Source organism: Salvelinus namaycush, chromosome 5, assembly GCF_016432855.1.
Source record: "Salvelinus namaycush isolate Seneca chromosome 5, SaNama_1.0, whole genome shotgun sequence".
Lineage (NCBI taxonomy): Eukaryota > Metazoa > Chordata > Actinopteri > Salmoniformes > Salmonidae > Salvelinus > Salvelinus namaycush.
Genome location: NC_052311.1, coordinates 53,548,778 through 53,691,832, shown reverse-complemented (window position 1 = coordinate 53,691,832; position 143,055 = coordinate 53,548,778). Strand labels below are relative to the sequence as shown.

Genomic DNA, 143,055 nt, shown 5'->3' with positions numbered 1-143,055 from the left:
TCAGTGGTGTGGTGGGGGGGTGCCGGGTCAGGGTTAGGGTTAGGTTGATTATTAACTCATATGCAGTTAAATTCTGTTTAGTTAAATTCATAGAAAGACACGTTTGCCCCAATGACAATCAGGTTGTCACATATCATTCAATGCATCCAACTACATACACTTCAAACGCATGCCATCAAAAAAACGAAGGTAAATAGACAATTAAATAGTATACAATTCCAACTTTGAGTTGATATAAATGTTAGCTAAGGTTTTATAGGGTTGTCAGCGGTCAAATAAACTTTGAGTTTTTGTAAACCTCGTTTACAGTAGCTAGCGATCTAAAGACGTTATTAAATTACACAGCTTGGGTAGCCCTGTAGTTCAAACAAGTCGGTTGACTAGACGTGCTACTCGTCGATTATTTTCAGGTATCATCAATGTCTGTCAGCGAAATATTTTAGATCATCAATTTCTGTCAGAAAAAATATTTTATAGCCAATGCTAACTTGCCTGCGGCGCAGTATGCGGTACACTATACTATAGCTACAGTAGCTAGCGATCGAACAGACGTTGTAAATCACACAGGTTGGGTAGCCCCTGTAGTCCAAACAATTCGCGGTGGCTAGAGTGTTATTGTCATATTTCATCACAATTATAGTCGGATGTTAAAATTAGTTTGCCAACATTAGGCAAAACTACCTCAGAGATTCAACGGGAATGTATGATCAATCAATGGGCTTGCCAGAAAAATGATTTTGTTGTGACTGCCGTTACAAGGATCTTGGAGGACGGATCATTGGCTGGAAACCTTATGAACAAGCTAGGCTCTTCATGGTGGGTTTTTGCTCTCTTTCCCCAATTTGGAACAAGCTGAAGCTCTGATTGGAGGAGAGGACAAATGGAAACAATATGGGTATTGGAACAGAGAAGAATAAGCTTCAAATAGCAGGGGAAGAAAGCAGGCACTCCTGTGGATGTTTGGTACCCTTAGTGGTCATTTTGGGTAGGTGCAACAGGGACAGCTGAAACTAAACCCAGACCAATGTAGACAGAAAATCACTTATACCCATACTAAACCACACCATATAATTGCAAAAAGGCCGTGAGTTAATACATTTGTGACAATTAATTGTGACAACACGGGGGAAAACAACAGCTCCCTCCTTGAGGCCCTTGAGGACCAGAACCCCCATGACTCATTCATTCCTTCATTAGATGTAAGATTCAACTTGTTTTTGTGTTTTACACTATTCCTGTGTTAAAGCTATTCATTATCCTGCCCAGGCTTGTTTCTGTGTGAGTTTGGCAACCTAGATTGAGATTTAATATTTTTTAAAGCACCGAAAGTATCAACATTTAGAATGTTATTCTATTGGAACATTTGGTGCTACTGTACATATAGTTTAAAGGGATTTTCCCGTACTTTTGAATACTTTTTAGCCAGTAGTTCTGAAAGTAGCGCTCATGAGCCAAAACTTGTCCCCGACAATTGCGTACTACATCACATATGTGCAGATGTGTGCACCACGTCATTGCGCTCTCTCTCGCTCTTCTCTGATTCTTGCTAGCTGTCACTCAAGTAGCGAGGGGCTGAACTCATTGACTGGAACCGACGCCCACTCACTGACATAATCTCCGTCGCATCTAAACCAGCATTGGCCAGTTTCTGGACTGTCGTGGTCCTGATGCTGGGATTTGTGTATGTAGTTGTTCCCGCTGCCCTGCAGATCTTGGGTAGAAGTGCTGCCAGATAGTTCACGCCCATCGGCACTGACGTGTTCCAGATCGAGTCCCCGATACACTCCTCTCCTTGGGTGGAGATAAAATGCAAGGCTGTTCTCCAGGCATTTCAGTAGATATTTCTCCAGTCATGCCACCGGGCATAGTGGGTTCCCTGGCTGCTCGAACATGAATCCCCTCTTGGACTCCCTGCCTCTCTCCCTTGGGTCCAGACGATTCTTTGTGGCCTCGTTTATATGCGAGAGTGGCGTATCTGAGAGAGAGAATGCGTTGTTATAATATTGCTTTCCAGTAGCCTATTACGAGTGCAACTTAGAAATAAAACAAACAGGCTATGAACATCATACCTTAGACTGTTCTTGTCTGTTTTTACAAGGAATGAGTTGGGCTTTAGTTGTCTGTTCCCCTCTTTTCTTCTTTGACCCAGATTTAACTGGAGGTCGAACCATACTTTCTGGACCAGACCCCTTGGTGTACCGGGATTCAGAGCCTGGCAGTTTTGGAGCTGGGCCATGTCCTTATCAGTGATGGGAGGGTGGCTGTTTGTGATATATTTTCCTTGCCTTAGCTGTTTGATGTTGGCCAGAAATGCATGATTCGAGGTGGTAAATTCAGTGTCCTTCATAAGGAACTAGCTGTGACTGGTGGTTGGGTCATTTAGAAACCCGTTGACCCCACTCCGGAGTGCCAGGTAGCTACTTATGCTGTACTCTTCCCCCTTCCCATTTCGTACATTTCCATAAAACTGTCGGAGAACAATGGTAAACTCTTCCTTAGTGACAGTTTTGAAGTCAACAACTTTTTTCTTCTCTGCTAGACAGCCCTCGAAGCAACGCACAGCCCAGTTTGTATTCTTAACTGTGTTTTTTCCCCCGTTGCGGCTTTCTCTAGGTCATTCAATTCAGTATCCCACAAATCTGTATGCCTGTGTATTATTGCCATCTCTTTTTCCCAATTATTCCATAGTCATGCTGCCAAAAATGTTCCACTCATCCATTTTAGTTTTGGCAGCCAACTGAAAAAAAGTAGCCAGCCAACTGAAAAAAAGTTTTGTATGTTGCTACTGTATGACAACCAGCTCAATTTGCTGTCTGTCTCGTTCCGACACATTCACTTTATATGAGACGGTGGAGATCGCAATTCAATATTGAAAAGGCCGGAGAGACAGACCAGTTTATACAAATCTCTACTGTTGAGAACTAAATGCTAGTCTAAAAGAAATGGGAGATAATGTCTAGATGCTTTTTATAGTGGAGATAAAGTTTATACATTGATGCTCCCCCTAACCCCCCGCCCCCCCCACCACCTCATCTGACATTTTACCTGCCCCCACCCAATGGACATTTATCATGTTAGTTGTAAATATGTAATTATTATTATGTTGCTATTGTTTCATTCACTTCCCTTTGACCTGCACTGTAGGAGCTTAAGATATTCATTGTACCCTGCATTTACATCTGCAACCCTGCGCATGTGACTAATAAACACTCTCTGTGGCACTGCTAGGACTCACCACTAGAGCACAGCAACAGACAATATAATGCAGTGATCATTTGTAGGCTGTTCTCTGGCAATGGCAAAGGATTTTATGGTCTGTTGCTGCTCTCTAGTGGCAAGTCCTGGCAGTGCCACAGATGTGTGTGTGTGTGTGTGTGTTTTATTGCACAGGTCCAATTGGCATGTAAAAATGTGTATTATGTTTCTCTGGTCTAAATCTCATGTAGATCATGATGTAACAGAAAGACTGAAAACCAGCAGACACTCAAGCCTAGAGTAGTTGACTTTGCTTCATATGCTAACAACCTGTTTAGCTGGTTGGGCCAGACTGCACTAACAGCTGAGTGGCATGAGGTGTGGCCTTCTGTCTTTTAACTGGCAAGATCCGTTATAATATGTAAATGGCCTGTTGTCTCAAGGTGTGAGTAGGTAAGGCTCCATAGCTCAGTGGTTAGAGCACTGGTCTTGTAAACCAGGGGTCGTGAGTTCAATTCTCACTGGGGCCTTGACAAAAGGGTCACATGTTTTAATCCAGGTCAGTACAATCCCGATTTGTGTTCAATTCTGCTCCCCATGTATACATACATACCTTGTGAATAATTATGTTGTTGTAGTAGCTTATGTCTCGTGTCAACAGAACAGCCAGCACAAAAATGACATTAATGATGCAAGCTCTCTCACAAACACCCAGAAGAGCATCTATATTTATTGTTACATTTTTGTGGCGAGTTACTGGGTTTAATAGCATCAGTCATGGCTCCATAGCTCAGTGGTTAGACCACTGGTCTTGTAAATCAGGGGTTGTGAGTTCAGATCACGCTGGGGCCTTCCTCGAGGGGTCATATGTTTTGGCCCGGCTGATGTGTGCTCCAGCAGCACTAAACTGCCTCCGTGACAACCTGTGTAGCCTAACATGCAGTCTTGTCTACACATTGCATTGGATTAAAACAATGTGCGTATTAACAACATACAACTGTTATTTTGCCTCTCAATGATCATTCAATGCCGCACGATTTGATGGACAGACAGCACATCATTGAAATTCGCCAGAGTAGCCAACTGTTCCACCTGTGGGCAGATAACAAACAGATATTTTATTAACATCTTCAATGCCTGGATCGGGAGCCGGGGTGGGGCGTGTGTGGAGCTTTGTCCCCTTGGGAAGGGCCTTGCTTGAGAGACCAATGCAACCAATGTTGACATATGAGATGAATGTGTGAAAACTGTGGATGTCGTTGTATTTGATCATGTCACCACTACATATTTGATTTGTTTCTGCATTTTATATCCATTGATCTTTTTCTGGCAGAGATCAATGTATTATTGTATATGGCAGTAGGAAAGCAGTCCTACTTGAGCATTTGTTTCACTCTCCCCTCGTCAGTACGTCCAACCGGCCTCACAAACGCAGACCATGTGTAACCACGCCAGCCCAGGACCTCCACATCCGGCTTCTTCACCTGTGGGATCGTCTAAGACCAGCCACCCGGACAGCTGATGAAAATGTGGGTTTGCAGAAGCAAATAAGTTCTACATAAACTGTCAGAAACCGTCTCAGGGAAGCTCATCTGCGTGCTCATCATCCTCACCAGGGTCTTGACCTGACTGCAGTTCGGCATTGTAACCAACTTCATTGGGCAAATGCTCACCTTTGATGGCCACACGCCGATAACATCTCGCGAGGTTTGGATATGGGATTTGACTTTGCAGTGGGTGGAGACAGGATAGCAAGTAGAATCGAAATCGCCTTTTTGACAGCTAACATTAAAAAAAATACTCTAACTTTCAACTTGAATGAATGCGTTGGTATTTCGTACAGTTGCACCTACATTGAGGCATATCGTTAAGGAGGTTCATTCGATCACGTCAATCCTCTGGAACGTTTCTGCAGAGAGTAACGTATGCTCTGGAGCTACTGTGAGGGTTGAAAATATGCTTGGCCTATCATGAGCGTGTCTGTGTGTGCTGGAAGTAACATTTTGCAACATATGGTGTGACTAGCGGGAAGGCTGTGGCTAACCTTGGGTGTAGGCAGTTATCATGAGTTGTGGGGGACACATACAGAGCATAGTGTTGCGAGAACAAACTGTCTTTTGTTAGACAATAACAGGAACCAGATGTGTGATAACTGTATCCAGGGTGTGGGCCCAGAAGATAATCTGCCCAGCAACAACTACACCTGCCAACGGGAGCGCCTGGGGGCTGGGACCAGCCTGTGCGCCAACGATAGGCTGAGTGAGTCTAAACCACACTCAGCCTCTACTCTGACAGGCCAGCTCAGAAGCGGGAACTAACCCTGTCAGAAGTATATTAGAAGAACTTTGTCAGGAACTAGTTAGTTCTCTGTTCTACCCTTCGAGGTGTTACAGTGAACCCGTATATACGAAAATTGCATTTACCATTTATCGCTTGAGTTTAATAAAAGTACTTATAGTATATTCAGTGACTCTGCATCACATTTATCCTGATACCAGATTTGATTGACGCAACCCTAACACTAGTAATGCTGCCGTAGCTGAAACGTTTCAGCTGCAGTGAAGAAAATACCTTTCCGTTTTATCGAAACTCCCCGGTAAGAATAATAAAGACGTTTTATTATCGGTGCATGTCATGTTTTCAATGTGGTGTTTGTTTGAAAACTTTTAGTTTCAGGACAAAGTTTCGAATTCAAAAGCACTGTGGCTCTTGGCGAATTACCTTGACGCTACCCATGCATTCTGCTCATGGGCATGACCCAATTTATTTTAACGCACGAATGTAACGTTAACAGTTTGCCTGGACAAATTACGTTATGGCTTCAAATATGAACAGGACCTGTTGTTTCTAAGTAGCTCATGGAGTCTTTATGAATATCAATCAAGCTTATTCCTACAATGGCTAGGCTATACGTGTTCAATCATAACTATGGTAATCTGAACCCCGACATTGTTATCAATCGCGATTGTTCATGAACACAGTTTTGTCTAGGCCTAAACAAGACTGAAGTAGTAAACACTCATTTGTCCTTGCTTTAAATCTGTCATTACGTGTGTTCATCTCAATTCAGGATGACTTAAATGGTAACTTCTAACACAGTTTTGTCAGGTAGTATTGTCTGGGATTGAATGTTTTTCCTTCAAATCATTCATCCTGGAGAGATTTATCTACACTAGGACAATCACAAACCATGTAATTAATCCCTTAGCTTTTCAAGAAATACCTAAATCCATGTTGACTGAGGAGGACTTTTATGAAAATTCCACCAACTAAAATTGAAAACCAGCATTAACTTGAGGTTTTCATATAGTTTTTGAATCTACCTTTATTTTTATGATATTTTATCTGATCTCTTATAAACAATACAACACATACACACGACTACATCCTACAAACAATACACCTGCCCAGACCCACTTGAATCCCCCTTTTGAATACACATGAAGTTGATAGTTTCACAAATAGGCCGAGCCAACAATATTAATGATTCCTTTTTTTAAAAGTAGGCTATCATGACTTCTTCTGCAATATGGACCTCTTTCACCAGTTGCTCTTGGTCTCAGATGAGTGGGTGCTGCTATAGCCTACATATCATGATGTAGTGGGGGAGCATGGTAGTGACAAACAGCCAACCTGAATGAATGCCTAATTTTCATTGCCTTCACACTTCTGTTAGGAAGGTCATCTATAATGAATGGGAGCTCAGCTGGCAGCCTGTAGTTGAGGTAGACGAAGTGGAAGTCTGGGGGAGTTGATGAGAGGTGTGTGAGATATATATATATATATCTCTCTGAATATTAGGAAGGTAGCCTATTTGCTATCAGCTAATTCGTTGGTGTGTTATTGACAATACTCAGTTTCTGCTTTTTAGGAAGATCTATGTAATGCATACAATTCCTCTTTGGCCTGTAAATTGGGCTGCAGGTAGCCTAGTGGTTAGAGTGTTGGACTAGTAACCAGGAGGTTGCAAGATCGAATCCCCGAGCTGACAAGGTAAAAATGCTGTTCTGCCCCTGAACAAGGCAGTTAACCCACTGTTCCTAGGCTGTCATTGAAAATAAGAATTTGTTCTTATCTGACTTGCCTAGTGTTGATAAAACGTTTACTGGAGACAGGAGAACAAGTGGAGACATAGGACGAGGTGGATAATTGTATAATAAGGCAGGTTTATTCAAGTGTAAAAATATTAGGCAAAGCGTGCAGCACGGCTCCTTCTGTCTGATTCGTATGGAATCGTCAGGAAAAGAGGCAGTTTAAACAGTTGTACAGTTTTATATAGGCAACAAGCAAAGTAGGTTGATCTGGTAGTCTGGCCTTCCGATTGGTCGATCTGGGTCGTGGGTTGTCCTGTCCGGGCCTGATGTCGACATTCCATTGGCTCTTCCCACAGTCCTTTGTCTTGTGCTCCAACCTTGAGTTGTGTGTGTCTGTGATTGTCATGGAGGAGGGGAGTTGTGTGTGTCGGTGGTTGTCATGGGGGAGGGGAGTTGTGTGTGTCGGTGGTTGTCGTCTAATGAGACCAGCATATGTCCAAGAAAAAGAGGGGGTGTGTGCATGTTGTATCAACTATAGCTAATGTTGAGAAGTTGTTAAAACAAGTTACCAATATCTAATACAATTTCTTACAAATCCCCCTCTTCACGTCTTATAGACGTGAATAAACTAGTTAAAATTTGTCAGAAGACAAATTTTGATTCCCCCTCTTCACGTCTCACAAGAGACGTGACATAAAAGTAAAAAATACAAAGCTATGGGATAAAATTTGTCAGAAGACAAATTTTGATTCCCCCTCTTCACGTCTCACAAGAGACGTGACATAAAAGTAAAAAATACAAAGCTATGGGATAAAATTTGTCAGAAGACAAATTTTGATTCCCCCTCTTCACGTCTCACAAGAGACGTGACATAAAAGTATCTTAGTCCTCAAATAGATAGACAGGTCCAGCTTCCCCATCATCAAGCAATGGAAACATTTGGGCCCTTTCCTGATTAGGGTCTATGGCGGCAGTTATAACACGGCTAGCAAGCGTGCGCGCACATGGAATGCAACAGCATCCACAAAGTACAAGAATGGCCGCAAAAACGGAAATTGATACTAGGATGGAGGAAACCAGCGTCTTATATTTACCAAAAGCATCCATCCATGAGTCCCACATAGTAGTGTCCACTCCAGAATGCTGTTTCATCTTACCATTAAGGGTACGAAGTCCCTCCAATGCTACAGTCAGACTCCCATCCGTAGCTGTGTTATTGGGAATGAAAGTACAACACTGTTCACCAAACATTGCACAGACCCCCCCCCCGTTCAGCCAATAACATATCAACCGCGATTCTATTTTGAAATGCCATCAGGGACGTAGCTGCCAATTGTCCATGGACCGCCTCGAAGCCTTGTTGAGTCCAATTGCCCAGTTTCTGGACATTAAAATGAATGTAGTTAATTCTGTCCACATTTTTATTAACTGTACACCACCAACAAAATGATGATTCAAAACCTGCGGCCACTTGGTCAACCAATTTATACTTATCTGGTACCCCCCTGGGGACGCCAATTGCATCAATGTAAGTTGGGTCCCCAGCAGAAGGGCCCACCGTGCGCTTGGTCCTGATAGGCCAATATTCAGGACCCAGGGCTTGTATACGGGTGAGCAGATCTTGGACGCCTATGGGGTAAACAGAGATGGGCAACAAAAGAGTTACAAGTGCACAGGTACCAGTGGCATTGAGGGGAAGTCTGTCAAACAGACTAGTTCCCCCACACCACCACCACACATCAGCTCTAGACACTGGTTTAAAGATTTCCGTGAGCATGTGAGTGTACAAGCACCAACTAGCAGGGAGCTTACCCAACAATGTCCCTCCAACTGTCATGGTTATGCATGTAAAATTAGCTCTAGCCACACTGGAGGAGAATATCGGTTTCTTGACCACCGTGGTGACTACTGGATAAACAGCGTCCCACTGTGAACACTTCTCAGGTGGGTTGTCTCTGTCCATAAGGGGCATTAGACAGTCTCCGCTAATAGCGGCTGGGACTATGCGGAGCAATGGTCTAGCTCCCATGCAAACAACACAGCTTTTCAGGGTTGTGTTAGCTGCTTGTTCAGTCAATAAAAGCCAATTGTTAGTGAAACCTGAGATTCCGGTGACAGTAAGAATGGTATCATCAGGGGTGGTAGGAGTGGTGACCATATTAATAGGACCCCACTCACCCTTCCCCTTAGATGTTAAAACAGTAAACCGGTCAGAAATAGCAGAGGGCTGAGCCTGCTGTGTAATGCAGATTTTTAATGGCCAATAGAGTAGATCCTTGCTAGACTCTACCTGAGGTGCTAGTATGAAATCCTGACAACCCGTCCCAGTACCTGGTCGGATAATTAGTGATAAACCCCAATTACGCAATTTAGTCCTAGTCAATGATAATCTTTGTCGCCAGATAAGAACTGCTTGCCCTGATGAATATCTGGACCAATCAGGACCCGTCTCAGCGACCAAGCTCTTCCATGACCACTCCTGAAACCCCCCTTTTGTCATATACCAGTTAAATCTGGTGTACTCCAATGCATGCCCTCCCAGGCCATTCCTAGCTTTTCCCAATAACCCCCAAGACAGTGTAATGGTGGTGGTCGCATTAACGGGTACACATAAGGTGGTGCTTCTAACCTCTGTTGGAGTGCAGAGTTGGTCTGTGGTTGTAGTGCTTCGTTTGTGTATGGCAGGACTGGTGAGATCGAGGGTAATGTTAGACGTGTCATTAGTGGTTGTAAGATGTGAGAGGGGTGGATGTGTGAGCTGTTGTATGAGCCATGTGAGAGTTCCTAGGGACACTCCAATAATGATTATGAAAATAACCAACAAGGGACCTGAAATTCCCATTCTTTCCCAGGGAGTGAGATATCCCGGTCCTAAGTGAATAGCCTTAGTTCGTGGAAACTGGGGCTGGCGTCCCATTTTCACCAACTAAGGTTTGTTTGTTTGGAGTCGAATTGAGATTGGCCAAATCGGCCCTGACTTCCGTCAGAGTTCTGGAAGGAGTTGGGGCTGGTGTACAATGTGTAAGGTGATGCCAAGGTGCGCCCGATTTACCTTTGACCTGGACTGAGTGTGAAGTAACCTCCTTCACTTCGTACGGTCCAGTCCACCTGGGTTCTAGCCACTTTCTCTTGTGGACTTTCACCCTTACCCAGTCACCAACTTTTACCTTCAGTGATGCCGGATCTCCCGTCAGCTCCCCCTGCTGGACCTTGTGAATCTGTTTGGAGAGAGCTGCAGAAAGTTCCGTCAGTTTTCTCACATATTCAGACATTACAATTTGTTGTACATCAAGGGCGGGCATATGACCTCCCTCCCTCGGTGGACCAGGCATGACCCTTCCAGTCATTATCTCATGAGGAGAGAGATGGGTGCCTGCACCTGGCGAGGCTCTCATGGCCATCAATGCCAGGGGCAGGGCTTCAACCCACGTCAACTTCGAACCTGCACATACCTTAGCTATCTTAGCCTTAAGGGTCTGATTTGAGCGTTCCACGAGGCCCTGCGATTGGGACTTGTACACTGACCCAAATTTGTGTACAATGCCAAATCTTTCCTCCACCTGTCTCAGGTGTTTGTTACTGAAGTGGGATCCATTGTCGGATCTGATTTGCCTGGGGACTCCATACCTTGGTATGAGTTCGGTTTGCAGCCACTTAATGACCGATTTTGCATCCTCCCTTGCTGTTGGTATTGCCTCAACCCATTTAGAGAACCTGTCTACCATAACTAACAGGTACCTTTTCCCATTTGTCACATTGTCTTGCCCCATATCTGTGTAATCTATGCTGATGTCCTGAAAACAAGCATTTGGGACTGGGTATGAACCCATGGGCGTTTGATATGGTTTCTTTGGATTGTGGCTACCACAAATGCTACACTCGTCACAAAACAAATCTGTCATGTCTTTCATGTGGGGGTGCCACCAGATGTGGGACACCTTCTGTAAAGTCTTCAGTTTGCCTTCGTGTGTGGGCCCATGAGCTTCTCGTAATAGTTCTGGACAGAGGTTTGCAGGGGCCACTAGTCTGCCATCATGGCATCTCCACAGTTCATCAGGTCCTTTGGTGGCCCCTTTCTGTCCCCATACTGAGTGTTCATAGGGTCCTGCTGAAAACTGGAGTTCTTTTATGTGTTGCCCTGTGAGCTCAGTCCGAGCTGGTTGGATCTGAAGTATCATTTGTCTCGGGGTGTATCCACCAGCTTTCTTGGCTGCTTTGTCAGCTGCATCATTTCCCTCGCTGACTCTGTTTTTCAGTTGTTGATGTCCTTTACACTTCATGATGGCCACCTTCTTAGGTAGTGAGACTGATTTAATCAGTTTTTCCATCTGTGTCTTGTGTTTGATTGGCATGTTTCCTGTGGTGGTGAAGTTGCGTCTAACCCATTGTGGTCCATCAGTATGGACTGCTCCATGAGCATACGCTGAGTCGGTGTAGATGTTTACAGTCTTTCCTTCAGCTCTTTCCAGAGCTTGTGTCAAACCTATGATTTCAGCTAACTGGGCTGATGCAGGTTGTGTGATGATGGCAGATTCCAAAGTCACATGTGATCTATCCGGGAGCTGCTGCACCACTGCGTATGCTGCTATGTTCCCTTCCTCTCCTCTATAGCAGCATCCATCTGTGTATAACCATAGGTCCGGGTTGGTGAGTGGTTCGTTCCCCAGGTCAGGTCTCAGTTTCAGTTCCTGTGCAGCTCTTTCTGCACAGGAGTGGGGTAGACCTTCTTCAGCATTGAGTGCGTCTGCCATGTTTTTGTCAGTGTTGACAAATGTGATGTGTGATTGTGTGCATTTATTCTGGATTTTCGTTTTTCTTTCAGCGCTGAACGTGAATTCTTTGCTCATCAGATATGCTGCAACCCCATGGTGGGTGTGTATTTCCAATGGATGGCACATTACCAAATGGGCTGTTTTTTCAATAGCTTTTGCCACTGCAGCTACATACCTGGAACATGTGGTTTGTCCTACTTCGATGTGGTCCAATTTGGAGGAGTGATACATCAACACTCTTCTCTCCCCCTCTTGTTTCTGAAAAAGGATGGATGATGTGAATCCTTCCTTTTCAGAAAACAAGAGGGGGAGAGAAGAGTGTTGATGTATCACTCCTCCAAATTGGACCACATCGAAGTAGGACAAACCACATGTTCCAGGTATGTAGCTGCAGTGGCAAAAGCTATTGAAAAAACAGCCCATTTGGTAATGTGCCATCCATTGGAAATACACACCCACCATGGGGTTGCAGCATATCTGATGAGCAAAGAATTCACGTTCAGCGCTGAAAGAAAAACGAAAATCCAGAATAAATGCACACAATCACACATCACATTTGTCAACACTGACAAAAACATGGCAGACGCACTCAATGCTGAAGAAGGTCTACCCCACTCCTGTGCAGAAAGAGCTGCACAGGAACTGAAACTGAGACCTGACCTGGGGAACGAACCACTCACCAACCCGGACCTATGGTTATACACAGATGGATGCTGCTATAGAGGAGAGGAAGGGAACATAGCAGCATACGCAGTGGTGCAGCAGCTCCCGGATAGATCACATGTGACTTTGGAATCTGCCATCATCACACAACCTGCATCAGCCCAGTTAGCTGAAATCATAGGTTTGACACAAGCTCTGGAAAGAGCTGAAGGAAAGACTGTAAACATCTACACCGACTCAGCGTATGCTCATGGAGCAGTCCATACTGATGGACCACAATGGGTTAGACGCAACTTCACCACCACAGGAAACATGCCAATCAAACACAAGACACAGATGGAAAAACTGATTAAATCAGTCTCACTACCTAAGAAGGTGGCCATCATGAAGTGTAAAGGACATCAACAACTGAAAAACAGAGTCAGCGAGGGAAATGATGCAGCTGACAAAGCAGCCAAGAAAGCTGGTGGATACACCCCGAGACAAATGATACTTCAGATCCAACCAGCTCGGACTGAGCTCACAGGGCAACACATAAAAGAACTCCAGTTTTCAGCAGGACCCTATGAACACTCAGTATGGGGACAGAAAGGGGCCACCAAAGGACCTGATGAACTGTGGAGATGCCATGATGGCAGACTAGTGGCCCCTGCAAACCTCTGTCCAGAACTATTACGAGAAGCTCATGGGCCCACACACGAAGGCAAACTGAAGACTTTACAGAAGGTGTCCCACATCTGGTGGCACCCCCACATGAAAGACATGACAGATTTGTTTTGTGACGAGTGTAGCATTTGTGGTAGCCACAATCCAAAGAAACCATATCAAACGCCCATGGGTTCATACCCAGTCCCAAATGCTTGTTTTCAGGACATCAGCATAGATTACACAGATATGGGGCAAGACAATGTGACAAATGGAAAAGGTACCTGTTAGTTATGGTAGACAGGTTCTCTAAATGGGTTGAGGCAATACCAACAGCAAGGGAGGATGCAAAATCGGTCATTAAGTGGCTGCAAACCGAACTCATACCAAGGTATGGAGTCCCCAGGCAAATCAGATCCGACAATGGATCCCACTTCAGTAACAAACACCTGAGACAGGTGGAGGAAAGATTTGGCATTGTACACAAATTTGGGTCAGTGTACAAGTCCCAATCGCAGGGCCTCGTGGAACGCTCAAATCAGACCCTTAAGGCTAAGATAGCTAAGGTATGTGCAGGTTCGAAGTTGACGTGGGTTGAAGCCCTGCCCCTGGCATTGATGGCCATGAGAGCCTCGCCAGGTGCAGGCACCCATCTCTCTCCTCATGAGATAATGACTGGAAGGGTCATGCCTGGTCCACCGAGGGAGGGAGGTCATATGCCCGCCCTTGATGTACAACAAATTGTAATGTCTGAATATGTGAGAAAACTGACGGAACTTTCTGCAGCTCTCTCCAAACAGATTCACAAGGTCCAGCAGGGGGAGCTGACGGGAGATCCGGCATCACTGAAGGTAAAAGTTGGTGACTGGGTAAGGGTGAAAGTCCACAAGAGAAAGTGGCTAGAACCCAGGTGGACTGGACCGTACGAAGTGAAGGAGGTTACTTCACACTCAGTCCAGGTCAAAGGTAAATCGGGCGCACCTTGGCATCACCTTACACATTGTACACCAGCCCCAACTCCTTCCAGAACTCTGACGGAAGTCAGGGCCGATTTGGCCAATCTCAATTCGACTCCAAACAAACAAACCTTAGTTGGTGAAAATGGGACGCCAGCCCCAGTTTCCACGAACTAAGGCTATTCACTTAGGACCGGGATATCTCACTCCCTGGGAAAGAATGGGAATTTCAGGTCCCTTGTTGGTTATTTTCATAATCATTATTGGAGTGTCCCTAGGAACTCTCACATGGCTCATACAACAGCTCACACATCCACCCCTCTCACATCTTACAACCACTAATGACACGTCTAACATTACCCTCGATCTCACCAGTCCTGCCATACACAAACGAAGCACTACAACCACAGACCAACTCTGCACTCCAACAGAGGTTAGAAGCACCACCTTATGTGTACCCGTTAATGCGACCACCACCATTACACTGTCTTGGGGGTTATTGGGAAAAGCTAGGAATGGCCTGGGAGGGCATGCATTGGAGTACACCAGATTTAACTGGTATATGACAAAAGGGGGGTTTCAGGAGTGGTCATGGAAGAGCTTGGTCGCTGAGACGGGTCCTGATTGGTCCAGATATTCATCAGGGCAAGCAGTTCTTATCTGGCGACAAAGATTATCATTGACTAGGACTAAATTGCGTAATTGGGGTTTATCACTAATTATCCGACCAGGTACTGGGACGGGTTGTCAGGATTTCATACTAGCACCTCAGGTAGAGTCTAGCAAGGATCTACTCTATTGGCCATTAAAAATCTGCATTACACAGCAGGCTCAGCCCTCTGCTATTTCTGACCGGTTTACTGTTTTAACATCTAAGGGGAAGGGTGAGTGGGGTCCTATTAATATGGTCACCACTCCTACCACCCCTGATGATACCATTCTTACTGTCACCGGAATCTCAGGTTTCACTAACAATTGGCTTTTATTGACTGAACAAGCAGCTAACACAACCCTGAAAAGCTGTGTTGTTTGCATGGGAGCTAGACCATTGCTCCGCATAGTCCCAGCCGCTATTAGCGGAGACTGTCTAATGCCCCTTATGGACAGAGACAACCCACCTGAGAAGTGTTCACAGTGGGACGCTGTTTATCCAGTAGTCACCACGGTGGTCAAGAAACCGATATTCTCCTCCAGTGTGGCTAGAGCTAATTTTACATGCATAACCATGACAGTTGGAGGGACATTGTTGGGTAAGCTCCCTGCTAGTTGGTGCTTGTACACTCACATGCTCACGGAAATCTTTAAACCAGTGTCTAGAGCTGATGTGTGGTGGTGGTGTGGGGGAACTAGTCTGTTTGACAGACTTCCCCTCAATGCCACTGGTACCTGTGCACTTGTAACTCTTTTGTTGCCCATCTCTGTTTACCCCATAGGCGTCCAAGATCTGCTCACCCGTATACAAGCCCTGGGTCCTGAATATTGGCCTATCAGGACCAAGCGCACGGTGGGCCCTTCTGCTGGGGACCCAACTTACATTGATGCAATTGGCGTCCCCAGGGGGGTACCAGATAAGTATAAATTGGTTGACCAAGTGGCCGCAGGTTTTGAATCATCATTTTGTTGGTGGTGTACAGTTAATAAAAATGTGGACAGAATTAACTACATTCATTTTAATGTCCAGAAACTGGGCAATTGGACTCAACAAGGCTTCGAGGCGGTCCATGGACAATTGGCAGCTACGTCCCTGATGGCATTTCAAAATAGAATCGCGGTTGATATGTTATTGGCTGAACGGGGGGGGGGGTCTGTGCAATGTTTGGTGAACAGTGTTGTACTTTCATTCCCAATAACACAGCTACGGATGGGAGTCTGACTGTAGCATTGGAGGGACTTCGTACCCTTAATGGTAAGATGAAACAGCATTCTGGAGTGGACACTACTATGTGGGACTCATGGATGGATGCTTTTGGTAAATATAAGACGCTGGTTTCCTCCATCCTAGTATCAATTTCCGTTTTTGCGGCCATTCTTGTACTTTGTGGATGCTGTTGCATTCCATGTGCGCGCACGCTTGCTAGCCGTGTTATAACTGCCGCCATAGACCCTAATCAGGAAAGGGCCCAAATGTTTCCATTGCTTGATGATGGGGAAGCTGGACCTGTCTATCTATTTGAGGACTAAGATACTTTTATGTCACGTCTCTTGTGAGACGTGAAGAGGGGGAATCAAAATTTGTCTTCTGACAAATTTTATCCCATAGCTTTGTATTTTTTACTTTTATGTCACGTCTCTTGTGAGACGTGAAGAGGGGGAATCAAAATTTGTCTTCTGACAAATTTTATCCCATAGCTTTGTATTTTTTACTTTTATGTCACGTCTCTTGTGAGACGTGAAGAGGGGGAATCAAATTTGTCTTCTGACAAATTTTAACTAGTTTATTCACGTCTATAAGACGTGAAGAGGGGGATTTGTAAGAAATTGTATTAGATATTGGTAACTTGTTTTAACAACTTCTCAACATTAGCTATAGTTGATACAACATGCACACACCCCCTCTTTTTCTTGGACATATGCTGGTCTCATTAGACGACAACCACCGACACACACAACTCCCCTCCCCCATGACAACCACCGACACACACAACTCCCCTCCTCCATGACAATCACAGACACACACAACTCAAGGTTGGAGCACAAGACAAAGGACTGTGGGAAGAGCCAATGGAATGTCGACATCAGGCCCGGACAGGACAACCCACGACCCAGATCGACCAATCGGAAGGCCAGACTACCAGATCAACCTACTTTGCTTGTTGCCTATATAAAACTGTACAACTGTTTAAACTGCCTCTTTTCCTGACGATTCCATACGAATCAGACAGAAGGAGCCGTGCTGCACGCTTTGCCTAATATTTTTACACTTGAATAAACCTGCCTTATTATACAATTATCCACCTCGTCCTATGTCTCCACTTGTTCTCCTGTCTCCAGTAAACGTTTTATCAACACTAGGCAAGTCAGATAAGAACAAATTCTTATTTTCAATGACAGCCTAGGAACAGTGGGTTAACTGCCTTGTTCAGGGGCAGAACAGCATTTTTACCTTGTCAGCTCGGGGATTCGATCTTGCAACCTCCTGGTTACTAGTCCAACACTCTAACCACTAGGCTACCTGCAGCCCAATTTACAGGCCAAAGAGGAATTGTATGCATTACATAGATCTTCCTAAAAAGCAGAAACTGAGTATTGTCAATAACACACCAACGAATTAGCTGATAGCAAATAGGCTACCTTCCTAATATTCAGAGAGATATATATATATATATCTCACACACCTCTCATCAACTCCCCCAGACTTCCACTTCGTCTACCTCAACTACAGGCTGCCAGCTGAGCTCCCATTCATTATAGATGACCTTCCTAACAGAAGTGTGAAGGCAATGAAAATTAGGCATTCATTCAGGTTGGCTGTTTGTCACTACCATGCTCCCCCACTACATCATGATATGTAGGCTATAGCAGCACCCACTCATCTGAGACCAAGAGCAACTGGTGAAAGAGGTCCATATTGCAGAAGAAGTCATGATAGCCTACTTTTAAAAAAAGGAATCATTAATATTGTTGGCTCGGCCTATTTGTGAAACTATCAACTTCATGTGTATTCAAAAGGGGGATTCAAGTGGGTCTGGGCAGGTGTATTGTTTGTAGGATGTAGTCGTGTGTATGTGTTGTATTGTTTATAAGAGATCAGATAAAATATCATAAAAATAAAGGTAGATTCAAAAACTATATGAAAACCTCAAGTTAATGCTGGTTTTCAATTTTAGTTGGTGGAATTTTCATAAAAGTCCTCCTCAGTCAACATGGATTTAGGTATTTCTTGAAAAGCTAAGGGATTAATTACATGGTTTGTGATTGTCCTAGTGTAGATAAATCTCTCCAGGATGAATGATTTGAAGGAAAAACATTCAATCCCAGACAATACTACCTGACAAAACTGTGTTAGAAGTTACCATTTAAGTCATCCTGAATTGAGATGAACACACGTAATGACAGATTTAAAGCAAGGACAAATGAGTGTTTACTACTTCAGTCTTGTTTAGGCCTAGACAAAACTGTGTTCATGAACAATCGCGATTGATAACAATGTCGGGGTTCAGATTACCATAGTTATGATTGAACACGTATAGCCTAGCCATTGTAGGAATAAGCTTGATTGATATTCATAAAGACTCCATGAGCTACTTAGAAACAACAGGTCCTGTTCATATTTGAAGCCATAACGTAATTTGTCCAGGCAAACTGTTAACGTTACATTCGTGCGTTAAAATAAATTGGGTCATGCCCATGAGCAGAATGCATGGGTAGCGTCAAGGTAATTCGCCAAGAGCCACAGTGCTTTTGAATTCGAAACTTTGTCCTGAAACTAAAAGTTTTCAAACAAACACCACATTGAAAACATGACATGCACCGATAATAAAACGTCTTTATTATTCTTACCGGGGAGTTTCGATAAAACGGAAAGGTATTTTCTTCACTGCAGCTGAAACGTTTCAGCTACGGCAGCATTACTAGTGTTAGGGTTGCGTCAATCAAATCTGGTATCAGGATAAATGTGATGCAGAGTCACTGAATATACTATAAGTACTTTTATTAAACTCAAGCGATAAATGGTAAATGCAATTTTCGTATATACGGGTTCACTGTAACACCTCGAAGGGTAGAACAGAGAACTAACTAGTTCCTGACAAAGTTCTTCTAATATACTTCTGACAGGGTTAGTTCCCGCTTCTGAGCTGGCCTGTCAGAGTAGAGGCTGAGTGTGGTTTAGACTCACTCAGCCTATCGTTGGCGCACAGGCTGGTCCCAGCCCCCAGGCGCTCCCGTTGGCAGGTGTAGTTGTTGCTGGGCAGATTATCTTCTGGGCCCACACCCTGGATACAGTTATCACACATCTGGTTCCTGTTATTGTCTAACAAAAGACAGTTTGTTCTCGCAACACTATGCTCTGTATGTGTCCCCCACAACTCATGATAACTGCCTACACCCAAGGTTAGCCACAGCCTTCCCGCTAGTCACACCATATGTTGCAAAATGTTACTTCCAGCACACACAGACACGCTCATGATAGGCCAAGCATATTTTCAACCCTCACAGTAGCTCCAGAGCATACGTTACTCTCTGCAGAAACGTTCCAGAGGATTGACGTGATCGAATGAACCTCCTTAACGATATGCCTCAATGTAGGTGCAACTGTACGAAATACCAACGCATTCATTCAAGTTGAAAGTTAGAGTATTTTTTTTAATGTTAGCTGTCAAAAAGGCGATTTCGATTCTACTTGCTATCCTGTCTCCACCCACTGCAAAGTCAAATCCCATATCCAAACCTCGCGAGATGTTATCGGCGTGTGGCCATCAAAGGTGAGCATTTGCCCAATGAAGTTGGTTACAATGCCGAACTGCAGTCAGGTCAAGACCCTGGTGAGGATGATGAGCACGCAGATGAGCTTCCCTGAGACGGTTTCTGACAGTTTATGTAGAACTTATTTGCTTCTGCAAACCCACATTTTCATCAGCTGTCCGGGTGGCTGGTCTTAGACGATCCCACAGGTGAAGAAGCCGGATGTGGAGGTCCTGGGCTGGCGTGGTTACACATGGTCTGCGTTTGTGAGGCCGGTTGGACGTACTGACGAGGGGAGAGTGAAACAAATGCTCAAGTAGGACTGCTTTCCTACTGCCATATACAATAATACATTGATCTCTGCCAGAAAAAGATCAATGGATATAAAATGCAGAAACAAATCAAATATGTAGTGGTGACATGATCAAATACAACGACATCCACAGTTTTCACACATTCATCTCATATGTCAACATTGGTTGCATTGGTCTCTCAAGCAAGGCCCTTCCCAAGGGGACAAAGCTCCACACACGCCCCACCCCGGCTCCCGATCCAGGCATTGAAGATGTTAATAAAATATCTGTTTGTTATCTGCCCACAGGTGGAACAGTTGGCTACTCTGGCGAATTTCAATGATGTGCTGTCTGTCCATCAAATCGTGCGGCATTGAATGATCATTGAGAGGCAAAATAACAGTTGTATGTTGTTAATACGCACATTGTTTTAATCCAATGCAATGTGTAGACAAGACTGCATGTTAGGCTACACAGGTTGTCACGGAGGCAGTTTAGTGCTGCTGGAGCACACATCAGCCGGGCCAAAACATATGACCCCTCGAGGAAGGCCCCAGCGTGATCTGAACTCACAACCCCTGATTTACAAGACCAGTGGTCTAACCACTGAGCTATGGAGCCATGACTGATGCTATTAAACCCAGTAACTCGCCACAAAAATGTAACAATAAATATAGATGCTCTTCTGGGTGTTTGTGAGAGAGCTTGCATCATTAATGTCATTTTTGTGCTGGCTGTTCTGTTGACACGAGACATAAGCTACTACAACAACATAATTATTCACAAGGTATGTATGTATACATGGGGAGCAGAATTGAACACAAATCGGGATTGTACTGACCTGGATTAAAACATGTGACCCTTTTGTCAAGGCCCCAGTGAGAATTGAACTCACGACCCCTGGTTTACAAGACCAGTGCTCTAACCACTGAGCTATGGAGCCTTACCTACTCACACCTTGAGACAACAGGCCATTTACATATTATAACGGATCTTGCCAGTTAAAAGACAGAAGGCCACACCTCATGCCACTCAGCTGTTAGTGCAGTCTGGCCCAACCAGCTAAACAGGTTGTTAGCATATGAAGCAAAGTCAACTACTCTAGGCTTGAGTGTCTGCTGGTTTTCAGTCTTTCTGTTACATCATGATCTACATGAGATTTAGACCAGAGAAACATAATACACATTTTTACATGCCAATTGGACCTGTGCAATAAAACACACACACACACACACACATCTGTGGCACTGCCAGGACTTGCCACTAGAGAGCAGCAACAGACCATAAAATCCTTTGCCATTGCCAGAGAACAGCCTACAAATGATCACTGCATTATATTGTCTGTTGCTGTGCTCTAGTGGTGAGTCCTAGCAGTGCCACAGAGAGTGTTTATTAGTCACATGCGCAGGGTTGCAGATGTAAATGCAGGGTACAATGAATATCTTAAGCTCCTACAGTGCAGGTCAAAGGGAAGTGAATGAAACAATAGCAACATAATAATAATTACATATTTACAACTAACATGATAAATGTCCATTGGGTGGGGGCAGGTAAAATGTCAGATGAGGTGGTGGGGGGGGGCGGGGGGTTAGGGGGAGCATCAATGTATAAACTTTATCTCCACTATAAAAAGCATCTAGACATTATCTCCCATTTCTTTTAGACTAGCATTTAGTTCTCAACAGTAGAGATTTGTATAAACTGGTCTGTCTCTCCGGCCTTTTCAATATTGAATTGCGATCTCCACCGTCTCATATAAAGTGAATGTGTCGGAACGAGACAGACAGCAAATTGAGCTGGTTGTCATACAGTAGCAACATACAAAACTTTTTTTCAGTTGGCTGGCTACTTTTTTTCAGTTGGCTGCCAAAACTAAAATGGATGAGTGGAACATTTTTGGCAGCATGACTATGGAATAATTGGGAAAAAGAGATGGCAATAATACACAGGCATACAGATTTGTGGGATACTGAATTGAATGACCTAGAGAAAAGCCGCAACGGGGGAAAAAACACAGTTAAGAATACAAACTGGGCTGTGCGTTGCTTCGAGGGCTGTCTAGCAGAGAAGAAAAAAGTTGTTGACTTCAAAACTGTCACTAAGGAAGAGTTTACCATTGTTCTCCGACAGTTTTATGGAAATGTACGAAATGGGAAGGGGGAAGAGTACAGCATAAGTAGCTACCTGGCACTCCGGAGTGGGGTCAACGGGTTTCTAAATGACCCAACCACCAGTCACAGCTAGTTCCTTATGAAGGACACTGAATTTACCACCTCGAATCATGCATTTCTGGCCAACATCAAACAGCTAAGGCAAGGAAAATATATCACAAACAGCCACCCTCCCATCACTGATAAGGACATGGCCCAGCTCCAAAACTGCCAGGCTCTGAATCCCGGTACACCAAGGGGTCTGGTCCAGAAAGTATGGTTCGACCTCCAGTTAAATCTGGGTCAAAGAAGAAAAGAGGGGAACAGACAACTAAAGCCCAACTCATTCCTTGTAAAAACAGACAAGAACAGTCTAAGGTATGATGTTCATAGCCTGTTTGTTTTATTTCTAAGTTGCACTCGTAATAGGCTACTGGAAAGCAATATTATAACAACGCATTCTCTCTCTCAGATACGCCACTCTCGCATATAAACGAGGCCACAAAGAATCGTCTGGACCCAAGGGAGAGAGGCAGGGAGTCCAAGAGGGGATTCATGTTCGAGCAGCCAGGGAACCCACTATGCCCGGTGGCATGACTGGAGAAATATCTACTGAAATGCCTGGAGAACAGCCTTGCATTTTATCTCCACCCAAGGAGAGGAGTGTATCGGGGACTCGATCTGGAACACGTCAGTGCCGATGGGCGTGAACTATCTGGCAGCACTTCTACCCAAGATCTGCAGGGCAGCGGGAACAACTACATACACAAATCCCAGCATCAGGACCACGACAGTCCAGAAACTGGCCAATGCTGGTTTAGATGCGACGGAGATTATGTCAGTGAGTGGGCGTCGGTTCCAGTCAATGAGTTCAGCCCCTCGCTACTTGAGTGACAGCTAGCAAGAATCAGAGAAGAGCGAGAGAGAGCGCAATGACGTGGTGCACACATCTGCACATATGTGATGTAGTACGCAATTGTCGGGGACAAGTTTTGGCTCATGAGCGCTACTTTCAGAACTACTGGCTAAAAAGTATTCAAAAGTACGGGAAAATCCCTTTAAACTATATGTACAGTAGCACCAAATGTTCCAATAGAATAACATTCTAAATGTTGATACTTTCGGTGCTTTAAAAAATATTAAATCTCAATCTAGGTTGCCAAACTCACACAGAAACAAGCCTGGGCAGGATAATGAATAGCTTTAACACAGGAATAGTGTAAAACACAAAAACAAGTTGAATCTTACATCTAATGAAGGAATGAATGAGTCATGGGGGTTCTGGTCCTCAAGGGCCTCAAGGAGGGAGCTGTTGTTTTCCCCCGTGTTGTCACAATTAATTGTCACAAATGTATTAACTCACGGCCTTTTTGCAATTATATGGTGTGGTTTAGTATGGGTATAAGTGATTTTCTGTCTACATTGGTCTGGGTTTAGTTCAGCTGTCCTGTTGCACCTACCCAAAATGACCACTAGAGGGTACCAAACATCCACAGGAGTGCCTGCTTTCTTCCCCCTGCTATTTGAAGCTTATTCTTCTCTGTTCCAAATACCCATATTGTTCCATTTGTCCTCTCCTCCAATCAGAGCTTCAGCTTGTTCCAAATTGGGGAAAGAGAGCAAAAACCCACCAATGAAGAGCCTAGCTTGTTCCATAAGTTTTCCAGCCAATGATCGTCCTCCAGAGTCTTGTAACGTCACACAATCTTTTTCTGGCAGCCATTGATTGATCATACATTCCCGGTGAATATCTGAGGTAATTTTGCCTAATTTGCAAAGAATTTAACATCAACGACTATAAATGTGATGAAATATGACAATAACACGTCTAGCCAACCGAATTGTTTGACTACAGGGGCTACCCAAACTGTGTGATTTAACAACGTCTGTTCGATCGCTAGCTACTGTAGCTATAGTATAGTGTACCGCATGCTGCGCGCAGGCAAGTTAGCATTGGCTATAAAATATTTTTCTGACAGAAATTGATGATCTAAAATATTTCGCTGACAGACATTGATGATACCTGAAAATAATCGACGAGTAGCACGTCTAGTCAACCGACTTGTTTGACTACAGGGGCTACCCAAGCTGTGTAATTTAATAACGTCTTTAGATCGCTAGCTACTGTAAACGAGGTTTACAAAAACTCAAAAGTTTATTTGACCGCTGACAACCCTATAAAACCTTAGCTAACATTTATATCAACTCAAAGTTGGAATTGTATACTATTTAATTGTCTATTTACCTTCGTTTTTTTGATGGCATGCGTTTGAAGTGTATGTAGTTGGATGCATTGAATGATATGTGACAACCTGATTGTCATTGGGGCAAACGTGTCTTTCTATGAATTTAACTAAACAGAATTTAACTGCATATGAGTTAATAATCAACCTAACCCTAACCCTGACCCGGCACCCCCCCACCACACCACTGATATGTCCTATGCCCCCCCCACCCCCCCCCCCCCCCCCACTGCTGAACTCCTCCTAGCAGACCTATCAAGCAAACATGAGTTCCTTTATATGTATCTAATACGGTTATGCTGTCACTTGTAACTGCACTCCTCACTCATGATAATAGTTTTTTTCTTGCCTCCTAAAATGGAAAATCCTAGGTTCCGGTTCACGCCCTCACAGGAGTTGGTCCTCAAGGCCACACCCCAGGCAGTTAAAGTTGCCGCTGACTGCCCCCCTGCTTCTGGTGCTCAGGGCCCTCCTGTGAGGGCTAAGAAGTGGGAGGAAGTGGAGGCAGAGGCTCGAGCCCGCGTCGTCTCCGAGGGAGGTGACCCCGGTGCAGAGATGGTCGTCCTTAGCCTGTGCACGGTTCAGTTCGGCAAGTACCGGGGTCAGACCTTCAAGTGGTTGATGGAGAACGACGTGGGCTACATGGTGCACCTGGTAACGGTGCATCAGAAGGAGAGGGAGCGAGAGTGCAGCGTTTCCCAGCATCCCCTGATGGCCAACAAGGACGCCTTGACTCGCTACTCGTGCGCCTATCCGTCCTTCGCTGAGATGGTCAGGTTCAACCGGGCACACGAGGAAGCTAAAGTCCTGTCCTCCCAGCCAGGTGAGTTTGTTTAATTCTCCTCATTGTATGTAAGATGTAACTATTTTGCTCTGACAGTTAATTGGTTTCCGTGCTGATTTCAGGCCAGGAGGGCAAGGCCCTTGTTGGCATGGGGAAGTACAAGTGGGACACGCTGCAGGACCTGTATGAGGCTACGGGTGCGGACAGGATAAGGTAATGGGCGCGCGTCTATTGTGTTTTCTATGTCCATCTCAGTGTGTTTTATGCAACATTTTACATCTGAAATGTTCCCTCTGCTGTGTCTCTCACAGATATGTCAGGAGCACGAGGACGCAGACACCCCGTTATCCTGGGAGTGCGATAGCCGCCTTGATTGACTACATTCAGCGCCGAGACCAGGAGGGAGTAGCTGCTGTGGCCAGCCCCGCCGCAGCCAGCACCACCCCCGCCAGTAACACCCGGCCCAAGAGTGCGGCTACGTAAGTGTTACATAACATCTTAAAGGAAAATATAATTCTACTTGTTCCACACAGTTGGAAATGATGACATATTTGCTGTTTTGCTGTCCAAGGCCTCTTGGTCCTGTGATCTCTGCATTCCTGTCAAGGCGCTCTCTCACCCCAGGTGAACTGCAGGCGAAGATGAAGAAGCTCATGGCTTCTCAGCCTGCAGTTCAAGGTGAGTGTCTAGTTACACATGTAAGATAATGTTAACTTTTTGGATAAGCTGTGTAGCTCACAATCCTTTCTCTCTCCACGTGATATAGGGGTGTCTTTCCTTCGACCGGCACTGCCACCGACAGAGCTATCTGACGCAGAGCTGGTCAAAGCAGCTGCTGACATAGACACGTATGTTTTTACGTCACTATTAATTGACATAGGACATTTGATAACTATTCAGTTAAAGTTTGCTGACATATTAAAGTGTTTTGAATATTTTTTCCTATCATCAGCCCAAGGAAATGTATTGGTAAGAGTCATCTGGGTTTAGAGGAGTCATTGCATGTATGCACTATTAAATATCTTACCTATTTTGGAAATACATTTTAGAATAAGGCTGTAACGTAGTAAAATGTGGAAAAAAGTCAAGGGGTCTGAATACTTTCCGAAGGCACAAATGGTATCCACAGTGCAAGGTTTCCATTAACCGGTAATAGCTGGCTTTTGACCGTTTAAAAAAAAATATATATATATATAATAATAATAGAAAAGCGATAATTAAAATTGGTGCCGGCCAATTATCTGGGAGAATAATAAATGTTGTTTAGCTTATTCATTGATGGAAATACCAATCGCTGGAAATATACTGCAGAATATAAACGCAACATGCAACAATTTGAAAGATTTTACTGAGATTCCACAGTTCATATAAGGAAATCAGTTAATTGAAATAAAGTCATTAGGCCCTGCAGCCATGTAATAAAGCCCATTTTTGGGGGAAAACTAATTAGGTGGGAGCCAGGCCCAGTCAATCAGAATGAGTTTTTCCCCACAAAAGGTCTTAATTACAGACAGAAATACTCCCCAGCACAAACGATCTTGCAAGTGAAGAAGCCGGATGTGGAGGTCCTAGGCTGGCGTGGTTACACGTGGTCTGCAATTGTGAGGCCGGTTGGACGTACTGCCAAATTCTGTAAAATGGAGTTGGATGCAGCTTATGGTAGAGAAATTAACATTAAATTCTCTGGCAACAGCTCTGGTGGACATTCCTGCAGTCAGCATGTCAAATGCACGCTCCCTCAAAACTTGAGACATCTGTGGTATTGTGTCATGTGACAACTGCACATTTTAAAGTGGCATTTTATTGTCCCCAGCACAAGGTGCACATGTGTACTGATAATGCTGTTTAATCGGCTTCTTAATATGCCACACCTGTCAAGTGGATGGATTATCTTGGCAAAGGAGAAATGGTCACTTACAGGGATGTAAACAAATTTGTGCACAAACTTTGAGAGAAATCAACTTTTTGTGCATATGGAAAATGTTTGCGATTTTTTTATTTATTTTTTATTTCAGCTCATGAAACGTGGGACCAACACTTTACATGTTGCATTTTATATTTTTGTTCAGTGTACATTTGACCTGAAAGTTTTAATACATATTGTGATGTGCAGGTCTACCTTGCTTCAAAGTAGCCTAGCCAAAATCAGACCATATCCATGGAGGCAATTATTTTAGATCAACTTTCTTTCATTGTCCATAGCCAAAGGCACAATCCTAGTCATATTAGCAACCCATGCTAGTTTTTGCATATTACATCTCCCCTCTTTTTACATTTCTGATGGATATTTGAATCTCTGTCATAGGAAACCGCTTGGATGTGCAGAGCGCTTTTGACAGGTTTTCCTGCTAATTGCATTATGGAACAAACATTCACGCTATTGGGCTATTTCTTTCTCAACAAGCTGACCAATAGAATAGGTAAACTGCTCTACTATGGGGCATAGTAGATTGACATAGGCTAGTGATTTTGCTGTTCGTTACTTGTCTTGCACAACGTGAAGTCCATACAGAAATGGTTTGTCGAGATCGGTGTGGAAGAACTTGACTGGCCTGCACAGAGCCCTGACCTCAACCCCAATGAACACCTTTGGGATGAATTGGAACGCTGACTGAGAGGCAGGCCTAATCGCCCAACATCAGTGCTCTTGTAGCTGAATGGAAGCAAGTCAGCGCAGCAATGTTCCAACATCTAGTGGAAAGGGAGGACCAACTGCATATTAATGCCCATGATTTTGGAATGAGATGTTCAACGAGCTGGTGTCCACACACTTTTGGTAATGTAGTGTATATACGGAGGCCAGGATAGGGTTTAGAATGGAATAAACAGCTGTAGATACATTTGCCCAGTTTATTGTTTTCTCTGATAGTAAACATTAGCTGATCTTGCGTTTTTCAGATTTACAAAGTCAACACCTTCTACAATATTTTCCATCTATGTTGGACATTGGTTCACATGATGACATCAATATTTCAGGTATGATCCTTCAATGTTGACGTCAGCCTGAGTGGTTGGAATACCGTTGTTTTTGCACGTGCCTCTCTGGAAATGGCAGATAGAATATAGTATGGCGCACTGATATTAGAAACATGCCTCTAGAATCGCTACTCAAAAACGTTCTTCAAACCGTCTACCGTGGTTCTCAAACGTCATATCTGGAGTAACAACCACCACATTTTATTTTGTGTGTAGGCCTAGTGTGTACATGGATATTTGCATAATGCATGCAGAGCAGGGTCTATTTCTTTCAACCATCTCCAGGAGTGTGTAGACAATTTGCGGTGATAGGGCGCCTCGAGCGTTGATTGGCGTTGAACTATGAAGAGCCATTTCTGATGATAGCGCATTTGGGAGACTGTAATCTATCGAAAATACGGGTTAGCAGCTACCAGAACCACACCTTGAAAGTTATATACTTGCTTGCGAAAGGTAAGCTTGAGATGCTCTGGTTTTATAAAATACCTAATGTTATAGCTGCTGCTGTTGAAAAAGTCAAAGTGAACTATGTTATGGCCACGCATTCCCTTCAGACAGCCCAAGTATCTGTTCTTTAGAGATGTCGATATTCATCGTCGACATCTCTAACGCGCAGATACTGGGGCACCTTCAGACTAGCTACACACGTTCCGCTGCACTTCGGTGTGAGTAGCTAGCTATAACTTGTTAATTACCACATGTAATTACCACCACTTTATTCAGTGCTGCTGCATTCTAAAGTGCAACCCATTTATATTAAAACGGTTTCACTCCCCTCCATTTTTGAGTCTGTCAGTTTGTCTACTTTGAACTTTGTCTTCTAATATATAACGTTAGATTCGTCTGGGAAAACATGGTTGTTGTATTTGACCATTTATCCTAAATTGTAGAAATGTGTTGATGTCAAACGTGTGAAATTAATAAAATGTCCATCTGCTGTCAACAGACTTGACTTGACTTTCTGGCTGCTAGGTGGAACAGCGTTTATCAGCCCTCTGCAAAGTCTTATTTGCTGTGGATGGAGCCCCATCTGGCGGACAGAATCAGTACTGCACCAGCGGACGTGAAAGAAGACTGGTTTTAAAAAAAGAATCCAAGATGGCGACTTGTGAGTGTAGCACAAATGTCTTTAGTTTATCCCCTCCTTGTTGGTAAGAGTTTCTGCTGTTTACAGATGTGAAAGTGTTCAAAGCACACACACTAAGCCTGACCTGTCATAGCTCTATGTAAAAGCTGCCACTAGATACAGATTTAAGATAAGTTTAGTTTCTACTAGCCTAACAAAGAGTGTTATGGGGGAAGGGAGGGGGGAATACAGCCTGGTTTTTGTCTAACGACACCAATCGCAGCACAGCCCGCTACTCTACATAACCCCCAGCCTGCTCTCCGGGTCGGTGAAAGGCATCTGTTAGAATCTTTTAGATAGTACCTCCAAAAGTGCTGTGTGTGTGTAGCGGTGGTTGACTGTGTTTTAAGTAATTGTGAGTGTCAGGGTGGTTCCAGAGATTAACCGTCAATGAGACTGCTAGTCTAGTCTGGTCCTATAGTTAAGGTCTGTAAATAAGGACTATTTGTGCTCGCTTCGGCAGCACATATACTAAAATTGGAACGATACAGAGAAGATTAGCATGGCCCCTGCGCAAGGATGACACGCATAACCGGAAGCGTTTCCAACTTTTCTCTCCCTGAGGGGTAAAATTGTATTTTTCAGACCTAAAACATTGTGTTTTCTGTATTCAGTGTGTGGTGGAGAAAGCAGGCACTCCTGTGGATGTTTGGTACCCTCTAGTGGTCATGTTGGGTAAGTGCAACAGGACAGCTGAACTAAACCCAGACCAATGTAGACAGAAAATCACTTATACCCATACTAAACCACACCATATAATTGCAAACAGGCCGTGAGTTAATACATTTGTGACAATTAATTGTGACAACACGGGGGAAAACGACAGCTCCCTCCTTGAGGACCAGAACCCCCATGACTCATTCATTCCTTCATTAGATGTAAGATTCAACTTGTTTTTGTGTTTTACACTATTCCCGTGTTAAAGCTATTCGTTATCCTGCCCAGGCTTGTTTCTGTGTGAGTTTGGCAACCTAGATTGAGATTTAATATTTTTAAAAGCACCGAAAGTATCAACATTTAGAATGTTATTCTATTGGAACATTTGGTGCTACTGTACATATAGTTTAAAGGGATTTTCCCGTACTTTTGAATACTTTTTAGCCAGTAGTTCTGAAAGTAGAACTCATGAGCCAAAACTTGTCCCCGACAATTGCGTACTACATCACATATGTGCAGATGTGTGCACCACGTCATTGCGCTCTCTCTCTCGCTCTTCTCTGATTCTTGCTAGCTGTCACTCAAGTAGCGAGGGGCTGAACTCATTGACTGGAACCGACGCCCACTCACTGACATAATCTCCGTCGCATCTAAACCAGCATTGGCCAGTTTCTGGACTGTCGTGGTCCTGATGCTGGGATTTGTGTATGTAGTTGTTCCCGCTGCCCTGCAGATCTTGGGTAGAAGTGCTGCCAGATAGTTCACGCCCATCGGCACTGACGTGTTCCAGATCGAGTCCCCGATACACTCCTCTCCTTGGGTGGAGATAAAATGCAAGGCTGTTCTCCAGGCATTTCAGTAGATATTTCTCCAGTCATGCCACCGGGCATAGTGGGTTCCCTGGCTGCTCGAACATGAATCCCCTCTTGGACTCCCTGCCTCTCTCCCTTGGGTCCAGACGATTCTTTGTGGCCTCGTTTATATGCGAGAGTGGCGTATCTGAGAGAGAGAATGCGTTGTTATAATATTGCTTTCCAGTAGCCTATTACGAGTGCAACTTAGAAATAAAACAAACAGGCTATGAACATCATACCTTAGACTGTTCTTGTCTGTTTTTACAAGGAATGAGTTGGGCTTTAGTTGTCTGTTCCCCTCTTTTCTTCTTTGACCCAGATGTAACTGGAGGTCGAACCATACTTTCTGGACCAGACCCCTTGGTGTACCGGGATTCAGAGCCTGGCAGTTTTGGAGCTGGGCCATGTCCTTATCAGTGATGGGAGGGTGGCTGTTTGTGATATATTTTCCTTGCCTTAGCTGTTTGATGTTGGCCAGAAATGCATGATTCGAGGTGGTAAATTCAGTGTCCTTCATAAGGAACTAGCTGTGACTGGTGGTTGGGTCATTTAGAAACCCGTTGACCCCACTCCGGAGTGCCAGGTAGCTACTTATGCTGTACTCTTCCCCCTTCCCATTTCGTACATTTCCATAAAACTGTCGGAGAACAATGGTAAACTCTTCCTTAGTGACAGTTTTGAAGTCAACAACTTTTTTCTTCTCTGCTAGACAGCCCTCGAAGCAACGCACAGCCCAGTTTGTATTCTTAACTGTGTTTTTTCCCCCGTTGCGGCTTTTCTCTAGGTCATTCAATTCAGTATCCCACAAATCTGTATGCCTGTGTATTATTGCCATCTCTTTTTCCCAATTATTCCATAGTCATGCTGCCAAAAATGTTCCACTCATCCATTTTAGTTTTGGCAGCCAACTGAAAAAAAGTAGCCAGCCAACTGAAAAAAAGTTTTGTATGTTGCTACTGTATGACAACCAGCTCAATTTGCTGTCTGTCTCGTTCCGACACATTCACTTTATATGAGACGGTGGAGATCGCAATTCAATATGGAAAAGGCCGTAGAGACAGACCAGTTTATACAAATCTCTACTGTTGAGAACTAAATGCTAGTCTAAAAGAAATGGGAGATACTGTCTAGATGCTTTTTATAGTGGAGATAAAGTTTATACATTGATGCTCCCCCTAACCCCCCGCCCCCCCCACCACCTCATCTGACATTTTACCTGCCCCCACCCAATGGACATTTATCATGTTAGTTGTAAATATGTAATTATTATTATGTTGCTATTGTTTCATTCACTTCCCTTTGACCTGCACTGTAGGAGCTTAAGATATTCATTGTACCCTGCATTTACATCTGCAACCCTGCGCATGTGACTAATAAACACTCTCTGTGGCACTGCTAGGACTCACCACTAGAGCACAGCAACAGACAATATAATGCAGTGATCATTTGTAGGCTGTTCTCTGGCAATGGCAAAGGATTTTATGGTCTGTTGCTGCTCTCTAGTGGCAAGTCCTGGCAGTGCCACAGATGTGTGTGTGTGTGTGTGTGTTTTATTGCACAGGTCCAATTGGCATGTAAAAATGTGTATTATGTTTCTCTGGTCTAAATCTCATGTAGATCATGATGTAACAGAAAGACTGAAAACCAGCAGACACTCAAGCCTAGAGTAGTTGACTTTGCTTCATATGCTAACAACCTGTTTAGCTGGTTGGTCCAGACTGCACTAACAGCTGAGTGGCATGAGGTGTGGCCTTCTGTCTTTGAATTGGCTAGATCCGTTGTAATATGTAAATGGCCTGTTGTCTCAAGGTGTGAGTAGGTAAGGCTCCATAGCTCAGTGGTTAGAGCACTGGTCTTGTAAACCAGGGGTCGTGAGTTCAATTCTCACTGGGGCCTTGACTAAAGGATCACATGTTTTAATCCAGGTCAGTACAATCCCTATTTGTGTTCAATTCTGCTCCCCATGTATACATACATACCTTGTGAATAATTATGTTGTAGTAGCTTATGTCTCGTGTCAACAGAACATCCAGCACAGAAATTACATTATTGATGCAAGCTCTCTCACAAACACCCAGAAGAGCATCTATATTTATTGTTACATTTTTGTGGCGAGTTACTGGGTTTTATGGCATCAGTCATGGCTCCATAGCTCAGTGGTTAGACCACTGGTCTTGTAAATCAGGGGTTGTGAGTTCAGATCACGCTGGGGCCTTCCTCGAGGGGTCATTATATGTTTTGGCCCGGCTGATGTGTGCTCCAGCAGCACCACACTGCCTCCGCGACAACCTGTGTAGCCTAACATGCAGTCTTGTCTACACATTGCATTGGAGTAAAACAATGTGTGTATTAACAACATACAACTGTTATTTTGCCTCTCAATGATCATTCAACGCCGCACGATTTGATGGACAGACAGCACATCATTGAAATTCGCCAGAGTAGCCAACTGTTCCACCTGTGGGCAGATAACAAACAGATATTTTATTAACATCTTCAATGCCTGGATCGGGAGCCGGGGTGGGGCGTGTGTGGAGCTTTGTCCCCTTGGGAAGGGCCTTGCTTGAGAGACCAATGCAACCAATGTTGACATATGAGATGAATGTGTGAAAACTGTGGATGTCGTTGTATTTGATCATGTCACCACTACAGATTTGATTTGTTTCTGCATTTTATTTCCATTGATCTTTTTCTGGCAGAGATTAATGTATTTTTCTATATGGCATTAGGAAAGCTGTCCTACTTGAGCATTTGTTTCACTCTCCCCTCGTCAGTACGTCCAACCGGCCTCACAAACGCAGACCATGTTTAACCACGCCAGCCCAGGACCTCCACATCCGGCTTCTTCACCTGTGGGATCGTCTAAGACCAGCCACCCGGACAGCTGATGAAAATGTGGGTTTGCAGAAGCAAATAAGTTCTACATAAACTGTCTGAAACCGTCTCAGGGAAGCTCATCTGCGTGCTCATCATCCTCACCAGGGTCTCCCTGCGAGGTCTGTAAAAGGGACAAAAGTCCCAGTTGCAGTGATTTTTTTTTTGTAAGACGAGAGTTCTAGAAGCTAATGAGTTAAAAAAAAAAAAAGTGAAAAATAAGATATTTGAACATTGTTTGATTTACGTGTAGTAGCAGTATCAATATGGAGAGAGGTTGGTTTAATGCCCTATGGGGAGTGGGAGCCATGAGAGATGAGTTCAGAAGTTTACATACACTAAGTTGACTGTGCCTTTAAAAAGCTTGGAAAATTCCAGAAAATTATGTCATGGCTTTAAAAGCTTCTGATAGGCTAATTGTCATAATTTGAGTCAACTGGAGGTGTACCTGTGGATTTATTTCAAGGCCTACCTTCAAACTAAGTGCGTCTTTGCTTGACATCATGGGAAAATCAAAAGAAATCAGCCAAGACCTCAGAAAAAATTTGTAGACCTCCACAAGTCTGGTTCATCCTTGGGAGCACTGCGAACAATTTAGACTAAGGATCCATTGAGATACTGATCTTTCATTTGCAGGCCATTTGTGACAGGATAACAGGGACAAAGGGGGGCTGTAATGAGAAGAGTTATTACCGGCAATAAAAGGTTTCATTTATAAATGTACATTCTAACAGGGATGATGTGTGCTCAGTTTAGAAGCTGGAATTTGAGTCCTATACTCAAAGTAAGCACTAAGGACTGTAATTTTAAATTTGGGTTGGATAATTTATAAAATATTTTAGTTATGATTTGGATACAGCGAGAGAGAGTTGCTACAAAACGGTGAGGGGTGGATGCTAAAATTTATTTGGCCAAGGGAGGCTCCAGAAACCTTATCTGTAAGTGTCCTCCGACAGGGAGGTTGTTTGTTAGTGAAATCACTGGATGATAACTTTCATGGTTGACCCAAGCTTTTTTGTTCTCTTTTGTTTTACCGTGTAATCAGAATTTGAATGTTAAATGCATTAATGGGTGGTGTGAAATTATTAAACATGTACTTTTTTTCTCTTTCCTTTTCAAGTCTATGTTTTTAGGTTTCGTGGAGCATGAGTGATCATTGTTCCAGAGAAAGGACTGATGTATATTGACTAATTGATTTGAGGATGTTTTAGTATGTTTATAACTGAAGAAGTGCATTAGAAGTAGTGACAAGTGTGTTATGGGTTAGATGGTAGTATATGTGCAAATGTATCTGTAGCAGGAGGTGAGGTGTTTGAGACAGAATGTTTACATAGAGTTGTTAAGTGGGAGGGAACGTGACTGTAGGGGAGATCTGTGGGAGCTCATCAATTAAGGTTATGGTGAGAATAGAAGAGATAGTGGTGGCATTTCAGACACTATGGTAAACTTTCAAGAAACTGTGACTCAAAAGTTTTGTTAGGTTGGATATTCTTCCAACTAATTAATATCTTTCCCAATTTCTAACAGCAGGCGAACACTTGACAGATTACATGCAGGAGTTATTCTCACGTCAGTTGCTGTTGGGACCATAATTGAAGGAGGCAATAGGCATGGGCCATGTTAGTAGTAGCACAGGTTACTTTAGTAGCATTGTTGGGATATCAGTTTGAGGACTCGTGCCACATGGCTTAGTAACTGGTAACTGGGAGACCGATGGGAGTACAGAGGGGAGGCTGTTATTCAAATGTCACGAATTAGTGATCTTGCCATAAGAGTAGAGTATGTTGTCAGGAAATGACCCATGGGTTGCAGTTTGTAAATCCTCAGGTGAAAGCAGAGATAACCAAGGGCACGGGCTGAATTCTGGAGATTGAGTGTGCATCAAGATTGACCAGGCGGGGGTGTTGGGACTAGAGGTCGGCCGATTATAATTTTAACGCCGATACCGATACTGATTATTGGAGGACCAAAAAAAGCCGATACCGATTAATCGGCCGGTTTTATATTTTTATTTATTTATTTATTTGTAGTAATGACAATTACAACAATACTGAATGAACATTTTTATTTTAACTTAATATAATACATCAATAAAATCAATTTAGCCTCAAATAAATAATGACACATGTTCAATTTGGTTTAAATAATGCAAAAACAAAGTGTTGGAGAAGAAAGTAAAAGTGCAATATGTGCCATGTAAAAAAGATAACGTTTAAGTTCCTTGCTCAGAACATGAGAACATATGAAAGCCGGTGGTTCCTTTTAACATGAGTCTTCAATATTCCCAGGTAAGAAGTTTTAGGTTGTAGTTATTATAGGAATTATAGGACTATTTATTTCTATACCATTTGTATTTCACATACCTTGGACTATTAGATGTTCTTATAGGCACTATAGTATTGCCAGTGTAACAGTATAGCTTCCGTCCCTCTCCTCGCCCCTACCTGGGCTCGAACCAGGGACACATCGACAACAGCCACCCTCGAAGCATCGTTACCCATTGCTCCACAAAAGCTGCGTCCCTTGCAGAGCAAGGGGAACAACTACTTCAAGGACGAGGCGAGTGACGTCACCGATTGAAACGCTATTAGCGCGCACCCCGCTAATTAGCTAGCCATTTCACATCGGTTACAACAGCCTAATCTCGGGAGTTGATCGGCTTGAAGTCATAAACAGCTCAATGCTTGAAGCACAGCGAAGAGCTGCTGGCAAATGCAGGAAAGTACTGTTTGAATGAATGCTTACAAGCCTGCTGCTGCCTACCACCGCTCAGTCAGACTGCTCTATCAAATATCAATTAATTATAACATAATAACACACAGAAATACGAGCCTTAGGTCATTAAAATGGTCAAATCCGGAAACTATCATTTCGAAAACAAAACGTTTATTCTTTCAGTGAAATACGGAACCTTTCCGTATTTTATCTAACGGGTGGCATCCCTAAGTCTAAATATTGCTGTTACATTGCACAACCTTCAATGTTATGTCATAATTATGTACAATTCTGGCAAATTAATTACGGTCTTTGTTAGGAAGAAATGGTCTTCACACAGTTCGCAACGAGCCAGACAGCCCAAACTGCTGCATATACCCTGACTCTGCAAGAGAAGTGACACAATTCCCCTAGTTCAAATAAATTCATGTTAGCAGGCAATATTAACTAAATATGCAGGTTAAAAATATATACTTGTGTATTGATTTTAAAGAAAGGCATTGATGTTTATGGTTAGGTACACATTGGTGCAACAACAGTGCTTTTTTCGCGAATGCACTTGTTAAATCATCACCCGTTTGGCGAAGTAGGCTGTGATTCGATGATAAATTAACAGGCACCGCATCGATTATATGCAACGCAGGACAAGCTAGATAAACTAGTAATATCATCAACCATGTGTAGTTAACTAGAGATTATGTTAAGATTGATTGTTTTTTATAAGATAAGTTTAATGCTAGCTAGCAACTTGCCTTGGCTTCTTGCTGCACTCGCGTAACAGGTAGTCAGCCTGCCAGTCTCCTCGTGGAGTGCAATGTAATCGGCCATGACCGGTGTCCAAAAATGCCAATTACCGATTGTTATGAAAACTTGAAATCAGCCCTAATTAGTCGGCCATTCCGATTAATCGGTCGACCTCTAGTTGGGACAACGTTGGTTTGGTCCACACACAGTACTCCTTACAGCACCTGCAGCGGTAAAGATCGTCATGTCTCTCCTTGATGGGTCACAGTAAATTTGAAAGTGTTAAATCAACACTAAGTGTTAAATTTAACACTGTCAGCGAGTACATATGGTCCCACTCTACACAGAGTAAAAAGTCCACTGATCAAAGTGTTAAATTTCTAGTGTTGATTTAACACTGAGGAGTGCAAAAAGTTAACACTGCACTACACTGGCCAGTGTTGATAAAATGTAACACTAAGAGATAATCAACACTGAGTGTTATAGTGACACTCACTTGTGTTGATCTAGGGTGACTCCTATTAGAGTAAAAATGTGTTTACTCTATTCAGTGTTAATTTATTTACTCTTCCCCCATGTAAATGGAAATTATATTTTGTAAAAGCACTTGGAATTTCACAATAAACTCAAGCAAAGCTGTTTCAACATTAAAATATGTTTATTATGACCAAACCATAAGTCCCAGCCCTGGCTTAAACTGTTATCAAGTGAGAGTCGAATGTAGTCAAAGAATCCCTTGCTCCATATGACATGAGCAAATGTCAAAGAATCCCTTGCTCCATATGACATGAGCAAATCAATAAGTTTGTTGGAAAATGCTGACATTTACACTAAAAACAAATGTTTCTCACAACCTAACCATAAGTCCCAGCCCTGGCTTAAATTTATCAAGTGACAGTATGGGTCAATGTAGTCAAAAAAATAGTCCCAAATGACCCAGTCTGCGTCCCAAAATGGCCCAGCCATGCGTCCCAAAATGACCCAGCCTGCATCCCAAATCCATGAGGAGGTGCGTGTTCACACTTCCACTTGCCCCAGCCAACCTCGTCCTCTCCAGACCTCAGCAACCTTTGCTCACAGGAAGCAACCTTTAAGAGGAAAGAAGAAAACGAGACCAGAAGGGAACAGACAGGAGCGACAGAACAGGACAATACCAAACAAAATAAATAATGGTCAGTCTGTCACACCCTGGCCTTAGTTATCTTTGTTTTCATAATTATTTTAGTTAGGTCAGGGTGTGACATGGGGAAGTTTGTGTGTTTTTGTATTGTCTAGGGCACAGGTGTCAAACTCATTCCACGGGGGGCCGAGTGTCTGCGGGTTTTCGCTCCTCCCTTGTACTTGATTGATGAATTAACATCACTAATTAGTTAGGAACTCCCCACACCTGGTTGTCTAGGGCTTTATTGAAAGGAAAAACCAAAAACCTGCAGACACTAGGCCCTCCGTGGAATGAGTTTGACACCCCTGGTCTAGGGTGTTGTAATGTTTAGGGGGTTTAGTAGAGTAGATGGTTTAGTGTTCAGTGTAGGTGTCTAGGAAAGTCTATGGTTGCCTGAATTGGGTCTCAATTAGAGACAGCTGGTTATGGTTGTCTCTGATTGGGAGCCATATTTAAGGCAACCATAGGCTTTAGCTGTTTTGTGGGTAATTGTCTATGTGTAGTGTTTGTGTCAGCACTATCTGTATTTCTAGCTTCACGGTCGTCTGTTTGTTGTTTTGTTTCATTTTCCTTCTTATAATAAAGAGAAGATGTATTTTTCACGCGCTGCGCCTTGGTCCAATCTCTGTCAAGAAGACGATCGTGACAGTCACGTAGACATTCAGTAACGGTGCACGAGAGAGCGCGTCAACAACAAGCTCCAAGGAAAAGAACGTCTCAGGCTCCTTCTCATTAAATTTTGGCAACAACCGTAAGTTTCCAACAATATCAAATGAGTCTGGGGTACGACCGAGAGAGGAGCGACCCCTGGTAAATATGTCATGCAATAAAATGCAAATTAATTACTTAAAAATCATACAATGTGAATTTCTGGATTTTTGTTTTAGATTCCGTCTCTCACAGTTGAAGTATACCTATGATAAAAATTACAGACCTCTACATGCTTTGTAAGTAGGAAAACCTGTTCTCCCCATTGTAGGTGTTCCTTTTGTCCAGGTGTGAAAGGGCAGTGTGGAGTGCAATAGAGATTGCATCATCTGTGGATCTGTTGGAGCAGTATGCAAATTGGAGTGGGTCTGGGATAATGGTGTTGATGTGAGCCATGACCGGGCTTCATGGCTACAGACGTGAGTGCTACGGGTCGGTAGTCATTTAGGCAGGTTACCTTAGTTTTCTTGGGAACAGGCACTATGGTGGTCTGCTTAAAACATGTTGGTATTACAGACTCGGACAGGGAGAGGTTGAAAATGTCAGTGAAGACACTTGCCAATTGGTCAGTGCATGCTCGCAGTACAAGTCCTGGTAATCCGTCTGGCCCTACGGCCTTGTGAATGTTGACCTGTTTAAAGGTCTTACTCACATCGGCTGCGGAGAGTGCGATCACACAATCTTCCAGAACAGCTGGTGCTCTCATGCATGTTTCAGTGTTATTTGCCTCGAAGCGAGCATAGAAGTAGTTTAGCTCGTCTGGTAGGCTCGTGTCAATGGGCAGCTCTTGGGTGTGCTTCCCTTTGTAGTCTATAATGGTTCGCAAGCCCTGCCACATCCAACGAGCGTCAGAGCCAGTGTAGTACGAATCGATCTTAGTCCTGTATTGATGCTTTGCCTGTTTGATGGTTCGTCGGAGGGCATAGCAGGATTTCTTATAAGCTTCCGGGTTAGAGTCCCGCTGTTTGAAATCGGCAGCTCTACCCTTTAGCTCAGTGCGGATGTTGCCTGTAATCCATGGCTTCTGGTTGGAGCATGTACGTACGATCACTGTGGGGACGACGTCATTGATGCATTTATTGATGAAGCCAATGACTGATGTGGTGTACTCCTCAATGCCATCGGAGGAATCCCGGAACATATTCCAGTCTGTGCTAGCAAAACAGTCCTGTAGCATCTGCTTCATAGTGACCACTTTTTTATTGATCTAGTCACTGGTGCTTCCTGCTTTAATTTTTGCTTGTAAGCAGGAATCAGGAGTATAGAATTATGGTCAGATTTTCCAAATGGAGGGCGAGGGAGAGCTTTGTATGCGTCTCTGTGTGTGGAGTAAAGGTGGTCCAGAGTTTTTTTCCCCTCTGGTTGCACATTTAACATGCCGATAGAAATTTGGTAAAACGGATTTAAATTTCCCTGCATTAAAGTCCCCGGCTACTAGGATCGCTGCCTCTGGGTGAGCGTTTTCTTGTTTGCTTATGGCGGAATTCATCTCATTCAATGCTGTCTTAGTGCCGGCCTCAGTCTGTAAACAGCTACGAAAAATACAGATGAAAAGTCTCTAGATAGATAGTGTGGTCTACAGCTTATCATGAGATACTCCACCTCAGGCGAGCAATAGCTCGAGACTTCCTTAGATGTTGTGCACCAGCTGTTATTTACAAAAATACATAGTCCGCCGCCCCTTGTCTTACCAGACGCCGCTGTTCAGCCACGACTCCGTGAAGCATAAGGTATTACAGTTTTGAATGTCCTGTTGGTAGTTTAATCTTCCGCATAGGTCATCGATTTTATTCTCCAAAGATTGCACATTTTCTAGCAGAATGCAAGGAAGTGGAGGTTTATTCGATCGCCTATGAATTCTCAGAAGACAGCCCGCCCTCTGGCCCCTTTTTCTCTGCCTCCTCTTCACGCAAATCACGGGGATTTGGGCCTGTTCCCGAGAAAGCACTATGTCATTCGCGCCGGGCTCGTCAGACTCGTTAAAGGAAAAAAAGGATTCTGCCAGTTCGTGGTGAGTAATCGCAGTCCTGATGTCCAGAAGTTATTTTCGGTCATAAGAGACGGTAGCTGCAACATTATGTACAAAATAAGTTACAAACAACGCAAATAAACAAACAAAAAAACACAATCGGTTGGGGACACATCAGCCTTCTTCTCCGGCGCCATTTTTTCATATCTCCAGCAAACGTTTGGCATTGCACATGGTGATGTTAGGCTTGTGTGCGGCTGCTCAGCCATAGAAACCCATTTCATGAACCACCAGACAAACAGTTCTTGTGCAGTGTTGCAACCGAGGACAGATCATTTTTTACGTGCTACGCACTTAAAAAGAGAGGGAGAGCGAGAGACACAGCTGCATGTGAGCTCTCACATTTTTCAAAGGTGGAGTAGCTCTGCAAGATTACGGTCGAACCATCTGGGTCAGATGGTTTAGACCCTTTCTTCTTTAACTTCTCTGGGATATGTGGGACGCTAACGTCCAACTTTGCCAAAAGCCAGTAAAAATGCAGAGCGCCAAATTCAAATAAATTACTATAAAAATCAACTTTCACGAAATCACACATGAAAGATACCAAATTAAAGCTACACTTGTTGTGAATCCAGCCAACATGTCAGAATTCAAATAGGCTTTACGACGAAAGCACACCAAACGATTATGGTAGGTCAGAGCCAAGTCACAGAAAAACAGCAATTTTTCCAGCCAAAGAGAGGAGTAACAAAAAGCAGAAATAGAGATAAAATGAATCACTAACCGTTGATGATCTTCATCAGATGACACTCATAGGACTTCATGTTACACAATACATGTATGTTTTGTTCGGTAAAGTTCATATTTATATCCAAAAATCTGAGTTTAGGCGGGACGCTACTGTCTCACTTGGCCAAAAGCCAGAGAAAATGCAGAGCGCCAAATTCAAATAAATTACTATAAAAATCAAACTTTCATTAAATCACACATGAAAGATACAAAATTAAAGCTACACTTGTTGTGAATCCAGCCAACATGTCAGAATTCAAATAGGCTTTTCGGTGAAATCAAACGATGCTATTATCTGAGGATAGCAACAGAGTAAACAAAGAGAGAAGCATATTTCAACCCTGCAGGCGCGACACAAAACGCAGAAATAAAAATATAATTCATGCCTTACCTTTGACGAGCTTCTGTTGTTGGCAATCCAATATGTCCCATAAACATCACAAATGGTCCTTTTATTCGATTAATTCCGTCGATATATATTCAAAATGTCCATTTATTTGGTGCGTTTGATCCAGAAAAACACCGGTTCCAACTTGTGCAACGTAACTACAAAATATCTCAAAAAGTTACCTGTAAACTTTGCCAAAACATTTCAAACTACTTTAGTAATACAACTTTAGGTATTTTGTAACGTAAATAATCGATAAAATTGAAGACAGGATGATCTGTGTTCAATACAGGATTAAAACAACTGTAGCTAGCTTTCTGGTCATGCACCTCTACCTAACAGTACACTTCAAGTGACACTCGTTCAAGATGGCCGTACTTCTTCATTACACAAAGGAAAAAATCTCAACCAATTTCTAAAGACTGTTGACATCCAGGAAGCGGTAGGAACTGCAAGAAGGTCAATTAGAAATCTGGATTCCCAATCTGGATTCCCTCGCCCTCCTGGTTTTGACCCTTGCCTGTTCTGACGCTGAGCCCACCTGCCTGACCCTGAGCCTGCCTGCAGTCCTGTACCTTGCCCCTACTCTAGATTACCGACCTCTGCCTGACCTGGGCCTGCCTGCCGTCCTGCACCCTTGCCACACTATTCTAGATTATCGACCCCTGCCTGCCTTGACCTGTTTGCCTGCCCCTGTTGCCGTAATAAACATTGTTACTTCAACACAGTCTGCATTTGGGTCTTTGGCCTATCTCTGACCTTTTTAACCCGTCTCTCCTCTCTGGGGAGGTTCCCATTGCTTGGAAGGCAGCCACGGTTAGTCCTTTATTTAAAGGGGGAGATCAAGCTGATCATAACTGTTATAGGCCTATTTCTATTTTGCCCTGTTTATCAAAAGTGTTAGAAAAACTTGGCAATAATCAACTGACTGGCTTTCTTGATGTCTATAGTATTCTCTCTGGTATGCAATCTGGTTTCCGCTCAGGTTATGGATGTGTCACTGCAACCTTAAAGGTCCTCAATGATGTCACCATTGCCCTTGAGTCTAAGCAATGTTGTGCTGATATTTTTATTGACTTGGCCAAATCTTTTGATACGGTAGACCATTCCATTCTTATGGGCCGGCTAAGGGGTATTGGTGTCTCTGAGGGGTCTTTGGCCTGGTTTGCTAACTACCTCTCTCAAAGAGTGCAATGTATAAAGTCAGAACATCTGCCTGTCACCAAGGCAGTACCCCAAGGCTCGATCCTAGGTCCACGTTCTTCTCAATTTACATCAACAACATAGTTCAGGCAGTAGGAAGCACTCTCATCCCTTTATATGCAGATGATAGTCTTATGCTCAGCTGGCCCCTCCCCAGATTTTGTATTAAACACTCTACAACAAAGCTTTCTTAGTGTCCAACAAGCTTTCTCTGCCCTTAACCTTGTTCTGAACACCTCCAAAACAAATGTCATATGGTTTGGTAAGAAGAATGCCCCTCTCCCGACAGGTGTGATTACTACCTCTGAGGGTTTAGAGCTTGAGGTAGTCACCTCATACAAGTACTTAGGAGTAAGGCTAGACGGTAAACTGTCCTTCTCTCAGCACATATCAAAGCTGCAGGCTAAAGTTAAATCTAGACTTCGTTTCCTCTATTGTAATTGCTCCTCTTTCATCCCAGCTGCCAAACTAACCCTGATTCAGATGACCATCCTACCCATTCTAGATTACGGAAACGTAATTTATAGATCGGCAGGTAATGGTGCTCTCGAGCGGCTAGATGTTCTTTACCATTCGGCCATCAGATCTGCCACCAATGCTCTTTATAGGACACATCACTGCACTCTATACTCCTCTGTAAACTGGTCATCTCTGTATATCCCTGTCGCAATACCCACAGGTTGTTAATTATTTATTAAACCCTCTTAGGTCTCACTCCCCCCTATCTGAGATATTTACTGCAGCCCTCATCCTCCACATACAACACCCGTTCTGACAGTCACATTCTGTTAAAGGTCCCCAAAGCACACACATCCCTGGGTCACTCGTCTTTTCTGTTTGCTGCAGCTAGCGACTGGAATGAGCTGCTTCAAACACTCAAACTGGACAGTTCTATCTCAATCTCTTCTTTCAAAGACTCAATCATGGAGACTTACTGACAGTTGTGGCTGCTTTGCGTGATGTATTGTTGTCTCTACTCTCTTGCCCTTTGTGCTGTTGTCTGTGCCCAATAATGTTTGTACCATGTTTTGTGCTGCTACCATGTTGTGCTGCTGCCACGTTATGTTGCTACCATGTTGTTGTCATGTTGTGTTGCTGTCATGCTATATTGTTGTCTTAGGTCTCTCTTAGTGTAATGTTATGTTGTCTCTCTTGTCGTGATGTGTGTTTTGTCCTATATAAAAAATTAAAAAATGTAATCCCCCGTCCACGCAGGAGGCCTTTTGGTAGGGTGTCATTGTAAATAATAATTTGTTAACTTCTCTAGGGTAGCATTTGGAATTTTGGATAAAGCATACCCAAATTAAACTGCCTGCTTCTCGGGCCCAGAAGATATGATATGCATATAACTGGTAGATTTGGATAGAAAACACTCTAAAGTTTCCAAAACTGTTAAAATAGTGTCTGTGAGTATAACAGAACTGATTTGGCAGGGGAAAACCTGAGAAAAATCCATTCGGGAAGTAGTTATTTAGTTTTTTAAAACGTTTTTTTCTCAATGCCATTACAGTATCCATTGAATTAGGACTCAAATTGCAGTTCCTATGCCTTCCACTAGATGTCAACAGTCTTTAGAAATTGTTTCAGGCTTGTATTCTGAAAAATGAGGAAGTAAGAGCAGTCTGAATGAGTGGACCCTAAAGTGTCACAGAGCTTTTTCATGCGTGCGACCGAGAGAGTGCCTTTCTTGTTTACCTTTTATATTGACGACGTTATTGTCCGGTTGAAATATTATCGATTATTTAGGCTAAAAACAACCTGAGGATTGAATATTAACATCGTTTGACATGTTTCTATGAACTTTACGGATACAATTTGGATTTTTTGTTTTGACTGCGTTTGTTTTGACTGCGTTTGAGCCTGTGGATTACTGAAGAAAATGCGCGAACAAAACGGAGGTTTTTGGATATAAAGAGACTTTATCGAACAAAAGGAACATTTATTGAGTAAATGGATGTCTGCTGAGTGCAACCATATGAAGATCATCAAAGGTAAGGGATTAATTTATCTCTGTTTCTGACTTGTGTAACTCTTCTACTTGGCTGGTTACTGTTTGTAATGATTTGTCTGCTGGGCTATGTTCTCAAATAATCGTAAGGTATGCTTTCGCCGTAAAGCATTTTTTAAATCTGACACCGTGGTTGGATTCACAAGAAGTTAATCTTTAAACCTATGTAAAATATGTTTTGTTTTCTGAATTTTTATAATGAGTATTTCTGTATTTGAATTTGGTGCCCAGCAGTTTCACTGGCTGTTGAAGAGGTGGGACGCTAACGTCTCACTTACCCAAGAGAGGTTAACTGACTTGCCTAGTTAAATAAATGTTAAATAAATCATGTATAAATACAAAAATTCAGCACTCTGCGATCCCGTTCTGTGAGCTTGTGTGGCCTACCACTACTCAGCTGAGCCGTTGTTTCTTCTAGAAGTTTCCACTTCAAAATAACAGCACTTACAGTTGACCGGGGCAGCTCTAGCAGGGCAGAAATTTGACGAACTGACTTGTTGGAAAGGTGGCATCCTGTGACGGTGCCATGTTGAAAGTCACCAAGCAATTCATGTAGGCCATTCTACTGCCAATGTCTGTCTATGGAGATTTCATGACTGTGTGCTCAATTTTCTACACCTGTCATCAACGGTTGTGGCTGAAATAGCCAAATCCACTTATAGCCGAATCCACTAACACCTACTCATTCAAGGGGTTTTTCTTTATTTTACTATTTTCTACATTGTAGAATAATAGTGAAGACATAAACTATGAAATAATATATATGGAATCATGTAGCAACCAAAAAGTGTTAAACAAATCAAAATATATTTTATATTTTAGATTCTTCAAAGTAGCCACCCTTTGCCTTGGTGACAGCTTTGCACAGTCTTGGCATTCGCTCAACCAGCTTCACCTGGAATGCTTTTCCAACAGTTTTGAAGGAGTTCCCACATATGCTGAGCACTTGTTGGCTGCTTTTCCTACACTCTGCGGTCCAACTCATCCCAAACCATCTTAATTGGGTTGAGGTCGGGTGATTGTGGAGGCCAAGTTATCTGATGCAGCACTCCATCACTCTCCTTGGTCAAATAGCCCTTACACAGCCTGGAGGTCATTGTTCTGTTGAAAAACAAATGATAGTCCCACTAAGTGCAAACCAAATGGGATGGTGTATCGCTGCAGAATGCTGTGGTAGCCATGCTGGTTAAGTATGCTTTGAATTCTAAATAAATCACAGACAGCGTCATCAGCAATCCCCCCCACATAATCACACCTCCTCCTCCATGCTTTATGGTGGGAACCACACATGCAGAGATCATCTGTTCACCTACTCTGTGTCTCTCAAAGACACGGCGGTTGGAACCAAAAATCTAATTTTGACTCATCAGACCAAAGGACAGATTTCCACTGGTCAAATGTCCATTGCTGGTGTTTCTTGGCCCAAGCAAGTCTCTTATTATTGGTGTCCTTTAGTAGTGTTTTTTTGCCGCAATTTGACCATGAAGGCCTGATTCACGTAGTCTCCTCTGAACAGTTGATGTTGAGATGTGTCTGTTACTTTAACTCTGTGAAGCATTTACTTGGGCTGTGATTTCTAAGTTCATTAGAGGTAACTCTGGGTCTCCCTTTCCTGTGGCGGTCCTCATGCGAGCCAGTTTCATCATAGCGCTTGATGGTTTTTGCAACTGCACTTGAAGAAACTTTCAATGTTCTAGACGTTTTCTGGATTGACTGACCTTCATGTCTTAAAGTAATGATGGACTGTTGTTTCTCTTTGCTTATTTGAGCTGTTCTTGCCATAATATGGACTTGGTCTTTTACCAAATAGGGCTACCTTGTCATAATACAACTGATTGGCTCAAACGCATTAAGAAGGAAAGAAATTTCACGAATTAACCTTTAACCAGTGTCATGACGTTGGCCTGTGGGTAAGGTTTATGACCCCTCCATAAATACCTTTCTCCCTTCCCTCTCTCTCTTGACTCTACAGAGGGACTCTTGAAAAGCCTTTGTTAAACAGAGTCTAGGAACATCAAAGAAGTTGGGGGGAAATGAACCATATTTTGGTAATCCGACCAGTTGAACATATGCGTTGGTACTTAATGAATATGATGTCAGTTCGGTTGTCATCTGAGACATTCTCATCAATGATAGGATGACAAACTCTACAGTGGAAAGTCTACACATTATAGTTATCAGATTCACATGGAATTGTTGGGCAATTTAAATGTTTGAATATAAAATTATTGGTGAAAAGATTAAATGTAATTTTAGCTTCCAAATGAGAGATTTGGGTTTTCATAAGGTTTGGGCTCTGCTCAATCAGTGGCCCGCCCCTGTGAAGATACATGGGTTATAAAACTATGAAAACACACTCTTCTCACTCCACTATATAAAGCCCTTGACAAATGTAACCTCCTGTTCCGAGGATGTGAGGACGACGGTCCATACGTTAAAAGGGACTAACATGTCAACTACAGAACTAAGCCAACCTCAGCGTGAGCTTTGGTTGTGAATGGTATGAACTTTGAACTCTTATTCACTACAGAAGTGATACCTCCTAGCCGTTGAGTTAGCAACAGCAGCTGTAAACGTGGGCTAGGAAAGGAGAGACGGAGTATCCCGTCTACCACACAACGACGACACTACAACGTATCCCGTTCACCACCAGAGACACTCTTCAAAGGACAAAGGACTCTGTTGGGCAACACGGCCTTCCATCTACCACCAACCTATTGAAGCGCAGCTCAGAGTAAATATTTCTTGCATTTTCCTTTTCCAAATGGGCGGTAATTTAGAATGCATAAGATTCTGTATTTACGATAGAGTAGCTGCCTACGGCCTGATAGAGACATCACTTCTCCCTTTGTTCTTCAGTCTTCCTGCTCTTTCACTCAAACCCAGCCCCCTTTTCTTTGTGTAACCAGCTGTCATATGTGTTCCGTCCGCTAGGGACGTTTTCCTTTATGACATAATTTGTAATCAAGGTATGATTCATTCTGTGTATATATAATTCTGTGTGATTAGTTAGGTATTTAGTAAATAAATAATTAAACCCAATTTTGTATTGCTGATTCAACTTGTTAGCCAGGGTTCGTGAAGATAACCAAGAATTTACAACTTTCAGATGAGACTGAAATAAGGTGACGATTAACATTGACTGCTATTGATGTAAAATATTACTAGGGCTTTAAGAGTTTATTCGGAAGATAACAGCTCTATAAATATTATTTTGTGGTGCCCCGACTTTCTAGTTAATTACATTTACATGATTAGCTCAATCAGGTAATATTAATTACGGAGAAAGGATTTTATAGAATAGCATGTCATATCACTTAATCCGGCATAGCCAAAGACACGACACCAGGCACACCTGCTAATTTAAATACATTCCAGATGACTACCTCCATGAAGCTGGTTGAGAGAATGCCAAGAGTGTGCAAAGCTGTCATCAAGGCAAATGGTGACTACTTTGAATAATCTCAAATATAAAATATATTTTGATTTGTTTAACACTTTTTTGGTTACTACATGATTCCATATGTGTTATTTCAAAGTTTTTATGTCTTCGCTATTATTCTACAATGTAGAAATTGAGAAAAACCATTGAAAGAGTAGGTGTGTCCAAACTTTTGACTGGTACTGTCTGGTGTATGTTTCTTGCTTTTTTTATCATGGGATGTCATGGGACGGATGATTGTTTCCGCCAATCTACAAAAATGTATGCACTCACTACTGTAAGTCACTCTGGAGAAGAGCGTTTGCTAAATTACTCAAATGTAAAATATATATATATATATATATATATCTTCCCAAAAGGGTGTTTTAACATAGTAATTGTTTGACTTTTCTGACTCATCAACAGCTTTTACATTTGTAAATGTGGCTTATAGGAAATCTCACATGAAAGTATAACATTTCTTTTTAGATGTTTTGCAATTTGAGGGAAAACAATGAGACGTTTAATAGTTTTGAGACTATGAAATGTGTTTCAAAATGTGTTTCACCCAGTAAAATAGTACTAGAGTAAAAGTTAAAAAGTATTTGGTTTTAAATATACTTAAGTATCAAAAGTAAAAGTATAAATCATTTCAAATTCCTTATATTAAGCAAACCAGACGGCACTATTTTCTTATTTTTTTAAATTACGGATCTCTCACACTCAGACATAATTTACAAATTAAGCATGTGTGTTTAGTGAGTCCGCCAGATCAGAGGCATTAGGGATGACCAGGGATGTTTTCTTGATAAATGCATATATTGGACCATTTTCCTGCTAAGCATTCAAAATGAGTACTTTTGGGTGTCAGGGAAAATGTATGGAGTAAAAAGTACATTATCTTTTTAGGAATGTAGTGAAGTAAAAGTTGTCAAAAATATAAAAAGTAAAGTACAGATACCCCAAAAAACTTCTTAAGTAGTACCTTAAAGTATTTTTACTTAAGTACTTTACGCCACTGTGTGTATCTAATTCTATGGGTTCCGCGTATAGACATAAAGACCAGGTTCTGCAATTAAAAAAGACGACTTAAAGTGCCTTGAAACAAGCAGACCAATCGCAGCTTCGTTCGACAATCATGTGACACCGGTATCTTTGATGAGGTCATTTTCTTGCGACTATTGCAGACAGCGCCATGTGAATGTCGCCTTCGTCCACTTGCTATCTAGCTTATTTATCAAGGTAAGAACAGTCCTTTAAAGATAGAAATGGCAGCTACATATGTATTTATGTCTCCACAAGACCCGTTATAGGTGTACTTGTGAATGCAGAGAATGTTGCCAGTCTGAGTTTCATAATTGTAATGGCTAGAACGGCATAAACCCTAGTCGACAAGGTCAGAATACGCTTGATGGCATCTCAGCTTTTGAGACAGGAATGTTGCTAGTAACGTTAATTCAGTTCAGTCTACTATGACTAGTTGCCACAACCGTGTCTATTCATTGATTTCCTGCAAGTGTTTTGCTTGTAGTAGTACAGCCTACACGATTGTTGACACAATGTTATGTTACACAACACAATCCCCGCGTTACTGTTACTAATTGCTAAATCGTCTCAAGATAGCTAGGCTAAGCTTGTTGACAGCAGTCCGTGGCCGGCAGACTACGGAGAATAAGAATATATAGTCCTTATCATAAAGTTGCACATTATGGGGTTGTTTGGGCATCGCAACATGTGATTGTAGGTTCAGAATCCCCAAAATAATGAGAACCACTGAGTGATATTCACTATCTTGAATTAACTCTCTCGCTCTTTCCCTCTCTCACTCGCTCTCAGGTGTTAGCATGGTGACTCTGGCTGCTGTGTTGTGAATAGGATTCTCGCTGCTCTCTCTGGCCTCGTGCTGCTCTCTATTCCTCCATGACCAGCCGTCTGCTGGGCCGATGTGCCCGTCTCCTCCCCAGGGCCACCCCCCAGGCCTTAGCCACCGCTGCCCGCCTGCCTACGCCTGCAGCTGGGCCAGCAAAGCCGCTGTGGGCCCAGGCCTGGCGGCAGCCTGTGGTAAGGGGACTATGTGAGGGCAGGAGTTTGGTCAAAGAAGAGTATCCCATCGAGCCCAAACGCACCCAGCTGGATGAGCTCTTAGAGAGGGCCCAATCTCCACAGGATGTCCTGCAGGCGTGGGCGGCACAAGGAGGAAAGGCCAATCAGGCGGCTAAGACTCTGGTTCAGCTTGTCAGATTGGCTGGGAGAGAGAAAGGTGGGGCTAAAATGGACCAATTTGAGCTGCTGAATGATCCCAGACTGCTGGACATAATGGACACAGTTATTGCACAGGTAGGAGAGGGTGTAGTAAGAAGGGGCAGGGGACAGGTAGGGTGAGTAGATAAGTGGAGGGTTGAGAGGGTATGAAGATGGGTAAGGAGGGGTGAAAGTAAGAGACATGGGGCTGGTTACGGTTAGGACAGAGGGTGGCTCAAAATATTCACAAAAACTTCGGTGCTCTCAGAGTTTCTTTTGAGTGTTTGTAAATTGACTGTCTCTTCCCCCAGGTAGCGTCAGTGTGGAATGGTACGCTGGTCTCTCTGCTGCGCTCCCTCTCTACTCTGGGTATTCCTCCTACAGCTGCAGTACAACGCTCCATCCAGACAGAGGTGCTGTGGCGTGTACGCAGACTCTCCTACAAACAGCTGTCTTTCCTGGCAGACTGGGGAGCAGGGCGGAAGGGTCAGATGGAGGTGTTGCTGGTGAGCGCAGCGCTGAAACAGCTGGAGCTCCGCTGGACTGAGATCGCTGACGCCAGAACAGTCAGTACCCTGATGGCTAGGGCTGGACATCTCAGTCCTGCACTGATGGACAGACTGGAGGATAAGGTAACGAGCACCTACAGTGGCTTGCGAAAGTATTCACCCCCCTTGACATTTTTCCTATTTTGTTGCCTTACAACCTGGAATGAAAATTGATTTTTGGGGGGTTTGTATCATTTGATTTACACAACATGCCTACCACTTTGAAGATGCAAAATATTTTTTATTGTGAAACAAAAAAGAAATAAGACAAATAAAACAGGACTTGAGTGTGCATAACTATTCACCCCCCCCAAAGTCAATACTTTGTAGAGCCACCTTTTGCAGCAATTACAGCTGCAAGTCTCTTGGGGTATGTCTCCATAAGCGTGGCACATCTAGCCACTGGGATTTTTGCCCATTCTTCAAGGCAAAACTGCTCCAGCTCCTTCAAGTTGGATGGGTTCCGCTGGTGTACAGCAACCTTTAAGTCATACCACAGATTCTCAATTGGATTGAGGTCTGGGCTTTGACTAGACCATTCCAAGACATTTAAATGTTTCCCCTTAACCTCTTGAATGTTGCTTTAGCGGGATGCTTAGGATCATTGTCCTGCTGGAAGGTGAACCTCCGTCCCAGTCTCAAGACTGAAAAGGGTTTCCACAAGAATTTCCCTGTATTTAGCGCCGTCCATCATTCCTTCAATTCTGACCAGTTTCCCAGTCCCTGCCGACGAAAAACATCCCCACAGCATCATGCTGCTACCACCATGCTTCACTGCAGGGATGGTGTTCTCGGGGTGATGAGAGGTATTGGGTTTGCGCCAGACATAGCGTTTTCCTTGATGGCCAAAAAGCTCAATTGTAGTCTCATCTGACCAGAGTACCTTCTTCCATATGTTTAGGGAGTCTCCCACATGCCTTTTGGCGAACACTAAACATGTTTGCTTATTTTTTTTCTTTAAGCAATGGCTTTTTTTTCTGGCCACTCTTCCATTAAGCCCAGCTCTGGAGTGTATGGCTTAAAGTGGTCCTATGGACAGATACGCCAATCTCCGCTGTGGAGCTTTGCAGCTCCTTCAGGGTTATCTTTGGTCTCTTTGTTGCCTCTCTGATTAATTTCCTCCTTGCCTGGTCTGTGAGTTTTGGTGGATGGCCCTCTCTTGGCAGGTTTGTTGTGGTGCCATATTCTTTCCATTTTTTAAATAATGGATTCAATGGTGCTCCGTGGGATGTTCAAAGTTACAGATATTTTTTTATAACCCAACCCTGATCTGTACTTCACAGCTTTGTCCCTGACCTGTTTGGAGAGCTCCTTGGTCTTCATGGTGCCGCTTGCTTGGTTGTGCCCCTTGCTTAGTGGTGTTGCAGACTATGGGGCCTTTCAGAACAGGTGTGTGTATTTATACACTGAGATCATGTGACAGATCATGTGACACTTAGATTGCACACAGGTGGACTTTATATAACTATTTATGTGACTTCTGAAGGTAATTGGTTGCACCAGATCTTATTTAGGGGCTTCATAGCAACGGGGGTGAATACATATGCACGCACCACTTTTTGAATTTTTTTGAATTTTTTGAAACCAGTTATTTTTTTCATTTCACTTCTTCACCAATTTGGACTATTTTGTGTATGTCCATTACATTAAATCCAAATAAATACATTTAAATTACAGGTTGTAATGCAACAAAATAGGAAAAACGCCAAGGGGGTGAATACTTTTGCAAGGCACTGTATACTATTAACCCCACACTACGCTTATTAAGTTATCAAATAGACATACACTACTGTCTATTTATTTGGACAGTGAATAAAAATACATTTCAATTGTTGCTATACTCCAGCATTTTAGATTTGAGACAGAATGTTTCATATTAGGTGACAGTAAAGAATCTTTTATTTTAGGGTATTTTCATACATATCTGTTTTACTGTTTAGAAATGAAAGCACCTTTATGTATCTAGTCCCTCCATTTTTTTTAAATGTATAAGTATTTGGACAAATTTACTTAAAGTGTGTTAAAGTAGTCAAGTTTAGTACTATTTGATATTCCTTGCACGCAATGATTAGGGATGGGCATTTAACATTTTTTGACTGTTCGAATACGCGCATAATTTTTTTCTGAGTACTACCATTTTTCTAAATATATTTTTAGAACACAAGGACCGCACTGGAAAGAAATGTGCGCATTTATCTATAGGCCTATGCCAACAGTGCTTGACAATGCCACATTTATCATAACCATTATAGATAACAAATCCTAATTGCTAAATTGCTCCATATACACAGTGTTCGTTCAATAAAAAAGCAAGTGCCATTTAAGATTAATTTATTGAAACCTTAATATTAACTGGTTATATTATATCATGGAACACGATCTTCAAAAAGGCAGTAACCTCAGCAGTGGCGCTTGCTTGTAGAAACATATGTCTGTGCAATGGCATAGGCTTGCTTTGTTAATTTAGCAGACAAGATGCTATTATTTCCCGAGCCCTTATCACAGTCAAGACATCTATTTTATAGTAAAAAAAAACATGATGTTCTATAACAGAATATTTTTCCAAATGAAAAAGTTGCCTCTGCGAAGTGATGTGTATCTTGGGATCTGGAACAGTTATTCTCAGTGATCATTTGAAGACGGCTCAATAAATGTTTTCGAAATCTGTCTTTTCAATATAAAGATGTTCTATTTAGTTTATTTTGCCTGTTCTTTGTAATTGGATTCACAATTCCACATTGAACACTGCATGGTGAGGAATTACGGCCACCACTTCTGTTTGGTGAGTAGGCCTGCTCTTTAACTTTATCAAACTAATGTTTTTGTGTATTTTCAGTGTGGAACCTGTCTATGTTTAGAGGGGTTATAGCTCAGGCTAAACATTTCTAAATGGCACTAGCAGTTCACAAAGTAGCCTCAGCAGAAAATAGACGGGACACAATTATTCCAGAACTGCAGATCGTTGTTGAAACATATTTTCCAACATCAATCAACCAGTCCATTTTGAATATGTGATAAAACTGTCGTCATTTGGCAAGGAATGTAGCTTGTGTATCCCATCAGTTAGATACGGTTTAAAAATGTTATCGAGATTTTTTTCTGTAGGCCTAACTGGAGCTTGTGTGCATACTCAGCACCCGTGTGTGTAGGGAGCGGTCGGAACACAATAAAGTGAATGAGACACGGTGGGGAAAGGGAATTTTGGGAGAGAATTGTGTGATGCTTGGTTTCTTTTTTGTTATGCTCTGCAAATGCACATGTACAAATAGAACATTAGAGTCAAAGCAAATTGACTTAGTCAAGAAAACATTTAGAAAAGATTCAGGCCAAAATGTTACTTGCCTGTTCGGGCAGCCACAAAGCACATTCTATCGAATAGTTTTACAGTATTAGATTTTTTATAATCTCTGGAAAAAGATCAAGACTTGACGTCCGTTTGAGTACTCGATTACTCATGCCCATCCCTAGAATATATCAAGCTTGTGACAACAAACTTGTTGGATGCATTTGCGGTTTGTTTTTGGTTGTGTTTTGGATTATGTTTTGCCCAATAGGAACTCAATGGTGAATAATATCTTGTGCCATTTGAGTCACTTTTTTATTATAAGTAAGAATGGATGTTTCTGAACACTTCTACATTCATGTGGATGCTACGAGGATTATGGATAATCATGAATGAATTGTGAAAAATGGTGAGTGAGGAAGTTAGAGGCACAAAGATCATACCCCCCCAAAAAATGCTAACGTTAGAGGTTACTGTTCCTTCAGAAAAGCATGTGTCAAAGACATTGTGCAAATCAACAAAGTTATCGTTCACATCCGCTTGTAAATGTCCAAATTCACCAAAAATGACATTTCGGTAGCTTCTACCTATATACAGTGCCTTCAAAGTATTCAGACCGTATTCTAAAATGGATAGAAAATATACTCTACCGTTCAAAAGTTTGGGGACACTTATTTCCTTATTTTTGAAAGAAAAGCACTTTTTTTTTTTTTTTTTTTTCATTTAAAATAACATTACATTTATCAGAATTAGTGTAGACATTGTTAATGTTGTAAATGACTATTGTAGCTGGAAGACGCAGATTTCTTTATGGAATATCTACATAGGCGTACAGAGGTCCATTATCAGCAACTGTCACTCCTGTGTTCCAATGGCACGTTATGTTCGCTAAGTTGATCATTTTAAAAGGCTCATTGATCATTAGTAAATCCTTTTGCAATTATGTTAGCACAGCTGATAACTGTTCTGATTTTAAAGAAGCAATGAACTGGCCATCTTTAGACTAGTTGAGTATCTGGAGCATCAGCATTTGTGGGTTCGATTACAGGCTCAAAATGTCCAGAAACAAATAACTTTCTTCTGAAACTCATCAGTCTATTGTTCTGAGAAATGAAGGCTATTCCATGCAATAAATTGCCAAGAAACTGAAGATCTCGTACGTGGTGTACTACTCCCTTCACAGAACAGCGCAAACTGTCTCTAACCAGAATAGAAAGAGGAGTGGGAGGCCTCGGTGCACAACTGAGCAAGAGGACATGTACATTAGTGTCTAGTTTGAGAAACAGCGACTTCAACTGGCAGCTTCATCAAATAGTACCCGCAAAACACCAGTCTCAACGTCAACAGTGAAGAGGCGATTCTGGCCTTCTAGGCAGAGTTCCTCTGTCCAGTGTCTGTGTTCTTTGCCCGTCTTAATCTTTTATTTTTATTGGCCAGTCTGAGATGTTTTTTTCTTTGCAACTCTGCCTAGAAGGCCAGCATCCCGGAGCTGCCTCTTCACTGTTGACTCTAGAGTTCCTCTGTGTGGAGATGGGAGAACCTTCCAGAAGGACAACCATCTCTGCAGCACTAAACCAATCAGGCTTTTATGGTAGAGTGGCCAGAGGGAAGTCACTCCTCAGTAAAAGGCACATGACAGCCCACTTGGAGTTTGCCAAAAGGCACCTAAAGACTCTCAGACCATGAGAAACAAGATTGAACTTTTTGGCCCGAATGCCAAGCGTACCATCTGGGGGAAACCTGGTACTATCCATACGGTGGTAGCAGCATCACGCTGTGGGGATGTTTTTCAGCTGCAGGGACTGGGAGACTAGTCAGGATCGAGGCAAAGATGAACGGAGCAAAGTACAGAGATCCTTGATGAAAACCTGCTCCTGAGCGCTCAGGACCTCCGACAGGGGCAAAGGTTCATCTTCCAACAGGACAAATACCCTAAGCACACATCCAAGACAACGCAGGAGTGACAAGTCTTTGAATGTCCTTGAGTGGCCCAGCCAGAACCCAGACTTGAACCCAATCAAACATCTCTGACAGAGCTTGAGAGGATCTGCAGAGAAGAATCAGAGAAACTCCCCAAATACACGTGTGCCAAGCTTGTAGTGTCATACCAAGACGCCTCGAGGCTGTAATCGCTGCCAAAGGTGCTTCAACAAAGTACTGATTAAATGGTCTGAATAGTTTTGGAAATGTGATATTTAAGGGCTTGTAAGTAAGCATTTCATGGTAAGGTCTGCACCTGTTGTATTCGTGGGCATATGACAAATACAATTTAATATTTCAGTTTATTAAAAAAAATTATCCAAAATGTCGACCTGTTTTTGCTTTTTTTTATTGTATGTAGATTGAAATATGATTTAATACATTTTAGGATAAGGTGGTAACGTAACAAAGTGGGAAAATTCAAGGTGTCTGAATACTTTCCGAAGGCACTGTATGTATAACTTTGAGCTGGATTGCCTGTCTTTGCAATTCATTTATTTTAGTTTGCGCTCGTTAGCATATTTAGCTAGCAGCCTCCATGGAAATTCTCTATTACTTGTGCTAATTTTGTTAGCATTCTGGTAATGGATGCCAATGGGCTTTTTTGAATTTTTCTTGTCGCTCCGTTGTGTACTAAGCCGGTAATACCGTAGATCCCAGGGTGAGAAAAGGACGTTATGACGACATGAAAATCTGGATACTGCTCAACCCTTCCATCTGGTCCTGTGGCCTTGTGAATGTTAACCTGTTTTAAAGGTCTTCATCACATCGGCTACGGTGAGCGTGATCACACTGTCATCTGGAACAGCTGGTGCTGTCACGCATGGTTCAGTGTTGCTTGCCTGGAAGCGAGTGTAGAAGGCATTTAGCTCGTCTGGTAGGATTGTGTCACTGAGCAGCTCGCGGCTGGATTTACCTTTTGTAATCTGTGATAGTTTGCAAGCCCTGACACATCCGACGAGCTTCAGAGTTGTTGTAGTAGGATTCAATCTTAGTGCTGTATTGACGCTTTGCCTGTTTGATGGTTCATCGTAGGCGTAGCGGGATTTCTTTATAAGCGTCTGGGTTAGTGTCCCGCTCCTTGAAACGGTAGCTCTAGCCTTTATCTCAGTGCTGATGTTTTCTGTAATCCATGGCTTCTGGTTGGGATATGTACGTACGGTCACTTTAGGGACAACGTCATCAATGCACTTATTAATGAAGTGACAATGGAGTTTACTTCATCGGATGAGTCCTGGAACATATTCCAGTCTGTGCTAGTGAAACAATCCTGTAGCTTAGCATGAGCTTCATCGGACCACTTCCATATTAAGCACGTCACTGGTTCTTCCGGTTTGAGTTTTTGCTTGTAAGCAGGAATCAGTTTCAGAGAAACATAGGATATTACAGTTCTTCAGGTCATTATCAGGATTAATTTAGTAGTGTTCAGAAACATCTTATCTACTCACTCAGACAGAAAATTACTCCAGTCATTTACCATTCAGTTACTATTGGGCAAAACACAACCAAAACAAACCGCAAATACATCCAACAAGTTTGTAGAGTCACAAGCTTGATGAAGTCATTGCATTTAAGGAATTTGGGACCAAATGCTAAACGTTTGACTACTTTGATACTCTACTGTATAAGTGAATTTGTCTAAATACTTCTTCACATGGGCAGATGAAATACATAGTGCTTTCATTTCTAAACACTAAAACATATGTATGAAAATACCTCAAAAGGTGACATTCTGTACAGTTGGCTCATATGAAACACATCTCAAAATCTGAAATGCTGGACTATATAGCCATTAAAAAAATATAACGTTTGCTTCACTATCCAAATATGCAACTGCCACCATCAAATCTCTCAACCCAACGCTCCTTTTCTTTTCTCTCTGTTCCCACCCCAGGCGTTAGAGCTAGCTGAAGGGTTTGGGGCGGAGGATATCCGCAGGGTGTGTGTGTCTCTGGCATCTCAGGGACGCCGGTCAGTGCCTCTGCTCAGAGCTCTGTCCTACCACTTCCTACAGAAACCCTCAACAGACCTTACCACACCGCTACTGTTGGACCTCGCCTACGCATATGGTACACACACACCTGACTAAAATATTTCACTTGTTGTGGATATTACATTTGTTTTATTTTCTAACTGTTATTTCAAGTCATTTCATCTCCATAGAGCTGCTGCCTATGCTGTCTGACAATCACTATTGGGTAGTTCTTCAAAGTAAACAAAGCATACTGGGGTTTTTTCTCTAGTGAAACTGCAATGTGCGCATTGAGCTCCCAGAAAAAATTTGAAAGTAATGGAATTCAAATAATTGAATCTATGTAGGTCAATAAGTTGTTTTAAAAACCGAACAATAACCAAAATGTCTGTTAATTGCTCAGCAGTAATATATACACACATAATCTGGAGATGTAAAAGGATGTGCCACAGGGTTGAATGCTGGTACCATTGTTATCCTCCTCCTTTGTTAACAATCTACCTAACATCAAACTAGCTGCGGTCAACTGATATTTCAGCTGTGAATTTTTCAGTATTGCAACAGATTTAAAGGGGGCAAGTATATTTATATTTCCACACTGAGGTCGAAGTAACACTCTGTAATTGTGAAAATGATGATATGCCCTTTTGGTGTAAGAGCTGTTTGAAAAAAATGCCTGTGGCCTCATTTATCAAAGTGCGAGCACAAAAAAACTATTTAACCTTGCGTGCGCCAGTTTTCCCATAAAGGTTGGTATTTATCCATTTTGAACTTGATGGGAAAGTGTGTGCATCTCCACGCAAATCTCAAACCATGTTGTGTGAACCACAACTTCTAGTGGTTCACACATGAGTAGCTCGGCAAACAATTCTGAATGTACATGCAATTTTCACGTGCTTCACTGCAAATTTCTTCTGATGTAATTTAAGCATTGACATGGATTCTGAACATCCAATTTCTTTGGTTCTCTATGAACAATTGTAATTTTAAGAGTGAAAAATTAAACAGAGAACATCATTTGGGAAGATATATAAAACATACTTGGGGTTAAAATGTCAGATTTTATAGGGGAAGAGTTGCAGGGGCATAGCAGGATATCTTATAAGCATCTGGATTAGTGTTCCGCTCCTTGAAAGCGGCAGCTCTAGCCTTTAGCTCAGTGCGGATGTTGCCTGTAATCCATGGCTTCTGGTTGGGCTCCCGAGTGGCGCACGGTATAAGGCACTGCATCTCAGTGCTTGAGGCGTCACGACAGACACCCTGGTTCGATTAAGTTTCAATTTAATAAATGTACGTCACTGTGGGGATGACATCGTCAATGCACTTATTGATGAAGCCGGTGACTGAGGTAGTATGCTCCTCAATGCCATTGGATGAATCATGGAACATATTCCAGTCTGCTAGCCAAATCAAATATACTTATAGCCCTTCTTACATCAGCTGATATCTCAAAGTGCTGTACAGAAACCCAGCCTAAAACCCCAAACAGCAAGCAATGCAGGTGTAGAAGCACGGTGGCTAGGAAAAACTCCCTAGAAAGTCCAAAACCTAGGAAGAAACCTAGAGAGGAACCAGGCTATGAGGGGTGACCAGTCCTCTTCTGGCTGTGCCGGGTGGAGATTATAACAGAACATGGCCAAGATGTTCATAAATGACCAGCATGGTCAAATAATAATAATCACAGTAGTTGTCGAGGGTGCAGCAAATCAGCACCTCAGGAGTAAATGTCAGTTGGCTTTTCATAGCCGATCATTGAGAGTCTCTACCGCTCCTGCTGTCTCTAGAGAGTTGAAAACAGCAGGTCTGGGGCAGGTAGCACGTCCGGTGAACAGGTCAGGGTTCCATAGCCACAGGCAGAACAGTTGAAACTGGAGCAGCAGCACGGCCAGGTGGACTGGGGACAGCAAGGAGTCATCATGCCAGGTAGTCCTGAGGCATGATCCTAGGGCTCAGGTCTTCCGAGAGAGAATTAGAGAGAGCATACTTAAATTCACACAGAACACCAGATAAGACAGGAGAAGTACTCCAGATATAGCAAACTGACCCTAGCCCCCCGACACAAACTACTGCAGCATAAATACTGGAGGCTGTGACAGGAGGGGTCAGGAGACACTGTGGCCCCATCCGATGATACCCCCGGACAGGGCCAAACAGGAAGGATATAACCCCACCCACTTTGCCAAAGCACAGCCCCCACACCACCAGAGGGATATCTTCAACCACCAACTTACCATCCTGAGACAAGGCCGAGTATAGCCCACAAAGATCTCCGCCACGGCACAACCCAAGGGGGGGGGGGGGGGCGCCAACCCAGACAGGGAGACCACGTCAGTGACTCAACCCACTCAAGTGATGCACCCCTCCTAGGGACAGCATGAAAGAGCACCAGTAAGCCAGTGACTCAGCCCCTGTAATAGGGTTAGAGGCAGAGAATCCCAGTGGAGAGAGGGGAACCGACCAGGCAGAGACAGCAAGGGCAGTTCGTGGCTCCAGAGCCTTTCCGTTCACCTTCACAATCGTGGGCCAGACTACACTCAATCATATGACCCACTGAAGAGATGAGTCTTCAGTAAAGACTTAAAGGTTGAGACCGAGTCTGCTTCTCTCGCATGGGTAGGCAGACCATTCCATAAAAATGTAGCTCTATAGGAGAAAGCCCTGCCTCCAGCTGTTTGCTTACAAATTCTAGGGACAATTAGGAGGCCTGCGTCTTGTGACCGTAGCGTACGTGTAGGTATGTACGCAGGACCAAATCGGAAAGATGGGTAGGAGCAAGCCATGTAATGCTTTGTAGGTTAGCAGTAAAACCTTGAAATCAGCCCTTGCCTTAACAGGAAGCCAGTGTAGGGAGGCTAGCACTGGAGTAATATGATCACATTTTGGGGTTCTAGTCAGGATTCTATCAGCCGTATTTAGCACTAACTGAAGTTTATTTAGTGCTTTATCCGGGTAGCCGGAAAGTAGAGCATTGCAGTAGTCTAACCTAGAAGTAACAAAAGCATGGATAAATTTTTCTGCATCATTTTTGGACAGAAAGTTTCAGATTTTTGCAATGTTACGTAGATGGAAAAAAGCTGTCCTTGAAACAGTCTTGATATGTTCGTCAAAAGAGAGATCAGGGTCCAGAGTAACGCCGAGGTCCTTCACAGTTTTATTTGAGACGACTGTACAACCATCAAGATTAATTGTCAGATTCAACAGAAGATCTCTTTGTTTCTTGGGACCTAGAACAAGCATCTCTGTTTTGTCCGAGTTTAAAAGTAGAAAGTTTGCAGCCATCCACTTCCTTATGTCTGAAACACAGGCTTCTAGCGAGGGCAATTTTGGGGCTTCACCATGTTTCATTGAAATGTACAGCTGTGTGTCATCCGCATAGCAGTGAAAGTTAACATTATGTTTTCGAATGACATCCCCAAGAGGTAAAATATATATATATATATATAGTGAAAACAATAGTGGTCCTAAAACAGAACATTGAGGAACACCGAAATGTACAGTTGATTTGTCAGAGGACAAACCATTCACAGAGACAAACTGATATCTTTCCGACAGATAACATCTAAACCAGGCCAGAACTTGTCCGTGTAGACCAATTTGGGTTTCCAATCTCTCCAAAAGAATGTGGTGATCGATGGTATCAAAAGCAGCACTAAGGTCTAGGAGCACGAGGACAGATGCAGAGCCTTGGTCTGACGCCATTAAAAGGTAATTTACCACCTTCACAAGTGCAGTCTCAGTGCTATGATGGGGTCTAAAACCAGACTGAAGCATTTCGTATACATTGTTTGTCTTCAGGAAGGCAGTGAGTTGCTGCGCAACAGCTTTTTCAAAAAGAAATGCGAGGAATGGAAGATTCGATATAGGCCGATAGTTTAAAAAAATATTTTCTGGGTCAAGGTTTGGCTTTTTCAGGAGAGGCTTTATTACTGCCACTTTTAGTGAGTTTGGTACACATCCGATGGATAGAGCCACTTATTATGTTCAACATAGGAGGGCCAAGCACAGGAAGCAGCTCTTTCAGTAGTTTAGTTGGAATAGGGTCCAGTATGCAGCTTGAAGGTTTAGAGGCCATGATTATTTTCATCATTGTATCAAGAGATATAGTACTAAAACACTTGAGTGTCTCCCTTGATCCTAGGTCCTGGCAGAGTTGTGCAGACTCAGGACAACTGAGCTTTGGAGGAATATGCAGATTTAAAGAGCATGGCTTTCGACCTTCGACTCTCCCGAGCCCGTACGGGAGTTGTAGCGATGAGACAAGATAGTAATTACTAGCAATTGGATACCACGAAAATTGGGGGTAAAATAAAAAAAATGTAGTTCCTCAGTTAGGTGTTTTTTTTTTTTTTACTGATTTTTGTCCTCTGACCTCCTTGGGTAGGCAGAGGGAGTCTGGAAGGGCATCAAGGAATCTTTGGGTTGTCTGAGAATTTATAGCACGACTTTTGATGCTCCTTGGTTGGGGTCTGAGCAGATTATTTGTTGCGATTGCAAACATAATAAAATGGTGGTCCGATAGTCCAGGATTATGAGGAAAAACATTAAGATGCACAACATTTATTCCATTGGACAAAACTAGGTCCAGAGTATGACTGTGACAGTGAGTAGGTCCAGAGACATGTTGGACAAAACCCACTGAGTCGATGATGTCTCCGAAAGCGTTTTGGAGTGGGTCTGTGGACTTTTCCATGTGAATATTATAATCACCAAAAATTAGAATATTATCTGCTATGACTACAAGGTCCGATAGGAATTCAGGGAACTCGGTGAGGAACGCTGTATATGGCCCAGAAGGCCTGTAAACAGTAGCTATAAAAAGTGATTGAGTAGGCCTCAGATTTCATGACTAGAAGCTCAAAAGACGAAAACTTCTTTTTTTTTCTTCTTTTTTTGTAAATTGAAATTTGCGGTTTTAAATGTTAGCAACACCTCCGCCTTTGCGGGATGCACGGGGGATATGGTCACTAGTGTAACCAGGAGGTGAGGCCTCATTTAACACAGTAAATTCATCAGGCTTAAGCCATGTTTGTCAGGCCAATCACATCAAGATTATGATCAGTGATTAGTTCATTGACTATAACTGCCTTTGAAGTGAGGTATCTAACATTAAGTAGCCCTATTTTGAGATGTGAGGTATCACGATCTCTTTCAATAATGGCAGGAATGGAGGAGGTCTTTATCCTAGTGAGATTGCTAAGGCGAACACCGCCATGTTTAGTTTTGCCCAACCTAGGTCGAGGCACAGAGACGGTCTCAATGGGGATAGCTGAGCTGACTACACTGACTGTGCTAGTGGCAGACTCCACTAAGCTGGCAGGCTGGCTAACAGCCTGCTGCCTGGCCTGCACCCTATTTCATTGTGGAGCTAGAGGAGTTAGACAGGGCTCTATGTTGGTAGATAAGATGAGAGCACCCCTCCAGCTAGGATGGAGTCCGTCACTCCTCAGCAGGCCAGGCTTGGTCCTGTTTGTGGGTGAGTCCCAGAAAGAGGGCCAATTATCTACAAATTCTATATTTTGGGAGGGGCAGAAAACAGTTTTCAACCAGCGATGAGTTGTGAGACTCTGCTGTAGAGCTCATCACTCCCCCTAACTGGGAGGGGCCAGAGACAATTACTCGATGCTGACATCTTTCTAGCTGATTTACACGCTGAAGCTATGTTGCGCTTGGTGCCCTGACTGTTTCATCCTAACATCGTTGGTGCTGACGTGGATAGCAATATCTCTATACTCTCTACACTCGCCAGTTTTAGCTTTAGCCAGCACCATCTTCAGATTAGCCTTAACGTCGGTAGCCCTGCCCCCTGGTAAACAGTGTATGATCGCTGGATGATTCGTTTTAAGTCTAATACTGCGGGTAATGGAGTCGCCAATGACTAGGGTTTTCAATTTGTCAGAGCTAATTGTGGGAAGCTTCGGCGTCTCAGACCCCGTAACGGGAGGAGTAGAGACAAGAGAAGGCTCGGCCTCAGACTCCGACTCGCCGCTTAATGGGGAAAACCGGTTGAAAGTTTGTCGGCTGAATGAGCGACACCGGTTGAGCATTCCTACAGAATTTCCCTCCAGAAGCCACGCATCCGCGTCATCTGACCACTTCCGTATTGAGCGAGTCACTGGTACTTCCTACTTTAGTTTTTGCTTGTAAGCAGGAATCAGGAGGGTAGAATTATGGTCAGATTTGCCAAATGATTTGCTAGGGAGAGCTTTGTATGTTTTTTTGTGACATGCTGGTAGAAATGAGGTAAATCAGATTTAGGTTTGCAACACTATTTGCCAAGAGTTTTCATCCATACTGTTCGTGGTTGTTTATTTACCAACACAGATGGATGCTGGCACTAAGACTGCACTCAGTCAGCTGTATAAGGAAATAAGCAAACAGGAAACCGCTCACCCAGAGGTGGCGCACCTAGTGGCTGGGGATTTTAATGCAGGGAAACTTAAATCAGTTTTACCTAATTTCTATCAACATGTTAAATGCGCAACCAGAGGGGAAAAAATTATAGATCACCTGTACTCCACGCACAAAGATGCATACAAAGCTCTCCCTCGCCCTCCATTTGGTAAATCTGACCCCAATTCTATCCTCCTGATTCCTGCTTACAAGCAAAAATTAAAGCAGGAAGCACCAGTGACTCGGTCTATTAAAAAAAAAAGTGGTCAGAAGAAGCAGATGCTAAACTACAGGACTGTTTTGCTAACACAGACTGGAACATGTTCCAGGATTCTTCCGATGGCATTGAGGAGTACACCACATCAGTCACTGGTTTTATCAGTAAGTGTATCGAGGACGTCGTCCCCACAGTGACTATACGTATATACCCCAACTAGAAGCCATAGATTACAGGCAGCATTTGCCCTGAGCTAAAGGGTAGAGCTGCTGCTTTCAAGGTGCGGGACTCTAACCCGGAAGCTTATAAGAAATGCTGCTATGCCCTCCGACGAACCATCAAACAGGCAAAGCGCCAATACAGGGCTAAGATTGAATTGTACTACACTGGCTCTGACGCTCGTCGGATGTGGCAGGGCTTGCAAACTATTACAGACTACAAAGGGAAGCACAGCCGCAAGCTGCCCAGTGACACAAGCCTATCAGACGAGCTAAATTACTTCTATGCTCGCTTCGAGGCAAGCAACACTGAGGCATGCATGAGAGCTGTTTCAGACGACTGTGTGATCACGCTCTCCGTAGCCGATGTAAGACCTTTAAACAGGTCAACATTCACAAGGCCGCAAGGCCAGACGGATTACCAGGACGTGTGCTCCGGGCATGTGCTGACCAACTGGCAGGCGTCTTCACTGACATTTTCAACATATCCCTCACTAAGTCTGTAATACCAACATGTTTCAAGCAGACCACCATAGTCCCTGTGCCCAAGAACCCTAAGGCAACCTGCCTAAGTGACTACAGACCCGTAGCACTCGCATCCGTAGCCATGAAGTGTTTTGAAAGGCTGGTAATGGCTCACATTAACACCATTATCCCAGAAACCCTAGACCCACTACATTTTGCATACCGCCAAAACAGATCCACAGATGATGCCATGTCTATTGCACTCCACACTGCCCTTTCCCACCTGGACAAAAGGAACACCTACGTGAGAATGCTATTCATTGACTACAGCTCAGAGTTCAACACCATAGTACCCATTAAGCTCATCACTAAGCTAAGGATCCTGGGACTAAACACCTCCCTCTGCAACTGGATCCTGGACTTCCTAACGGGCTGCCCCCAGGTGGTGAGGGTAGGTAGCAACACATCTGCACTCTGATTCTCATCACTGGAGCCCCTCAGGGGTGCGTGCTCAGTCCCCTCCTGTACTCCCTGTTCACCCACGACTGCGTGGCCAGGCACGACTCCAACACCATCATTAAGTTTGCCGATGACACAACAGTGGTAGGCCACAACAACGAGACAGCCTACTGGGAGGAAGTCAGAAACCTGGCCGGTTTTTGCCAGAATAACAACCTATTCCTCAACATAAGACAAAGGAGGTGATTGTGGACTACAGGAAAAACGAGGACTGAGCACTCCCCCATTCTCATCAACAGGGTTGTAGTGGAGCAGGTTGAGAGCTTCAAGTTCCTTGGTGTCCACATCACCAACACACTATCATGGTCCAAACACACCAAGACAGTCGTGAAGATGGCACGCAAAGCCAATTCCCCCTCAGGAGGCTGACTATTTGGCATTGGTTCTACAGCTGCACCATCAAGAGCATCCTGACTGGTTGCATCACTGCCTGGTACTGCAACTGCTCGGCCTCCGACCGCAAGGCACTACAGAGGGTAGTGCGTACGGCCCAGTACATCACTGGGGCTAAGCTGCCTGCCATCCAGGACCTCTACATTAGGTGGTGTCAGGAAGGCCCTACATTTTTTTCGAAGACCCCAGACACCCCGGTCATAGAATGTTCTCTCTGCTACAGCATGGCAAGTGGTACTGGAGCGCCAAGTCTAGCACAAAAAGGCTTTTCAACAATTTTTACCCCCAAGCCATAAGACGCCATAAGACTCCTGAACAAGTAATCAAATGGCTACCAGGACTATTTGCATTGTCCCCCCCCCCCCCAAACCCCTATTTTACGCTGCTGCTACTCTGTTTATCATATATGCATAGTCACTTTAACCATACCTACATGTACATACTACCTCAATTAGCCCGACTAACTGGTGCCTGTATATAGCCTCGCTACTGTTATTTTTCACAGTTTTTTATTTCTTTACTTATCTATTGTTCACCTAATACCAATTTTTTACTTAAAAATCGTACTGTTGGTTAGTAAGTAAGCATTTCACTGTTGTATTTGGCGCACGTGACAAAAACTTTGATTTGATGCTTGTGTTGATTTACTAACTCGCCTACGAATCCTCACAAGGCACCCCGACCTTCGCCCCCTGTATTTCTGTCTTTTCTTCACGCGAATGACAGGATTTTGGGCCTGGAGAAGCAGTATATCCTTCAGGTCGGACTCTTTTTAAAGAAAATATTTGTCCAGTTCGAGGTGAGTAATTGCTGTTCTGATGTCCAGAAGCTCTTTTCGGTCATAAGAGACAGTAGCAGCGACTTTGTTAAAATAAGTTACTAACAGAATAACACAGTTGGTTAGGAGCCCGTAAAACACAGGCATCCTCTCCGGCGCCATTATTTAAGTGTTCAATGATTTTATATATATGAATGAAAACGTGTATATGTTGCTTGCCTGTGACAGTTTGATAAATCCCAATAATTTGAGGTACATGCAAATCCTAGAATCTCCAAGTACGCCAGAATTGAGAAAGACATGTACACACGTTTGATGAATGAGGCCCCTGGAATTTCAGCCTGTTCAGGCGAGATGGAACTTTTGGCCCACATCATGATCTGATTATAATAGACCAATGATTGTTCATCTGGGTAAGTGGTGGGCTCTAGACCATCCTATCAGCCAATCAGGGCTGTGTATGTAAATATCTTTATATTTTCTAATGCTCACACAATCTGACAATTTCAAGTGCCAAAGGAGGTTCAGGGAAATAAATTATAAAAAATATTTTCATTAATTGAACACAGTGATTTGTTAGTGTGATAATTTCAAAATAAAATTACAAAGACTGCATGGGGGCTTTAAATGCTCTCGCTTGCTCGCTCTCTCTCTCTCTCTCTCAGGGAAGTTGAATTTCCACCACTCCCAGGTCTTCCAGCGATTGGCAGCCGAGTTGTTACCCAGAATGCCAGAGATTAGTTCTGCCGATGTCACTCGCTGCGCCAAATCACTAGCCTTCCTCAAGTGGCTCCATCTCCCATTGTTTGAGGCATTCGCTGAGGTCCGCACACACAAAGACACCGTTAAACACATCTCAAACTGATAGGATCATCTCCTAGCCCTCTTGATTAACCAATGTTGCTTAACTCATCCTCTTATTTTCTTCCTTTGATTTTAAAAAAACTATTCAGCACTACAGCGTGAACAGTCAGAAGTACAGCACACTGCAGCTTTGTAACCTGCTCATGTCATTGGCCAGGCTCAACTTCCAGCCCAGCAAAGGGGAGGAGTTCTACAAGAAGGTAAACAATGAGAGTAGCAATTTGTTTGTTTATTTACCTGATGCTGTTTATTTATTTATTTTGTAACCTTTATTTAACTAGGCAAGTTAGTTATGAACAAATTCTTATTTACAATGACAACCTACCCCGGCCAAACCCGGACGACGCTGGGCCAATGGTGCTCCGCCCTATGGGACTCCCAATCACGGCCGGATGTGATGCAGCCTGGATACTCAAGGATAAATATTGTGTAGAACAGACGGTTCTCAGTCGTGTCAGTGTTGCACATTACATTTCTATCAACTTTAGCTGATGAGGGGAAGAGGCTTTTGGCTAGAGTACCTTCCCAGAATGTAGTCCGTGTTTGTCATCTGTCTCCTCCTGTGTGTATGTAGGTCCACTCTGCCCTGGAGGGTGTTCTCCCCAGCCTGGAGGCGTTCCTGCAGACAGACGTGGTGTGGTCTCTGTGTGTGTTACAGCAGGCCAAGCCCCAGCACATCACGGCCCTCACTCAACACACACATGTTGCCAAACTCTCAGGTAAACACACACGCACACTCTAGTACTGGTCCACCACAGGAGATGGCAGCAAAGGACCGATCCACTGATGTTCTGTGTTAATGGCCCTGTGCTTTCTCAGCTGTACAGACTTGGGTGATTTTTATGTTGCGTTGCTATATTGCTGTTTTACAGAAGGCAGTCTGTCTCGAGTGGAGAACTATCGCCTGAAACTCCTCCACATCATTGCTACCCTCCAGTTAGAACACCCAGAGTCTCTGTCCTCCACCCTGCCTACAGAGGCCATGTTGCTTCCCTCCACCCTGGGCCGGGACTCCCCCCTCTCCCCTCTACAGACTGGGCTGAAGGGGGCCCTGGGTAATCTGGTGGGGGGGAAAGCAGAGGCCCTACGTACCGGGGTCAACACTATATATGGCTGGACCATAGGTGAATACACGCACACACACACATAAACACTTTAAGGCTGGAACAACAGGTGACTGACGTGTTGTGTCCAATAAGATGGAGAGCTGGTGGTGGACAGTGAAATTAAGCCAATGGACCTGGTGACCCTGACGGCCCCTCACCTGCCTGGAGGAGGGGGAGCCAAGTCCTTACCTGCGGGGGCATGCAGGTGAGGGAAGAAGGTTGTCTGTGTTGGTGGGTGTGTGCGCATGTGTTCTGACAGTCCTTCTCTTTGCAGGTTAGCATTCCTGACCTGGGAGTTTCCTAACTATGGCTCCAGGAGTAAAGATCTGCTGGGAAGATTCACCATGATGAGACGGCACCTCAAACTGGCTGGCTTTATCCTTGTAGAGGTATGGAGGGATGACTAGGAGAGAGGGGGCAGTGGACTGAAAGAGACATTCTGGCAGTCATTATGACAGTCACTGTCCATCGCACACACAAACCCTAACCACAGCATACACACCACCTCCACTTTGGGTGGTGACCATTCTTGATACTCACAGGAAACAAAAAGGAGGACCAAGGCACTCTTCATATAATGAATTAAAATACCTTTATTTGTATGGCATGTTCAATGGAAACAAAGTTGTAAAACTCTGACGTGTTTCGGCTGCATGGCCTTTGTCAGGGAGTACTCACGGGGAAACTGTTGAGTGTGGAAAAACCCAGCAGTTCTTGACACAAATCGGAGCACCTGGCACCCACTACCATACCCTGTTCAAAGACACTAAAATCTTTTGCACACATACACAATCCATGTCTCAAAGCTTAAAAATCCTTCTTTAACCTGTCTCCACCCCTTCATCTACACTGATTTGAAGTGGATTTAACAAGTGACATCAATAGGGGGTCACAGCTTTCATCTGGTCAGTCTGTCATGGAAAGAGCAGGTGTTCTTAATGTTTTGTACACCCATTGTATAAAATATTGTGAATATAGCTTGGAAAATAGAACAATGGGACTCAGGGTAACGACAATGTTTGTTTCCAACTCTAGGACAGTTTTCCTCAAGAAATTAACTCGTGGCTAATGCTGGCTAGCGGTGTATCGTATGATGCTAAAGTTGGCTAGCTAATGCTATAGAAAGCGATCTAATGCTGATGTAATGCTGCATCATGCAGGGCCAGGTTGGTCTGTCTCCCTGAAGGATGCCAGTTATAAAAAGGCCTGATAGTCAGTCAGTAGCCTGGAGAATAGCAGCAGCAGCAGCAGCTCTCTCATCTAGGCCAAGCTCCTTAGCCAATCCCAGCTCTCTCTCTCTCCTCTCCTCTCTCTCCTCTCTCTCCTCTCTCGCTCTCGTTCTCGCTCTCTCATCCAGAACAATCGCGTTAGCCAATCTTACTGCTCTCTCATCTAGGCCAATTGCGTTAGCCTGAGAACTGTGGTGCATGCTGGGTAAACTAGTAAACTGATGAGACTGTCCTTCTCCCCTCGCACGTCATTAGGCAAATTACGTTTACAGTGGTGGATCCCAAAATAAATGTGAAGTGATCAAAACCAATTAGATAGTTGTGCAAGACTTTTTATAATTAAAATAATAAGTAGCATATCGTTTTACATTTCTTTTTTTATATATATATATATATATACACCAGTCAAGTTTGGACACACCTACTCATTCTAGGGTTTTTCTTTTTACTATTTTCTACATTGTAGAATAATAGTGAAGACATCAAAACTATGAAATAACACACATGGAATCATGTAGTAACCAAAAAAGTGTTAAACAGATAAAAATATATTTAAGTAGACACCCTTTTCTTGACGACAGCTTTGCACACTCTTGACGTTCTCTCCGGTTGTGGCTAGCTGTAACACAGCCTGGGATCGAACCCGGGTCTGTAGTATGCCTCAAGCACTGCGATGCAGTACCTTAGACCGCTGCGCCACTTGGGAGGCCCTATCATATCGTTTTTAAACGTGCATGTTTTTCTCTACTGACGAAACAAAAGCTGATTTTAAAGTTGGTGTCAGATTTCAAAACTTTTCCGCGGTAGGATACACATGAGTATCCTCGATGAAAGATGGCTATTGAGGAGGGGAGGACACTCGTCCTACTAACGAATTGACACACTCCTCAACCACTTATTGGTTTCTGGGGGATGGAGGACAGAAGACTGAGGATAGACTTTTGCCCAAATGAGAAAACCCTCTAGATTGTCTCCAAACCTGATTTGCATAAAAACACTACTGGGTGTATGTCAGCTATAGTATTGCAAGGTAAAGAGTATTATTGATAGACAAACCACTGAATCTGTACTTTCTGTCCCTCCCTAGGTGCCATACTATGAGTGGCTGGAGCTGAAGTCTGATTGGCAGAAAGGGGCGTATGTGAAGGATAAGATGGGGAAGGCCATTGCTGAGGAAATGGCGAAGTGAACTAGGCCAAACAGCAGAAGTCTGGTTCAGTTCTAGACTCAATTGGACTGGAAAGAGGAGAGCCAGGATGCCAAGGACGGCTCACCAGAACCAATCTGGTCTCAAACAACTCTGAACAGCAACCACACACACACACACACACACTAATCAACCCACTCTAAAACAAGCCGCTTGGTGGAAAATCTCTTTTGTTGTTTTATCTTTGGTTGCCTTGCCGATGCGTGGAGCTTTCCTTGTTACCATGGAGACGGCCCCTGAGAGTTCTGTATGCTGAAGAGAGCAAACAGAGGGAGAAAGAGTGGGCCCTACAGCAGAAAGCAAGGGAAGAAAGACCTCTGTTGCTAAGGATATGTGTCCCTAAGTGACACTCAAAGAGAATAGAGAGCAGCATCATAGAATCAATGCCCCAATGAATGTTAAAAGCTGTGTATCACCTGTGAATAGAGTGGTCTAATTAAATTATCAATATGAGCTTTGAGTGATATGATTTAATAAATTATTTTACGCTTTAATTTTGATATACGTGTTCCACACACTGTCTTTCATGTTGGCACTGATGTTCCATGACTGTAACATTGTCTGTATATGAGAGCATCAAATCTGTGATCCATTGTGGGTCAATTGTGACTGACTGATCTACAAATAACAATAAGTTGTTATTTATGATGCAAGGTTATTTGTAGATCAGTCAGACATCATCTGCCTGCAAAGTGGAACAAGCCCATTATCTATGGCTCTGGTAGGTCTTGACTTCCCTCAGTGTGTTTTAGAGAGGACATTGGGTTGGATGAGCTTCTATGGTATCATTGGTATCCTGATGGAGGTGTGATATTCAGCCTGAGGATGCTTCTCTTCACAAGTTACAGCTAATAATACGTATTTATTATCAAACGTCATTGGTCAGTGGTGTGTGTGTGTTGTGGGGGTGTGCTGAATGTATCCAAAAGGGATCGGCTCACACACAGCTGTTGAGGTCTGTGCCGTACAGTGCCTTCAGAAAGTATTCATACCCCTTGACTTAATTTACATTTTGTTACAGCCTGAATTCAATAAAAATAAAAATTCCCGTCTACACACACTACCCCATAATGACAAAGTGAAAACACGTAAATGAAAATGTATGTCTCATTAACTTAAGTATCCACACCCCAGAGTCAATACTTTGTAGAAGCACCTTTCTGGGTAAGTCTCTAAAGCCTTGTTTATACAGCAGGTCTTAATGCTCAAATCAGTTTTGGGGTACAGACTGTCCAAACAGCAAGTTACAAGTGACCAAATTGGATTTGTGTGTGTTCGGATAGCAGTCATTTGATGACATGGCTACGCTAGTTGCCATAGTAACGACGGGTGTGCACGGTAATGTAGGCTGATTGGTGGTGGTGCTCATGCTTCCTATTGTGCAGAAGTTATGTAGCAAGCAAAGGTGACAATGCTTGCCATTGACTATTTTCCAGTTGATTTGAATATATAAAATCCAAGTGTAAGAACACCTTTAAAGCCTCAAAGGATAAGATTATCCAACTTTTGAAACGAGACCTTTTTTGGCTAGCCAAGGCACTCCACTAGCTAGCTGGATAGCTCTTTAGCATTATAGCACATTCACTAATTTGTTTGTAAACAATTAACAAGCTAATTAGCTACCATGTATTCCTGTCAAACTGTCAACACAGTAGCTAGCAACAAGATATGGAAAATAACAGTCTAAAAAGCCACCTTGAGAGCAAATAAATCAGATTTGACATTCAGACACAAGTCACATGGCCAGGAATCAGATTTGTATCGGGCTTCAAACCACCTATGAAGACATCATGTATGGCTAGATGCAGCCACCACCATGCTTGAAAATATGAAGAGTGGTACTCTGTGATGTGTTGTTGGATTTGCCCCTTACATAACGCTTTGTATTCAGGACATAACGTTTATTTCTTTGCCACATTTTCTGATGTTTGACTTTAGTGCTTTTATTGTAAACAGGATGCATGTTTTGGATTTAAAAACATATATAATTCTTTACAGGCTTCTTTATTCTCAATGTCATTTAGGTTAGTATTGTGGAGTAACTACAATGTTGTTGATCCATCCTCAGTTTTCTCCTATCACAGCCATTAAACTCTGTAACTCTTTAAAAGTCACAATTGGCCTCATGGTGAAATCCCTGAACGGTTTCCTTCCTCTCCGGCAACTGAGTTAGGTAGGACACCTATATCTTTGTGGTGACTGTATATCAATACACCATCCAAAGTGTAATAACTTCACCATGCTCAAAGGGATATTCATTGTCTGCTTTTTTTTTACCCGTCTACCAATGGGTGCCCTTTTTTGCGAGACATTTGATAACCTCCCAAGTCTTTATGGTTGAATCTGTGTTTGAAATTCACTGCTCGACTGTGGGACCTGTGATAGGAAAATTACGTATTTACCTGATCTGTTTGATATTAATAGAGGGTGGAACCAGCCACGACTAAGCATTGTTAGTGTCAGCTATATAAAGAACTCTGCATTTCTGTAAAGGTTAGGCTCTCAGCCCAACAAGACTGTTGGGTTGACCAGCTTCATTATTGCAATAATTAATCAATATTAAAAAAATATGATTGTTTGAAGAAATGACAAAGTCTCTCTCAGAATTAATTTCCACGGCAGACCTTACAGATAATTGTATGAGAGGGGTACAGAGATGAGGTAGTCATTCAAATATCATGTCCATGTAACTTATTGTGTGACTTGTAAAAGCACATTTTTACTCCTGAACCTATTTAGGCTTTCCATAACAAAGTGGTTGACAATTTATTGACTCAATACATTTTAGCTTTTCATTTTTTATTAATTTGTAAAAATGTCAAAAAACATAATTCTACTTTGACATTATGGGGTATTGTGTGTAGGTCAGTGACACAAAATCTCAATGTAACACAAATGATAAAGCAGGATGTTTAAGATTCTGTTTCCATGTATTGTTTCACCTACAATCAGTGGAGGAAAAAGTAACCAATTGTCATACTTGAGTAAAAGTAAAGATACCCTAATAGAAAATGACTAAAGTGAAAGTCACCCAGTAAAATACCTATTGAGTTAATGTCTAAAAGTATTTGGTTTTAAATATACTTAAGTATCAAAAGTACATGTAATGGGGCAGCAGGTAGCCTAGTGGTTAGAGCGTTGGGCCAGTAACCAAAAGGTTGCTAGATTGAATCCCTGAGCTGACAAAGTAAAATTCTGTCGTTCTGCCCCTGAACAAGGAAGTTAACCCACTAGGCCGTCATTGTAAATAAGAATTTGTTCTTAACTGACTTGCCTAGTTAAATAAAGGTTAAATAAAAATTACTAAACTATTAGTAAGAGTATAAATAATTTCAAATGTATATTAAGCTAACCAAATGGCAACATTTTAATTTACGTATAGCTAGGGGCACATTCCAACACTAAGACATTGTTTACAAACAAAGCATGTGTGTTTAGTGAGTCCGCCAGATCAGAGGCAGTAGGGATGACCAGGGATGTTATCTTGATAAGTGTGTGAATTGGACAGTTTTCCTGTCTTTTAAGGAGGTAAGGCAATAAATAGGCCATAGTAGCGAAGTAATTACAATTTTGCAAATTAACACTGGAGTGATAGATGTGCGGATGATGATGTGTAAGTAGAAATACTGGTGTGCAAAAGAGCAAAAAAGTAAATAAAAACAATATGGGGATGAGGTAGGTAGTTGTATGGGCTATTTACAGATGGGCTATGTACAGCTGCAGCGATCGGTAAGCTGCTCAGATAGCTGATGCTTAAAGTTAGTGAGGGAGATATAAGTCTCCAACTTCAGCGATTTTTGCAGTTCGTTCCAGTTATTGGCAGCAGAGAACTGGAAGGAAAGGCAGCCAAAGGAGGTGTTGGCTTTGGGGATGACCTGTGAGATATACCTGCTGGAGCGTGTGCTACGGGTGGGTGTTGTTATGGTGACCAGTGAACTGAGATAAGGCAGAGCTTTACCTAGCAAAGACTTATAGATGACCTGGAGCCAGTAGGTCTGGCGACGAATATGTAGCGAGGGCCAGCCGACGAGAGCATACAGGTCGCAGTGGTGGGTGGTATATGGGGGTTTGGTGACAAAACGGATGGCACTGTGATAGACTGCATCCAGTTTGCTGAGTAGAGTGTTGGAGCCTATTTTGTAAATGACATCGCCGAAGTAGAGGATCGGTAGGATAGTCAGTTTTACGAGGGCATGTTTGGCAGCGTGAGTGAAGGATGCTTTGTTGCGAAATAGGAAGCCGATTCTAGATTTAATTTTAGATTGGAGATGCTTAATATGAGTCTGGAAGGAGAGTTTACAGTCTAGCCAGACACCTAGGTATTTGTAGTTGTCCACATATTCTAAGTCAGAACCGTCCAGAGTAGTCATGCTAGTCGGGCAGGCGGGTACGGCAGCGATCGGTTGAAGAGCATGCATTTAGTTTTACTAGCGTTTAAGAGCAGTATTTTTACTTAAGTACTTTACACCACTGCCTAGAATGTAACACATGACAGTAATTAGCTGTAGAACTGACATGAGAGAACCATGACTGATCTACATATTATATTTCTGTAGCAGTTCCAACATATATGTAAATAACGTAAATATGTTATAATGAAAAAGGCTCAGATGGTTCCTTTTGAACTCTGGCCCCATGAGTGTTGAGCTCATGTTGCGGTATAGAGAGTTCGCTGCTAACTCCATTGATTGGTTGGTTTATTGACTGATTGATCATCACTGCTGAGCCCAGCCAGCCAGCAGTCCCAGTATTGACTGTTGTCATAGAGACCAGGTCCTGTCTGAGGGGAGTGTGTTTCTGTATGTTGCTGACCTCAGGTGAGCGAGGAGCAGGGAAATATGAGTAAGCAGATGAGAGAGGAGGATATTACCGCTGATGTATGAATGCCAGCCGGGCTGGAATTGACAGAGAGAGGAGACAGGGGATTCTGTTGAGCTGGCAGAGCAGAGGCAGCAACCCCCTGATACACACACATACTCACACACCCAGCGTGGGAAGCTTGGGGTTGCCATGGAGACTGCCATTGATCTGTGGGGTTTGGGGGGAACAAATGGAAAGGGGGAAGGAGGAGACTGAAAGTCTCCCTCTCTTTTCTTTCTTTGTAACTCTCTCCTTCAATCTCCCTTTCACTACCGTTATTTCCTCCATCACTTTTTCTGCAATAGCCCATCTTCTCCGCACACCCTCTCTCCAGCCCTCTGTCTCTGCAGTACCTTCCTGTAAGGATGGGGGCAGCACTCAGACAGCAGCAGAAATCTGCTGACATCATCGCTGAGTATCAAGTCATCACCAGGGAGGGAGGGAGGGAGGGAGGGAGGGAGGGAGGGAGGGAAAGAGGGATGGGAAGGAGAGAGGGATGGAAAGGAAAGAGGGAGGGGAGGAGGGAGGCAGTGCTGCTCAGCTGGGGAATGAGAGAGAATACTGCAGCTCCCTCTCAGATTCCACACAAACATATGCGCCCACACACACGCACACACACACACACACTAGCAGCATCGCGAGACCCACACACACTCTCACTCATAGCATCATCACTGCTCTGCTGCACCACAGAGAGAGGCACGCTGAGCATTCAACCTCTTTCTCTCTCTCTCTCTCTGCCCCTTCCTCTACTGCGCACTCTCTCTCTGTTCACCTTGGCTGCTGGGTGGTGTGGAGTTATTGTTGCGTCAGAGCCAAAGAGATCCAGAAACAGCCATGCCGGGGGAGAGCTCTCACAGATCTGTCCCCAAAGAAAGACATCCGGAGCTTGGAGCAGAGCAGACAGGCCTGCCTGAACCAGGTAAGGGGGTGAGGGGAAAATGAGAGAGGGAAGGAGGACAAGGTAGAGTGGAGGTGGCAGAGGAGAGACAGGGAGGGGGAGGATTATGCGAGGCACTAGGAAGGGGAGGAGATGTAAGAGTTACAGAGAGGCTGGTAAAGGAGGGATAATAGATACCTTCTATAATGCCATGTGGGAAGCAGACAGATCGACAGACCGACGGATTAGAGAGGTAGAGCTGGGTCATGTCTGTCTGTGTCTGTCTATCTGTGATCCCCAGTCCTAGTTCCAGCTCCAGCACCCTAGCCTTCATCCCCAGACCCCCCATCCACAACACTTACCCTACTTAACCCCACAAACATCCCCTTCACCCTACCTGACCCCCAGCTCCATATTCCCCGTTCCACTCACTAACCCCATACCCATACCCACACCCCCTTCCCCCACTCTCTCCCCAGCCCCATCTCACTGCCCAGTGGTGGTGTGTTTTCTCAGGGCAGAGTGGAGCAGCTCCTCCCTCCCTCTCTTGTACTTTACTTCCCTTCCCCCAGTCTCACCATGCAGGGACATGACACAGCACCGCACTCAGCAGCAGCATCCACACAGTAACAGCAGGGCCAGATATTGAAGGAACAGATTCAGACAGGGACGGATGTAGGGGTAAATCAGAGTATTTGAAAACGTATTCTTGTTAGATAAGACACCGACTACTGGAACTGTGTGTGTACATGTCACTATATGCTACTTACTGCTAACATAGCTATTGATGTCCATATGGTTATTGGTATTGTTGTTATGTTGCATCTGGTAGGTTTGTATCTAGCAGACAATAGATGTATTCTGTGTTGCATCTCCCAGACTGTGTATTTACCTGTGTATTATGTTTGTGAGTTAATTGTGTTGAAGTGAAGAGGGATAAGTACACTCAGGGGATAAAATGTATGTGTCAGACAGTAGAGGTACAGTGTAAGGGTTAGGGCAGGGTTCCCCAAATGGCGTCCGAATTTGGCCTGCAGCTGAATGTAGTTGTTGATCCCTGGGTTATGGTATTATCTCTCCGACAGTAGAGGCAGTTGGGGTATAAGGTACAGTAGTCTAGAGGTTAGAAGAGGCGGGCCAGCAGCCGAAGGTTTCTGGTTCAAAAATGGCAATGGAACTGGAAGGCTGCTGGTCTCTGATCCTGCCCTTGAGCAAGGCCCCCCACAATTTCTCTCCATCCAGGGTTCTGTGTGGGTTCAGACTGTACAGTAGAGGAACATGTGGTATAGGTAGGTCCAGGAGTTTTGAGGCACTGTGATTTTACCTGCATTGTCCACTAGTGTTGCTGCAGGTAGGAAATCCTAGGAAATGTTCGGTAATTGACACAAGCTCCAATCAATCAATGTCTAGTTGTGTGTAGATCTGCAAACCTTTATCGCACCAAACCTAATATTTGGCAGGGAATACTATTTGTAGATGAGTGATTCTACACCTCAATTTGCTGAAGCTGATCCTCTCGAACGGAATTGGAAGTTGTAGCTAAAAATAGGACAATTAGGGGCAGAGTCAATGAAAGCAACTTTGGAAGTATATTGTAGTGAATTCGGGAGGGTTGCCCCATCCTGGACTTGAACCTAGGTCCAGTGATTGTCAAACCAACACCTTAATTGTTATGCCAATAGGAACTCTTGGTGTTGGCATAACATTTAAGGTACTGCCTTGACAGTCGCTATATCTGGGTTCAAGTACCGGTCAGGGCTACCCCCCAAATTTGCTACATTGGTGTCAGAAGTGGGATGGCGCCCGTGAGGCCATCCAAGAGGTGTGTACACGTGTGGGTAGACTGGGGACACACTCTCCTGAAGGAAGAGGCTGGTGAATCAACCTTAACCAAACACCTAGTGAGCCCATCAAGAGGTTCAAACCTCTTTGCGTAACAATGAAATTGTTGGCTTGACAGTCGCTGGACACACACACAACCAGACATTGATTGATTGATTGGAGACAACTCGAGTCAATTACAGAACATTTTCTAGGATTTCCTATCTGCAGCAACACTATTGGACAATGCTGTAAATGCACAATGCCTCAAAAAGTTCCCCAAAACACCTGGCCCTTGGTATAGGTTCTATAGTGTATATGTATAGTAAAGAGATTTATGGTATAAGGTGCCACACAAGTATAGTAAAGGGATTTATTGTATAAGGTGCCGTACAGGTATAGTAAAAGGATTTACGGTATAAAGTGCTGTACAGGTATAGTAAAGGGATTTACGGTATAAAGTGCTGTACAGGTATAGTAAAGGGATTTACGGTATAAAGTGCTGTACAGGTATAGTAAAGGGATTTACGGTATAAAGTGCTGTACAGGTATAGTAAAGGGATTTACGGTATAAGGTGCCGTACAGGTATAGTAAAGGGATTTACGGTATAAAGTGCTGTACAGGTATAGTCAAAGGATTTATGGTATAAGGTGCCGTACAGTAAAGGGATTAGATGTACGTCTCAGACAGCACGTATCAGCTCTGCTGGTCTGGCACTAATGCTGTGATGTAATCCAGATGGCTTTTTGGAGTAAGACGTCTAGTCTATGTATTATTGCACTGCCATTAGTTTTTCGTAAAATACCCATCCTACTAGTTTAGATTTAATATAAATCATATCCTTACATTGTCTTGTCTGTACTGTACTTGGAGTGTTCTGATGAAGGCCTTTAAATCCAAAACATCACTGTTTTGAAACGAGTGCATCCTGCACTGAGAACGCTATGGTTAGATGAGTAGAGAAGGCAGCAGAATAGGATGATGGCGGGAGAGAGAGAGAGTGGGAGGGAGGGAGTTAGGGGGAAAGGCAGAGAGCTGAAGAGAGGTAGTGTGAGGCATTTGGCTCCTGGGGCTTGTCTCAAGGCCTGGGACTGTCTTGGAGCAAAGGCTGAAATAGAAGCTCCCTCTGGGGCCTGACAGGCCGTGGAAGCAGACTCTGTGACGCAGTTCCAGCCTGTTCCAGCCTGCTGCGGCCTGCACACTCCAAGCAGGTGTGTGTAGGCAGAGCTACACACACATTAATGCGCACACACACACACACACACACACACACACACACACACACACACACACACACACACACACACACACACACACACACACACACACACACACACACACACACACACACAAGTGCATCGGCGGTGTCGTACCCACAGCAACTGTTAACACATTCCCACACCAGAAACCGTGGATTGATGGCAGCATTCGGAGAAACTGAAAGCACGAACCACTGCTTTTAACCAGGTGACCGGAAACATGACCGAATATAAACAGTGTAGCTATTCCCTCCGCAAGGCAATCAAAGAAGCTAAGCGTCAATATAGAGACAAAGTAGAGTCGCAATTCAACGGCTCAGACACAAGAGGTATGTGGCAGGGTCTACAGTCAATCACGGATTACAAAAAGAAAACCAGCCCCGTCGCGGACCAGAATGTCTTGCTCCCAGACAGACTAAACAACTCCTTTGCTCGCTTTGAGGACAATACAGTACTGACACAGCCCGCTACCAAAACCTGCGCACTCTCCTTCACTGCAGCCGACGTGTGTAAAACATTTAAACGTGTTAACCCTCGCAAGGCTGCAGGCCCAGATGGCATCCCCAGCCGTGTCCTCAGAGCATGCGCAGACCAGCTGGCTGGTGTGTTTACGGACATATTCAATCAATCCTTATCCCAGTCTGCTGTTCCCACATGCTTCAAGAGGGCCACCATTGTTCCTGTTCCCAAGAAAGCTAAGGTAACTGAGCTAAACGACTACCGCCCCGTAGCACTCACTTCGAGAGCATCCTGTCGGGCTGTATCGCCGCCTGGTACGACAACTGCTCCGCCCACAACCGTAAGGCTCTCCAGAGGGTAGTGAGGTCTGCACAACGCATCACCGGGGGCAAACTACCTGCCCTCCAGGACACCTACACCACCCGATGTCACAGGAAGGCCATAAAGATCATCAAGGACAACAACCACCCGAGCCACTGCCTGTTCACCCCGCTATCATCCAGAAGGCGAGGTCAGTACAGGTGCATCAAAGCAGGGACCGAGAGACTGAAAAACAGCTTCTATCTCAAGGCCATCAGACTGTTAAACAGCCACCACTAACATTGAGTGGCTGCTGCCAACATACTGACTCAACTCCAGCCACTTTATTAATGGAAAATGTATGTAAAACATGTATCACTAGCCACTTTAAACAATGCCACTTAATATAATGTTTACATATCCTACATTACTCATCTCATATGTATATACTGTACTCTATACCATCTACTGCATCTTGCCATCTTTATGTAATATATGTATCACTAGCCACTTTAAACAATGCCACTTTTATATGTTTACATACCCTACATTACTCATCTCATATGTATATACTGTACTCTATACCATCCACTGCATCTTGCGTATGCCGTTCTGTATAATGAGAGAGGGATCGACAAAGGGGGTAGTTTCCATTCTATTATGATCAGCTCTGCTGCTCCTTACTGACGTTACGGTTCTGCAGGATGAAATTAAGACAACACACTAAACTCCTTATGAGATTTCCCTGAAATACCCTGAGTCCTGTCATGTACTGTGAGTGCAGAGACCAAGGTTATTATAGGAAACGAAAACTGAAACGAAAAAGAAAACGAAAACTAATCATGAAAAAACAATTTAGTAACTGAAATAAAATAACTAACAAATCTGTTTGAAAAACGAAAACTATTCTGAAACTATCTTTGACTCATGAATCATGAATTATCTTCAGTTTTAGTTTTTCTTCTAAACTTAGGGCATGTACTGTACTACTAAAGTAAAAAATAATTGAACTGGTGTAAAAATGGCCAAGAGAGAGTTTGCTTCTCCCAGATTTTTTGCACCAGTCTTTGCACTATTCCTTTCAAATCCAAGTCACATTGAAATTGACTTTATCATTTTAACCTAACCTAACCTATGACCTGACCCATCACCTAATGTATTTACCAAAGAGTATCAATATGCTGACAAGAGATGGACCTCAATGTTCTAACAATAGGAATAAATGTCCGGAAAGGCAGAAGGCAGGCGGGAGGAGGCGGGAGGCTGAAACATTCTAGCCAATAAAATAGCAGATCCGCAGTTGAACAATGGGCACATCTCCGATATAACATAAAAGAAAATATATAATAATTCAAATGGCTTCAGCCTCCCTAAAAAATGTAACTAAATAATATACAACTAATACTAAATAAAAACTAGCAAATCAGGTCTGAAAATGAGCTGAAACTAAAGTGAATTGCAAATCCAAATAGAAAAATGAATAGAAATAAAAACTCATAGAAAAGCACTAAACTATAATAACTTTGGTACAGACATAGGGATATGCACACACACACACACACACACACACACACACACACACACACACACACACACACACACACACACACACACACACACACACACACACACACACACACACACACACACACACACAAACACACACAAACACACACACACACACACACTGACCAGAGAACAGGACTTTATTCTCTTCTCTCGCCATGCACAGTGACCTCAGACACACGCACGTATGCACACAAGCACACACGCAAGCACTCACACAAGCACACACGCAGACACACAGACAGACACACACAGACCCACAAACACAGACACACACACACACACAAACACACACACACACTTGCTCCACCAGGAACCCAGATATCACTTACTGATGGAGTATGTGGATTCTCTCTTTCCCTCCCTCTTTGTTTTTCTCTGATAGCCCATCCTCCTCTTCTTGCTGCATTTCTCTTTGTCCTCTTTCCCTCCCTCCTTTCTTTACCCTCTCTCTATTTCTTCCTTTCTCTCCTGTCTCCCCCTACCACCTACCTTCCTTCCTCTCTCTGTCCCTGTGGTCTAGCTGATAGCTAATGGCGTCAGCACTTAGCTGCACTGTGTCTATCCCTGCCCAGGCCCAGGGTGGGGATGTTATCACTGGATTGTTATGCTGAGTCATGTCACAGATAAGCCCCTCTGTCACGTGCACGTGCGCACACACCCACACACCCACCCACCCACCCACCCACTCACCCAGCCACGCACGCTCGCACGCACGCACGCACGCACACACACACACACACACACACACACACACACACACACACACACACACACACACACACACACACACACACACACACACACACACACACACACACACACACACACACATTTGTCACAGAGATGATTACAAGGACACAATAAGACAAGTGCCACTCTAAGGTTTCTTTGTTTGTGGGTGTCAAATCAAATCAAATCAACATTGTATTTGTCACATACACATGGTTAGCAGATGTTAATGCGAGTGTAGCGAATGGCTTGTGCTTCCAGTTCCGACAATGCAGTAATAACCAACAAGTAATCTAACCTAACAATTTCACAACAACTACCTTATACACACAAGTGTAAAGGGATGAAGAATATGTACATAAAGATATATGAATGAGTGATGGTCTTTCTCTCTCTCTCTGACTGATCCAGACCCCCTCCTCCACTCGCACTCTTGCCCTAGTTACTCTCCTCCATTCTGTCATTTTCTCTCAAAATGATCCTTCATTCCTGTTGAAGGTTATGGAGACGATGGCATAGTCACTGGAGTGGAGTGCGTGATTAGAGAGAGAGAGAGCACAAGAGAGAGCAAAAGAGAGAGAGAGCTCAAGAGAGAGAAAGATGAGGTGGGACAGGAGGAGAGAGAGTGAAAGTGCAAAGACAAAGCAAGAGAGCTAGCAGCATTAGGCTAATTTCAAATAAGAGAAGGAGTAGCATAAACTAGCTACCATGTTGGTATAATTTTACCACCAAGCACTGAGAGCAGTGGTAGCATGATATTTTCAAATTGTACATGAAGTAGCTTGTGAAGTTATTTAACTGTGCTAGCTGTAGTACAATCAAGAAATGGAAGAGGGCAAACAGACGGGGCGCATGTAGCGCCCCTTCAGGATCAGGGATGAATATCACACAGGACCAGCATGTTCTCAATGTTACCCATCAATCAATATGAATTCTTCTTTATTCAATTCCTTTCATTCTCTCTTGTCTTTTCTCTCTCTTTCTACTTTTCTCACTTTCTTGCTTGGCCTTTCTCTGTCACACCCCTTGACTTGTTGGACATTTTGTTGTGTTACAGCCTGAATTTAAAATAGATTAAATTGAGATTTTGTGTTACTGGCCCCAGACACAATACCTCATAATGTCAAAGTGGATTATGTTTTTAGAAATGTTTACAAATTAATAAAACATTTAAAGCATTCAACCCATTTGTTATAGCATGCCTAAATAAGTTCAGGACAAAACATTTGCTTAACAAGTCACATAATAAGTTGCATGGACTCACTTTGTGATTTTTGAATGACTACCTAATCTCTGTACCCCACACATACAATTATCTGTAAGGTCCCTCAGTCGAGCAGTTAATTTCAAACACAGATTCAACCACAAAGACCAGGGAGGTTTTCCAATGCCTCACAAATAATTGTTAGACGGGTAAAAAAAACAGACATTGAATATCCCTTTGAGCATGGTGAAGTTATTAATTACACCAAGGATTGTGTATCAATACACCCAGTCACTGCAAAGATACAGGTGTCCTTCCTAACTTAGTTGCTGGAGAAGAAGGAAATCCCTCAGGGATTTCACCATGAGGCCAATGGTGACTTTAAAACAGTTACAGAGTTTAATGGCTGTGATAGGAGAAAACTGACATTGTAGTTACTCCACAATACTAACCAAAATGACAGAGTGAAAAGAAGGAAGCATGTACAGAATAAAAATATTCCAAGAGTACCTCTCTTCATACTTAAAAAAAATTATATTCAGATGTTGTACAATCCAGGTGTGCAAAGCTCTTAGAGACCTACCCAGAAAGACTCAAAAATGTAATCGCTGCCAATGGTGATTCTAATATGTATTGACTCAGGGGTGTGGAAAACCTATGTACATTCAGAGGTGAAATTAGCATGTAAATCTTGGTGGGGCAAAAGAAAAAGAAGTGGGATGCATGCCAGCAAAGCCACTACACAACCCTAAACAATACATTAATTGCACTATAACGGTGACAAACAGTGCCCACAAACTGTTAGGGCCTACATAAAGCTGTCCCAACAGCAGTCCCAAAATCTTACCACTGATACAACTGGCTATCAGCGGAGCCTTGTCTGGCAGCGAAACAGTTCATTCAGCTTCATTTACAAGGCATATAAACTATGGCATAAGGGGACGACAAGCGGATTAGAGGCAATCTGTAATTTTGATTAAGACATTAATGAGAGAGCTAGGACGAATGTAACGTTAGTCAATATAACTATTTGTTTAGCACTTTTGAAATGTACAGCAACATAATTCAGAACATGGGCCATTCTTACAGTGTTCTTCCTGTACACTAAGTCAGAACCGTAGGATTAACAAAGGGGGCATATAAGCAGACAATGAAAGCTCTTACAATATTCGATGATTATATTTCTCTGAAACAGGTTATAGGCTACAGTAGAACAGTCAGAGCAGTAGGCTAAATTAAGAATGGTAAATAGACCAAATTATTAGGTTGAAGCACACGGGCTACGAACATTTTACTACACAACATACACTTACAGTATACATATCTCCCTAGCATATTGCATCATGCATGCAGCAGCATACAATACATTTTTGGACTCACTATGCTCACTTAAACAGGAAGGTGGCACGGTGGTCCTTCGTTGGCAAGTTTTGTCATCAAAGTCTGGCATTCTCTGGATTTATGGTGCTTTCATCGGAGGCCAGATTTACAATTCCGAATTGGATGACGGTTCAAAATGTATTTTCCCAGTCGGAACTCATTTATTGCCGACTTCCCAGTTGTCTTGAACTCACTGAAGTGAAGTGAAGTTTTCGTAGTTCCAAGTTAACAGTTGTTTTGAGCGCAGCACAAATAATGCTTCATTGACAGCATGTCCAATGTTGAATGTTTATCGTTTTAAACTTAGAAAAGAGACCCTTAATCCCAGATTTGGGACCACACAGCCACTGTCACTGATTTCTTCCAAACCACTCGTTGAATTTGCGATTTCCAACTTGTTTTGTATAATGTTTATGTGCAATGGCCAATGAGCACCAATACATATCTATAATTTCTCTTCATTATTTCTCTTCACATGACAAAGATTAAAAAGGATTTACCAGTGGATTGTTGACTTGATTCATGATGATGACTGCTAGCTAAGATTGTGAAAGTATGATGTTGACATGATCAGTCCAATCAATGCTACTGTACATATAATGTGATTTGACGTCATTTTATCTGTGGCCAATGACCTTGAGCCTTCTTGGATGGGCACTTCTAATGTAACACCCAAAGGGCTAGTATTTTCAAGGTCTCCTCTTACACTTGGCAGTGACATAAAGTCCCCATGAGTGACCGAACACTGAGCCAATCACGGCGCAACGCTAAATATTTTCTGCTGGCTTGCCCACCACCACAGAAAGCACTGAGCTACTGTAGGCTGAAACACCTGCATTTTGGAGCTGCCTTACTCAAGAAAACAAAAAAGAGACCATGTTTGTATGCGGCTATATTAACTCCACGATATATATTATTTTTACATTGTTTGCAAACTGATATGTGACACATATTAATGCCAAAATAACATGCACAATTAAAAACATTTCTAAAAACATGTTTTCATTTTGTCATTATGGGGTATTGTGTGTAGATTGGTGAGATACAAATATATATTTAATCCGTTTTGAGTTCAGGCTGTAACACAACAATATGTGGAATAAGTCAAGAGGTATGAATACCTTCTGAAGGCACTGTATATACTATATATTTGAATCTATGAGCTCTGCTTATTTTAATCCATGTGCTCTGCTCTGCTGTATGTGTGTGTGTATGTGTGTGTGTTTCTGTTCTGCTGACTTTGCCCTATGGCGACAGAGCTGTCAGTCTGACTTTGCTGATAGGATAAGAGAGGGGAGAGGAAAGATGAGAGGAGGGGCAGAGAGGGGAAAAACACCAACATGCACAGTGCGGGCTCTACTGCCCTAGCAGCAGGTACCACAGCCAGATATGCAGACTTCAGCAAACTCAGGGTGTATTCCATTCCTTTGGGGGTCAGGGGTCACTACTGTGGAAGGGAAAGAGCCTGAGTAATGAACTACCCTGGGCAGTGAGCCCTGTAAATGGAGGGAGCACACATTTCTTTCATTCAGAACTGCCAGTAAATGGGCTCCATTCACCCAGCTGTAGTTGATGGACTGCAAGCAATGACAGTAGGGGCCTTATATATTGATATGTTGATGCCACTTGATGTGTACCCTGCTGTGAGTGTGGTCTTTTCAGTCAAATGTTATCTCTGACATTTAGGTGACATTCTAGATCCTCTAGGTATGGCTGTGTGTGTAGCGGTAATGAAGAGACAACAAGCTTCAAGGAGAGAGCTGAAAGGACTGTTTCTATTCAACAAAGGCAAAGAGGCTACAGCATCCATTACAGATCTTTTATTATTTTATTATTTTTAATACATTCAGGAGGTAAACTGAAATTCCAGTTGCCTTTTCTCCATTACAGTTACTGTTGCCAGGTCATAAAGCAGCTAGTGATTCTGACCTCATGGACATAACATTACATTACAGAAACAGTTTCTTCTCTTTCGCTCCTCTTTCAGACATGACCAGACATGCCTCCACTGACTCCACCCCTAGTGACAGTGGCTCCACCCCTAGTGACAGCGGCTCTAGTCCCTCCCCCAGCACCCCTCAGAAGCTGCTCCCATCATGCACCTCTCCTTTTGGGCCGCGGCTGGTCCGGGCCACGCCCAGCTCCTCCGCGACCCCGCGACCCCAGCCTGAAGGTTCCGACTGTCGCCACAGTAACACGATCCGGCTTAGCGGAACGTTTGGAGGTCACGGACCCTGTGGACGCCGCAGCGGACCCGTGAAGATGGAGAGAATCAAGGTGTGTGTGTGTATGTTTACCAATGTTCTCCTCTTCTCTTTATGTTTTTCCAATGTTCATCCAACGTTCTCATTATGTTCTCCAGGTCCTGATGGGCTCAGAGGTGGAGAGCGACTACAAGGAGCCAGAGAACATGGACACACGGGTGGTGATGGGCCAGGAGGCCCTGCTCAAGACCAAGAAGACCCTGACAGGGAAGTGCCCTTGCGTGCAGAGCAGCCAGGTGATACCCCTGCCCGGAGGCCAAGTCTTGGAGGTCCCTAACCATCCCTCAGAACCACAGGCCGAGTCTGGGGAAAAGGCCCAACTGGACACAGGGCAGGAGAGAGACAATTCACCTCTGACCCCAAAGATGGAGCAAGAGCAGGAGAGAATCCCTGTCCTGCCCATTAGCCCTCTCCTCACCCCTCTCCTAACCCCCCTCATCCCTGCCTCCCCTCCCTCCTCAGAGCCAGTCACAGTGGATGTTAGTTTGACGGGCAGCTTAAGCCCTTTGGAGGCAGGGCTGTCTCCCTATGGTGAAATGCCTTTTGTATGTGCCATGTATGCCATGCCCTCCCTGTCCGAGCCAGCCTATCCCCCTGCTATCCTATCCTTCACTGAGCCGGCCTATGCCGTGGACCCTCTGAGAGTGGGCGTTCCCTCATCCCTGGATCCTGACCTGTACTATACCGCCCCCTCCACCCCCATCAAGATGGCTGCTCGCCCCTTACACCTCAAACATCGCTCTTACCCTGGCTCTCCAGCCTCTCCCCTCTCACAAAACTCCCCCTCGGACAGCGAGGACCTGTGCTCCCCTCTCACCTCCCCCTCTGGCTCCTACGTCACGGCGGAGGGGGGCAGCTGGACCTCTTCCACCTCCCCCTGCACCTCCCCCAATCTGCTCCTGGCAGAGGAGGTGCAGGAGGCACCTGCATGCTTTGTCAGCTCGCTGTCCGAAATCGGAGACGAGGTGGGAGAGGATAGGGGAGCAGTAGGGGAGAGGGCAGAGGAGAAGGGAGGAGGAGCAGCAGAGTGGCGGTTCTGCCTCTATAAGGGTCTAGCAGAGACTGTGATCCTGGAGGAGGAGGAGGTGCTGAGAGGGGAGGTGAGGGGGAGGAGGAGTGAGGAAGCGACAGTCTCAAGAGGTAGCTGTCGCCCTCGCTGGGTGACAGAGGACACTTCCCCATTGAGGAGCAGCAGTGGCAGAAGCACTGACTCCCAGGAAGAGGGAGGGGAGTCGGAGGGCTCGCTCTGCCCAGCAGAGGATGCTCTAGCTGGGGGACAGCAGTACTCTAGTCCCCTGCTGCAAAGAGGCCTGGAGCTGGAGCTGCAGGCCTGTATGGCTGAGGAACTTTACCCTCCCATTACCAACCCAGAGGATGGAACAGACTCCCCACGGCTGACCTCCATCTCCTTCCCCTTCGCCCCAGACATGGGGAACCTAAGCCATCACACCTCCAGTGTCAACCCTGCCTCCCCCAACCTTACCCTGGACACATGCTCTCCAGATGTGTCAGACGGGGATAACTCCAGTCCATACGGAGAGATGGGTACCTTCCTGATGTTCCCAGGCTCCTACAGTGATGATGGAGAGATGGAGGAGGAGGAGGAGGAGGAGAGGATGATCCCAGCCTCTCTGCTTAACTTTCCCCTCCACACCAGCCTCCTCTTTCAAGCAGACTCCATGGAGATCACTCTCTTCCCCACAGAGGAGGGGAATGAGGGAGGAGAGGGAAACGACAGGAACGAAGGGAACGATGTGGATGCATACGCGGCCGGAGAGGAGGAGGGGGACGTAGAGGATGATGATGAAGATGATGATGATGAGGAAGAAGTGGAGGCTAAGGTAGAGATAGAGGAGGCTAAGGTAGAAATAGCGATAGAGGAAGAGGTGGATGAAGAGGAGGGTGAGGATGTTGAGGAAGAGGAGGAGGAGGGTGAGGGTAAGGCTGTAAATGACCCAGCTGAAGAGGACAACTCGGCCTCCTTCCTTCATTCACTGTCGGAGACTTCCATCAATGAAGGTCTGGATGAGTCCTTCTGTTTTCATGATGACACTGACGACTCACTAGACTCCGCCTCTTATAATGGCGAAGAGGATGAGCGGCTGTACAGCACAGAGAGACATGCTGAACCCCCCACAGGACCACCCACAGGACCACCCACAGGACCACCCACAGAACCACACCAAGCCAAACCTCAGCCTGAAACTAGACCAGAGGCCCACAGCACTGAACTGTCCCAGTCCCAGAGCAGACCTAGCCTAATCAATCCCCCAGGAGACAAAGAGCCCCGGCCTGAGGATCCTCCAGGACCCAAACCACCACAACCACAACCTGCACTTGCACCTGCCCAACTTGCGGAATCAGCCCACCCCAAGTCCTCAAACAGCGGCAGTGGGAGTGAAATGGAGAACTCCTCAGAGTCCTCTGACCCTCCTGTCCCCGCTCCTTCTCAGGAGAGCCCTTCTGTCTCTACCTTTACCCCTAAACCTTCTACAACCCCTTACCCTGCCTCGATTACCCCAAAGACTACCCCTGCTACCATGTCAACCCCTAAAACCAAGCCTGCATCTCTCTCTAACCCCAACACTAACTTTGCTCCTGCCCCAAATGCTAAATCTGCTACAGTCTGTACCACTAACACTAACCCTGCTACAGCCTCAACCCCACAACATAACTATGCTACTGCCTCCACCCCCAAAACTAACCCTGCTACTGTCTGTACACTTGAAATGAACCCTGCTACGGTCTCTACCCCTAACACTAACAGTGTTCTTGCCCCTAACGCTAAATCTCCTACGGCCTGTACCACTAACACCAACCCTGCTACAGCCTCAACCCCCAAAACTACCCCAGGTACATGCTCTACCCCAAACCCTGCTGCTACTCCTAACACTAACCCTGCTGCTACAATCGAGGAGACAGCGTCCCACAGCAATCCTGTCACCCTGGCAACCCTGCCATCCCATAACAGCCCTGTGAGCCTGGCAACAGAAGCAGGGCAAGCCAAAGCAGCTGCAGAGGAAGTACAGGCTGGTACGGTGAGAGAGGAGGACAAAAGGAGCAGTGCAAAGAGAGAGAAAGACAAACAGAGCGGTGGGGAGAGAGGGAAGGACAAACAGAGCAGTGGGGAGAGAGGGAAGGACAAACAGAGCAGTGGGGAGAGAGGAAAGGACAAACAGAGCGGTGGGGAGAGAGGAAAGGACAAACAGAGCGGTGGGGAGAGAGGAAAGGACAAACAGAGGGGTGCGGAGAGAGAGAAGGATGAACAGAGCACAGAGACTTCAGACGAGGACCACACAGAGGAGACAGACAGAGACTCGTTCAAACTACTCATTAAGCCACGCCCCTCTAAGTCAGACACACCCCGGCCTAAACAGAAGACCTCTGAGCCCCGTAAGCCCCTCCCACGTGTGTTTGGGGTGGCAGCGGCTTCAATCCGGTCCAAACCGCTTCTGGTGTCAGTGCTGGAACTGGACCAGAAGAATGAGAACAGCAGCGCTGAAGGTGTGGACTCCCATCACGTCCTTGAAGGGACCACTGCCACCAATGACCTGAACAAGGGGGTCCCTCTGCTCTCGTACCCGAAAGAGCCTAACCCCAGCAACATCCCTGTCTCCTCCTGCCCTGAGAGCTCACCTGACCTGGCTGACAACCTGTCCCTGACCCCTGACATCTGCCCATGTGACCCCGCCCAGGAGAACCTGAGGGAGAACACCCTGAGCACTGAGGACGGGGGCCCTGGGGCCCTGGGCTCCCCTCACACACCCCTGGCTGTCTCTCCCAAGAGGGAGAACTCAGAGACAGACGCAGGAGGGAGGAGGGGGGATGTGGGCTGGAGGGCTGATAGGAGGGGGTTAGGAGCAGGGGCTGGGGCCTGGGGGGCAGGGGAGGCCCAATCTCTCTCTCTGGGGCAGGCCTGTGGGTTGGAGGCACAGAACCTGTTACTGTGTGAGGTGGAGGGGCATGCTGTTGGACAGACAATTGGACAGACGATTGGACAGACACTCTCCGGGCTGCCCAATGTCGGCACAGACGAGGATGAGGTGGATGATATAATGGGGGACGAAGAAGACAACAACAGCCTGTGTGGTCGGCCAGACAAGATGGCAGATGTTGAGCTTGTGGGAGAGGGAGTGCCAGAGTCCAACCTGTCCAGCTGGAGGTCCATCGAGGAGATATCAGAGGCAGGGGGAGGAGAGGACGGAAGCTCCCAATTCCCAGAGGATGATGTCAGCAACCTGCAGAGTCACCCGGAAAACAAGGAGGAGCAGGAAAACAACAACAATGACTCCATGTTCCTATCCTCTGGAATGCCAACCTGTGTGACTCTGAATGCCCTGTCAGAGGAGGTGAGACACCAGAGCCAGAGTGTGAGTCTGAGGGCGTCCCTCTCAAACATACCACTCACAGAGGTGAGACCACAGGCTGCTGCAGCCTCCGATAGGCCAACAACATTAACGGACAGCTCAACACACCAATCAGACATAAGACAGGCTTCCTCGTCCATGGAAAGCCCTGGGCGTGTCTCACCACCAGGGGGTAAACCACAGACCGTCTCAGACCAGAGCCCTGGTTCAGTAGAGGCAGCCATTTCCAGACCCAACAGTAACACAGATATTAACCCAGCAGTCAAACAGGCAGACCTTGCTCTATCTCTGCTGGGTGGGGCGTTTGGATCCTTCAGCCATAAAATCAGACCAAGCAACTCCAAGTCAGGCAGACTGTTCCAAGAAACTTCCCCATCAATGAGGAAAGACACAGTAGAGAAGGTCCAAGTTTCCCAAGAAACTTCTCTCTCAGTGGGCAAAGACACAGTAAAGAATGTACAAGTCTCCCAAGAAATTTCCCTATCGGTGGGCAAAAACACAGTAGAGAAGGTCCAAGTTTCCCAAGAAACTTCTCCACCAGTGAGCAAAGACACAGTAGAGAAAGTCCACGTTTCCCAAGAAACGTTCCCATCCGCGGGCAAAGACACAGTAGAGAAGGTCGAAGTTTCCCAAGAGACTTCCCCATCAGTGAGCAAAGACACAGTGGAGAAGGTCCAAGTTTCCCAAGAAACTTCCCCATCAATGAGCAAAGACACAGTAGAGAAGTTCCACGTCTCCCAAGAAATTTCCCCATCAATGAGCAAAGAGACAGTAGAGAAAGTACAATTTTCCCAAGAATGTTCCCCATCAGTGAGCAAAAACATAGTAGAAAATGTCCAAGTCTCCCAAGAAACTTCCCCATCAGTGGGCAAATACACAGTAGAGAAGGTTGAAGTTTCCCAAGCAACTTCCCCATCAGTGAGCAAAGACACAGTAGAGAAGGTCCAAGTATCCCAAGAATCGTCCCTATCAGTCGGCAAAGACACAGTAGAGAAGGTCGAAGTTTCCCAAGAAACTTCCCCATCCGTGAGCAAAGACACAGTAGAGAAGGTCCAAGTATCTCAAGAATCGGCCCTATCAGTCGGCAAAGACACAGTAGAGAAGGTCCAAGTTTCCCAAGAAACTTTCCCATCAGTGAGCAAAGACACAGTAGAGAAGGTACAAGCATTCCAAGAATCGGCCCTATTAGAGGGCAAAGACACAATAGAGGAAGTCCACGTTTTTGAAGAAACTTCCCCATCAGTGGGCAACGACACAGTAGAGAAGGTCCAAGTTTCCCAAGAAACTTCCCCATCAGTCAGCAAAGACACAGTAGAGAAGGTCCAAGTCTCCAAAGAATCTTCCCTATCAGTGGGCAAAGATACAGTAGAGAAAGTACAAGTTTCCCAAGAAACTTCCCCATCAGTGAGCAAAGACACAGTAGAGAAGGTCCAAGTTTTCCAAGAAGCTTCCCTATCCCTATCAGTGGCCAAAGACACGGTAGAAAGTGTGAAAAAACTGTGTTCCCAGCCTCAGCCAGAGGAGACAGAGCCACAGACGGTGATCCAAAGAGAGGGTGGTGGCGGTCAGACGACTGACAGGCACATTGACCAACCAAAGATGAGCGTGGCCTTAGAAGGGCAGGAGAGCAGTGTTTGTATCTCAGGGGAAAGTGAGGTTGAGGAGAGAGCAGAGGAGAGATTCTCTCCAACAGAGAGTATTCCAGAACCTGCACAGCGTCAGACACCTGAGGGAGAGCTGAGCACAGAGAAAGCCATCACTCCTCCTCAGCCAGAGAGGAGAGGGAAGCAGAGGAAGCAGAGCAGAGACAGACCCAGTCAGCTGCGCAGACAATCTACGTCAGGCCCTGGGTCTACTGATCAACCACAGGAACCAGCTCTCCCTGCCAAGACCCTAGCAGACGCCTCCCCACCAGGGAAACAAAAGAATAAGAACACGAGGGGACAAAAATCTGTTGCAGATACCAGACAGAGGACACCTGTGAAGGGCAAACCTGAAGCAGAGTCCGAGAGAAGAGGGGAAAACAGAAACGTCTCCGTTGCCCCGACTCCCCCTAGTCCTACCAGCCTCTACCCTATAACTCCCACTCTCCTAGTCAACCAGGAAGTGAACACGGAAGTGCACCAGAAAATGCTTGCTAACAGGCCGATGCCTGGCTGCCAGACAGAAAGCAGGAAGGATATCAACGATAACAATGTGGGGAGTGGCCATGCCTCCCCTACAGAACAGAATAGGTCCTCTTCTCCTCCACCTCTTCCCTCCTCCTCTCCTCCCCATCTCTCCTTCTCTCCTCATTCCTCATCTCCCCCACCTCTTCCCTCCTCCTCTCCTCCTCCTCTCTCCCCCTCTCCTCTCTCCTCCTCTCCTCCCCCCAGTACCTTCGCGATGCCGCCAGATGAGGACCTCCCCACCCCCATACAGGAGTCCCAGCTTCTCGTCACCACAGTCCAGCCTGTCACCCCACTCCTAGACACCCAGCCTCAATCAACCAATGTTCAGGCAGCCTCTGCAACCCTTTCTACTACCCCTATCGCCCTTCCTAAGCACCCCCCTATACCCACCGAAAGTGTCCCTATGTCCCCTACCCCCTCCTCATTTCCATCTCCACCCACGTTAGCCCTGCCCTCGACCCCCAGCTTTACCCAGCCCACCCAGGAGTTTCTGCCATGGCTGGAGCCTCCAACCACAATGCCTGTCCTAGACATCCGCAGGCAGGTCCAGCCCCAGCCCCAGCCCCAGCCCCAGCCCCAGCCCCAGCCCCAGCCCCAGCCCCAGCCCCAGCCCCAACCAAACATCCTCACCGAGCCCAACAGACAGGTCAAAACAGGTCAGTCACAAAGCCCACAGGACAGAGGTGAGTTACACTCAGGAGAGATAGGGGTGTGGGGTAATTTGATTTTCTCTTTTTGGTAATCAAGAATCAGTGAATCATGAATCAGTCCAACCTGTGTGAACTTGGATTTTGTTGCAGATGGGATGGACACAGACAGTGATGATGATGACACTGCTGTTCCTCTACGACGTCACATGACTCAGCCCAGGGGGATTGTGGGAAACCCTTCTCATAAAGAGTCTGGTTCCTCCAATCAGCGAGAGGTACTGCTTCACTCCTCCTGCCAACCAACTGAGAGACAGACAGACTGTCCAATCAGCCACAAGAATTCACAGGAGCTGGACCTGTCCTTCAAATACAACTGTACGTGTTCTCCAAATCCAAATCTCTCTCTATGTCTGTCTGTTTCTCTCTGTCTCCTTGAGAAAGTGATTCTGAGAAGTGACTCCACCTATGACCTTCCTCACACACACAGATGGCTCTGAATATGTCTAGTGGTCCTGCTATGGTCCTGATGAAGGACATACTTCAGATTCTAGGAAGATTCTCAATAATACCCCGTCGACCACAGAACACTGCTGCAGCTACTGAATAATGGAGGAGAAATACTCCGAGAGAGGATCATTTTATCCAGGAGGAATACTGTTATTGCACATCTTTCAATAGAGGTTATTTCAGGGCAACCGTCAGTCAACCTGAAACCTCTGAGTCAATCTAGCTAGAACTGACCTCCCGGTAGATGATACGTACATAGAATCATGGATGGGGATTTATGTGTACTGTATGAGTGGTAGCACTGCAGCAGAATGAACAATGCTACATGCGTTGAAACACAGTAGTACAGAATGTAATTGTACGTCATAACATGCATGTTCCATAGCATAGAGATGAAATGTCATTGCTATTTAATGAGGTGATCTATTTCTTCTCTAAGATCAGTGATTAGGTTAGCCGTAGAGCTTTATGATGCTGTCCCATTACCAGAGTGCTAACGAGCTACAACATGTCCTCATCATCTACATCTCAGTCATTAGTTACCATAGCAATGAGGATGTGATGCAGTCCTCTGAGAGTAACAGTGTGTGTGTGTGTTCCACAGTGGGCTCCTGCAATGAGTCGGAGAGTGAGGGATCAGTGCCAGAATTGGAAGAACCAGAGAGGGTGCCACTGAAATCCTCAGAACCCCAGGTGAGTCTACCGTGTGTGGGCAGAGAACACCCGAGAAGTCCCCTCACCCCCAAGGGTGGAAACCTTGCGTTCACTGTGTGTTATGTAATAACATATTGATGTCATTACCTTTAGGTAGGGGGGTAAGAAGGATGCGTGTTGTGGGCCTGTATTTTCTGAATGCGTCGCAGCTTCAGAGATATGTTCCATATTATCAGTCTGGATATGGGTAAACTACTGTAGAATGTTCTCAGGTTTGATGTGTTGAATTGATTTTGTTGTCCTCCCTTCTCTCTCTCAGCCCATCTCTCCTGCTGATGAGGGGATTAACAGACCTAAGCAGAGCCGCAGTGAGAAGAAGGCCCGCAAGGCGAGATGTGAACACAGAGCTGCTTCATGTGGCAGACTCAGCTAATCAAACACAGAGCAAATGTGTGTGTATTCTGTGTGTTTGGCCGCATCATGGTGTAACCAGTGTGTGTGTGTGTGTTTAGGCCATGGGTAAGCTGGGCTTGCGGCCGGTCCACGGTGTGACCAGGATCACTATAAGGAAGTCGAAGAGCATCTTGTTTGTCATCAGCAGACCTGACGTCTTCAAGAGCCCCGCGTCAGACATCTACATCGTGTTTGGAGAGGCCAAGGTGACATCCTAACCCTCTCTCTCTCTCTCTCTCTCTCGCACTCTCTCTCTCTCTTGCTCTCTTTACCCCCTCTCTCTTTATCCCCCTCTCTCTCTCTTTTCTCTCATCTACATTGTTCAGAGGGCAAGGTGACCTCTCTCTCTCTTCCTATTTCCTCCCTAGATAGAGGACCTGTCTCAACAGGTGCACAAGGCAGCGGCAGAGAAGTTTAAGGTCCCGGTGGAGCCCTCCCCCCTGGCGCCCCCTGCACCACCCAGCCTCACCATCAAGGAGGAGAGCGAGGAGGAGGAGGTACGGACATGCATGCTCACTCATTATGTCAAGGAAAAACGCCAATCTTTACACTATTCTTACTCTTTCATGTACAGTAGTTTTTTTAGATCTTAATATGAAACAATTCTGTCTAGTGTTGTTATATTTCAGTCATCTCTACTGCAGTGGTGGAAAAAGTACCCAACTCATACTTGAGTACAAGTAAAGATACCTTAATAGGAAAAGACTCAAATAAAAGTGAAAGTCACACAGGAAAATCCTGCTTCAGTAAAAGTCTAAAAGTATTTGGTTTTAAATATACTAAAGTAAATGTAATTGCTAAAATATACTTAAGTAAAAATCATTTCAAATTACTTATATTAAGCAAACCAGACGGCACCATTTTCTTGTTTAGTTTAACTTACGGATAGCCAGGGGCATGCTCCAACACTCAGATATAATTTACAAAAAAATAATGTGTTTAGTGTGTCCCCCAGATCAGAGGCAGTAGGGATGACCGTGATGTTTTCTTGATAAGTATGTGAATTAGATCATTTTCCTGTCCTGCTAAGCATTCAAAATGTAACAAGTACTTTTGGGTCTCAAGGAAAATGTATGGAGTTAAAAGTACATACTTTTCTTTAGGAATGTAGTGAAGTAAAAGTTGTCAAAAATATAAATAGTTAAAGTCAAGTACAGATACTCCCAAAAACTACTTAAGTAGTACTTTCAAGTATTGTTACTTAAGTACTTTACACCACTGTTCTACTGTTGTTAGCCTGATGGCTAATAAGAACTGTAGCATTGTTTTTCATGTTCAGAAGTAGTGCAACTGACTTTGACATTGGCCTCTGTCTGTCAGGTGGACGAGGGAGGTTTGGAGCAGAGGGATATAGAGCTGGTGATGGCCCAGGCTAACGTGTCCCGTTCTAAAGCTGTCCGCGCCCTCAGACACAACACCAACGACATCGTTAACGCTATCATGGTGAGGAGGGAGTGATGAAGGAAGGAATCTGTTGTAACACACTATGTCCACGTTGGGCCTACAGTTGTTGTTATGACCTGCTGATGATTGCAACAGTGCTTTTTCAACAGGTTTTGGAAAAAAAGCTTAACAATATACGTTCGGCACACATCCAACCCAAAGTAATTGTCTTCCTCTTTCTTCTCTCCCACAGGAACTGACAATGTGAGAGGACCCCCACCAAGCATAAATGCCACAGTCACATCTGTATCGCTGCTATGTTGCATTCTCCTTACCTGCTAATAAACAGTCTGTTATAACCACACTAGTGGGCGATACTGTTAACCACCCTAATACTTTACGTCATGTCCAGTATATACAGTTGAAGTCTGAAGTTTACCTACACTTAGGTTGGAGTCGACAAAACTCATTTTAGAGCCACTCCATAAATTTCTTGTTAACAAACTACAGTTTTGGCAAGTCGGTTAGGAAATCTACTTTGTGCATGACACAAGTCATTTTTCTAACAATTGTTTACAGACAGATTATTTCACTTATAATTCACTGTGTCACAATTCCAGTGGGTCAGAAGTTTGCATATACTAAGTTGACTGTGCCTTTAAACAGCTTGGAAAATTCCAGAAAATGTCATGGCTTTAGAAGCTTTTGATAGGCTAATTTACATAATTTGAGTCAATTGGAGGTGTACCTGTGGATGTATTTCAAGGCCTATCTTCAAACTCAGCGCCTCTTTGCTTGACATAATGGGAAAATCAAATGAAATCAGCCAAGACCTCAGAAAAAACATTGTAGACCTCCACAAGTCTGGTTCATCCTTGGGAGCAATTTCTAAATGCATGAAGCTGCCATGTTCATCTGTACAAACAATAGTACGCAAGTATAAACACCATGGGACCACACAGCCGTCATACTGCTCAAGAAGGAGACACATTCTGTCTCTTAGGGATGAACGTACTTTGGTGCGAAAAGTACAAATCAATCGCAGAACAACAGCAAAGGACCTTGTGAAGATGCTGGAGGAAACAGGTACAAATGTATCTATATCCACAGTAAAACGAGTCCTATATCGACATAACCTGAAAGGCCGCTCAAGCAAGGAAGAAGCCACTGCTTCAAAACCGCCATAAAAAAGCCAGACTACGGTTTACAACTGCACATGTGGACAAAGGTCGTACTTTTTGGGGAAATGTCCTCTACAAAAATAGACCTGTTTGGCCATAATGACCATCGTTATGTTTGGAGGAAAAAGGGGGAGGCTTGCAAGCCGAAGAACACCATCCCAACCGTGAAGCACGGGAGTGGCAGCATCATATTGTGGGGGGGGGGGGGGGGGGGGGGTTGCTGCAGGAGGGACTGGTGCACTTCACAAAATAGATGGCATCATGAGGGAGGAAAACTATGTGGATATATTGAAGCAACATCTCAAGACATCAGTCAGGAAGTTAAAGCTTGGTCGCAAATGGGTCTTCCAAATGGACAACGACCCCAAGCATACTTCCAAAGTTGTGGCAAAATGGCTTAAGGACAACAAAGTCAAGGTATTGGAGTGGCCACCACAAAGCCCTAACCTCATTCATATAGAACATTTGTGGGCAGAACTGAAAAAGCATGTGCGAGCAAGGAGGCCCACAAACCTGACTCAGTTACACCACCTCTGTCAGGAGGAATGGGCTAAAATTCACCCAACTTATTGTGGGAAGCTTGTGGAAGGCTACCAGAAATGTTTGACCCAAGTTGAACAATTTAAAGGCAATGCTACCAAATACTAACGGAGTGTATGTAACTTCTGAACCACTGGGAATGTGATGAAAGAAATAGATGCTGAAATAAATAATTCTCTCTACTGTTATTCTGACATTTCACATTCTTAAAATAAAGTAGTGATCCTAACTGACCTAAGACAGGGAAGTTTTACTACGATTAAATGTCAGGAATTGTGAAAAGTAAATATAAATGTATTTGGCTAAGGTGTATGTAAACTTCTGACTTCAACTGTATAGTGAAAATGGGGCATTTTACAAGCAGTCACATTTATTACATAAAACTGGTTAAAATATCAAACTTAAAATAAAAACAGAATACAAAACATACAGTCAAACACGTGTTCAGTTCATAAAACAGGTCAGTTTAAATCAAACCCACAAAAACATGCCCACAATGAGTAAAACATTCAAAAACCATCAAGTGCTATGATGAAACTGGCTCTCATGAGGACCGCCACAGGAAAGGAAGACCCAGAGTTACCTCTGCTGCAGAGGATAAGTTCATTAGAGTTATCAGCCTCAGAAATCACAGCCCCAATAAATGGTTCACAGAGTTCAGGTAACAGACATATCTCAACATCAACTGTTCAGAGGAGACTGCGTGAATCAGGCCTTCATGGTCAAATTGCTGCAGAAACCACTACTAAAGGGCACCAATAAGAAGAAGAGACTTGGTTGGGCCAAGAAACACGAGCAATGGATATGAGACTGGTGGAAATCTGTCCTTTGGTCTGATGAGTCCAAATTTGAGATTTTTGGTTCCAACTGACGTGTCTTTCTGAGACGCAGAGTAGGTGAACGGATGATCTCTGCATGTGTAGTTCCCACCGTGAAGCATGGAGGAGGAGGTGTGATGGTGCTTTGCTGGTGACATTGTCTGTGATTTATTTAGAATTCAAGGCACACTTAACTAGCATAGCTACCACAGCATTCTGCAGTGATACACCATCCCATCTGGTTTGCGCTTAGTGGGACTATCATTTTTTCCCCACAGGACAATAACTCAACACACTTCCAGGCTGTGTAAGGGCTATTTGACCAAGAAGGAGAGTGATGAGTGCTGCGTCAGATGACCTGGCCTCCACAATCACCCAACCTCAACCCAATTGAGATGGTTTGGGATGAGTTGAATTGCAGAGTGAAGGAAAAGTAGCCAACAAGTGATCAGCATATGTGGGAACTCCTTCAAGACTGTTGGAAAAGCATTCCAGGTGAAGCTGGTTGAGAGAATGCCAAGAGTGCAAAGGTGTCATCAAGGCAAAGGGTGGCTACTTTGAATAATCTAAAATATATTTCGATTTGTTTAATTATCACTTTTTGGTTACTACATGATTCCGTATGTGTTATTTCATAGTTATGATGTCTTCACTATTATTCTACAATGTAGAAAATAGTACAAATAAATAAAAACCCTTGAATGAGTAGGTGTGTCAACTTTTGACTGGTACTGTGTGTGTGTGTGTGTGTATATATATATGTATCCTACAGCATTAGAAATTAATTGTTTGTATATGCTCTCTCAACTCAACTGTTTCCTTACAAATACAATCCAGTCACCCAAGGTTTTAGCATTCATGAAATGTCTAAGTGAGTAGATTACTGTAGCAACATCACAGGTGAATCTCTATCCCCACTAACGATGGAATGAGTAGGTCGAAACGCAGTTGGGTGGCCGGTACACCTCCAGAAGGCACAGCTGGCATGGTCTGGGTTTGGTCAATGGTGTGCATATATATATACATTTTATGCATTTGTTAGTCATAGTGGTTTTGTCACACACACACACACACACACACACACACACACACACACACACACACACACACACACACACACACACACACACACACACACACACACACACACACACACACACACACACAGACACACAGGCACACAGGCACACATGCACACATACACACATACAGTGGCAAGAAAAAGTATGTGAACCCTTTGGAAATACCTGGATTTTTTGGTCATAACATTTGATCTGATCTTCATCTAGGTCACAACAATAGGCAAACAGTCTGCTTAAACTAATAACACACAGACAATTATACATTTTCATGTCTTTATTGAACACACCGTGTAAACATTCACAGTTCAGGGTGTAAAAAGTATGAGAACCCTTGGATTTAATAACTGGTTGACCCTCCTTTGGCAACAATAACCTCAACCAAACGTTTTCTGTAGTTGCGGTTCAGACCTGCACAACGGTCAGGAGGAATTTTGGACCATTCCTTTTTACAAAACTGTTTCACTTCAACAATATTCTTGGGATGTCTGGTGTGAACTGCTCTCTTTAGGTCATGCCACAGCATTTCAATCGGGTTGAGGTCAGGACTCTGACTGGGCCACTCCAGAAGGCGTATTTTCTTCTGCTGAAGCCATTCTGTTGTTAATTTACTTCTGTGTTTTGGGTCGTTGTCCTGTTGCATCACCCAACTTCTGTTGAGCTTCAATTGGCGGACAGATAGCCTAACATTCTCCTGCAAAATGTCTTGATAAACTTAGGACTTCATTTTTCCGTCGATGATATCAAGCTGTCCAGGCCCTGAGGCAACAAAGCAGCCCCAAACCATGATGCTCCCTCCACCATACTTTACAGTTGGGATGAGGTTTTGATGTTGGTGTGGTGTGCCTTTTTTTCTCCACACATAGTGTTGTGTCTTCCTTCCAAACAACTCAACTGTAGTTTCATCTGTCCACAGAAAATTTTGGAACATCCAGGTGCACTTTTGAGAACTTCAGATATGCAGCAATGTATTTTTGGACAGCAGTGGCTTCTTCCGTGGTGTTCTCCCATGAACACCATTCTTGTTTAGTGTTTTACTATCGTAGACTCGTTAACAGAGATGTTATTATGTTACAGAGATTTATGTACGTCTTTAGCTGACACTCTAGGATTCTTCTTAACCTCATTGAGCATTCTGTGCTGTGCTCTAGCAGTCATCTTTGCAGGACGACCACTCCTAGGGAGAGTAGCAACAGTGCTGAACTTTCTCCATTTATAGACAATTTGTTGTACCGTGGACTGATGAACATCGGGGCTTTTAGAGATACTTTTGTAACCCTTTCCAGCTTTATGCAAGTCAACAATTCTTAATCTGAGATCTCTTTTGTTCGAGGCATGGTTCACATCAGGCAATGCTTCTTGTAAATAGCAAACTCAAATTTTGTGAGTGTTTTTTATAGGAAAAGGCAGCTCTAACCAACACCTCCAATCTCGTCTCATTGATTGAACTCCAGGTTAGCGGACTCCAATTAGCTTTTGGAGAAGCCATTAGCCTAGGGGTTCACATACTTTTTTCACCGTACACTGTGAATGTTTAAATGATGTATTCAACATAGACAAGAAAAATACAATAATGTGTGTGTTATTAGTTTAACCACACTGTGTTTGTCTGTTGTTGTGACTTAGATGAAGATCAGATCAAATTTGATGACCAATTTATGCAGAAATCCAGGTAATTCCAAAGGGTTCACATACTTTTTCTTGCCACTGTATATAAAGTCAAGGACACAAGTCAAAGTGCAAATGTCTTTTGGATGGTCAGCTCCTGGGGGATGGGGGTGATGGGTCAGTATGTTCCTCAGTCCTTGGGCGGCAGGACGTTGTTGTCAAAGTGTCCCTGGTTGGTGATGTTCCCTGCTGGAAAGTACCTGGCTACCACAAATGACGAGCCATCTGGCGCACTGGCCTTCCCCACACCCAGCTTCTTACTGCCCTTCCACACCATTGCTGTGAAATGACCTGGTTAGAGAGAGAGAGAGACAAGCTAAACACATTCACTGAAGGAAGCCGTCTGCAGCACTGCTCCTCTAAATATATACAGTTACAGAACCCTATGTTCATCTCCTCCCACCCTCTATCGTCCCCTACATATACACTCTTTCCCCTCTATTGCACACTCCCATCTCTCCCCCTCTGTCTTTCCTCTCCTCCTTTATCTATCAGCAGCACATGAGTTGATAGGAGTGATCCTGACGCTGCAGGGTCGGTCACACTGAGCAGGAAGCTTCAGGAAGGGAACAGGAAGGACTATAAAGAACTGTGATTTTCCCACAGGCAGCAGTGTTCCATGCATGTTTGTGAGCTGAGTCCCAGATCTACACAGTCACAGAACGGTAATGTCACGTTCATAGAACAGAAAACACACAGTCCAACCCTGAACCCAGCCTGGGTGAACACAACACTGTGGCATGCAGCACTACACCGAGTCAGAGTGTGTGTGTGTGTGTGTGAGTGTGCGCGCGCGTCTCACCTGTGCCAGAGGAGAAGCCGGGGCGGTTGAAGTTGTATTGTTTTACCTCGTCATACCAGCGGTCGGCCACATCCTTCCCTATACACAGAGAGGACAAAGGTTGCAGGTTATCACATAACATTATACTTGTTTGTTGCCTTTGTCACTATTGTTTAACAGCAACTCGGGCCAAAACCCACAGAGATGACAGTGGCAAGGAAATATTATCCAAGATGGCAGCTTTCCAAGGCAACAGTGCTAACCCTCTAAAAGCTGCCAAAGATTTAGGTGGGTCAGAAGAACACGGAGAGGTTTGAGAACCCCAGTTTCAGAGGAGAAGTCCAGAGAGAGATGAACTGAGCATGACCCAGTGATAGTATGTATCAATAGGAGACTGTTTATGAATCACAGCAGACTGTCAGGTCAGTGCACAGACATAGTTGTGCTCTGAGTCATGGTCTTGTTGCTGAAACACACTCCGAACACAGAGCAGGGAAATGGACCCCAGCTGATCCTGCCTGGGCAGCCACTGGACAGGATAGTCTATAGTTTAGACCTAACTAAACCCTACAGAGACTCTGGATCGCTCTCTTTAATGTTACTATCTGTACCGTACACAGTGAATAATGTATCTGTCCTCATTTCCATAACTACACATATGCAGGCTATGTCAATGTTTGTGGTTGATCATAGCATTAGGAGTCAGTGGGTTAGAGTGTGTGTACCTGGTTGGTCATAGGAGGCCCAGGCCAGGTTCTCGCCACAGCTCCCCCTGCTGGACTCAACACTGTGCTTCAGGATCCGTGTGCTGGCCAGAGACTCAGCATACCTACAGGGTGGAGATAGTTGTGGTAATAGTTAGATAAAGACAGCTGATATATGGGTGCAGTTAGGTGAAGTGGAAGGAAGTAAGGGTTTGGGTGTAGTTGGCCATGTTTCTGATAAAGGTGGTGGTGGGTGGAGGAGATAGATAAGTGTGTGTGGGGTGGGCCCAATGTGTGTGTGACCCACCTAGTGGCATCTCTACTCAGCTTGCTGCTCAGCTTCAGAGGGGGCGCCTGGTGCTTCCTACGATACTCGTTATGACTCTGCAACACCTCCTCCGAAAACTGCTTAGAAGCTGAGAGAATCACATAAAACAAGATGACATGAAAAAACTGAAGGATAAGTGTCTATTGTTTCCCTTGTTTTCACTATAATATACAATCAAACTTTCAAATCATTAATACAACTCAATAAAATGGTAGGCTGCAGATAATCAGACAGTAGTAAATCTCCAGTAAGCCCCATACATATGGCTGTTCCCAGGCTTGACTGAGTCTATATACTACTAGACAGACAAAACCAGGGTATGAATGAATGGGGGACACATCCTCCCTCTCCCCCTCTCCCCAGCCTGGTGCCAATCACAGCCCTACTCGCGCATCTCCATTCTCTCTGGCATTCACACAATGAGGCGATTCTCACACACACACACACACACACACAATTTTATTTGCTAAATACACATATTTAGCAGATGTTATTGCGGGTGTAGCGAAATACACAGTCTGTTACGGTCTTGTGATGGATCAGTGGTTGCAGTCCTTGGGCCTGAATCCTTGACCCAGACTTAGCTTATTCCTAAACTAAATACCACTTTCAATGGAGGATAATGTTGTTCTGGAAACTGGCCCCTAAAATGTTATGTCAATCGATATCAAAACACACACACACACTCACATAACCAGACACAGTTTGCAAATAGAGAATTCCCCTACTAGCACAGCTATTCCTGATACTCTCAATAGTGGCTTCATCTTTACCACAGAAGAGAAGAAACTGAACTAGCGCATAGGCGTTACAAGACCATGTCAAATAAATATGTACAGCTTTTTAAAATCCACCCCTTTTTCCTGTTGCATGATAACAGCCCATTGGCACAAACTGAGAGCTAAGCCTATTTTGTAATCACACACACACACACACACACACACACACACACACACACACACACACACACACACACACACACACACACACACACACACACACACACACACACACACACACACACACACACACACAATTAAATCTCATGTAGTCTTACCTGATTTGCCCATGGCGCAGAAACTCTCTCCTGTTCCCTTTGGCTCAGTTCTCTGATGGTCTGAAGCAGCTGCTATGACTTTTGTTTCTGTCCCTCTCTCCCTCTCCCTTTCTGTATTCCTATTTTTCTTTGTACCCTTTATTCCTCTTGCTGACACTTCTCCCTCTAGTAAACTAGTCTTTCTCAAACCTTTTGCTTCTATCCTCTCTCACTCTTACACACCCTGCCTTTTCCTTGGCCACACACACACAATATCTTCCTTCTCTGTATCCCTCTGTAACACACAGGCTCTCTCTTTCACTCTCTCTCTTTCGCTCTCTCTCTTTCGCTCTCTCTCTCTCACACAGTCTCTCTCTCTCTCTCTCTCTCTCTCTCTCTCTCTCTCTCTCTCTCTCTCTCTCTCTCTCTCTCTCTCTCTCTAACTGAAAGGGGAGACCGAGTACGCATGGCTGTTCTGATGACATCATCTCTATGAGACACATGCCCTTTTATGGCCTGAGATTCCTGCTTTCTGCTGGACATGATACTAACTGCTCTTAGTTTAGTATAAACTAAACTGTTTCATGTTATCTAAAAGGATGAGTGACTGTAACTGTTTTGGCAGAGTTAATATGCAAACCCTTGTCACGTGCGAACACACATACAAGAGACACCCACATTAAAGTCTTATTTGACTTCAGTCATAGCCGCTGCATTTCTTATTGAGCAAGCTAAAAAAACAATGCTATTTTTAAGTGTACATTTCTTTAAAAAATGACTTTCCTAAAGAATTGCTCCAGGACACCGTAAGCTATTCTACCTGCCAAGGGCATCTGGGGTGTCATGATTCCAAAGCCTGAACTCTCTCAGTAGAATCAGTTTGACACAGAAGGCTGGTAATTTGTTTGGTGGCTTGATCAGTGTAGTGGCACTGAGTTGGGGCGATGAGTCCGATAAGGTTGACGGCTGGAATCTGTGAGTTGGAGATATGGGAAGTGTCGGCAGTAGGGAGTGATCATTACCCCATAGTATTCCCAGTAGGCCGGAGGGAGGAGAAGGTGTCAGTGGATGGAGTAGGCAGGTGGGTGTTTGGAAGGGCAAAGTGGGACCAGTTTCAGGAGCTGAGTGAACAGGTGATGGCTCAGGTGGATATGAGAGGGGATGTGGGTAGTATGAATAACTGGGTGAGAACAGCATTAGTGGGGGCAGCTACTGTTGCTATACCTAGGAGTTCAGGGAGGAGGATGAGGAGTGTGGGGCAACGGTGAGGAATAGGAACGGGGCATTTAGAGTGCTGAAAAGGAACAGGGCATTTAGAGTGCTGAAAAGGAACAGGGCATTTAGAGTGCTGAAAAGGAACAGGGCATTTAGAGTGCTGAAAAGGAACAGGGCATTTAGAGTGCTGAAAAGGAACAGGGCATTTAGAGTGCTGAAAAGGAACAGGACATTTAGAGTGCTGAAAAGGAACAGGGCATTTAGAGTGCTGAAAAGGAACAGGACATTTAGAGTGCTGAAAAGGAACAGGGCATTTAGAGTGCTGAAAAGGAACAGGGCATTTAGAGTGCTGAAAAGGAACAGGGCATTTAGAGTGCTGAAAAGGAACAGGGCATTTAGAGTGCTGAAAAGGAACAGGACATTTAGAGTGCTGAAAAGGAACAGGGCATTTAGAGTGCTGAAAAGGAACAGGGCATTTAGAGTGCTGAAAAGGAACAGGGCATTTAGAGTGCTGAAAAGGAACAGGGCATTTAGAGTGCTGAAAAGGAACAGGGCATTTAGAGTGCTGAAAAGGAACAGGGCATTTAGAGTGCTGAAAAGGACAAATAACTTCCAACATCTGATTCAGTATAAGCAGGCCCAGGCCCTGGTGAGGAGAACTATCCGTCAGGCAAAGCGATCATTTTGGCATCAGTTCTGTGACACCTTTGGAAGGGCGACACCTGTGGGAGAAGTGTGGGGGATGATCAAGAGGATGAGTGGGGTCAGAAGGGAGTGGGATTATCCAGTGTTGATAAGTGTGGAGGATTTGGCAGTAACAGATGAGAAGGCAGAGATGATGGCCGAAGTGTTTGTCCAAGTGCATAGCTCGGCTAATCTGTCAGAGGAGAGACAGACGGGGGGATAGAGAGAACGAGAGAGGAGCACCCTGGAGTGCTGGATAGGGAGGATGTAAATGATCCGTTGAATGAACCATTTACCATGGAAAAAATGAAAAGGGCAATAGGCAAGGCTGGGAAAGATGAGTTGTGTTACGTCATGTTGACCCGTCTTAGAGATGAGGCACTGGATAAGGTATTGGGGTTGTACAACAGAGTGTGGGAGGAAGGGAAACTGTCAGGCAGCTGGAAGGAAGCAGTAGTGGTACCAATCCGGAAGCCAGGGAAGGACCCACGAGGCCAACAAGCTATGGGCCAATAGTTTTAACATCACATGTATGGAAGATTATGTAAACTATGATTATGGAGAGGCTAACTAACTTCCTGGAGAGCAGGGGGCTAGTATCGCCACATCAGAGTGGGTTCAGAAAGGAGAGAGGAACCACGGCCCAGTGCTCTGCTTAGAAGCAGAGGTCAGGAAGGCTCAGGTGAATAAGGAGACTGTTGTTGCTGTCTTTTTTTGATGTGCAGAAGGACTATAATATAATGTGGAAGGAGGGGTTGCTAATCAAGCTTGATATTATGTGGGTAGAAGGAAGAACGTACAACTGGATAAAGGACTTCCTGTTTGGAAGGTCTATCCAGGTGAAGGTGGGGAAGTCTCGATCAGTCAGCTACCTGGTGGATAACAGTACACCGCAGAGGAGTGTGATTAGTCCTCTGTTGTTCTCAATCATGATCAATGATGTTTACTCTCAGGTACGGCTGGATACTGGGAGTTAGTTATTTGCAGATGATGGAGCCTTATGAAAGAGGGGAAGAAATGTGCCATACATAGTCAGGAAGGTGCAGGAAGCAATTGATGAGGTATAATGTTGGGCGTTAATGTGGGGACTCTGATCATTACCAGGAGGAAGGTGGGAGATGAGGTACGCTTGAGGTTATATGGGAGAAACTTGGAGAGGGTGGGGACCATCAGGTTCCTTGGGGTGTAGTTTGACACTAGACTGACCTGGGCAGAACACATTGAGAGAGTGGTGGGAAAGTGTAAGAAGGTGCTAAATGTGATGCGCTGTCAGACAGGGAAGGAGGGGGGGCTGGGCGTGCCTCATTGAGGACCATGTATGTTGCATTCATCTGATCTGTAATAGACTATGGCATTATAGTGTATGATTCGGCACCCCGGACCTCACTGGAAAGGCTAGTTGTCATACAGGGACAAGGAGTCAGAATATGTAGTGGGGCGTTTCGGACCTCCCCAGTGTCCGCACTACAGGTGGAGATGGGGGCTATGACATTGCAGATTAGGGGACAGCAGCTGGCAAATAATTATTTGGTCAATCTACAGGGACATGGGTGTCTCATCCTGCAAAATGGATTCTACAGGCATGCTGGGAACATGAGCGAGGACAGAACACAAGCTTTTGGTGGGTGGGTAATACCCAGGCAAGGGAGATGGGACTGTATGGAAGGGAGTTTAGCCCCACGATAGCTATTCCTGTGACCCCACCATGGCTACTCGTATATACAGCCAGATCACCTGGCTGTATATACGGCAGAGCTGATGGCCGTACTGTTGGCCTTGCAATGGGTGGAGGAAGTCACGACAGAGTAGTTATTTGCTCTGACTCATGTGCAGTGTTGATGAGTCTGCAGTCCTATAGCAGACAAGACCTGCTGTATGAGGTACTACAAACCCATGGCAGGGTTAGACAGATGGGTATACAGACAAGATTTACTTGGGTCCCAGCCCATGTGGGGGTGAAGGGGAACAAGGCAGAAAATGTACTGGCTAAACAAGCACTTAGTAGGGTGGTTGTTGTAGTAATTTCAATGAGGAAGGCAGAGGAAAAAAGTCTGAAATGGACAGTGGTGGTGCAGAGATGACAGGAGCAGTGGAATAGAGACACTAAGGGCAGGCATCTATTCCAAGTACAGAGGAAAGTCAGGGATGGGAGGATGGCAGGAAGAGACAGAAGAGATGAGGCTATTTTTACAAGACTAAGGGTGGGACACAGCCAGTTGAATAGGACTTTGAATGTGATAGGAAGCATCCAACAGGAAAGTGTGATTATTGTCAGGAAACAGAGACAGTGGAGCATGTACAGTACTGATACAGTATGAGAGGGAACGAGAGAGGCTGAGATCCAGTATGAGGGAGAAGGAGCTACAGGAAATTAGTTTAAACCCTCTTGGCGCACGGATCCCTTTAATGGGATCATTTTCGTAAACAACCGCTGAATTGCAGAGCGCCAAATAAAAATAAAATACTACAAATATTTATTTTCATGAAATCACAAGTGAAATATATCAAAACACAGTTTAGCTTGTTGTTAATCCACCTATCGTGTCAGATTTAGAAAATATGCTTTACAGCGAAAGCAATCCAAGCGTTTGTGAGTTTATCGATCACTAGACAAAACATTACGAACAGCTAGCAGCAATGTAGATTGGTCACGAAAGTCCGAAAAGCAATAAAATTAATCGCTTACCTTTGATGATCTTCGGATGTTTGCACTCACGAGACTCCCAGTTACACAATAAATGTTCCTTTTGTTCGATAAATATGATTTTTATATCCAAAACAGGATCCAGCAGTCATGATGGGAAGACGAAAATTCCAAATAGTATCCGTAAAGTTCGTAGAAACATGTCAAACGTTTTTTATAATCAATCCTCAGGTTGTTTTTAACATAACTAATCGATCATATTTCAACCGGACGGTAAACTATCAATACTAGAGAGAAAGAAAATGTCGAGCAACAACTTTCGCGCGCATGAACCATGACACCTGGCCATCCACTGACGCGTTTTGATAAATCTCGCTCATTTTTCAGAATTAAAGCTTGAAACTATGTCTAAGGCCTGTTCACAACCTGTGGAAGCCATTGGAAAAGGAATCTGGTTGATATCCCTTTAAATGGAGGATAGGCAGGCAATGGAACAGGGATTTTTCAAAATAAGAGCCACTTCCGGGTTGGATTTCCTCAGGTTTTCGCCTGCAAAATCAGTTGTGTTATACTCACAGACAATATTTTGACAGTTTTGGAAACTAGAGTGTTTTCTATCCTAATCTGTCAATTATATGCATATTCTAGCATCTGGGCCTGAGAAATAGGCCGTTTACATTGGGAACATTATTTTTCCAAACATAAAAATTCTGCCTCCTAGCGTCAAGAAGTTAAAGAGCACACTTAGTAGGACGCCATTAGATTCAGTCTGAAATATTTTATATTTGTGGGACTGTGATAAGGGAATTATATGCTTAAAGGCAATGATTAAAGTATTCCACCCAGAAACGTAATTATTAGTGTTATTAGTTTATGTAGCATGTATAATGAATGATTAAAGTACTAAACATAAGTCCAATAACGTTCGGTAGAGACATGTGAGGGAGAGAAATGTGTGTGTGTGTGTGTCTAAGAAAATACCGAGAACAATTCAACTGTGTTTGACCCGACCTGGCTAGAACTCTGAGAAACTTATGATAGGACAGGGCGTCTTTACAAGTCCTTTCAAGGTTCCTCTAATCTCGGGGGAATGGAACTGTCGGCTTGGTAGTCATAAACAGTAGATACAACTCACCTACTGTTCGTGTGTATGTATGTGCGTAAATAAGGAGTGAGTTATAAACTGGATGTCTTTGTATTATGGACTTCAGAACGTTCTCTGAATAAACTGTACAGACCTTTTGCATAAGCTGAGTCGTTGCCTAATTATTATTAAACCCAGGGTCTTACAAACCTCGGGAATTAGTCAAAGCTTTAATAATTGTTAGTTATTATCATTGGGATTGAAAATTCTCTTGACAGGCTGGCAGGTAGGATATTTGTATTTATTATGGATCCCCATTAGCTGCTGCCAAGGCAGCAGCTACTCTTCCTGGGGTCCAGCACAATTAAGGCATTTTATACAATTTTAAAAAGATTACAATACATTCACAGATTTCACAACACACTGTGTGCCCTGAGTCCCCTACTCCACCACTACCACATATCTACAGTACTAAATCTATGTGTATCTGTGTGTATAGTTCGTATGTTATCGTGTGTATGCATGTGTCTGTGCCTATGTTTGTGTTGCTTCACAGTCCCCGCTGTTCCATTAGGTGTTTTTTAATCTGTTTTTTTAAATCTAAATTTACTGCTTGCATCAGTTACTTGATGTGGAATAGAGTTCCATGTAGTCATGGCTCTATGTAGTACTGTGCGCCTTCCATAAACTGTTCTGGACTTGGGGACTGTGAAGAGACCTCTTGTGGCATGTCTTGTGGGGTATGCATGGGTGTCCGAGCTGTGTGCCAGTAGTTCAAACAGACAGCTTGGTGCATTCAATATGTCAATACCTCTCATAAATACAAGTAGTGATGAAGTCAATCTCTCCTCCACTTTGAGCCAGGAGAGATTGACATGCATATTATTAATATTAGCTCTCTGTGTACATCCAAGGGCCAGCCGTGCTGCCCTGTTCTGAACCAATTGCAATTTTCCTAAGTCCTTTTTTTGTGGCACCTGACCACACGACTGAACAGTAGTCCAGGTGCGACAAAACTAGGGCCTGTAGACCTGCCTTGTTGATAGTGTTGTTAAGAAGGCAGAGCAGCGCTTTATTATGGACATATTTCTCCCCATCTTAGCTACTGTTGTATCAATATGTTTTGACCATGACAGTTTACAACCCAGGGTTACTCCAAGCAGTTTAGTCATCTCAACTTGCTCAATTTCCACATGATTTATTACAAGATTTAGTTGACGTTTAGGATTTAGTGAATGATTTGTCCCAAATACAATGCTTTTAGTTTTAGAAATATTTAGGACTAACTTATTCCTTGCCACCCACTCTGAAACTAACTGCAACTCTTTAAGTGTTGCAGTCATTTCAGTCGCTGTAGTAGCTGACGTGTATAGTGTTGAGTCATCCGCATACATAGACACTCTGTCTTTACTCAAAGTCAGTGGCATGTCGTTAGTAAAGATTGAAAAAAGCAAGGGGCCTAAACAGCTACCCTGGGGAATTCCGGATTCTACCTGGATTATGTTTGAGAGGCTTCCATTAAAAAACACCCTCTGTGTTCTGTTGAACAAGTAACTCTTTATCCACATTATAGCAGGGGGTGTAAAGCCATAAGCTGCACTGTAGTCTAACAAGACAGCCCCCACAATCATTTTATCATCAATTTCTCTCAGCCAATCATCAGTAATTTGTGTAAGTGCTGTGCTTGTTGAGTGTCCTTCCCTATAAGCGTGCTGCAAGTCTGTTTTCCATGTTAATCCACTTTGGCAAGCATTGTGGACCACTGCAGTGCTATATATACAGTGCATTCGGAAAGTATTCAGACCCCTTGACTTTTTCCACATTTGTTACATTACAGCCTTATTCTAAAATGGATGAAATTGTTCCCCCCCTCATCAATCTACACACAATACCCCATAATGACAAAGCAAAAACAGGTTTTTAGAAATTTTTGCATATGTATTATAAATAAAAAACTGAAATCACATTTACATAAGTATTCAGACCCTTTGCTCAGTACTTTGTTGAAGCACCTTTGGCAGTGATTATAGCCTCAACTCTTCTTGGGTATGACGCTACAAGCTTGGCACACATGTATTTGGGGAGTTTTTCCCATTTTTCTCTGCAGATCCTCTTAAGCTCTGTCAGGTTGGATGGGGAGCATCGCTGCACAGCTATTTTCAGGTCTCTCCAGAGATGTTCGATCGGGTTCAAGACCGGGCTCTGGCTGGGCAGCTCAAGGACATTGAGACTTGTCCCGAAGCCACTCCTGCGTTGTCTTGGGGTCGTTGTCCTGTTGAAAGGTAAAGTTTTGCCCTAGTCTAAGGTCCTGAGCGCTCTGGAGCAGGTTTTCAGCAAGGATCTCTTTGTGCTTTGCTCCATTCACCTTTCCCTAATTTTTCCCACCGTAGGCATGGTGCCAGGTGTCCCCCAGTCGTCACACTTGGCATTCAGGCCAAATAGTTCAATCTTGGTTTCATTATACCAGCCGGCTGTCATGTGCCGTTCACTGAATTAATGGCTTGTGTCTGGCCACTCTCCCATAAAAGCCTGATTGGTGGAGTGCTGCAGAGATGATTGTCCTCCTGGAAGGTTCTCCCATCTCCACAGAGGAACTCTGGAGCTCTGTCAGAGTGATCATTGGGTTCTTGGTCACCTCCCTGACCAAGGCCATCTCCCCCGATTGCTCAGTTTGGCCAGGCGGCCAGCTCTAGGAAGAGGCTTGGTGGTTCCAAACTTCTTTCATTTAAGAATGATGTCACTGTGTTCTTGGGCACCTTTAATGCTGCAGACATTTTTGGTACCCTTCCCAAGATTTGTGCCTTGACACAATCCTGTCTTGGAGCTCCAAGGAAAATTCCTTCGACCTCATGGCTTGGTTTTTGCTCTGATATGCACTGTCAACTATGAGACCTTATACAGACAGGTGTGTTTTATCAAATCATGTCCAATAAATTGAATTTACCACAGGTGGACTCCAAGTTGTAGAAACATCACAAGGATGATCAATGGAAACAGGATGCACCTGAGCTCAATTTCGAGTCTCATAGAAAAGTGTCTGAATACTTATGTAAATAAGTTTTTTCTGTTGTTTTGTTTTACACATTTGCAAACATTTCTAAAAACGTTTTCACTTTGTCGTTATGGGGTATTTTGTGTAGATTGATGAGTTTAAATTTTTTTTTCATACATTTTGAATAAGGCTGTAATGTAACAACATTTGGAAAAAGTCAAGGAGTCTGAATACTTTCCGAATGTAGTTTCTCCCTGCCAACCGCCGATTTCCTCTTCGTCTGAGGAGGAGTAGCATGGATCGGACCAATGTGCAGCGTGGTAAGTGTCCATAATAGATTTTTAATAAATCAAAATGAACACAGAACAAAAGTAACAAAACACGAACAAACAACCGAAACAGTCCCGTATGACACCTGCCTCTGATTGAGAATCATACTAGGCTAAACACATAGAAATATAACAACAGAACAAAATATAGAAAAACAACATAGAATGCCCACCCCAACTCACGCCCTGACCAACTAAAATTATGACATAAAAAAGGAACTAAGGACAGTACCCCCCCCCCCCCAAAGGTGCGGACTCCGGCTGCAAAACCTGAATCTATAGGGGAGGGTCTGGGTGGGCATTTCACCGCGGTGGCGGCTCTGGTGCGGGACGTGGACCCCACTCCACCATAGTCTTGGCCCACTTATTAGGCGCCTTTGGAGCGGTGACCCTCGCCGCCGACCTCGGACTGGGGACCCTTTCAGCGGGCCCCGAATAGACGGGAGACTCCGGCCGCGCCGGACGTTGCCGGAGTGAAGGGCGACTCCGGCAGCGCAGCGCCGGAGTGACGGGCAGCTCCTGACTGACGGGCGGCTCAGGCAGCTCCTGACTGACGGACGGCTCAGGCTGCTCCTGACAGGAGGGAGACTCTGGCTGCTCTGGACAGGAGGGTGACTCTGGCTGCTCCGGACAGGAGGGAGACTCTGGCTGCTCCGGACAGTGGGAGACTCTGGCTGCTCCGGACAGGAGGGAGACTCTGGCTGCTCCGGACAGGAGGGAGACTCCGGCTGCTCCGGACAGGAGGGAGACTCCGGGTGACGCTGGAGGCTCTGGACTAGAGGGCGACGTTGGAGGCTCCGGACTAGAGGGCGACGCTGGAGGCTCCGGACTAGAGGGCGTCGCTGGAGGCTCCGGACTAGAGGGCGACGCTGGAGGCTCCGGACTAGAGGGCGTTGCTGGAGGCTCCGGACTAACGTCCTTCGTTGGAGGCCTCATGCCATGGATCCTCACCGGAGGCTTCATGCCATGGATCCTCACCGGAGGCTTCGTGCCATGGATCCTCACAGGAGGCTTTGTGCCATGGATCATCACTGGAGGCTTCATGCCATGGATTATCACTGGAGGCTTCTTGCCATGGATTATCACTGGAGGCTTCGTGCCATGGATCATCACTGGAGGCTTCGTGCCATGGATTATCACTGGAGGCTTCTTGCCATGGATCATCACTGGAGGCTTCGTGCCATGGATCATCACTGGAGGCTTCGTGCCATGGATTATCACTGGAGACTTTGTGCCATGGATTATCACTTGAGGCTTCGTGCCATGGATTATCACTTGAGGCTTCTTGCCATGGATTATCACTGGAGGCTTCGTGCCATGGATTATCACTGGAGGCTTTTTGCCATGGATTATCACAGGTTTGGAGAGACACACAGAAGGCCTGGCTCTGGGAGAAGGCACAGGACTCACCAGGCTGGGGAGACATGCAGGAGGGTTAGTGCTTAGCACAGACACAGAACTCACCAGGCTGGGGAGACATGCAGGAGGCCTTGTCCTTGGCCGAGGCACCGGATGCATTGGACCATGGAGGCGCACTGGCGGTCTCGAGCGCAGACCTAGCACCACTCGTCCTGGCTGGAACCCCCCTGTAGCCCGGCAAGTGCGGGGAGTTGGAACAGGCCGCACTGGGCTGTGCTGGCGAACTGGAGCCACCATGCGTAGGGCTGGTGCAGTATACCCTGGGCCGAGGAGACGCACTGGAGACCAGATGTGCTGAGCCGGCATCATCCCTCCTGGCTCGATGCCCACTCTAGCCCGGCCGATTCGAGGAGCTGTGATGTAGCGCACCGGGCTATGCGTGGGCACTGGGGACATCGTGCGCTCCCCCGCATAACATGGTGCCTGCCCAGTCACTCTCTTGCCACGGTAAGCACGGGGAGTTGACTCAGGTCTCCTACCTGAGTCCGCCAATCTACCCGTGTGCCACCCCCCAAAAAAATTCTGGGGCTGCCTCTCGTGCCTGTTACCTCGCGCCAATTCCTCGTAGTGGCGCCGCTCCGCTCTAGCTGCCTCCAGCTCCTCTTTCGGACACCGATACTCCCCCGGCTGTGCCCAGGGTCCTTTGCCGTCCAAATTTTCCTCCCATGTCCAGGAGTCCAGAACCCTCTGCTCCTGGTTACCACGCTGCTTGGTCCTTTTCTGGTGGGTGGTTCTGTAACGGATTTCCTCTTCGTCTGAGGAGGAGTAGCAAGGATCGGACCAATGTGCAGCGTGGTAAGTGTCCATAATAGATTTTTAATAAATCAAAATGAACACAGAACAAAAATAACAAAACACAAACAAACAACCAAAACAGTCCCGTATGGTGCAAACACTGAAACAGGAAACAACCACCCACAAAACACACTAGAAAACAGGCTACCTAAATATGGCTCCCAATCAGAGACAACGACTGACACCTGCCTCTGATTGAGAACCATACTAGGCCAAACACATAGAAATATATATATAACAGAAAAAAATATAGAAAAACAACATAGAATGCCCACCCCAACTCACGCCCTGACCAACTAAAATAAAGACATTAAAAAGGAACTAAGGTCAGAACGTGATAATTCCAAAGCATAAGGAGGAGAGGCTCAGTGAATGTTTTGGAAGGTGGGTAAAGGTGTCAGAGGAGACGCTGTAGAAGGACAAAGTGCCGGCCAGTCCAGACACACTCCTACTCTGTGGGAGCCGAAGGAGGAAGCAGAAATGGCGGTGCTGCTAGTATTATGATAGACAACAAAAGTGTTATCAGAGCAGCGCAGACTCCTGGGGCCTCATTTATCAATATATCAATACACTAAAATACTACTTACGAACGGAATTTAGAATGTTCGTACGCCTAGAAAAAGTGTGATTTATCAAACAATGCTGTGAGCGTCATACGCACACCGGTAGGAGATGATCATTGATAAATACAAATTGTTCTCAGTGCTCGTGCACTACCTTGGCTATTTGCATTTCGAAATTTCCCTAATTAACCATATAGTCAAAATCATAAATTTAAAGCCCACGAGGAATACGCAATGCCATACCATGAAATACAAAAGGCTTAACCAAAAAAAGCTATTTAAAAAAGTACTTTTCTGAGACTGAAATAGAGGTGCTAGTGTCAGATATTGAGTACAACCAAAACGTTTTATTTGCCTCGCTCAGATGTGGCTTCACCAGTAAAAATAAAAATAAATAAAAATAAATAAAATAAAAAATTGCTTCAAAGAGAGGTCTATTAGGACAAATCAAGTTGCTTTAGCAGTGGCAAATATACTTGAAATGCGTAGGCAACTCCCACCAAAAATGTGTCCATCCACAACAGCTTCCGCCAGTAGGCATATAGGCCAACATTGCTGTTCTGCAGAATTTACGAATAGTGCGTTACACCTGACCACCTTGCCACCACCTTCAGCGCGTCTTTTGCACATCATATAACCTATCACCTGCACATTAAGAGTGGAAGCCTTTTCTTTTAACATCATTTTTAGGATGGTGCTTTTATGGCGATGTGGGTGCGGTCTCTCGCTCGTTCGTATTTGGGAACCCATTGATGACATCATGGCAAAGAACCCCTCTTGAAAAATTACTGCACTTAAGGCTATATGGATTAGTATTGTAACAAATGCACTGATGTGGTCAAATTATATGATATAGGCTGGTAGGTAGGTAGGTCCAGCCGGCCAGGTAGGTAGGTCTGGCTAGCCAGCCAGATGGGACCCACTGGCCAGTTAGGTAGGTCCGGCCGGCTAGGTAGATAGATCTGGCAGGCCAGCCAGCCAAGTAGGAAGGTCGGCTGGACCTACCTACCTGGCCAGACCTAGTTTCAGCCGACCGGCGAGGTAGGTAGGTAGGTCCGGACATGTAGGTAGGTCCGGCCAATTAGGTAGGTCTGCCCGGCCAGGTAAGTATGTCCGGCTGGCCGGCAAGCCAGGTAGGTAGGTCGGCTGGACCTACCTACCTGGCCAGACCTACATACCTACCAAATTAGGTAGGACCAACCTACCTGGCCGGCCGGCCGGACCTAATGAAACAGGATTTTATTGAGCTGATCAACGCTGTAAAAGGCTCTGAAAAGCATCCAATGATCTCTGGTCCCGTGCCGTCACTGGGTCACGGCTGCGAAAGTTTCAGCAGGCTCTTAGCACTTCATATCTGGCTTAAATACCATTCTGTTGGCATAACTTTTACTGACAATTTCAACACAAAAGATGCTCTACAGGGACGATGGACTCAACCCAAACCATCTAGGCGCCTGGACCCTTTTCATATTTCAAGGCTGCGTTAAGATATTGACTCAGAGACAGACCAAGCCCTGCTCACGTAATACCTCCCGTCCTCTCTAGGCGTTATGGTCTATACTGCCAGGTTGTGTTGTCAGTTGTAGTCTTGTACTCATTCACTCCACTCTTAGATCTGCTATTGTTAGCTCAAAAGAGGAACCCACTGTGGCCTGCTCACCCAGTGCTTTTAGTTCAAGTGTAAATTCCATAAACCTGAATACCCCCTGGTTTTCAAATCACGTAGAGGGCTTGGGTTATGCACCATCATTGGATATTCTGAGAGTTCCTCATATTGACATTGGCTGCAGCCTCAGGCCCTATGGTGCTAACCTTGGCAAAGTAATTCCAATTTCTTATTTTTCCTCTATTACTAATAGGGTGAGACCAAATGGTGCAGTTTTATGAAATCTTATAGCCATACCAACTATATCAACATCAACCATCAGATAGGCCCTGCAACCGCCTATTGAACATAGCTTGTTTGAATTGGAGTTTCCATGTGACTTTAAAAATCGTAAAGGACTTGGGTTGATGCATCTGAACATTAGGAGCTTACTTCCTAAACTGGATTATATAAAGATCTGGGCTATGCAGATGAATCCGGATATTCTGGTATTGACTGAAACTTGGATCTCTGGGAACATTCTGGACTCTGATATTAAAGCCATAGGCCACAAATAAAAGCAGGCTGCAGCTACACTCATAGACTGTATAAAACATAACTGACATGGCTCATACTGCATTAAACAAAATGTGTCACGATAGTAATAATAGTAGCACAGTAATTAGTGTAAAAAAAAGGTTGACACTTGTTTTTTATGTCTTCCCCACTAGATAGCAGTGTTGGCACAGACATGAGGAGTGGAACATGGAACCTAAACTGAAAGAAGGAGGTACTTGAGGATTGTGGACTGATGCTGGGTTTAAATCAAAAGAGTTAGACCACATCTCAAACCAACACTTAGATGGGCTGCATCTCCTCTCCTCCAGCCTTCTTCTGCACTAATGTGAAACTGCACTGGTGACCTATTCTGTGTGTACTCATGAAGGAAATGAGTCGGGTTAAAACAATACATAAAACATCTTTCTTGTGCAATGTATATTATATAGGCTGCATTGAGATTTGTCTTTCATTATTTTTTAGGCTATCTGGCATTAGTGCACCAGCCTTAGCCTTAAGGCCTACCTTTACACGTCCCAAATAGCCTTCACGCCAAACGCTTTTGTGACCTGCCAGAACAATTCCACTGAGGCACATTTTGAAATTTAATTCAAGAAAAGTTATTCTGCAAAATGGAGAGTTTAAAATAAAGAGAAGGGAGGGCCAGAAAAGTAATGTTTGGGAAAGATTTGGGTAGGTGGTAAAAGAGGATTATAGCAGTGCCTATGTGTGATGACTGTAAGGCGCTACACTAATTCGACAGCAACAAGATAGGCCTATGTCACGTCAAGGAAACGGTAGCCTACTCTTCAGATGGCTTAAATAAAAAGTGAAATCTGGCACTGACTGTAGGTCTATAACCGTTCCTCTGTCCAGTGTCTGTGTTCTTTTGCCCATGTTAATATTTTCTTTTTATTGGCCAGTCTGAGATATGGCTTTTTCTTTGCAACTCTGCCTAGAAGGACAGCATCCCCAAGTCGTCTCTTCACTGTTGACTTTGAGACTGGTGTTTTGTGGGTACTATTTAATGAAGCTGCCAGTTGAGGACTTGTGAGGTGTCTGTTTCTCAAACTAGACACTCTAATGTATTTGTCATCTTGCTCAGTTGTGCACCGGGACTTCCCACTCCTCTTTCTATTCTGGTTGGAGCCAGATTGCGCTGTTCTGTGAAGTTGGTATTACACAGCGAGATCAACAGTTTCTTGGCAATTTCTCGCATGGAATATCCTTCATTTCTCAGAACAAGAATAAACTGACGAGTTTCAGAAGAAAGTGCTTTGTTTCTGGCCATTTTGAGCCTGTAATCGAACCCACAAATGCTGATGCTCCAGATACTCAACTAGTCTAAAGAAGGCCAGTTTTTTAATCAGAACAACAGTTTCAGCTGTGCTAACGTAAATGCAAAAGGGTTTTCTAATGATCGATTAGCCTTTTAAAATGATAAACTTGGATTAGCTAACACAACGTGCCATTGGAACACAGGAGTGATGGTTGCTGATAATGGGCCTCTGTTCGCCTATGTAGATGTTCCATTAAAAATCAGCCGTTTCCAGCTACAATTGTCATTTACAACATTAACAATGTCTACACTGTATTTCTGATCAATTTGATGTTATTTTTATGACAAAACATGTGCTTTTCTTTCAAAAACAAGGACATTTCTAAGTGACCCCAAACTTTTCAACGGTAGTGTGTGTGTAATATATATATATATATATATATATATATATATATATATATATATATATATACACACACAGTATATTATTATTCTGCAATACTGCTAGACACTTAGCAATTTTATGAAGTTGGCTTTAGCTAGCCCATTTCAGGTTATCAATCAAGTTAGAGTAGCTAGCATATTTAGTTTCTTAAAAAAAAGAACCACAAGTCAGGAGAATACAGGCAGCTCAAGTGGTATGCTTAGATATGCAGAAAAATACAAATCAAATCAAATCAAAGTTTATGTGTCACGTGCGCCGAATACAACAGGTGTAGACCTTAATGTGAAATGCTTACTTATAGGCTCTAACCAATAGTGCGAGAAAAAAAAGGTATGTGTGTGTGTGTGTGTGTGTGTGTGTGTGTGTGTGTGTGTGTGTGTGTGTGTGTGTGTGTGTGTGTGTGTGTGTGTGTGTGTGTGTGTGTGTGTGTGTGTGTGTGTGTGTGTGTGTAGGGAAGTAAAGAAATAAAACAACAGTAAAAAGACATTTGAAAATAAGAGTAGCAAGGCTATATACAGACACCGGTTAGTCAGGCTTATTGAGGTAGTATGTACATGTAGGTATGGTTAAAGTGAATATGCATATATGATGAACAGAGAGTAGCAGTAGCGTAAAAGGAGGGGTTGGCGGGAGGTGGGACACAATGCAGATAGCCCAGTTAGCCAATGTGTGGGAGCACTGTTTGGTCGGGCCAATTGTGGTAGTATGTACATGGATGTATGGTTAAAGTGACTATGCATATAAGATAAACAGAGAGTAGCAGCAGCGTAAAAGAGGGGTTGAATTAGAAGGGTTGATATACATAGAATTAGAATAATAATTATGTCTCTAGATTGCAGGGAAAAGCTGTTTCAGGTGTTTGAAGAATGAAAAACCATCCTCCGGACCACCCCCAGGACCATCCTCGCATAGTTTTTGCTCCCTGCTGATTTTTGGTGTGTGTGTGTGTGTGTGTGTGTGTGTGTGTGTGTGTGTGTGTGTGTGTGTGTGTGTGTGTGTGTGTGTGTGTGTGTGTGTGTGTGTGTGTGTGTGTGTAGGAAGAGGATGGGTGTGTAAGTGATCTGATTTATAGAGAGAATCTCTTTCGGGAGGGCAGTGGAGACATTGATCCATGCAGATATAATATCTCTGCTGTCAAAAAGGTTGGCACTGCTACCTGTGAATTGCGGCAGTCTCTCTCTCTCTCTCTCTCGGTCTCTCTGTGTCTGTTCCAACCATTTATATCCCTCATCTCTATATATATCTTTCTCCCCCCTCTCTATCGATCTATCTTTCCTCTCTTTTTCTCTCTCACGGTCTCTGTCTTCCCCTTCTCCATCTTTCACTCTCTAGCTCCCTCTATCATTCTCTCCTCACTCTATCTCTCAGCAGTTTCTCTCTATCTCTCCCTCAGGAGTTAATTTGGTATCTGTGATGAGAAGCGTTTCCTTGCTTTAACGATTCGATAACGACCCCATCCCATCAATCCTTCACTACGTTGTCCTCTCCACTCTGTTTTCCTGTCATGTGTTTCTCAGGCCGTTATCATTGATGGCACATTATGCAGTTAACTACGGAGATATCAAAAGTGTTCAAAATATGAAATAGCTTGGAAAGTGCCTGCAAGTGCGCTTAAGTGCATATAAGTACCTATAAGTTGCAAGAATTATTTTCCAGCAGTCGGAAGAGGAGGTTGAGGACTTTTTAATAACTGTTGCAGTTCAATCTCATCCTCATTAGAAAGTCTTGTGTGTGTGGGGAGACTGAGACGGTATTAAAGGGACCTTATTACCAGGAATTAAATTATCAGCAGGAGGAGGTGGAGAAGGAGGAGGGAGTTTATTTTTGCCCAATAAATTCCCAGTGTTCTGTATCAGAACTCTACTGCTCAGTATGAATTAGCTGGCCTTTGTGATGTCATCAGATAGAACCACATAGAATATTCCACAGAGGATGGAAGTATTCAGTCAGTACATATAGCATGTTTAATAGGAGTCTAGCACCTGTCAATCAAATTAAATAGAATTCTCATAATAAGAGATGTTGTTTTCCCAAATGCCATAAATCTGATCACCCTGTTGCAGAATAACTTTTATGCATTGCAGGAAATGTAAAACTTGGAGTGTATTTGAGGTTAAAAAGGCTTCTGAACTTTGTAATTTCCACTTAGAAATTTCAGACCTCATTTTCCCTTATGAAAAATGTATAAACCACACACAAAAATGTCCATGAATTATAATCCACATAACAATTCACATTTCCTGTTGCTGTAGGATTATTTTCCTGCTGTAGCAAACTGGCACAAATTAAGATCCTACATCTGTATCTAAAGGTGAGATAGGGAGGGAGGGAAGTGATGGTCAGAGAAAGCGAGAGTGAGATTGTGAGGCAGAGAGTGTGAGAGCAGAAGAAACAGGGAGAGGGAGAGAGCAAGACGATGATGATGGTTTGTCTGGGGGGAGATGGCTGACTCCTGGCTGACTCTAATCAGCAGAAATGCAATGTCTTAATAGGCCAGTGCAGTTACACACACACACACCCGCGCACAGTTTTAAAAGGCCGTAGCAGTCAATAAAGTTCCTAATGTGCTTTAAGAAATTAAGCCTTTAGAGAGGAGCAGAGTGCATGTAAGATATTAACCCCAGGCAGTAACCTGCTCTATCAACGCTCTAATTAAATTACCCTCACACACACATCTATAGTACACACACACACACACACACACACACACACACACACACACACACACACACACACACACACACACACACACACACACACACACACACACACACACACACACACACACACAGATAAACACACACACACACACACACACACACACACACACACACACACACACATATATATCTCTATAGGACACACACTAGGACAAACACACAGACTGGGACAAACTCTTCAAAAGGAGGATGAAATTAGTAAGATAGGAGAGATAAGTCAGATGATGACAGGCGTCTGTGCCAGTGGTTTATAGATTTCTATATTTATTGACCTTGACTGTTTCTTATGGATTTATGTATTATGTTTTGATAGCCTGTTTCAGAGCACAATCTCTCATTGGTCGCTGCACTCCTCAATATGAATCCCGAGTTGATATTTTCTTTGTAGAGATTGGCTTTTTAATGGAATATGTCACCCATCTGTGGGGTTTTCTTGTCTTCTTTGTTTCTTTCTTTTTTAACCTCAATTCAATATTCAAAAGGCACTCACACATCTGAGCTATCTTTGTTGCAGGTGCATGGTAACAATTGAATAGGATGAATTCAATCAATTGCAGAAGAAAGAAACCGCTCAGAATGTTTACGCTATATTTTATGGACAGGTGTTGTTTGTGTCCAACACTGTATCAGAGGTGTGAAGCTGTTTCTCTTGCAGACATTGTAATTGGATATTGACACAAAACCACTCCTGTCCCTAAAATATAGTGGACACATTTGAACCCACAGTGCAGTTTCCATTACCTGATTAAATTGGGACATCTGTCTAGACTCTCTTTCTCTGAATCTCCTGAGGTCAATTCAGGCTACCCTATTCAACAGAGGGTGTGTGTTTGTTTGCCATGCTGAGGAGCACTCTTATGCCGAGACAGGAGACTGTCTGGGAGAATGCTGGACTGGGGAGAGAGGTTAGCAGCACATCAGCAGCTGTCACACACACACGCACACACGCACACACACAAACACACAAACAAACACACAAACAAACACACAAACAATGCAGCCGTCAAGCGCTGACAAATGTAGAGACAGGGCCAGATAACTCCCATTCAACACACACACACACACACACACACATATTACTTATGAGTCCATCCCATGTCCTATTCGAGCTAGCCCTCTTTCTTTGTCCTCCTGTATTCAGCTGTCAGTGGCAGTGTCAGACCAACCTCACAGAGATAAGGAGTTAGTGTGGGGGTATGTGCGTGCGTGCTTGTGTTTGTTGGTTTTGGTTCATACCAACCACTCCTCTGTGTAGGAAGCTCTACCACAGACAGACAGCTATACATCTTATTGTCTTTCTTTGTGAGAAACGTTGACTGATCTGTTTTAGAAAAGTGAGAGTGTGATAAGGCCATGGTGTATCATGAATGTAGTCACAGCTAAAGGGTCAGCTCCTGCCTAACACTGTCACGTTCCTGACCTGTTTTTCCTTTCTCTTGTATTATTTTAGTTGGTCAGGGCGTGAGTTGAGGTGGGTTGTCGATGTGTTTGTTCTATGTTGGGATGTTTGTGTTCGGCCGGGTATGATTCTCAATCAGAGACAGCTGTCAATCGTTGTCCCTGATTGAGAATCATACTTAGGCAGCCGGTGATTCACGTGGTTTTTGTGGGTGGTTGTATCGCGTGTCTGTGTTAGTACTGTTTGCGGTTTGTCACGTTTGTTGTTTTGTATGTTGAAGTGTTCAGTCTATTTTCATTAAATATGAACACTAACCACTCTGCATATTGGTCTGATCCTTCTCGCCTCTCCTCCTCGTCTGAGGAGGAGGATTACGACGATCGTTACAAACACCTTGCCTTATAATCAGAGGCGTCATGCCCGTAGGGGATTTTTCCTGTAAATGTTTTGGTGGGTTGATAAATTGTTGTTGTAAATGTTGTTCCTCTGTAATACTACTAGCCACCTAACAATTTTATGAAATTGGCTTTAGCTAGTCCAGATAGGTTCCCAACCTCGTAACTAGCTACCAAGAAGCCATTTCAGGCTTTCAATCAGGTTAGAGTAGCTAGTTTGTCTAACTATCTTAGCTGGCATGGCTGCTGGCTAGGTTGGTAGACTTTAGAAAAGCAAACAATTACTAAATGTATTGGATAAGACATTCCTTTCAATCTTTTACCCAGATTTTAGCAGAGATGCAAAGAAGCATATTATGTTTCTTAAAAACACCAGTCAGGAGGATACAGACAGCTCAAGAGGTTTGCTTAGATAAGCAGAAAAATAGACTCTTTTTTTTTTACATGGAATGAAGCATAATGATTATGACTCTAGATGCAGGAAAAAGCTGTCTTAAGTGTTTGAAAAATACTAAATTCTCCAACTACCCGACGGGGGAGCATAGCACCCCTCCAGACCACCCTCCAGCCATCCTCACATACTTTGTACCCCCTCAAATTGTGTGGGTGCATGACACCTCTGCTTATAATGATGTATTATCCATGATATACAGTGATGTTATTTGCCCCCTTTCTAATTTTCTCTACTTTTGCATATTTTTTATACTGAATGTTATCAGATCTTCAACCAAACCTAATATTGGACGAGATGGGTCCAATTATGTCTGACGAAAACCAAACACTGCATTCCACAGTGAGAACCTCATACCAATGTTCAAGCATGGTGATGGTTTGGGGATGCTTTGCTGCCTCAGGACCTGGACGACTTGCCTTAATAGAAGGAACCATGAATTCTGCTCTGTATCAGAGAATTCTACAGGAGAATGTTGGGCCATCCATCTGTGAGCTGAAGCTGAAGCTCAGCTGGGTAATACAGCAAGACAATGATCCAAAACACACAATCAAGTCTCCATGAAAGTTGTTTAAAAGAAACAAATTTGAAGTTTTGGAAAGGCCTAGTCAAAGTCCAGACCTAATCCCAATTGAGACGTGGCAGGACTTGAAATGAGCAGTTCATGCTTGAAAACCCACTAATGTCGCTGAGCTAAAGCACTTCTGCATGCAAGAGTGGGCCAAAATTCCTCCACAGCGATGTGAGAGACTGATCATCAACTACAGGAAGCATTTGGTTGCAGTCATTGCAGCTAAACGGTGGCACAAACCGTTATTGAGTGTAAGGGGGCAATTACTTTTTCACACAGGGGAATTGGGTGTTGCATAAATTTGTTAAATAAATAAAATAAGTATAATTTTTTTGTTATTTGTAAACTCAGGTTCCCTTTATCTAATATTCGGTTTTGGTTGAAGATCTGATAACATTCAGTATCAAAAATATGCAAAAATAGAGAAAATCAGAAAGGGGGCAAATACTTTTTCACGCCACTGTATCACGTTCTCAAACACATTATGGCTTAAACTCAGAACAGAGACAAAGTTTATAGTTTACAGTAATAATAAAAAGGTCTGGAGAGCAGATGGAACAAGAGGAGAAATGGGAGTCTGTGTTTTCTCCTTGAGAATATGGCACTCATTGTTTCCTAGGGTCCATTGGGCAGCTCAATGCTGAAACTTAATCATCACACACAAACAAATACACACACACACTTGCACACGCTCACTTATGCGCATACTCACACACACAGAAAACTCACACATGCACACACTCACTCATGCACATACACAAACACATTCAAATAGACACACATACATGCACTCACTCACTCACATAGGCTTATACACACACACACACACACACACACACACACACACACACACACACACACACACACACACACACACACACACACACACACACACACACACACACACACACACACACACACACACACACACACACACACACACACACACACACACACACACACACACACACACACAGAATGACTTAATGAAGAATTACTTTTTTTTCTGCATTCTCCCTCTCTTCTCCTGCAGTCATGGATCATGAGAGGCCAGGGAGACAAAACATAGTCTAATATAGAAGGAGAATGCAGGACCGCAGCCTTTAGGGAGTGAGAAACAGCAGGTGTGTGTGTGTATGTGTGTGTGATGGGGAGAGAGGGACTGAGAGAAAATGAGATTGGTAAAATGGATAGTGCGCTTTCTTTCCCAAAATGAAAGTGGCTCTTATATTTGGGGGAAAAGTGATGGGGTGTGAAGAAAATCCATCTGAAGGAGGGAGGGATGCCGGTAACCCTGAAGAAATGACAAGGGCCCACAAACAGAAAATGAATCAGGGAAAAAAGCAGACAAACAGATTGTAAAGAAAGCCAAGGGCTCCCCATGAGACTGTTAGAAACTTCACTGAAACTTTACTGTGAGACTTTACATGGAGAAACTTTACTCATTGTTACATGTAATGTACATAATTAAAGTGGAACGGACAGCGTCTTAACTATTTTGCACATATGAAACAATCATAATATCCGTCAAAAATATCAAACTCCCAGTTTATGTTTCAAAACCAAATTCAGAAGAGGTGTTAAAAATGTGTTCTATTTGACAAACCATTCCATGATGTACTGTATGGCAGGGTAACACTTTACTTGACACCCAGCGTCATAACACGTTATGAAACGGTCATAACCATGTCATAATATGCCATAACAGCTGGACTAACTTGTCATAACCTGTCATAATATGGTCATAACACTGTCATGACACATATTTACACCTGTTGTGACATATATTGCATTCATTTATGGCTGGTTATGACGCCTACATAAGTGTCTAAACCCACAAAACCTACCACACAAGGCAAAACATTCCATTACACCAGGTATTCCCAAACAGTGGTACGCACAATGCTGTCGGGAGTACGCCAAATAAAAACGTGATTCACATGTAAAAAAAAACTTTTTCAAACAGTCCATCTACACATTTTCAAACAGTCCATTTATATTTTCCAACGGGGCTATACATTTGGGTGAGGTTTTATCTCGCCTAAGTAGCGTTGTTTCACTGCCAAAAATGTATTTAAACCAACTGAACAAAATACTGCTGAACAATGAATCAAATGGCCACTGGGCTATTACATTGACTCCCACTTTTTCTCATTTTTTACTTTAGTTTATTTGGTAAATATTTTCTTAACTCTTCTTGAACTGCACTGTTGGTTAAGCCTTGTAAGCAAGCATTTCACGGTAAGGTCTACACTTGTTGTATTCGGCGCATGTGACAATAAAGTTTGATTTGATTTTAGTGTTCAGCGAAATAACAACACAATGTCAAATACAGGTAGCATAGTCAAATAATTAACATCAAATCACATTAACCATTACTCTCTCGCGGGAATTCCACTAACGGTCCGTACGTAGCCAAACGTAGCTGCTGCTCATTCCTTTTGTTCAAAAATTGATAAATGGTTATAAAAAGTAAGGCCTGCGTCCATAGAGACATATACCAGCTGTACTAGCTCTACTGTCAACGACACAAGTTGTTCTGCTTCCACGATCACATCCAATGCTAGCATCAGTAATTCTACATTCGTTGTTAGCCCAGCTAGCATGGACACTGACAGTTGTGAATCTGATGCAGCCTAAGAGCTACTGCCCCCTTACCCAGGAAAGCACCGAACAACAGACAGGGACGTTGGACCATCGAAGAGGCGCAAATATGATGAGAAATACATTGATTTGGGGTTCACTTATATTGGGAGTAGTGCCTTTCCTCATCCACAGTGTGTTAAATGTGCAAAAGTACTATTTCACAACTCGATGAAACCTTCACTCTTGCGCAGACATTTAGAAACGAAACTTGCCCATTTGAAAAATAAGCCACGAGAGTTTTTTGAGCGAGAATTAAGATGACTTTAGAGTAGTAAGACATGTATAAAAGCAAAAGATACCATTAATAAGAAGGGGCTAGAATATATGGTGAACTACCGAGTGGCTAGGACAGGCAAGCCCCATACTATTGTGGAGGACTTAATTCTTCCTGCTGCCGTGGATATGGCTGGGACAATGCTGGGGGAAAAGGCCCAAAAACTATACAGACAATGCCTTCATCAAACAACACTGGTTCACGACACACCGGTGACATGGCAGGAGATGGTTTGAAACAATTACTGCTTCGCATATAAGCCAGTGAATTCTATACGATACAGCTGGATGAGTCAACAGACGTGGCAGGCCTGGCACAGCTTCTGGTATATGTCCGTTACTGTCATGTTTTGTCATTGATTATCATGTCTTGTCCCTGTGCTTCCCTTCTATTCGTTTCCCTCTGCTGGTCTTATTAGGTTCTTTTCCTCTTTCTATCCCTCTCTCTCCCCCTCCCTCTCTCCCTCTCTCGCTCTCTCTCTCTATCGTTCCGTTCCTGCTCCCAGCTGTTCCTCATTCTCCTAACTACCTCATTTACTCTTTCACACCTGTCCCCTATTTTGCCCTCTGATTAGAGTCCCTATTTCTCCCTCTGTTTTCCGCTTCTGTCCTTGTCGGATCCTTGTTTGATGTTTGCTGTTCTGTGTCCTTGTTCCGCCCTGTCGTGTTTTTGCCTTCTTCAGATGCTGCGTGTGAGCAGGTGTCTATGTCAGCTACGGCCTGTGCCTTCCCGAAGCGACCTGCAGTCTGTGGTCGCGTCTCCAGTCGTTCCTCTCTACTGACGAGAGGATTTCAGTTTTCCTGTTTTGGATTTACCTAAGATATATCCAGGAGTATCGTGTTTTGTTAAGACTGGAATAAAGACTCTGTTTCTATTAAGTCGCTTTTGGGTCCTCATTCACCAGCATAACAGTTACGTTTATGGGGGTCAATTAAGGAAGACATCCTCTTCTGCAAATCACTGGAAACCAGGACAAAAGGAGAGGATATTTTTAAGGTACTGGACAGCTTTGTGACATCTAATGGACTTTGGCGGTCAAGATGTGTTGGTATCTGTACTGATGGCGCAAAAGCCATGACAGGGAGACATAATGGAGTGGTAACGCATGTGCAAGCAGTTGCTCCTGACGCCACTTGGGTACACTGCAGCATCCACCGAGAAGCTATTGCTGCCAAGGGAATGCCTGACAGCTTGAAAGACGTTTTGGACACTACAGTGAAAATGGTTAACTTTGTTAAAGCAAGGCCCCTGAACTCTCGTGTATTTTCTGCACTATGCAATGATATGGGCAGCGACCATGTAACGCTTTTCAACATACAGAAGTGCGCTGGTTATCAAGGGGCAAAATATTTTGTTTTTTTGTAAATTGAGAGACAAGCTTAAAGTTTTCTTTACTCACCATCATTTTCACTTGTCTGACCGCTTACATGATGATGAGTTTCTCACACGACTGGCCTATCTGGGTGATGTTTTTTCTCGCCTGAATGATCTGAATCTAGGATTACCGGGACTCTCCACAACTATATACAACGTGCAGGACAAAGTTGAGGCTATGATTAAGAAGTTGGAGCTCTTCTCCTGTCTGCATTAACAAGGACAACACACAGGTCTTTCCATCATTGTATGATTTTTTGTGTTTAAATGAACTCAAGCTTCCGGACAATGTCAAATGTGATATAGAGAAGCACCTGAGTGAGTTGGGTGCGCAATTACGCAGGCACTTTCCCGAAACGAATGACACAAACAACTGTATTCGTTATCCCTTTCATGCCCTGCCTCCAGTCCACTTACCGATATCTGAACAAGAGAGCCTCATCGAAATTGTATCAAGCGGTTCTGTGAAAATTGAATTTAATCAGAAGCCACTCAAAGATTTCTGGATTGGGCTGCTCTCAGAGTATCCTGCCTTGGCAAATCGCACTGTTAAGACACTGATGCTCTTTGCAACCACGTACCTATGTGAGAGTGGATTCTCAGCCCTCACTAGCATGAAAACGAAATACAGGCACAGACTGTGTGTGGAAAAAAACTGAGACTCTCTCCAATACAACCCAACATTGCAGAGTTATGTGCATCCTTTTAAGCACACCCTTCTCATTAACCTGTGGTGAGTTATTCACAATTTTTGATGAACAAATAAGGTTTTATATGTAAGATGGCTAAATAAAGAGCAAAATTATTGATTTTTATAATATTATTATTTGTGCCCTCGTCCTATAAGAGCTCTTTGTCACACTCATTCTTATGTTTAACTTCTTATGGCTGGGGGCAGTATTGAGTAGCTTGGATGAATAAGGTGCCCAGAGTAAACTGCCTGCTACTCAGTCCCAAAAGCTAAGATATGCAAATGATTAGTATATTTGGATAGATTTGGATAGAAAACACTCTGAAGTTTCTAAAACTGTTTGAATGATGTCTGTGAGTATAACAGAACTCATATGGCAGGCAAATACCTGAGACAAAATCCAACTAGGTGGGAATTCTGAGGTTTGTAGGTTTGCCTATCCAATATACAGTGTCTTTGGGGTTATATTGCACTTCCTAAGGCTTCCACTAGATGTCAACAGTCTTTAGAACCTTGTTTGATGCTTCTACTGTGTAGAATGAGGGAAGGAGAGCTCTTTGAGTCAGGTGTCTGGCATGAGTTGATAACGCGCGCTCCCGTGAGAGCGACCTGCGTTCCATCGCATTTCTGAAGACAACGGAATTCTCCGGTTGAAACATTATTGAAGATTTATGTTAAAAACATCCTAAAGATTGATTCTATACATTATTTGACATGTTTCTACGAACTGTAATGGAATTTTTTGACTTTTCGTCTGACTTTTGCACCATCAATTTGAATTTTGGAACTAAACGCGTGAACAAAAAGGAGGTATTTGGACATAAATTACGGACGTTATCGAACAAAACAAACATTTATTGTGGAACTGGGATTCCTGGGAGTGCATTCTGATGAAGATCATCAAAGGTAAGTGAATATTTATAATACTATTTCTGACTTCTGTTGACTCCACAACATGGCGGATATCTGTATGGCTTGTTTGGGCTCTGAGCGCTGTACTAGGATTATAGCATGGTGTGCTTTTGCCGTAAAGTTCTTTTGAAATCTGACACAGCGGTTGCATTAAGAACAAGTGTATCTATAATTCTATGTAAAACATGTATCTTTCATCAATGTTTATTATGAGTATTTCTGTAAATTGATGTGGCTCTCTGCAAAATCACCGGATGTTTTGGAGGCAAAACATTACTGAACATAACACACCAATGTAAACTAAGATTTTTGGATATAAATATGAACTTTATCGAACAAAACATACATGTACTGTGTAACATGAAGTCCTATGAGTGTCATCTGATGAGGATCATCAAAGGTTAGTGATTAATTTTATCTCTATTTCTGCTTTTTGTGACTCCTGTCTTTGGCTGGAAAAATGGCTGTGTTTTTCTGTGATTTTGTGGTGACTTAACATAATCGTTTGTGGTGCTTTCACTGTAAAGCATATTTGAAATCGGACACTTTGGTGGGATTAACAACAAGATTACCTTTAAAATTATATAAGATACATGTATGTTTGAGGAATTTTAATTATGAGATTTCTGTTTGAATTTGGCACCCTGCACTTTCACTGGCTGTTGTCATGTCATTTTAAGCAAACTTAACATGTGTAAATATTTGTATGAACATAACAAGATTCAACAACTGAGACATAAACTGAGCAAGTTCCACAGACATGTGACTAACAGAAATTGAATAATGTTTCCCTGAAGAAAGGGGGCGTCAAAATCAAAAGTAACAGTCACTAGCTGCTTTAAGTACTCCAGTGCATCTCCTCCTCATGGACTGAACCAGATTTGCCAGTTCTTGCTGTGAGATGTTACTCCACTCTTCCACCAAGGCACCTGCAAGTTCCCGGACATTCCTGGGGGGAATGGCCCTAGCCCTCCCCCTCCGATCCAACAGGTCCCAGACGTGCTCAATGGGATTGAGATCCGGGCTCTTCGCTGGCCATGGCAGAACACTGACATTCCTGTCTTGCAGGAAATCACGCACAGAACGAGCAGTATGGCTGGTGGCATTGTCATGCTGGAGGGTAATGTCAGGATGAGTCTGCAGGAAGGGTACAACATGAAGGAGGAGGATGTCTTCCCTGTAACGCACGGCGTTGAGATTGCCTGCAATGACAAACTCAGTCCAATGATGCTCTGACACACCTCCAGACCATGACGGACCCTCCACCTCCAAATCAATCCCCGCTCCAGATTACATGCCTCGGTGTAACGCTCATTCCTTCGACGATAAATGCAAATCAGACCATCACCCTTGGTGAGACAAAACCGCGACTCGTCAGTGAAGAGCACCTTTTGCCAGTCCTGTCTGGTACAGCGACAGTGGGTTTGTGCCCATAGGTGACGTTGTTTCCGGTGATGTCTGGTGAGGACCTGCCTTACAACAGGCCTACAAGCCCTCAGTCCAGCCTCTCTCAGCCTATTGCGGACAGTCTGAGCACTGATGGAGGGATTGTGCGTTCCTGGTGTAACTCGGGCAGTTGTTGTTGCCATCCTGTACCTGTCCCGCAGGTGTGATGTTTGGATGTACCGATCCTGTGCAGGTGTTGTTACACGTGGTCTGCCACTGCGAGGACGATCAGCTGTCCGTCCTCACTGTAGCACTGTCTTAGGCGTCTCACAGTACGGACATTGCAATTTATTGCCCTGGCCACATCTGCAGTCCTCATGCCTCCTTGCAGCATGCCTAAGGCACGTTGACGCAGATGAGCAGAGATCCTGGGCATCTTTCTTTTGGTGTTTTTTCAGAGTCAGTAGAAAGGCCTCTTTAGTGTCCTAAGTTTTCATAACTGTGACCTTAATTGCCTACCGTCTGTAAGCTGTTAGTGTCTTAATGACCGTTCCACAGGTGCATGTTCATTAATTGTTTATGGTTCATGGGAAACAGTGTTTAAACCCTTTACAATGAAGATCTGTGAAGTTATTTGGATTTTTACAAATTTTCTTTGAAAGACAGCGTTCTGAAAAAGGGACTTTTCTTTTTTTGCTGAGTTTAGTTGACATATCTAGGAAAACCAAAGTTCTTAAGGCTGAGCATAATATAATGTACAAGCGGTCATACAATATGTTTCTATGTTGTTGAAATAAAGAATATTTGTTGGTCAGTGTTGTATAATGAGGAGCAACCAGTTGCTAATAAGCATGCACCCATTAAGTGATCCTTGCAGTGCAAGGTGTATTTCTATCTGAGGAGTATTTCTATCTGTAATAAAGCCCTTCTGTGGGGAAAACTCATTCTGATTGGCTGGGCCTGGCTCCCAGTGGGTGGGCCTGGCTCCAAAGTAGGTGGGCCTATGCCTTCCCTGGCCCACCCATGGTTACGCTTTTGCCCAGTCATGTGAAATCCATAGATTGGGGCCTAATGCATTTATTTCAATTGACTGATTTCCTTATATGAACTGTATCTCAGCAAAATCTTTGAAATTGTTACATGTTTTGTTCATATTTTGGTTCAGTGTAATATGTTACAATGCTATATACAGCATCCTATGTACATAAGTGAACATTATAAAGGGCTATATAAAAAATAAAATAAAATCAATGGCCAGTTTGTGTCGCAGTTGCACGTTTTTTTTGTAAAAACAAATGTCTGGCCTGCGAATTTGTAGTTTTTTCAATATGGCCCGTGCATTGATTGAGTTTGACAGCCCTGGGCTACAATATCTATTTATGTCGCTTGATATTTATTTAGCAGCAAAAAACATGGAGCTGGGAGGATGTCATGTCATTGGAGGAGTGGGTGAGTGACTGGCTTTTTCCCCTCACATCGTCTTTCGGTGGCTACAGCTAGAGATTAAGGTGTTATTTGGCAAGAAATGTGAATAGTTTTGCTAGCTAGATATGCTGAACTTGAACGACTGTTTTGTTATCCACAATTCGCATATCTCTTAGTTGTCAATCAAATGTATTTGGCATCGATCAAATGGTCGGCCAGGCAGACAAGTTCCCACTCAGTTGTCAAATGTGGATTGGGACAAGCATGCATTGGCAGGCAAGCTGTAGAAGGACGAGCATGCTACTACTCCCCATCGTTTCTCAGTGCAATTTTGACGGCCAACTACCTGAGAGGGTTTATCTAATGTTCCCTCGTTAGATTTTAGCTCATCTCGCTCTGGCTAGCATTAGTTGTTAATCTTGTTGTTGTTGATATGCAAAGGCAACTGAGGGAGAGAGAGACTACCTTATCAAGGTTGTTTGATCAAAAGGACTGTAAAGTTCCCAAATGTAAGAGGACTAATAATACTAAATAATTTCAGGTGTATTTTGAGGCTTTTGGCGAATGCGTTCTAATGATCTAAAGTCGCTCGACTGTCACCCTTCCTGGGTGTGTATATGAAGAGATTTGAGTAAGATTTCATGTTGCTAAAACGCTGTCAGTTCCACTTTAAATGTTGAGCTTCAGTAGAGGTCTCATTTGAAAAAGGAAGTAAGTGCAATGCAGGGCTGTTGCGGTGACCATATTACTGGAAGTCATGAGTCATGACCGCATTCAAATTCCACATGACTGGTGAGTCACGGTCATTTCCTTTCATGCGCTCTGGACATGCATTGGTTCTATCCAACTCGCTAACAACCATTAGGTAGCTAATGGCCTGGTACTCAGGGCTCTATTGTCCCTCTAACCACTTTGACATCAATGTCAATCACATTTTAAAAACAGCATCATGCTTTTAAAACTCACCTCGCTTAGAATGACCAAATTGAAGAAAGAAGTTCAACAATAGTGTAAAACTATGGTTGTTGTGGATGTTGTTTTAAAGCCTAACAACGAAATGGACAGCACTTTCAGAGGTGATGATTAATTAAAAACTCCCATACGCATCTAAGAGCTTATACATATGCATAGGCCTATACACAGTGCTTTCAAAAAACTATTCAGACCCCTTGAGTTTTTCCACATTTTGTTACGTTACAGCCTTATTCTAAAACTGATTAAATTGTATTTTTTCTCATCAATCTACAAACAATCCTGGAAAATCCAAACCAAAAACAGGTTTTTAGACATTTTTGCGAATCTATTACAATTAAAAAACAGAAATACCTAATTTACATAAGTATTCAGACCCTTTGCTTTGAGACTTGCAATTGAGTTCAGGTGCATCCTGTTTCCATTGATCATCCTTGAGATGTTTCTACAACATGATTGGAGTCCACCTGTGGTACATTCAGTTGATTGGACATGATTTGGAAAGGCACACACCTGTCTATATATGGTCCCACGCTTTGCAGTGCATGTCAGAGCAAAAACCAAGCCATGAGGTCAAAGGAATTGTCCGTAGAGCTCCGAGACAGGATTGTGTCGATGCACAGATCTGGGGAAGGGTACCAAAAAAAATGCCTGCAGCATTGAAGGTCCCCAAGAACAAAGTGGGCTCCATCATTCTTAAATGGAAGAAGTTTGGAAGCACCAAGACTCTTCCTAGAGTTGGCTGCCCAGCCAAACTGAGCAATTGGGGGAGAAGGGCCTTGATCAGGGAGGTGACCAAGAACCCGATGGTCACTCTGACAGAGCTCCAGAGTTCCTCTGTGGAAATGGGAGAACTTTCTAGAAGTGCAAACATATCTAGAGCACTCCACCAATCAGGCCTTTATGGTAGAGTGGCCAGATGGAAGCCACTCCTCAGTTAAAGGCACATGACAGCCCGCTTAGAGTTTACCAAAAGGCACCTAAAGGACTCTCAGACCATGAGAACAAGATTCTCTGGTCTGACGAAACCAAGATAGAACTCTTTGGCCTAAATTCCAAGTGTCACATCTGGAGGAAACCAGGCACCATCCCTACGGTGAAGCATTTTGGTGGCAGCATCATGCTGTGTGGAGGTTTTTCAGCGGCAGGGACTGGGAGACCAGTCAGGATTGAGGCAAAGATGAACGGAGCAAAGTACAAAGAGATCCTTGATTAAAACCTGTTCCAGAGCGCTCAGGACCTCAGACAGGGGTGAAGGTTCACCTTCTAACAGGACAACAACCCTAAGCACACAGCCAAAACAACGCAGGAGTGGCTTCGGAACAAGTCTCTGAATGTCCTTGAGTGGGCCAGCCAGAGCCCGGACATGAACCCGATCGAACATCTCTGGAGTTATCTGAAAATAGCTGTCTAGCGATGCTCCCCATCCAACCTGACAGAGCTTGAGAGGATCAGCAGAGAAGAATGGGAGAAACTCCCCATGTACAGGTGTACCAAGCTTGTAGCATCATACCCAAAAAGACTCGGCTGTAATCACTGCCAAAGGTGTTTCAACAAAGTACTGAGTAAAGGGTCTGAATACTTATGTAAATGTAATACTTCCTGTTTTTGCTTTGTCATTATGGGGTATTGTGTGTAGATTGATGAGGGGAAAAAATATTTAATCCATTTTATAATAAGGCTGTAACGTAACAAAATGTTTAATAATTCAACAGGTCTGAATACTTTCCAAATGCATTGTATGAGCCCCCCAAAAATCTATCTTGAATTAAAATAATGATTGTGCCTTTATACAATACATAGCCTATTGCATATTACGCATGGCAGAAAAGCATTTTTTTTTAAAACGGATTTAAGATGTCTTTGGTAAAGAACTGGTCTAGCCTTTACTCAAAACGAATTCTAGTAATCGCCTTTGAGTGTTGACTTTATTATTATGCATACTGGGTGGACTGGTTACCTTATGCTATGCTCCAAACGTTCTATACATGATTCTTGGAGAGAACATATAGGCCTGGGCGACACTATTTCATTGATTGTGCAGGGCAGCTTACAGTTAGCCTACGATTATAGGGAATTTGTATTTGTGAAAACATGATACTATCAATGTTCTCGAACAGATTTCACTTGGTTTCCCAAATTAAGCATTGGGTAGCTGCAGGAACAGGGTTGGAGAGCCCATGGCATACAGAGTTGGGCGTAATATCACCTGTTGCCCAGCGAGAGGCTGCATGCTCCTCAAACAATGGTTGATACATTAAGTAATGATGCATTGAGTAGCCTACTGTCATGACTGTCCACAAGAATCCAAATAGGTCAGAAAAGGTTTGCAATAAATAACTTATCAGACCCCCTCTCAACTGTAGAGGGTAGAAGGAAAGAACTAGTGGGGATTAACAACTCACGTCCTGTTGTAAATCAAGGGAGAAGTACTCCCTCTCCAAGATTCTCCAAAGGAATACTGTTTGTTTCAACAGACTTCTCCCTGTGGAAACTCTAACATGCTGACCAGACCGGACGTGCCCTAAATACATTTACACATACATGTTATTCAATCATTGCACCCACACTGCTCGCGCGCGTCAGCGATCATCTGCGTGGCCAGGTTCTAAAATAGAACTTGGTTCTATTTGTGACGCTCAACGCGATGCAAGTCCTGCCTTTCCCATCTCCTCAATGGTTTTTAGGAGCATTTACTCACTTGGGTGATTGAAAGATGAACTGATGTCCACACTCCGGTGGGTTGTGGCATTTCAGGTAAAATAACAATCCAATATTTATATCCCAGGACAAATTAGCTAGCAACAGCAAGTTAGCTAGCTAAATTGCCATAAATGTTGAATGCTTTTCAAACTGTCCCCAAATTAATATAATTGGTTCAGAGTTAGTTTTGATATTTCAACCCGTGTGTCCTGATCAGTCTGGTGTGGAGGGACAAAATCAACATGTGCGCAATGGTGCACACAGAAGCACTCGGGCGTGCGGTCTGGTCATCATGTAACGCGTTCAAAAGCGAATACTGGAACAATATTTCTAAAATAGAATGCAGTGAATGGTCAGAGGCGATCTATAGAACACTAATATCATTTGTTGGTTATTTTATGATGTCATTAAACATGTAATAAAGTTTTTGTTAAGAGAGGGATGTATTTTGAGAAGCTATAAGAGATAATTGTTTTTTATAACTTTGTACAGTGAATAGTAATTGCCCCTGAGTGAGGTCAGAGAGCGTGTCAGCCTGCCAGAACCACCCTTTCCTGCCAACTGTATACATGATGGGTTAAGAAATTAACATATCAGACAAGAAAAATGTGAAGCTGCGGCTGTACGTTTAAAATGGTTTGAACTTTGAATCTCAACACGAGGTGGAGACGATAAACTCAACTCCCGGACAATCAATGGTACGGCTGATTAGCTGTCCTAAGTTAAAAACCTGTTGAGGATAGGGGGTGCTGTTTTCACTTTTGGGGAAAATCGTTCAAAATTTAAACGGCCTCGTACTCAATTCTTGCTCGTACAATATGCATATTATTATTACTATTGGATAGAAACACTCTCTAGTTTCTAAAACCGTTTGAATTTTGTCTGTGGGTCAAACACAACTCATTTGGCAGCACACTTTGTGACCAGGAAGTGGAAAGTCTGAAATCGATGCTGTGTTCAAGTCGCTGCCTATAAATGGGCATGATACGTATGACTATACTTGCACGTCATACACCTTCCCCTGGATGTCAAGAGGAAGTGAGAGGAAAAAGGAGTTGATTATCTCTGTCTGATGTTGAATGAGCCCTCTTGGAACAACGTGTCCCCCATTTTCTGTTGTCTGCAAGGCGCGTGGGGGGACCTGCTATTGCCTACTGGAAACCTGTCGTTATGGGCGAATATGAGCTCCGGCTTTGAATTTATTTGATACATGTTACAATATCATCCTAAAGTATGTTTTTTCAATATAGTTTCATTAGATTATTGAAATTTATTCGGGACGTTAGGCGTGTTGCGTTGTTTGACTTTGTTGACGTTGGAGAGCTTAGCGCCGCATGGCCAGTGTGCTTGCTAATTCAAGAGGGAAAAAGAACGTTCTGAATCCAAACAAAGACGGTTCTGGACAAAGGACCCATTGTACAACATTCTGATAGAAGATCAGCAAAAGTAGGAACCATTTTGTGATGCTATTTCATATATCTGTCGAACTGTGTAATAGTAGCTTTGCGCTCAGGTTTTGGTTATTCCCTTACCATAACTAAGTCTTATGTCGTAATGAAGATATTTTTAGAATTCTAACACTGCGATTGCATTAAGAACTAATGGATCTATCGTTTCCTATACAACATGTATTTTTTTGTAATGTTTATGAATAGCTATTTGGTCAGAATAGGTGAGAGTCTAATAGAAATATCTGCACATTCTGGGAAAAAGATGCTACGTTAGCACGTTATGCTACGTTATGCTACGTTGTATAACCACGGATTTCAGCTCTAAATATGCACATTTTCGAACAAAACATAAGTGTATGTATAACCTGATGTTACAGGACTGTCATCTGAGGAAGGTTTATGAAGGTTAGTGAAATTTAATATCTTTTGCTGGTTTATTCGCTAACGCTAACGTGCCTATTGCTATCGCTAACGTGCCTTGATGAATGAATGCGGTTGTGTGGTAGGCTATTGTAGTAAGCTAATATAATGCTATATTGTGTTTTCGCTGTAAAACACTTAGAAAATCTGAAATATTGGCTGTATTCACAAGATCTTTGTCTTTAATTTGCTATACACCATGTATTTTTCAGAAATGTTTTATGATGAGTATTTCGGTATGTCACGTTGGTGTCTGTAATTATTCTGGCTGCTTTCGGTGCAATTTCTGATTGTAGCCGCAATGTAAACTATGATTTATACCTGAAATATGCACATTTTTCGAACAAAACATAGATTTATTGTATAACATGTTATAAGACTGTCATCTGATTGAGTTGTTTCTTGGTTTCTTTGGTTTGTTCTAGGTTAGTTTGGTTGATTTTGATTTTGCTACCTGTGCTGTGAAAAATGTCTGTGCTTTTTTC

At 43.8% G+C, this 143,055-nt stretch overlaps 3 protein-coding genes and 4 non-coding genes across 7 annotated transcripts; 5 read left to right on the top strand and 2 right to left on the bottom strand.

The window, feature by feature from the left end:
• Positions 1-3,652: 3,652 nt before the first annotated feature.
• Positions 3,653-3,725, top strand: trnat-ugu. The gene has a single exon. It is a non-coding gene; the product is annotated as a tRNA-Thr (tRNA).
• A 17,106-nt stretch (positions 3,726-20,831) lies between these two features.
• On the bottom strand, positions 20,832-20,904 carry trnat-ugu. The gene has a single exon. It is a non-coding gene; the product is annotated as a tRNA-Thr (tRNA).
• Positions 20,905-29,687: 8,783 nt separating this feature from the next.
• On the top strand, positions 29,688-29,794 carry LOC120048912. The gene has a single exon (XR_005477061.1). It is a non-coding gene; the product is annotated as a U6 spliceosomal RNA (small nuclear RNA).
• Positions 29,795-32,574: 2,780 nt separating this feature from the next.
• On the top strand, positions 32,575-32,647 carry trnat-ugu. Its single transcript has one exon. It is a non-coding gene; the product is annotated as a tRNA-Thr (tRNA).
• A 17,259-nt stretch (positions 32,648-49,906) lies between these two features.
• LOC120048488 (FAST kinase domain-containing protein 4-like) lies at positions 49,907-72,642 on the top strand. Its single transcript, XM_038994496.1, has 11 exons — positions 49,907-49,974; positions 50,569-51,069; positions 51,285-51,605; positions 58,679-58,853; positions 68,402-68,559; positions 68,690-68,800; positions 69,175-69,319; positions 69,473-69,724; positions 69,800-69,911; positions 69,981-70,095; positions 72,023-72,642. Exons 2-11 carry the CDS (start codon positions 50,653-50,655, stop codon positions 72,122-72,124), a joined length of 1,908 nt encoding a protein of 635 aa, XP_038850424.1. The 5' UTR covers positions 49,907-49,974; positions 50,569-50,652; the 3' UTR covers positions 72,125-72,642.
• A 16,780-nt stretch (positions 72,643-89,422) lies between these two features.
• On the top strand, positions 89,423-99,417 carry nacad (NAC alpha domain containing). The gene is made up of 11 exons (XM_038992717.1): positions 89,423-89,953; positions 90,038-90,658; positions 90,710-91,906; positions 92,222-96,089; positions 96,207-96,431; positions 97,168-97,256; positions 97,537-97,605; positions 97,730-97,876; positions 98,039-98,167; positions 98,991-99,113; positions 99,307-99,417. Exons 1-11 carry the CDS (start codon positions 89,423-89,425, stop codon positions 99,319-99,321), a joined length of 7,014 nt encoding a protein of 2,337 aa, XP_038848645.1. The 3' UTR covers positions 99,322-99,417.
• A 4,898-nt stretch (positions 99,418-104,315) lies between these two features.
• LOC120047659 (Golgi-associated plant pathogenesis-related protein 1-like) lies at positions 104,316-107,532 on the bottom strand. The gene is made up of 5 exons (XM_038993204.1): positions 107,210-107,532; positions 106,132-106,240; positions 105,846-105,949; positions 105,142-105,219; positions 104,316-104,630 (listed from the first exon to the last, which is right to left on the bottom strand). The coding sequence occupies exons 1-5, from the start codon at positions 107,220-107,222 to the stop codon at positions 104,470-104,472; spliced, it is 465 nt and encodes a 154-aa protein (XP_038849132.1). The 5' UTR covers positions 107,223-107,532; the 3' UTR covers positions 104,316-104,469.
• Between the last annotated feature and the right edge of the window lie 35,523 nt (positions 107,533-143,055).

Excerpts from the sequence above, each read along its gene's own strand:
- LOC120048488 (XM_038994496.1), top strand. The coding sequence starts at position 50,653 with ATGACCAGCCGTCTGCTGGGCCGATGTGCCCGTCTCCTCCCCAGGGCC. Across the intron at positions 69,725-69,799 it reads TATATATGGCTGGACCATAG|ATGGAGAGCTGGTGGTGGAC; the intron begins GTGAATACACGC and ends GTGTCCAATAAG. Across the intron at positions 70,096-72,022 it reads CTGGCTTTATCCTTGTAGAG|GTGCCATACTATGAGTGGCT; the intron begins GTATGGAGGGAT and ends GTCCCTCCCTAG.
- nacad (XM_038992717.1), top strand. The coding sequence starts at position 89,423 with ATGTATGCCATGCCCTCCCTGTCCGAGCCAGCCTATCCCCCTGCTATC. Across the intron at positions 97,877-98,038 it reads TCGTGTTTGGAGAGGCCAAG|ATAGAGGACCTGTCTCAACA; the intron begins GTGACATCCTAA and ends TTTCCTCCCTAG. Across the intron at positions 98,168-98,990 it reads AGGAGAGCGAGGAGGAGGAG|GTGGACGAGGGAGGTTTGGA; the intron begins GTACGGACATGC and ends TCTGTCTGTCAG.
- LOC120047659 (XM_038993204.1), bottom strand. Across the intron at positions 105,950-106,131 it reads CTGAGTAGAGATGCCACTAG|GTATGCTGAGTCTCTGGCCA; the intron begins GTGGGTCACACA and ends TCCACCCTGTAG. Across the intron at positions 105,220-105,845 it reads GGCCTCCTATGACCAACCAG|GGAAGGATGTGGCCGACCGC; the intron begins GTACACACACTC and ends CTCTGTGTATAG.